Source organism: Colletes gigas, unplaced genomic scaffold (assembly GCF_013123115.1).
Source record: "Colletes gigas isolate AHSC1104 unplaced genomic scaffold, ASM1312311v1 Colletes_gigas_Sc00002, whole genome shotgun sequence".
NCBI lineage: Eukaryota > Metazoa > Arthropoda > Insecta > Hymenoptera > Colletidae > Colletes > Colletes gigas.
Window position 1 is genome coordinate 12,128,502 of NW_025106631.1, and position 130,938 is coordinate 12,259,439.

The 130,938-nt window shown below is 35.0% G+C and overlaps 4 protein-coding genes across 11 annotated transcripts; 3 read left to right on the forward strand and 1 right to left on the reverse strand.

The window, feature by feature from the left end:
• The first annotated feature begins 266 nt into the window (after positions 1-266).
• On the forward strand, positions 267-72,199 carry LOC122401498. Of its 4 annotated transcripts, none has more exons than XM_043403670.1 (12): positions 267-732; positions 3,141-3,238; positions 27,355-27,501; positions 27,580-27,699; positions 30,020-30,170; positions 42,259-42,388; positions 48,553-48,706; positions 49,027-49,215; positions 49,293-49,412; positions 62,417-65,241; positions 70,127-70,178; positions 72,065-72,161. In XM_043403670.1, exons 1-12 carry the CDS (start codon positions 441-443, stop codon positions 72,080-72,082), a joined length of 4,296 nt encoding a protein of 1,431 aa, XP_043259605.1. In that variant the 5' UTR covers positions 267-440; the 3' UTR covers positions 72,083-72,161. The 4 variants fall into 4 exon arrangements, with proteins under 4 accessions (XP_043259605.1, XP_043259614.1, XP_043259623.1 ...); XM_043403688.1 differs by lacking the exon at positions 72,065-72,161 and adding an exon at positions 2,840-2,944 and having other exon boundaries at positions 638-732; positions 70,127-70,243; XM_043403679.1 differs by lacking the exon at positions 70,127-70,178 and having other exon boundaries at positions 72,065-72,199.
• Positions 72,200-86,373: 14,174 nt separating this feature from the next.
• Positions 86,374-92,281, reverse strand: LOC122401527 (DCN1-like protein 5). 3 transcript variants are annotated; one of them, XM_043403720.1, is made up of 7 exons: positions 92,196-92,281; positions 92,027-92,117; positions 91,583-91,795; positions 91,044-91,182; positions 89,563-89,929; positions 87,061-87,268; positions 86,374-86,986 (listed from the first exon to the last, which is right to left on the reverse strand). In XM_043403720.1, the coding sequence occupies exons 4-7, from the start codon at positions 91,169-91,171 to the stop codon at positions 86,901-86,903; spliced, it is 789 nt and encodes a 262-aa protein (XP_043259655.1). In that variant the 5' UTR covers positions 91,172-91,182; positions 91,583-91,795; positions 92,027-92,117; positions 92,196-92,281; the 3' UTR covers positions 86,374-86,900. The 3 variants fall into 3 exon arrangements, with proteins under 3 accessions (XP_043259655.1, XP_043259673.1, XP_043259665.1); XM_043403738.1 differs by lacking the exon at positions 91,583-91,795; XM_043403730.1 differs by lacking the exon at positions 92,196-92,281 and having other exon boundaries at positions 92,027-92,129.
• Positions 92,282-96,975: 4,694 nt separating this feature from the next.
• On the forward strand, positions 96,976-111,738 carry LOC122404146 (activin receptor type-1). 3 transcript variants are annotated; one of them, XM_043408072.1, is made up of 8 exons: positions 96,976-97,173; positions 97,485-97,663; positions 97,737-97,860; positions 97,933-97,980; positions 98,058-98,329; positions 101,515-102,155; positions 108,891-109,122; positions 111,534-111,738. In XM_043408072.1, the coding sequence occupies exons 1-8, from the start codon at positions 97,107-97,109 to the stop codon at positions 111,669-111,671; spliced, it is 1,701 nt and encodes a 566-aa protein (XP_043264007.1). In that variant the 5' UTR covers positions 96,976-97,106; the 3' UTR covers positions 111,672-111,738. The 3 variants fall into 3 exon arrangements, with proteins under 3 accessions (XP_043264007.1, XP_043264015.1, XP_043264011.1); XM_043408080.1 differs by having other exon boundaries at positions 97,737-97,980; XM_043408076.1 differs by lacking the exon at positions 96,976-97,173 and adding an exon at positions 97,179-97,220 and having other exon boundaries at positions 97,737-97,980.
• A 12,681-nt stretch (positions 111,739-124,419) lies between these two features.
• Positions 124,420-130,563, forward strand: LOC122400920 (the record flags this gene model as incomplete). Its single annotated transcript, XM_043402688.1, has 7 exons — positions 124,420-124,430; positions 124,572-124,755; positions 124,899-125,024; positions 125,095-125,363; positions 130,063-130,179; positions 130,263-130,353; positions 130,427-130,563. Coding segments are annotated over exons 1-7 (935 nt in total), but the record flags the coding sequence as incomplete, so codon positions are not given.
• Between the last annotated feature and the right edge of the window lie 375 nt (positions 130,564-130,938).

Sequence of the window (130,938 nt, forward strand, 5' to 3'; positions counted from 1 at the left end):
AATCCTTTTCACCAATGCCGACGGAATCTCGACGTAACACTAGACTTGCAACAATAGCAATAAAAACGTAGAAACAGAATTTCTGCAATATACCAATAAAAACATAATGGAAAGATTGAACACTTAAAAATTATTTTTAAATATATTTCGTTTGAAACCCAATTGTATCGGGGGAAATATTAGAATATGTAATAGAGTATAATGTTACTTAGGTTTCTAGTTGCAATTAAGTTTCGTAGTTGTCAACTTGTAAAACGGTAGTAAAGATGGCGGACGTGATGTACAAGTAGCTGACGTTTGCTTCGATACGCGCGTTAACGATTCATTGGAACGGTCGTATTGACATATTGCTGTGGTGTATATATGCGTGCGTGTGTGTGATGTGGACGGTGTGAAGTAAAAGTTTCCGGCCGAGAAAATGTGTTAAAAATTTGTTGAATATGACCGAAGGAGCGGATTCGTTGGCGCGGATATGCGAGAATTCGCTTACGACCTTGAAACTTGAGGACAATCTCGAGGAACTTCCCCCGAGAACGATATCGTACAATACCAGGAGGCCACGATTCGGCACAGGAAACGTTCCCCTTTCGCCCTATATATTAATCGATGGAAAGAAATTACGAAGTTCATTAGCTTTCACCAAGAAATCATCTCCGCGTCGCGTGAGTTTTCCAGCGAATGACAATCTACTGGTTACGGGATATTTGGAGCCAGCCAATCCCTGGAAACTCGGTAAAAACTATCCTTCCTCTTCTAGATGAATTTTTCACTTTTCCTACAAATAACAAAGGCATTCTATCAATTTACTTTTCATTTTCATAAATGTAGTAATGCATGAAGCTTGTTTGAATATTAATTATTTAGATATACAACAGTCGAATATATATTTCCTAATTAAAACGTTCCATTCATCTTCATAGAATAAAATTATATTAAATATCATTCGGTGAAGAAAACAAGTAAATGTAATTTTAATTTCTTGAAATTATTAGTTCAGTTTTATATTCTCCGTGTGAACTATGTTCTTATATTTGAAACCTAGATTTCTGTCTCTGATACCTGTTCAATGCATATTTTTACATAACAGTGGAGCTTGTAAAAAATTACATGTATAAATAGAACCTGGCTGCTGTAACTTGTTCATATTCTTTTTTTATATTTATTTACTTGCATTGTGAATATGTATTACCAAGCTATCAAGCTTCTTTATAGGTCGTGTTGATGGAAGATCGCTCAAAATTTCGCAACAAGAACCGTATACTAATTATAAACTTGATGCAATATTGAAGCATGCACAATATATAATTAACCCACAACTGTTAAAGTATTTCCTTTAATCTAGTATAACAAAGAATATACTTAAAATTATATTGCAAAATAATAAACAATTTTCCATATTTGCTAGATCATAATTCATTTCAGTATCGATCATTATTTTAACATTAGATTATTAATACATATTTTGATTGAAATCTGTCAAATTGATGATTACATTAAGAAATGGTTTTTCTTTTAATTAGGATATATATTTGATCAAGTTCAACGTAAATTGTTAATAAATAATATTTACAACATTAAGCGAATCTAAAATCCATCACATTAGTAGATTCCGTAAATGCAGTGTCAAATGCGTTTCAGAAAAATCAGTTAACATTTTTCAAAGCAAAATTGCAATATACGTGTAAACTTTTGCAGCATTCACAATTTGGTTTATATTATTCTATTAATACGTTCTCTGTGGATGCTACTTCTTAAGTAAAATGAGCTTATTCAAAAGAAGTATTAAATTTTTACCACATTATTAACATTTACATCCTGCATTTTTATGTTAATATATATTCTGCAAAGTAAAAATAATACTAAAATCTTGTTTAATGAAAGGTCTGTGCATGCTTTGTTAAGAAATTGCAATAAATACAACAAATATATGAATATCGTTTCTTTTAATTCAATGACAAGATAAGATACAAGAATTCGTTTACTATTTTTACAATTTGTAAGCTGTACTACAAACTTAGATTCAGTTTTGTTTTGTTTTTCAAAGCGACAGATTGCAGTCTTAAAAATCAAAAAGGTATATAAAAGATTCTAGATCTATCGTTAGAAAATATTGCGAAATGTTTCCTAATAAAAGGGTATTGCAATAACATAGCAGTTTTCTTGGCACTCTTTATTGAACATGTGAGAGAAATTTAACTTAATCTTTACAGAATACATGATGATCTATAAGAATCATAGATTATTTAGAGAAATTCAGTTTTGGTTTTCTTGCAAATTCACAGATCACACTCCTGAAAATGTGAGAAATATTTTACAAGGTTCTAGAGCTACTGCTATTAAATATTACAACCTAATTTGAATAGTAAGTCAATACAAAATTTATTATGATACTTTGAAATGGTAATATAAGCATTTAAATTTAATAATTGTTGTTAAAACTTGTTGAGGAAGACTTATTTGATTAGCTACCATGGTCTTCATTTGGAGATTACACATATTTAACCACACCACTTTTTCTTTGATTCATTTATTATATTTTCTAAAAATTATTGTATATCTTTAGACACAATAACACATTATTTCCACTTTAAAAATATATTTTAATTGAATTCTTTGAAGAACAACTAAAATCTACAGGATTTTATAAACATTTTTAAAAAGAAGTTGGTAGTTACTGGGTTAAGACAGACTTTTCGTTCAATGTTCTAGTTTTGTTTTCACAAAAAATGCAGGATACCATGTATTCGATTCGTGTTTGTGCAGAATGCAAGTAAATATTCAGCTGCACTGTCTTAAAGAGAAATATGGAGTTGATTTAGTCTTGATCCTTTTCTTCCAGGGTCAAATTAATCAACTCACTTTATAGTGATAGCGAGGTGATCATTCGATGGAAATGTAGGCACTAATTAACAATCATGTCATTGCCACGAAATGAAAAATCTTGGTGAGTCGCCAATAAGAATACTGCAGTGAACGTGTTAAAAAATACTACACTTATGAAATGCGAACATAAATTGAAACACAAAATTCAGTTATTGATATTCTATAATTTTATGGAATCATTTTCCTTTGGTCATCTAATTCTTAATACTCCTAAGGCTTTTTAGTGTACTTATTATGAATTGATGGATTGTTTACAGCTGAAAATGTGAATCAGGAAGATTTAATCTCTGCGTACAAGGCGTCCTGTAAAAAGCACAACACGGATCCTCTGGAAATCATTATAAGTCAACTGAAGGTAAAAAATTATCATTTTCTTTGATTATTGTATTAAATGTTGATTAAAATGAATTGAAAAACATGAAGTGTATGATAATATTTAGTAAAACAATAAGGAGCAGAACAGTATTATTAGAAATACTATAATTAGAGTTAAAGCGATAAAAAGATACTACGCTGTATAAATGTTACAATTTTCTATTTTCGAAAAAATATATTGTGTTTCTTTATGTTATCTTATAATAACAGAAAATTGTGACATAGATTCCTTTTCATTGCTGAAAATTAAAACACAGACCAGGTATAGGATAGACCGTATCTTATGGAAGTTGGTGTCATGCAAACTGAAATACTGGCCTAGTAAAATGAATGAATGTTTTTATTGTCCTTACGTTCTTAATAAAAGGACAAGCGTTTAAAGATCACCCCATACTGCTATGTTTTCTGTTCTTTTGGTTATCACTCATTCTTTTACATTTAAAAGTTTTATAATCACAGTTTTATTTATTCTGTGCATTATCTTCTGATATTTTTATACTATTTACAAGTAACAAATTTCATTTTACTTATTTTAGTTATTATCTTATGTCTATACCGAATCCTATGCACTATTTACATTTTATTTTAATTGTACTATATTCTCTCTATATCTACCTATACCTAAGTCTGTAATTATACAGGGTGTTCGGCCACCCCTGGGAAAAATTTTAATGGCAGATTCTAGAAACCAAAATAAGACGAAAATCAAGAATATCAATTTTTTTGACTGAGGCTTCCTTTAAAAAGTTATTAAAAAATTAAATTAAAAAATTTCAAATCATTCTGGAAAAATTATTTTCGGTTGCGAGGGTCAATTACAATTATTTTTTATGAATAGACATACCCCCGAAATCCTGCATATTTTCGAGAAAAAAAATTCAGTACGGGCGGAATTTTAAACGATAAGAACTTTTTAACGAAGCCTTCATCAACAAATTAGTATTCTTGATTTTCGTCTCATTTTGGCCTCTAGAATCTCCCATTAAAATTTTTCCCATAGGTAGCAGAACACCCTGTATTTATAGCCTATATTTGTATTTTATTTTTAGTTATCTGTGTTTTTTCTTATTACTGTTATAATTCTAGCTTCTTTAAAGAAATTGGTGGTACATCTCAATACTTCTTCAGTTTTTAGATTTATTAGTTTTATTGTATTTGTGTTCACTTCTTTTATTTCTTCCTGCAGTTTCCTGTCTAAGTTGTTTCTTTCTTTCACTATTAGTGGGCATCTCCATGTTTTGTGTTCTATGCTTTCTTCCTTCCCTTGACAGTTATACTAGAATTTTCTGCTAGATTCTTTTGTATTATTCATTTTGATTGTTCATTATGATTTATTTTGTATATAATTCTCTTATTTAATTATTTTATTTTATAAAATCTTAGTTTAATAGCTTATTTTTGTTATCTTTCTTCCAGTAGTTTTTGAAGTACAGGTAGCCCTCCTACAACACGACATCTTATAACACGGTTTCGCTTTAGCACGATAAGAAAATTGCGAAAACCTTTGTACAACATTGTACTTCTACAGCATTGGATAATATGATTTTTGCTTAATATATTTAAAAACTAAGATATCTCAAAATAATGACGCGAAGTAATAATTAACTATAGTGGCTGTTAGATTTTTAAATGACAACACGTGTTTCACAAAATGAAAAAAGTATAACTCGGCTTTATTGCCAAAAGAAAAGAACAATATAACATGAAATATAATAACACTTTGAAACAAAAATTGAAACTAAGATTTTAGTCTACCATGTGCTGCACAGGTTCTTAAGCTATATCTGGATAGCGAATGACGGGAAAAGTAACGAACAGAACAGAACAAGATGGCCTTCCGGCTTATACTTATACTAATATATATATATGCATATGCGTGCGCAACCAAGTAAATGCGCGCCAAGTTTTGAGGTTACTTCTAACACACCCCTTTAATCTTAAACTTCTTCGTTAATAATACTATTAATTTCTAACCTACTAGTTTATCCTTAAATGTTTTGAAGGGTATAACCAAATAAGGGGGTCAAATGTACCTCCAAATCGAATTGAACGAACGATGGGTCATTCGATAGCTTATCCAAAAAATACCCTGTGTGCCAATTTTTAACTTGAAATCTCGACCGTGGGGGTAGTAATAGGGTTAAAACGAAAATCATGTTTATGTACAATTTCTCTTGATCTATTGAGTAAAAAAATGAAAAAAAATTTAGAGACATTTCGGGTTACGGGGCACATATTTTGGGAGGTTTTCAGATTTTTTGATTGAAGAACCAGGTGGTAAAAAATAAAAATCCGTAAAAAATGCCGAAAAATGCCGATTACGTATTAAAGGAGGTGCGGAACTACTTTTATACTTTTACAGTAAACAGATATTGCTATTACTATTATTCTCATTTTTTTTAGATTTTTCATTTTGGTGCGCCGCAGTGAACAAAAATATAAACCGATTTTTTCCTCATTTTCTGCGATTAGAGTAACTTACACGTTGAATTTTTATGGATTCTTCAATATATGTGTGTTTTGTAGACTGTTTAATGTTTCTACACTAAGCAGAATTACATAACAATTGAAACAAATAAAATAAAGCCAACCATTGGGTGCATATACTCTACAAAGTCAACGATATTTTCAACGGCGTCGATGGCGCAGCGTTAGAGTGCCCGACTGTAGAACCGCTGGAAGTTTTTTTACCATAGGTTCGAGTCTCTCCTCTGGACTTACAAGGAACCATCGCGAACGGTCCGGCTTCGATTTTGGTGAAACTTTGTACACTTATAAAGCAGCCAAAAATAATCGACACGTATTTTTTTTTAGCTGCGGTAACTCGACTTTGAAGTTTTGGCTCGAAACGGCTATCTCGAAAACGGAAAGAGATACAAAAAAATTGTTAATGGGCGAGGTTAATGGTTTCTTATGTACAATAACATGGTGTTATAAAATTTAAAAAAATACAATTTGTTTATAACAAAAAAAAATTTATTAACTTAATTTTTCATTTTATTGAAATTTTCATAATGACAAAAAATGACGAGCATTTTATTCCAAATCCATTGGTATGCGATTTTTTAAAATTGCCTCCTACAGTTTTGCATATTTTGATGATTTACATCTTGCGCGCACATCCATTATGGTAGTAGCCGTTCTAACTTTGATTTTAATGAAGCACTGTAGGCTTGCACTAAATTATACAGTAATAAGTATCGAGTAATAATAACAGTAACAAGTTTCTTAACAGCAACGAAAGGATTAATTATTTTTATTGCCCACCTATGACATCGTGGCAAAGGTGGAGCGATTTATAAATTATAAATATATGCAGTGTGTATAACAATTATTCTATATAGTTCCGACAATAGTGGTACTCGTCGAAAAAATGTTTGAAACATAAAGATTTCTTACACCATGCGCATTTAATTATTGCCACGTCACCGCAAATATGACATGTTGGCTCATTTTCAACAGAATAGCAGTACTCAACAGGATTCTGGAATGCATTTGGCTTTTCATCTATATATCCGGATTTATACCAGGAGTATTTAATAAAATTTTGGAACCTTGGCGATGAAAATTGATTGTGGACCAGAGATTGAAGTTTAATTATATTATTCCTAGCGTGGAGATTAATGTCGTGATTTAAAACGAGAACTATATCGGAAAATCGGCGGACGAAATTTTTCCAAGCGCGGAAACCGTAAACATCCAGTGGTTGAACATACTTTGTTCCACCTTTTGGTATTATAAAAAGTTTTACAGTCTGTTTTATAAGAGCGTTGGAGCGATTTTTCGAATGACGGAGCTAGAAGAGCGGTAACATTTATCAGATCTACTTCAGATGTTTATAAAGAGCATCGCGTTACTCGACTCGCGTCCCATACTCAAGCAGTATTCGTTTGTCAGCCCGAGCGATCGAATGCTTAAAAATGAGTGCGGCGTACGCTAGGCGATACGAAGCTGTATTTCTTTGTACGCATCCGAAAGGTCCAAAATTAAGCTTTTCTGCGACGGCTCGTTATATGAGGAAATCGACAGAGTTTGTTAGAAAGTGGGTGAATCGTTATAAATTAGTGAAAAACGTTGATGACTTTGAAGGAAGAGGGAAGAAACGTGGAACAACAGAGCGACAGGATAAAGTGATTCTAAGACTGTTCGAAAAAAATCCGTCGCTGTCATTACGACAAGCTCAAAAACAGCTTGAAAAAAAAGGAATCAAGCTTGCCGTTTCAACAATAAAAAGGCGATTAGAAGATACGCTTGGGCCCAGAAAAATATTGATTGCAACTGGGACAATGTAATCTTTTCTGACGAATCCTCGTTTTGGGCGTGGGTACCTAAAAAGAAAGCCTGGACAAGCAAACATAATCTGATGCTACAACGAACTGTTAAACATCCAGTTAAGGTCCATGTTTGGGGATGCTTTTGTTCCCTTGGTTTTGGAAATTTGTTTCTCTTCACCGAAAATTTGAATGCTGAAAGAATGGTAAAAATTTATGAAAAATGCTTGTTGAAATCAGCTAGAGTGTGGTTTGGTGACAATAATGCTTCGTGGGTGTTACAAGAGGACAATGATCCGAAACACCGCAGCCGTCTTTGCACCGAGTGGAAAAAAGAAAACGGTACAATGTTTTAAGCTGGCCCTCACAGTCACCGGACGCGAACCCCATTGAAAATGTATGGGCAATTCTTAAGATAAGGCTTCAGGGAAAACAAGTATACACCCTGAAACAATTATGCCGCCGAATAAGAATTTTATGGAGATCATTACCAATGGAATACGCTGAAAACCTCGTCAAAAGTATGCAAAAACGCTGTGAGGCTATACTACAAAATAAAGGAGATTTCACACAATATTAGGTATTTGCGACGTAGTATTATAAATAAACTTTGATGCCCTCTTTGAATTTTTACAAAATATTTACTTGTTGTTTAGATATAGCTCCAACGCTCTTATGAAACAGACTGTACATTTTTACCCTCGGGAGTAACTTCGTTCACCGTCTTCTTACAGTGACCACTCCAGGAATCAAGAATTAGAACTGTTGCGGCCCCAGTATTTGCGAAGTAAATCTCTCTTAACCAGGTCTTGAAATGGTCCGTAGTTAATTTGCCTGACTTTGAAGCTACAAGATATACATTGTCAGGGCGAAATAAATGTTGTTCCACAATCGGGCCGAAATGTCCTGTACTCTCTTTCAGTACAATAAATAATGGTGACAGTAATTGTCCATCAGCTGAAATGGTTGGCTGGATGGTGTAACTATGAGTGGTGGATGACACTGATTGAACACCTCCTTCTACGATTTTTATACCTTCTTCAGCCAAAGTGCGCCCTGAATGTAATTCCAAATTAAAACCACTTTGATCGGAATTGTAAACATTGTGTGGTTCATTTCGGGCTATATATGATTTTACTTCATTTCACGAATGCGCTGCATTGCAAATGAATATCGTATTCTCGATTTACCATATTTGTGGTTACAAATCTGGTAATTTTTCTGGACACTAATCTAAACATCTTTTTAAAAGTATATAGCCAAGTATATCCGGCTTTAAATGTTTGTAAATTTTCTATGTCCCTCGCTTGTAAAGCCCATCGCCGTAGATCTACTTCATGCACAATTACTCTTAACTGCCGAGCTTCCATAAATTTATTAAATGTATACTCTGCAATACGTTTTATCTTTTCCTTTTTTGTGCCACCCTGTTCAACTTGTAAAGCCCATTTACGAAGCATTCTTTCGGATTTCACGTGACGGAATTTGGAACGTACGGTGTCTAATTTTAATCGCTTCGACTTCCCGCTGTTCCAGTACGCCACAGCTTTCCTTTTATATTCGAATGGGATGTATTCCTTATTCGAATGACATACAACGTCTTGTTCGTATATGTTTGGAATATTCGGTGTCCTATTTTCCTCCTCTTCATCTACCCACAACCAGTTCAAATCAGCATCCTGATTTTCTTGGTCGATAGGCGTCTCGTCCATTTCAACACACGTTTCATGTTCAACCAAGAATGCCGTGTCTTCGACACTTCTTACAATTAAATCGAATAATACATCCCTTAAATTTTCTTCGGCGCTATTAATTGGCGTGGGTCCCTGGTTCCACTCAACAAACGCAGCAGACAGTAAAGTTATTACATTAATAGGATTAATATTTACCATCTTTCCGAATACAGTAAAAGCTGGATATATGCAACAAAAGATTGGCTGGATAAGTGCAACGTTTAAATGCCCAGAATCGGCACCTCGGCTGTATGGATAACCAACAATGTTCTACACGCTTATAAAGAGCTAATTGCAATATATATATATATATCCAAGTTCTCCCACTTATCTACCAACAAATATTATTTTCACATGACAAGGGCAATCAATTTAATTAACTTTACGATATGTCACGTTATCCAAAGGTATAATACAAACTCCATTTCAATATACCCATTTTATCATGTTTATTACAAAAACCGTCTCGATTTTAAAGAATGTTAATAACAACAGAGATACAGATGCACATACTAATCTCATTTGGCACTAATTTTTATTATACAAATTACACAGAATGCTTTCACAACAGTGAAGATTTAGATAACGTGCGTAAACTGCATGATAGGCGAGCCGCAGAAATGACAATATTTATTTATTCAATTTGTATTTTAAAGCAAGTACATCATGAGAATAATAAGTGTATCTTTATCTCCTGGTATACACACTGTATGTATTTATAATTTATAAATCGCTCCCCCTTTGCCACAATGTCATAGGTGGGCATAAAAAAAAATCTTTTCATTGCTGTTAAGAAACTTGTTACTGTTATTGTTACTTGTTACTTGTTACTGTATAATTTAGTGCAAGCCTACAATGCTTCATTAAAATCAAAGTTAGAACGGCTACTACCATAATGGATGTGCGCGCAAGATGTAAATCATCAAAATCTGCAAAACTGTAAGAGGCAATTTTAAAATATTACATACCAATGGATTTGGAAAAGTTCGGCCACCCTTGGGAAAAATTTTAATGGGAGATTCTAGAGGCCAAAATAAGACGAAAATCAAGAATATCAATTTGTTGATTGAGCCTTCGTTAAAAAGTTATTAAAAAATTAAATTAAAAAATTTCAAATCCTCCAGAAAAAAATTATTTTCGGTTGCGGGGGCCAATTACAATCATTTTTGGTCAATACATATACCCACGAAATCCTACGCACTTTCGGGAAAAAAATTCCTAATCGAAAATGTAATTTATGGCCAGAAATGTTGTCCGAAAATTTCATGCGGATATTTAAAATGTCATAACTTCAGAACGGATTGAAGGATTTTAATTTTCAAAAATGCAAACGACGCGTATTTTAATCAAGAATACGTAGAAATCGCAAAAATATGCAAAAAGTTGATCCTTGACCCCGCAAAATGAGAAAAACCCCATAAAAATGGTCCAATCTTCAAACAGCCATAATTCCTACAATAGTGAACATATTTCATTGAAACTTTTTTCTGAAGTAGAGCTCATAGGTACCTACAAAAAAGTATTGGCCAACTTTTTTGTAGGGCGTCAAACAAAATTATTAAAAATGAAAAACGAATATTTAAGAAAAATCGACAGGGTGCCTAAATTTTTCAGCGAAAAAAAAAAATTTCAAATCGTTCTAAAAAAATTATTTTCAGTTGCGGGAGTCAATTTCAATCATTTTTGTTCAATATATATACCCCCGAAATCCTACGCACTTTTGAGAAAAAAATTCGAGAATGTGTGAAATTTTTCAACAAAATTAAAAAATTTCAAACCATTCTGAAAAAATTATTTTCGGTTGCAGGGGTCGATTACAATCATTTTTGGTCATTACACATTCCCCCGAAATCTTGGGCATCTCGGAGAAAAAAATTCAGTACGGGCGGAACTTTAAACGTTAATAATTTCTTAACGAAGCCTCCATCAACAAATTGGTATTCTTGTATTTTTCCCGATTTTGTCCTCTAGAAGTAGTGCAAGCCTACAGTGCTTCATTAAAATCAAAGTTAGAACGGCTACTACCATAATGGATGTGCGCGCAAGATGTAAATCATCAAAATCTGCAAAACTGTAGGAGGCAATTTTAAAAAATCGCATACCAATGGATTTGGAATAAAATGCTCGTCATTTTTTGTCATTATGAAAATTTCAATAAAATGAAAAATTAAGTTAATAAATTTTTTTTTGTTATAAACAAATTGTATTTTTTTAAATTTTATAACACCATGTTATTGTACATAAGAAACCATCAACCTCGCCCATTAACAATTTTTTTGTATGTCTTTCCGTTTTCGAGATAGCCGTTTCGAGCCAAAACTTCAAGGGGTGGTTTCACCCCTTAAACTCGAGTTACCGCAGCTAAAAAAAAATACGTGTCGATTATTTTTGGCTGCTTTATATGTGTACAAAGTTTCATGAAAATCGAAGCCGGACCGTTCGCGATGGTTCCTTGTTAATATTTTGTTTTTTTTTCAAATTCTAACTATATAACAATGCTTTATATTTATTTATAAATGTTCCAAAAGTATTTTACAAATATTTTGACCTGAAATATGTATAAATATAATTTTGGAGCGTTTTTTGCGTCTCTATTTTTTTATGTCAACCACGATTGTTGTTTAACATCTCTTACACTCAAATTAATGTGAAATGTTAGTTTTCAAATCTCTAACTCAGGCCGGTCAGGTCAATGGGTGATTGTCGCGTTCGGATTCCACAATGTATTTTTTAATTACTCAGTACAGGCTATTGTATGCCATGGGATTTATACATAATTACTTGGCATGGTCCGTAGAGGGTGGACCTACAAGTGTTTCCATTATCTTTAAAACCAGCCAGTAAGGAAAGGATAATGACCCTTACATGTCTACGTTAGATACTGAAGTCGTAGCAAACATTCATATTTATCAAAGAAAGAGAAAAAGAAGGGAAGATCTGCTTGTTCAAAGAGGGAGAATAAGTAATAGTAAGATAATATAGAATCTTCTGCTCCGATCTATTCACAATAGTCAAAGGTAAGAGATTTGAAAACAATTCACATTAATTTCAGTGTAAGAGATGTTAAACAACAATCGTAGTTGACATAAAAAAATAAAGACGCAAAAAACGCTCCAAAATTATATTTATACATATTTCAGGTTAAAATATTTGTAAAATACTTTTGGAACATTTATAAATAAATATAAAGCATTGTTATATAGTTAGAATTTGAAAAAAAAAAAAAAAAAAATACTAAGTCCAGAAGAGAGAAATGTCTCTAAATTTTTTTACATTTTTTTACTCAATAGATCAAGAGAAATTGTACAAAAACATGATTTTCGTTTTCACCCCATTACTACCCCCATGGTCGAGATTTCAAGATAAAAATTGGCACACAGGGTATTTTTTGGATAAGCTATCGAATGACCCATCGTTCGTTCAATTCGATTTGGAGGCACATTTGACCCCCTTATTCGGTTATACCCTTTGATTGCATTCAAGGGGTTTGTGATAATATCAGCGATTTGATCGCTTGTGCTACAATAAAAAATACTTTTGTCGTTTTCTTTTACCTTTTCACTGATAAAATGGTATCTTACATCTATATGCTTAGATCTACGATGGAAAATTCCTGCTTTAATTAATTTTATTGCACTCTGGTTATCTATATGCATTTCCTCTTTTGTGGGTACACCCATCAGGTCCTCTAAGAGTTTTTCAGGTATAATATCTATTTGCGGCAGTCGGTAGTTGAGATAAATTCAGTTTCTGTACTTGATAGTGCAACAGTGGGTTGTTTCTCCGAGGCCCAACTAATTGGTCCGCCGCAGAATTCCACGACATAGCCCATCGTGCTTTTCCTACTTTCAGTGTCTCCAGCGAAATCCGCGTCATAGTACGCTTTTAGAATGGTTGCGTCCTAGGATTTGGTATATACTATTCCCAGATCCTTCGTACCCTTTAGATATCTTAAAGCTCGTTTAATATTAATAATGTCTACGTTGGTAGGATTTTGAGCTTTCCTGCTGCTATACGTTACCGCATAACTTACATCAGGCCTGGTTTTGGCCGTGAGGTATAGTAGACTTCCAACAGCTTCTCTATATGGAAAATTTCTTCTTGCTCCGTTTTCCTCCATTGTGGTATTTATTGAGGATCTGTCGTTGTGAAAGATTGAACTCAATCGCTTACATGCAGAAGGAAAAATAGTTTATTGAAAAAGTATAACAAGGTATAGTACAAGACACGGAGACGAAAAACTACGTGAAGGACCTTCTCTGAGGTCAGGGTTGTCGCACAACTAACTACAAAACGGAGAAAAGCCCGGTTATATGTATATGTATATGCATATGCGTACGCAATTAAGTAAATGCGCGCCAAGTTTTGAGATTGCTTCTAACAGTGGCTTTACATGAAAATATACAAACAAATTATAATTTGTTAAATTAAGGTTGTGTTAAATTAAATTAATATTTTTTTTTTTTGGTTATACTGTTGTTATATTGGAATAAAATGTTGGTACCACTTGTATGTTGTCAATTTTGGCAGCACTGTTACAAACTGTATATATTTAAAAATTGATAACCGAATAACGTGTCTGACTGTGTGAGATCCTTCTACATCCATGTACATGTATAGGTGACTAGGCGATAATAAAGCGGTTCTTTGTTCTGTACTTTCACAATTTGCAATATTTTAAGAATGAGTATTTAATAAATGATAAACATTTTTTGAAAATTCCATTTTAACATTTAGGTCAAGTTAATTTCAAGCTTTGGTCCATGGACTGCATTGTGGGGTCTTGAGAGCGAGTGTTTGACATCACTGATGTAGACCATACAATATTAGGGGCAGTTTAAGTCATCATTTTACTGGTTTTGAATTTGTTTATAAAATACAGGCCTCGAAAGTTTACGACTTTCATGAAAATGGACTGTACTTACGAATTTTCATTTCGGAAACTATTTATATTATTGAGATGCTTTTTTTGTTTTGTTTGGAAGGAGTTGGCCTTTCTAAATAAATTTTGCCCCAAATGAAAAAACAATTTTGCAAAGTCGAAAATTATATCAAATTTTTATTTTTTAAATACAGGTTCGAGGACATACTTTTAAAGATTTGAAGATTTAGAGAAATAGATAATAATCCATAGATAAAACAAGTAAGAAATGAAACAACTAGTTATATAAAAACAAATATAAAAAGAGAGAAAAGAAACTAGTAATTATGTAGTTGTATATTAAACATAAAAGAATAAAAGGTAATGAAGAGGCAAATGAATTGGCAAAAGAAATGACCGGAAGAAACATAGAGCAAGAAGAATGTGCAATACCATTAGAAGATATAATAGGAAATGTCAAAAAAGAAATTTTAGAGTAACAAAAGTAAGAAGTACAGGTAACCCTCCTATAATACGGTAGATAGGTTCCTAGAAAATGCCGTGTTGTGTAAAAGCGTGTTATATGAGACCCAAAGCCAGTACAAAAATGGGGGTTACATTCCGAAAACTTATTAAAAACAAATATTTTTTTTTTAATTCTACATAAGCAACTTAATTTTTATGAAAAATATAAATGTATACAGGGTGTTCGGCCACCTCTAGCAAAAATTTTAATGAGCGATAGTAGAGGCCAAAATAAGACGAAAATCAAGAATACTAATTTGTTGATGGAAGCTTCGTTAAAAAGTTATTAACAATTAAATTCAAAAATTTCAAATCGTTCTGGAAAAATTATTTTCGGTTGCGGGGATCAACTACAATCATTTTTGGTGAGTACACATACCTCCGAAATCCTATCTACTTTCGAGAAAAAAAATCGAGTAGGTGCTGAAATTTTTCGGCGAAAAAAAATTTTTCAAATCGTTTTAAAAAAATTATTTTCGGTTGCGGGGATCAATTACAATCATTTTTTATCATTACACATACCTCCGAAATCGTACGCACTTTCGAGAAAAAAATTCCTTACTGAAAATCCAATTAGGTGCCTAAATTTTTCAACGGAGAAAAAAAATTGCAAATCGTTGTGGAAAAATTATTTTCAGTTGCGGGGGTCAATTACAATCAGTTTTTGTCATTAGACATACCCACGAAATCCTGCCCACTTTCGAGAAAAAAAATAGAGAAGGTGTGAAATTATTCGAGAAAATTAAAAAATTGCAAATCGTTGTGGAAAAATTATTTTCGGTTGTAGGGTTCAATTACAGTCATTTTTGGTGAATAGACATACCCCCGAAATCTTGCGCATTTTCGAGAAAAAAATTCAGTAAGAGCGGCACTTTAAACGTTAATAACTTTTTAACGAAGCTTCCACCAACGAATTAGTATTCTTGATTTTTGTCTTATTTTGGCCTCTACTATCGCTCATTAAAATTTTTGCTAGAGGTGGCCGAACACCCTGTATACATATATTTGTCATTGCCTTTGTATCATTGTATAATTATATACAATACAGGGTAAGTCTCCTAACATGACGAACTCAAATAACTCGTAAAGTATTTGTTGTACAAAAAATTGACATTCTTGATTTTCGTCTTATTTTGGCCTCTAGAATATCTCATTCAAATTTTTGACTGTAATAGACAGCACTTCGAACACCGCTTGAAATAAAATTTGTTTAAAAAATATCTCAGTAATTATTCATTTGAAGTCCCACTTTGTGTAATACTTTTTTACGCAAAATTTGATGATTTATCCGAATTCGAAAAAAAATATTAGACGTTCCATTTAAAAAACTGAAGGTAACCCTAATACCTCAATAAAAAAGTAAGGTAATAAAAAATAGATTAGAGCACTGTATGCCCTTCTGTTGCGCTAGCACGTGGTTCTAATAAATTTCAGATCCCAGTATTATTTTTAACATAAGTAATACTTTATTAAATTCAATAAACGTGGTTAACAAATAAACAATTTCAAGTAATATTCTTCTTTTTGGTTGGATTCTTTTAATACTCTTTTACCACTTTTACTTCTACGTTACTTCTACGTTTTACGCCTCTTTCAACTCTTCTACCACATCTACTCTTTTACCATACGTGCATCCATACATACATACACACCATTGCCAACTTATAGGAAGATTATTCCTTAACACCTTCTAGATACCATGCAACTTTTGTTTGAAACATTTTCTCGTACAACGAATACCTTACGAGTTATTTGAGATCGTCATGTTAGGAGACTCACCCTGTATATGAATATAAAGAAATGCCGCGGTGGCAGTCTGCCGCAAACTGCTAGTTTAAAGCTAGCCTTATTATGTCGAAATTCGTTTCAATGCGATAAACAAACGTCGACTGAAGACTTGACAAGGACTGAAGAAAAGAATGCTGAAAATATAGAGGTTGTCGATGTGACGCAATTATTGGCCTCTAACAAAGTTTTTTTAAAGTATTAGTGCTCAGTGTCCAATAATTTACTTTGCCAGAAATAAAAGTATGTATAGTTATTAATATTGTTATAGTTAAATTTGCTTGTGTTATTACATAACATACATTTCACATTTATCTTGCAGGTAATACAGAATTAAATTATGTCACATTCTAAAAGTATTAAGAAGAGATCTACATATACAAGAAGAACATAAAGTTTTTCATTCAAGCTGGGAGTTAGATTATTTCTTTGCAGAAATAAAAGATCTTTGTCTTTTTAAAGTTTCATGTTTAATTTGTAAGCAAAGTATTTATATCTTGAACGAATTTAATTTAAAGTGTCATTATGAAATATCTGAATATGACCAATATACTGAAAAAATAAGAGGAGATAAGTTAAAACATTTGAAATCTTTACTTTAGAAACAACAATTGGTATTTAAAAAAGCTTTTAAAGACAGTAAAAGTGTTATGGAAACTGGTTTTGTTATTGCGCAATTGATAACTAAACATTCAAAATGTTTTAGTGAAGGTGAATTTATTAAATAATGTATGTTGAAAACTGCAGAAATACTTTTTTCAAAAAAAGTTCAAACTATTGAAAATATTTCAATATCAAGAAAATATGTTGCAGAAAGAATTAATAATATTGCAAGTAATATCAGTGAATATCTCGAATTTAAATTGCAAAACTTTTTAACTTTTTCAATTGTAATTGATGTTACAGGACTATTACAAGTTGCCATATTTATTTGTGCTTGTGATAGAAACCTTACTGTGACTGAAGATCTGCTTCATATTTTTTGTCTCTTAATGATACTACTACGGATTAAAATATTTTTTAGTATGTTTATGAATTTTTAATGAGATAGAATGTTCCTTTATCAAAACTAGTGTGCGCGTGTGTCTACAGATGGCGCAAGATCAAGGATAGTGTAGCGGTATACCCGAGGTGTAGGAACAGTAACTTCCACGTGTTTTACTTTTTCCGTATGCTTTTTATTCTTCGTACATCTACTCTCTCGGGAGGACTACACGGAACAGGACGAAATAAAGAAAGGACTGTTGTACCTAAAACTAGCTTAACCTAGACGTACAACTACCTACTGCGTCTATATCTATTGCCAACCTTAGAAACATATATATCTAGTTCTTAGCCTAGTTACTTATTCTATAGGAGAGTACCGCTACAATAGCGTTGTGGATAGGTTCGTGCTGGGAGAGTCTTCAGATATATAAAGTTTAATTCTGTTGTTGTGTTAACTAAAGCTTTTATTTACGCACAATGCCATATCCTTACTTCTAGCTTTGTCGAGGCGTCGAAAAGAATTGGGCCCTGAAACCCTTGGGCCGAAAGAAAGGGGGTGCGCGAATTTAAATCTAATACTACCAACTAGTGACTTAGGTTTTACTTAAACTAACTAAAACTAGGGACTTAACTAGATGGCGCTTGCTACGCCTGTTACGTTAGCCGCCACAGTGCTGAGTGAGTTAATACAATTTTATTTAACTCGCGAATCTTATTTCTTTTCTTACATAAGTCTTTGGAACTCTTTGGCTTGAACTTTCTGTATTTTCGCAAAAAGCTGGTTTTAAACGCTCTACGGAGACATTAACGGGCTTACTTTTATAATTAATCTTAAAAATGTGATCTGTAATTCGTTCAATTATTTCAAACGGTCCTTCATATGGCGTTTCAAGGGGCTTCCTAACTGCATCTATTCGGACGAATACGTGTGAACATATATATAAAGATTCACCCACTTTCTAACAAACTCTGTCGATTTCCTCATATAACGAGCCGTCGCAGAAAATCTTAATTTTGGACCTTTCGGATGCGTACAAAGAAATACAGCTTCGTATCGCCTAGCGTACGCCGCACTCATTTTTAAGCATTCGATCGCTCGGGCTGACAAACGAATACTGCTTGAGTATGGGACGCGAGTCGAGTAACGCGATACTCTTTATAAACATCTGAAGTAGATCTGATAAATCTTACCGGTCTTCTAGCTCCGTCATTCGAAAAATCGCTCCAACGCTCTTATAAAACAGACTGTATGATAAAATGTTTTCGTGACAGAATGATGCGCAGTCGGTACAGGCTTAATCTTTCTTATGTGTTGTCTGAATTTTTCTAAAAATATCTGTGGATCCGTTGTTTCATCTGTAGTGACGAAAAATTCGCCAGGTAGCCGAATTGCCGAACCGTAAAGCATTTCGGCTGCGGATGTGTTGCAATTTTAATCCGCAAATTGTGCCGTGATCTTGGCAGATACACAATAATTATGTAGGAAAAAATAACCAACACTTATTTATTTATTGAATGTATCAAGAAGTTTTACAGAATTAAAAAAGCGAATATATAATACAGTATGAGACACGTGTTTTCTAGCGCACACCTTCTACGTGAACTTGAGACAAAAGAACGTAGAACAAAAGGTGGAGCATCTCTTTATACATGTTGCTATTGTTCTGCTTTATCGACTGGGTAACAGGTGTCGCCTTCATAGGTGATAAGATGTCGCGTATTTCAACAGGATGCTTTAATATCTTCCTTGTAACTAGCTCGGAGCCCCAGCAATACGGTGGGAAGAATTTCCACCCAGTTTGCGTTTTTGTGGCACATTATGGCCGCCTTGAGAGGCCTGTGCCATCTTTCAATTATCCCATTAGATTGCGGATTATATGCGGTAGTTCGTGTTTTATTACATCCCACTAAATTTGTCAGAGCTTGAAATAATTGGGATTCAAACTGAGTGCCTTGATCCGTTGTAATGGTTGCTGGTGCTCCGAATCTCGCTATCCAATTGGCATATAACGCCGCTGCTCCTGTTCCGCTGCAAACGCCCTCGGCTGTTGTTACGCCACCGTCCTCTCAGTTGGGCCTCGAGTCGGGATAGCCGTCTGGCCATGGCGGCCACTTCGCCATCTTGAACTCTGGGCCTGGCGTCCCTCGTTTCGGGTGGGGTGTAAGCGTCGTCAGAAATGGCGGCCACCCCCGCCATTGCTGAGCGTTCCGACACTTTGTCGGCCAATTTCGCTTGATGATCTAATTGCGCATTGTCGATAACTGCCAGAATATCCTGCACCCTCGCTGGAAGACGCTGGATCCACAACGTACGCAGTGCGTCTTCGCCAACGCTTTTCCCCGCAAGCTGCGTCATTTCACGCAACAATTCCGACGGCTTTTTGTTGCCGAGCTCCATGCCGGTCAGCAACCTCCTTAAATTCGCCTCGTCCGATTTTGCTAGACGATCGATTAAAGCCTGCTTAATGTTTTCGTACGTTGATTTATCGGGCGGGGCCTCGATAACGTCCAAAACTATCTTCATTGTTGCCACGTCGAGATTTCTAATGATGGCAGAGCTCTTTACGGCATAGGCTCTTTCACTATATGCCGCGAATTCTTTCTCCAACATTGTAAACCACAATCGTGGTTCCTCCTTCCAAAAAGGTGGAAGCTTCACGTTTCTAAACTCGTGAGCTTGGATTTCCGGACGCACGCTGGTCGTCATGGCGTCGTTATCTGCGTCGTCGGGTATCTTTTTATTTTCCTTTTTTTTCTTACACCCACGAAACAAAATTAAACTTCAAAGAAAAACCGAGGTTTCGGTACCAATGTGGTGGATAGGTATCTGCTGGGAGAGTCTTCTAATATAAACTTAATGCGGTTGCGTTAACAAAGACTTTATTTTAATACACGCTTCGGTTTTCTATGCTTCTGTCTTCTCGAGAGCGTCGAACAGAACTGGGGACTTTTCATCCCTTGGGCCATGTACCAAGGGGTGCGCCAACTTAAATCTAATACTACCAACTAGTGACTTTGGTTTTACTTAAACTAACTAAAACTAACTAGACTAGGAACTTAACTAGATGGCGCTTGTTACGCCTGTGACGTTAGCCGCCACAATAGCGTTGTGGATAGGTTCGTGCTGGGAGAGTCTTCAGATATATAAAGTTCAATTCTGTTGTTGTGTTAACTAAAGCTTTTATTTACGCACAATGCCATTTCCTTACTTCTAGCTTTGTCGAGGCGTCGAAAAGAATTGGGTCCTGAAACCCTTGGGCCGAAAGAAAGGGGGGGCGCCAACTTAAATCTAATACTACCAACTAGTGACTTAGGTTTTATTTAAACTAACTAAAACTAGGGACTTAACTAGATGGCGCTTGCTACGCCTGTGACGTTAGCCGCCACAATAGGTATGGTGGTTTGTATAGTCTCTCAGGAGGAATAAATATATAAACTGTTACATTGAACAAAATTCTTTATTGCCCGTACTAGACGTCTTCTTACTTCGAAAATACAGAGAGAAAATAAGGCTTCCTTTTGTTTCTTTGAAGCAGAGATGCCAGGTTCAGCATTGGGTGTACTACTCGCCATGCCAGATCACGTGTACTTACGTGGGCTCGTAGAGTTTCGGAAAGTCGACAAAGGCAAACTGACGCATGCTCTCTTTCTCGATTCTCCGAAGCTGCCCGAAGTAATTTCGGACCGCCTCGTGGGAGTCGAGAGAGAAAGGCTCGCATTTGCCTTCTCGCGCTGGAACAACTGAAATCCGACCTCCCGTCAACACCATACGATTTGGAATCTCGAGACAAGATTCTCGACTGCCCAGGCATTTTTACTTTCCGACCTATGTACGTGCACATAAGCAAAGTACCCATAATGAAAAAAAATTTTGTAAAATTTATTTTACGGAAATACACGTTTTAAGACCCCCTGATCATATTTTAATTATTGAAAAAAAAGAAATTTTGTCAGGAGGTTTGAATACCTCACCTAACGGTGGTCCGGATCTCGAGGGAAGGAACGCTGGGAAAATAAGCGGTGCAATCTGATTTTTATTTTCGCTTAGTCGTCTTATACGACTAAGCCGTTTATTTCGTTAAATTTGACTCTTAATTACAGTATATATAAGAAATTAGGGAAAAAACCCAGACATCTAGCTGACGTCTAGAAAAACCCTCGCGTCGTTCGGCCGGATAGCTCGCGTCGCGCTCTTCTGGAACAGAAAGAGAGAGACCGAGTCTAGGCGTTAAATACCTGACGTTAGCCACGTTGTGCGTCACGCTTTGTTCCACACGCTCCTGGTTTGCGCTTGTCGCACTCAGGAGCGGGAATCTCAGCCGCTGCGATACGCCGCTAAGCTAGCGTACTGTATGTGTGAGCGTTCCCTTTAAATCGGGAATCGCTCGCTTATTATTGTCGTATACACGAGATTTACTCTCGATTTCTTTTACGACTGCAACGTTTGACTGTTGCGAGAGAGGACGATTAGAGGGAGGTTGTAAGGCTCCAACCGTCACCCGGTCCTCGGCCCTATACCGTCTTCGTACGTGCGTACGGGCACGGTGTGGTGCAGGTTTGCCAACGGCGCCCTTGGGTCGACTTAATATTGGGCCTGGCACCACATTGCTTTATGAATCGACATTCTACGCGCAGTGACCGTACTAGACTGGCGATCTTTGGACGCGTTCTTGCGTTTCGCCGTAAGTTGGGAGTTAAAGTTGTTCCACGCTTCGACTGGAAGATGGCAAGTCTAGCCAGGGTATTTTATGCACGCCTGGACTGTGGGTTTGTAGCCGTGTCGGCAGTCAAAAGGGGATCGAGTCTTATTCTCCATCCTCTGGAAGACGGCAAGTCCACCCAGGGTATTTTATACACCCCTGTAAGGTGGGTTAGTAGCCGTTGCGACAATCAAGGGAGGATCGAGTCTTAAGCTCGATCCTCTCACACGACCGCTGTTTGCAGCAGTTCGTGGACAAGTCAGGCTGACGTGAACCGTAGTTCACTGCTGTAATGGAATCTCGATGATCCCAAGGAGTTGCCGCAGTCGTTCCTTTTAATCAGGTCGTACTCAGGACCCACAGATTAAAATAGCCGATCCGACAGAACGGAATTGCGAGTAGTTGGCTGATAGGAGTTTGCCTATGCAATCTCGACCAGTAAAACTATCGCGTGTCGTTGTCTGTCCCTGAAAAAGCTCGAAGAACCTCGACGCTTATTTCTTGGTTATGTCGCAATGAGCGAGATCGAATATCGATTAGCTCGTGACAAGAATCAGCTAATAATTTTACCAGGTACCTCGACGAAAATTCGAATAATTCTGAACTATTCGGAGATTAGTGGGAATTCTGCGGAGCGTGATCGATTACCGATGTGCTCCCGGCAAAATTCAGATTAAGAGTGATGGACGAGCACGGACAGTCTAAAATGTAGGCTTAGGCGGAGGAACCTCCGCCTAGCGGCGCTGCCGTCGTTTTTATCATACGTCTCTGTCCGACATATAATCGTACCTTCTCTATACTCGTGCGTTGAACCGCTTGTTCGATCGTGTGACTTTCAGAACAAACCTGAGAATCGTGGTTTTTCTAGTTTATATTGTGTCGCGTAACGGACGTGGCGACCAAAAATCCTCTGGTCGGTTACGTACCTTGAAAACAACACTGTTTAACGAATTTTATTCTATGTTCGAATATTTCGAATTAATGCGATATTTAAACAAATTTTTTTTTTATTTTTCTTATGTATGAACGTGCATATCTATATTATTAATACGATTGAGTATAAATGACTGAATGAATTTAAATGAAACTTTACATTTAAGTTTTATGTTCTCATCTCAAAGTCTGTTTAGACTTTGACTATAATTGTTAAGATTAATTGATTAATTTATTCTCTTTCTTCTCACGGTTTAATATTATCTTTATTAAATTACATTATAGATTACATTTGTGGTGTCCGAAGTAGTGTCTTACACGTGCTCTACTGTCCGTTCTCTTTCCGATCATCGCTTGTAGCCCGTCCCCCCACTCCCCGTCCCGTGCAAATGCGCACTCGTCTCTTAAGCCGTATTTTCATATTTACATATACTTCCACTCTCAACACACCTTCTTAAATTTAAAATACAACTTTAAACTAATATAATAATCTAGGTTATAACTCAAACACTGTAAATTCTCCTCAAAACAAACTCAACTTGTTTCTAAAATATTCAAACTTATTTCTACCTAAAGATTTGGTGAATATATCAGCAATATTTCCTTTAGAATCTATTTTTTCGATATCAATCTTACCTGCTATACATATAATTTTCATTTACAAAGTGATAGTGTACTTCTATGTACTTTGATTTCTTTGTAAAGTTTCCCAAATGGCTAATTTCTACTGCTGTCATATTATCTTCATAAATCTTAATTGGGCCTTTCATCTTAATATCAAAGTTTTTTAATAAATCTCTTAATACTAAAACTTCACTCACTGACTCAGATAGGGCTACATACTCTGCACTCGTAGAAGATTTGGTCACACTTCCTTGTTTTTATATTACCAAACATTCTTATGACATAGCCAGTCGTGGATTTCCTATCTATAGAATCTCCTGCCCAATCCGCATCAACAAAACAGTCTATTATATCATTTAAATTTTTCTTAAAATTCAGTATTAAATCTTTAGTCAAACATAAATATTTCAAAATCCTTAACGCATATTTATAATGGCTATTATCATAACAATTCTGAAATCGGCTCAGATAGTTTACACTGTAACTTATATCTGGTCTTGTTCCAGTACTTACAGTGCGCAACAAAAAGTTGTACGCACCCACTTTTTTTCGATTATCTAACGAACGAGTTGTGATCCATGGATGAAACTTTTATACAATAAAGAGCATTTAAAAACACACATTCTTATTATTTGTATCATCCAAATTGGAGCACACGTTCCCGAGTTGTGCAGCCGGAACAGTTTTCAGCTGGAACGAAAAGTTGTACGCACTTAATAAAAAATTAATTTAGTAATACATGAAACGCATTTTATTGATGGATACAGTGTTTTAATAATTAATGGGACCTCCTTTATTTTCTAATACTAAAAGGAGTCTCCTCGGAACACTTTGGATCAGTCTTCTGAGGACTTCCGGTGTGATCACGTTCCAAGCGTCGATTATTGCGTCCTGTAGGTCAGCAATGGTTTCGAATTGTCGATGATCCTTATACACATCTCTGGCTATAATTCCCCAAACATTCTCAATAATATTCAGGTCCGGACTTATAGCCGGCCACTCCAAAACCGCGATATTCCGGTCCGCGAAAAACTTTTGTGTCTCTTTCGAACGGTGAATAGCGGCATTATCTTGCTGAAAAGTATCTCCATCATCCATATGAGGCAAAAGGAATACTTCAAGAGTGCGAATGTAGTCCTTCGAAGCCTGTCGACCGCTTAGAAATGCCATCCACGATTTCTTCCCGAGCTTGAACGCGGCCCAAATCATAACACTTCCTCCGCCGGCTTGCCGTCTGACCTTCCGGGGTTGTTCCTTCCTGGTATCCTGCCAGCAGTAATCCCATCTATCAGGACCATCAAGATTGAACTTCTTTTCATCGGACCACCACACATTATTCCATTCGGACGTCCACGCATGGTATTTCCGTGCGAACTCCAACCTGGCTTCTTTATGATGCGGTTTCATTCTTGGTTTTCTGGTGATTTTCCGATATTTGATATTGGGATCTTCAACTAATCTTCTTCTAATAGTTGTATGGGATACCTCGTTCTTCAGTTCCGCGGAAATCCGGCGTGTAGACATCTTCCCGTCCGTGGCCAGCTTCTTGATCCTCCGAAGTGATCGCTCATCCAACTTTCTCGGACGCTCTGGAGACTTCTTCTTTCCATAATTTTCACGTAATCTGATGAGGTTTCTAATTATTCCATCAGATCTACCGAGTTCTCTTCCAATTTGTCTCATTGACTGTCCACGACCGTACATTTCCCATGGACGGTTCTGCTCCTCCACGGATAATTTCGCACCACTTCCCATTGTTGTAGAATCAGAACTACGAGCGACGATATCGCAACGACAAAAGACGAGTGACGATATTGTAACGACAAAAGACGTTCGTCTATTTCCAGTCTGATTCTACAACAATGTTTTATTAAGTGCGTACAACTTTTCGTTCCAGCTGAAAACTGTTCCAGTTGCACAACTCGGGAACGTGTGCTCCAATTTTGATGATACAAATAATAAGAATGTGTGTTTTTAAATGCTCTTTATTGTATAAAAGTTTCATCCATGGATCACAACTCGTTCGTTGGATAATCGAAAAAAAGTGTGTGCGTACAACTTTTTGTTACGCACTCTATACAGGGTGTCCACGCTAAAGTGTGATAGTCGCGATATTTCAATAACTATTGATGATACGAAAAAATTGTTTATATGTAAATTGCAGGTTAAAATGGGATCTCTATTTTGGCGTAAACGAAAATTTTGTTTATGTTATTAATTTAAAAGATCAAGACGAATTCATTAAGCTGCAATGTATTCACCCGATATTTATTAGTTTTCTAGACATAACACTTAGAAATTGACTGATTTTCAGCGGAGACGTCTCAACTTGAGTGGTAAGCTGGTAACTCATAAAAGCGGTCCTATTGTTGCGCTGTTTGACTCTATTTCTTGAAACGGATAGCAAGGGTATAGCTCGGAACGGCAGGCTCGAGTATAGTGTCGTTAATAATTTGGATGGTTAATACTTCCCATGTTTCTTACTTTTCATTATCATCAATAGTTATTGGAATATTGCGACTGTCACACTTTAGCGTGGATACCTTGTCCATATGTACATATGTAATAGGAGCTAACATTTAATAATCAACTTACAACTAACAATTAATAAATTTGTAGATCATTTGTACATATTTTTCATAATTTATTTGAAAACATGTATAAGTATATACATAGAATATAACATGATTAAATTGCAAAACGGGGTAATTAACAAAACAATTAAGTCTTAGTAGCATAGGACAATAATTTTTAAGAACAGAAAAATAATAATAACACTTAAAAAATAGTAACCTTTATAATAATTAACCCTTAATCATAATACTAAAAATTATAAAAATCGTTTATATTTAGAAAAATAATAAATCGTGACACGAAAATGATAATGGGGCTCTAGAGCCCTAGAAAAATAGGCCACAAAAATACATTGGATATAAGGTCTACTCGTATACCTCGTCTGTGGTAAAAAGAAAACGAGATAAAAGCCGTGAATAGCTCTGGCTGCTATAACTTATCGACAATAGATCACTAACCGTAAATGGAATTCTGACGGTCGCTCAGGTGCTTTGTATTACCGATCTATGAATATTTTCCAGTTTCCATATGAATCTCCACAAGTTGAATTAAGTAGGAACAACTATTTTTTGAGATTGTCTGTTATTCGTCACAGAAAAGTAGATGGCGTTTAAGAAAAAAAAGTTTAATGAACTGTTAGATATTAACAACATTATAGAAAGTTGTAATCTGACAGCGTCGAGAGAAATTAATAATTTTTTGTGAAATTTATGAAAAGATAAAATTATAAAATTATGATAAGATTATAAGTAATTTATATAAAATCAAAAGCTTATAGCATTATGGTGGTATTCTAATTTAAGTTTCTACTTTGTGCTACATCCATGAATCTGTAATCTAGACTGAAAAAATAGGAAAAAAAATCAGTCGATAAGACAGGTGGCAATATCATTACAAAACAGCCATGACTTATTGATAATTAACTGATAATCGTAAATGGAACTGTAACGGTACTCGGGTGCTCTGTATTACCGATCTACCAATATTCTCCACAGTTACCATCGAGCGTCAACGAATAAAAATATTCGTGTTTCGATTAATAAATTCTGCACGTCGATCGTAAACAAATCAATATTCACAACGAATATGAATTTTCCATGCAGACCTTAGATGTATCGAAAAGGAATAGCGAATTACTTAATTTAAAAGGACAGACGTTGGATCCCGATCACTGTGAACCATTGGAAGAAATTTTTAAAAGAGTTCAATTTAATAAAGTTGATTTAGAAGCGACGTCTTTGGACGATGAGGTAATTTTCCTTATTTACTAATTTTTTTTAAACTACTTTTTTTTACTGTTTGTGTAACATTTCTATTTTTAATTACAGAGCTCTGTGATATTATTCGATATGCTAGAATATTACGATTCAGCGAGACACCTGAATATTTCGTCGAATCCAAACATTCTGATTCAGGGCTGGCACGCGTGCGCCAATTTCATAAGAAAGGTATACAATACAAAATATTCTTTTTAATAAAGATATTTTAATACTGTTAATTTAATACTAGATTTATAGACATTGATTGCACACAGTTTTACCGAAACCCACGTATGTCGTTAGTAAATAATATTTATTGGCTCTATAACTATATGTTGACGGTTACATTACAATGTGATTATTTTTTGTAATTAAAATCATTCATATCGAGCCATTCCCCTCGAAAACGGACACTTTTTGGAGTAAGTTTTCAAATTATGTTCAATTTTGGATATGTTGTGGTTTTTAGTGATATTTAAAAGTATCAAAAAATTGTTGGAAATTGTTGAAATTACAAACGTGTAAAGTTGAGTGCTTTTTTAATTAGAATTATAGTTTCTGAACAAACAAACGGATAAGAATGCGTTTTTAATGAAGATGCTTGTAATGAAGACACTAGAGTACTAAATAAAAATTGTTTTTTACCATTTTCTTTGCAATTGATTAAAACAAATACTCTGCTTTTGTACCGGGGAAATGTTCAAAAGTCTGAAAAAAATGACAACATAGAAAGGCGGACACTTTTTCGAAACACGAACACTTTAAAATTGGCTGTATGAAAATTAATTTCAGTAATATTTATAATAGTATTGTTAATTGAGAATTCATTCTGTGTTGATGGCACTAATTATTGGAAGAATTTCAATAAAACATTAGTAGAATATTTAACGACAGATTTCATTAATAAATTAGAAAGTCGATTACCAGAATTACAAATTTATGATTTCATTTTAAAAAGTTAGACTAGTTATTTCATACTTGCAAAAGAAAGTTTCGAATCTCATGAGTTTGTCGTCGGAGATTCTTAAAAAAATTATATATTTGTTATTCAAGATAAAATTCAGAGCTATCATTGGCCCAATAAACAAGCTACAATTCATACATTTGTTGCTTATCATCAAATAGATAATTGTTCAAAACATAACAACTTTGTCATTATTTCCGATTATCATTAATATAATAGTGTTGCGGTTCATTTATATCGAACGAAGTTGATAGAATTTTTAATAGAAACGCACGGCATTGGTATTAAGACAATTAAGTACATATTTATCTGGCTGGGCTGCTTCATAGTATAACAATAAATACAATTTACTAAATCTTAGTTTTCATTTTGAAGATTTCGAAATTAACGCAAAATAGCACTTTTTTGCAACTTCATATGGCAAAAATACATGCGATGGTGTTAGCGGGTCTTTGAAATGTCTTGCAACTTGAGCCAGTTTGCACAAACCATTACGAGGTCAGATCACAACACCACAGAAATTGTTCGATTGGGCAACTATAAACTTTCAAAACATTAATTTTAAATTCAGCTCAGTTGAAGAATATAACGAACATTTCGAAACATTATTACGCCTTGCCAAAACAATTCCTGGAATGGTACATTTTCATTCATTTATACCAACAGAGTTTTAGTGTTTAATTTATCGATTAAAGTTAGATTAAAGATATCCAAAAGTAGAACATAATTTGAAAACTTACTTCAAAAGGTGTTCGATTTCGCGTAAAATGACCCTATTGCTATATTAATCAAAGTCAATATAAATTGTTAACAAATAATATTTATGCGCTCTGTAACTTTAAATATGGAATCTTTAAAATATTTGTTCGTCAAGTTGGTGATCGAGTTGGGCAAATTTTATTCGCGAATAAAGAATAAACAAATAAAGATTAGCTGCCATGGTTCCCATTTGAGGATCACACATATTTAACTCCACCACTTTTTTCATGTTGTCATTTATCGCATACCTTGAAGTTATGCCTTTAAGCGGTAATATATGTTTATTATATTTTTGTTATTTTAAAAATATGTTTCGATTAAATCCGTTGAAAGACAACTAAAATCTATGGAATTTTATACAAATTTTGAAAAAAAATGTTGACTGTAAATGGATCAACTTCTCGTTACGTCCTATTTCTATAATTTGTAAATTGGAATTGATTGAAGGATTTTTTAAATCGACATCACATAATAAAGTTACAGGTGAAAAAGTTAGTTAAAATATGAGCCTAAAATTTTGATTCATTGTTCGTGAAAAGATTTGCCCTACTTGTGATGGTTTTACCTTTTGCACTCAACGAATTCATTGTAATAGAAGCGACTAATTACTTCAATGTAATTTATAATTCCAGTTGTGTTACCATGTTAAACCTTGCATTGAGTTATATTACGTATGTCGTCGGAGTAATGTTACAGTTTGCAAGAATATAAATATTAGTAATAGATACGAGCGTTTAAAATACTTTATTTATATGTTACTAAGTAATGCTACCATTTATTTTTTAGAGTCAATGTTTGAAACATTTCGAAGCTAAGGATGTGACGCTTAACGAACAGCATATGAACATTTTAAGTCGAGCATTGCGGGTAGTCTGCCATTTACACGTGCTAAATTTAGAAAATTGTGGACTTTCAGGAGGATCGATCGTCACACTAGGTATTTAATACAAGATGCAGTCAGAGTTGGGCAAATTTTGTTCACAAATACAAATTTTAGATTGATTCGTAAAGTAATGACTATGTATATTACATTACATTCATAAATTTCTTTATAAATTAGAATCTATTATCGAGATTAATATTTAAACGAGCAAAATCGCGAGTAAAAGCTAGTTTATGCGTAAATCTACCATATAATTAAAAATTGCCCAACTCTGGAAACAATTTGTCTGTTTTACAATTTTATGTTAAAATGGTGGCATTGCATTGTCACTCGCGATCATAATTTTGCTTTTATTTTTGTAATACTGTTGATCTATAACCAGAAATTATTGTATTGTTTATACGTACACAGTATGTCGGAAAAATAACGGAACTTTTTAAATTTAATGAAAACTGCTAATGCCATCTATTGAAACAACATGTGACCTGAAAGCTGTATATTTCCTCTACAAAACAAAAGCATCATTATTGGAATCGACTAGCGGATTGTTAAATTATAACGGTTAAAGTGGCAGTACCTTTTGTCACTTCCTCGCAGAAACACAATGGAACAAAGAGCAAATATTAAATTTTGTTTTAAGCTCGGGAAAACTTTTACAGAAACATTTGAATTGATGAAAAAAGTTTATGGTGATGATTGTTTATCCCATACACGTGTGTTCGAATGGTATAAACGATTCCAGGACGGTCGTGATGCTTTGGAAGATGACCCAAAGCCAGGCCGGCCAAAAAAGAAAAATCACGATGAGTTGGTGGAAAAAGTGCGTGAAATGATTACCTACGATGCGACTTCAAGTGTGAGATGGGTGACAGAGGTATTAAATACGACTAACGACATGATTCACGAAATTTTGACAAAGGACTTAAAGAAACGGAAAGTCTCTGCTCGATTTGTTCCTCACGCATTAAATGAGGACCAACAGATTGCTCGCGTTGAACATTGCAAGGATCTTATTAAAACAGCCAGACAGAACTGCACATTCCTGGAATCGATTGTGACTGGAGACGAGACTTGGTGCTTCAAGTACGATCCGCAAACAAAGCGCCAAAGTGGAACGTGGAAGTCCCCAGACTCTCCGAAATCGAAAAAACTGCGATTCCAGAGGTCACGAGAGAAGACAATGTTGACCTGTTTTTATGATTCTAAAGGTATTATACTTCGGGAGTTCGTTCCACAGGGTCAAAATGTCAATGGTGAATATTATTTTTGCGTTATGGAGCGTTTCTGGGAAAAAATCGTTCGAGTGAGGCCCGAATATCGAGCGCCAGGAAGTTGGTTTTTGTTGCATGATAATGCACCATCGCACAGGACTGTTGCTGTTCGTGAATTTTTTGTGAAAAAAACAGATCTGTGTGCTCGAACATCTTCCGTATTCGCCGGACTTATCTTCATATGATTATTTCCTAATTCCAAAACTCAAACTGGCCATGAAAGGAACGTTTTATGACATTGTTACACAAGTCCAAGGCGCGGTGACAAGAGTCATTGGGGCGATTCCGCAAAATGATATAAAAGAATCTATGCTGGCACTACTCGAACGTGCCCAACGGTGTATTGATGCAGAAGGGATGTATTTTGAATAAAAGAAAATAATTTTGGCAAAATAACTAATTTTCTTCTTTTAATTTAAAAAGTTTCGTTATTTTTCCGATATACTGTGTATATTTAAAATATTTATTACTATTATTTAAATAATTATAATAATTAATATTAGAAATATAAAATATACATAGAGAATTTCTAGTTCGTTTCTCTTATTGCGTTACAGAATATCGAAACAAATATCTTATACCATAGTTACTTACAAAAGTATCTGTCCATCTTATGAGTATAACGTATTTTGCTTATTTAATTAATGTTATATGACAAAAACCATCGACGCGTGTGTTGCGTTTCACGTTTTGAGATACAAGTCAAGAGGGTGCAGCTGTGTCCCTTCCTTGGCTAGTTTAGACAAAGTAGAGGACCGATTGGGTCTGAGGGTACGGGACGAATTTTTCGTCACTGACCTTTTCATTCCATATGTTTCTTTCAAACCGTGCAAACGTGCCTTTCAAGTGTTTCTAATAAAGCTTAATTAAAAGTTATATCGTCCAAATTGTTTTTTTATTCCACCACCTATTTCCAATAGGTTATGGGCCCAGTTTAGTTTTTTGTGCTATCTGCGTATAGTGTGGAATAAAAAAAAAGAATTGAAAAGCAAAACTATAATTGCTGTGTACATATATGTATATAAATATCAGTGTGTGTATCTTAGCATAATAATCCGTAGTGTAATAATTAGTGTGATTTAGTGTATAGCTGTTATAAATATTAAAGAAACAATGGAAGGTGTAAACATGGAAAGGAACATTAAACCATTTGATGGTGAAACATATAGTGTCCGGAAATTTAGAATTCGTGCGTTGTTAACAGAACTAAATGTGATTAATGTTATCGACAACGAAGTTCCGGATATGTTAAGCGCTGAGTGGATAGGAGCAGATAGGACTGCGAAGAATATAAATATTGAATATTTATCAGACTCTTTTTTAAGTTTTGCGGAAACAAACTGTAGTGCGAGACAAGTGATTCAAAATTTGGACTCGATTTATGAGCAAAAAAGCCTTGCTACTCAATTAGCATTAAGGAAAAGATTGTTAACACTAAAGTTACAAAAAGATGCACCACTAGTGAAACATTTTACAGTGTTTGATGACATTATGTCGGAGCTTGCAGCAGCGGGTGCAAGACTTGAAGAGACAGACAAGGTGTTTCACTTATTATTAACATTACCTACCTCCTATGACGGCGTGATAACCGCCATTGAAACTCTATCAGAGGATAGTTTAACGCTGGCGATCGTTATGACTCAACTTCTTGATCATGAAGTCAAATTAAATGACGAGTCGCGTGATAATAGTCTGAAGGTACTTCAAGCAAATAAAGTTCGGAAGAAAATAAACTTCGGCAGTACGAAAGTGTTTAAGAGGAAGGAAGGACAATTAAAAGGACGACAATTTCAATCGTTGAAATCGAATGTAATAAAATGTCATCACTGTAGCAGGAAAGGTCACATGAAAAAAGACTGTTTTTATTGTAAAAGAACAGTACAGCATCAGCATCAAGCTGAGCAAAATAAAACTGTACAGACGGTGCACATGGAAAAGACACCGTCTACATTGAAGGACAATACCTCCAGCTTTGCATTTATGGCTGGGAACTTCCACCAAGGAAATGACGGAAGAAAAATAATGTTCCTGCTCGATTTGGGTGCATCGGATCGCCTAATCAATAGACAGGATTTGGCAAGGAATTTCGAAGTTTTGGAAGAACAAATCAAAATTTCCGTGGCAAAGACCGGGACCTGCATCGCAACGACGAAAAGGGGCTCGCTGCAGATAACTACAAATATGGGCATCCCAGGTACAATCGAGGAGGTCCTACTACTGCCCAGATGTGCCATACAATTTATTGTCGGTCCGTCATATCTAAGAGGCTGGTATGACTGTAATTTTTGACAAAGAAGGCGTCAAAATAGTCAAAAGTGGTAAGGTCATCATATCAGGTAAGCCACTGAACAATTTAACTGGTATAGAATTTACGGTTTGTTCAAATAATGTAAATTCAACGATACTATTAAATGAAACCTGTAATTATGAATTATGGCATCAACGATTAGGTCATATCGGGGGAAAAAAAATTCTTAGAGTTAAAGTATAAAGAAATGTTTTTAGACATGAGCAAATTAGAAAAAGTTAAAGTTCATGATATATTATGCGAAGCTTGTATAAAGAGAAAACAAGCACGATTACCGTTCAGAAATGCAAAAGACAAAAGTCATGTAAAACGACCATTGTTTATAGTACATTCAGATGTCTGTGGTCCAATCACTCCTTCGAAAATTAATGACAAAAATTATTTTATTCTTTTTGTAGACGAATTCACTCACTATTGTGTTATGTACCTGATCACACATAAATCAGATGTACTTTCAGTCTTTCGAGACTATGTAACAAAGAGTGAAGCTCATTTTAATTTAAAAATTGTGAATTTGTATTGTGTTAACGGGAGAGAGTATTTGTCAAACGAGATGAAGGGATATTTTGTTGAAAAGGGTATTAGTTACCACTTAACAGTTCCTCGAATTCCACAGTTAAATGGTGTGTCGGAACGTATGGTAAGGATAATAATCGAAAGGGCTCGTGCAATTGTTGCTGAGGCAAATTTAGAAAAGGTTTTTTGGGGTGAAACCGTCCTTACTGCTACGTTTCTGATAAATTTAATCCCGACTAAGGCTTTAAAAGAGTCAAAAACACCATATGAATTGTGGCATAATAAAAAGCCTCAATTAAAGTATTTAAAAATTTTCGGTTCCAAAATCTATATACATAATAAAACAAGACAAACAAAATTCGAAGAAAAGTCTTGGAAAGGTATTCTAGTCGGATATGAATCGAATGAGTATAAAGTGTGGGACGTGGAAAGTAATAAATTTACCATAGTTAGGGATGTGATTGTATAATACAATACAAAAAAAAGGATTTACCGCAAATCTAGAAATAAATTAAAATAAAACTTAACTTTAGTATATGTATCGTACCTTCTACGAGGTGTGTAAATTAAGTAATAAGACTGGCAACATAGCGTTCGATCTATAAACATTTGGGACGCGGGACTTGGAGAGACGGTAGGTGAACGTGTGATACGCCTTCGATACAAGTTTGTACCCACTAGAGTCATTTGGTTGTCCGTAGCAATTGTTTTCGTAAAACAGTTCATTCTAGTGCGTTCTAAAAATGAGTGATATCTACAGTAATTACCAAAAATATTCGGACACAACGGTATGACTAACTTTTCGGTTTAATATTTCAATTGTTTATAAAGCAACCGTTCTGTATATTATTTCTAGCAATAGGTCAGTTATTAATGTCGATTAACATATACAATTTGTTTGAAAAATTTACATACATATACAGTGCGTAATAAAAAGTTGTACGCACCCACTTTTTTTCGATTATCTAACGAACGAGTTGTGATCCATGGATGAAACTTTTATACAATAAAGAGCATTTAAAAACACACATTCTTATTATTTGTATCATCAAAATTGGAGCACACGTTCCCGAGTTGTGCAGCCGAAACAGTTTTCGGCTGGAACGAAAAGTTGTACGCACTTAATAAAAAATTAATTTAGTAATACATGAAACGCATTTTATTGATGGATACAGTGTTTTAATAATTAATGGGACCTCCTTTATTTTCTAATACTAAAAGGAGTCTCCTCGGAACGCTTTGGATCAGTCCTTTGAGGACTTCCGGTGTGATCACGTTCCAAGCGTCGATTATTGCGTCCTGTAGGTCAGCAATGGTTTCGAATTGTCGATGATCCTTATACACATCTCTGGCTATAATTCCCCAAACATTCTCAATAATATTCAGGTCCGGACTTATAGCCGGCCACTCCAAAACCGCGATATTCCGGTCCGCGAAAAACTTTTGTGTCTCTTTCGAACGGTGAATAGCGGCATTATCTTGCTGAAAAGTATCTCCATCATCCATATGAGGCAAAAGGAATACTTCAAGAGTGCGAATGTAGTCCTTCGAAGCCTGTCGACCGCTTAGAAATGCCATCCGCGATTTCTTCCCAAGCTTGAACGCGGCCCAAATCATAACACTTCCTCCGCCGGCTTGCCGTCTGACCTTCCGGGGTTGTTCCTTCCTGGTATCCTGCCAGCAGTAATCCCATCTATCAGGCCCATCAAGATTGAACTTCTTTTCATCGGACCACCACACATTATTCCATTCGGACGTCCACGCATGGTATTTCCTTGCGAACACCAACCTGGCTTCTTTATGATGCGGTTTCATTCTTGGTTTTCTAGTGATTTTCCGATATTTGATATTGGGATCTTCAACTAATCTTCTTCTAATAGTTGTATGGGATACCTCGTTCTTCAGTTCTGCGGAAATCCGGCGTGTAGACATCTTCCCGTCCGTGGCCAGCTTCTTGATCCTCCGAAGTGATCGCTCATCCAACTTTCTCGGACGCTCTAAAGACTTCTTCTTTCCATAATTTTCACGTAATCTGATGAGGTTTCTAATTATTCCATCAGATCTACCGAGTTCTCTTCCAATTTGTCTCATTGACTGTCCACGACCGTACATTTCCCATGGACGGTTCTGCTCCTCCACGGATAATTTCGCACCACTTCCCATTGTTGTAGAATCAGAACTACGAGCGACGATATCGCAACGACAGAAGACGTTCGTCTATTTCCAGTCTGATTCTACAACAATGTTTTATTAAGTGCGTACAACTTTTCGTTCCAGCCGAAAACTGTTCCGGCTGCACAACTCGGGAACGTGTGCTCCAATTTTGATGATACAAATAATTAGAATGTGTGTTTTTAAATGCTCTTTATTGTATAAAAGTTTCATCCATGGATCACAACTCGTTCGTTAGATAATCGAAAAAAAGTGGGTGCGTACAACTTTTTGTTACGCACTGTAGTATGTACGAGGGTAGGCTGAAAAGTAATGCACACATGCTTGTAGAACATGAACGAAATGACCTTCAAAAGCGCGCTAGGTGGCATGGGGAAGTAACGTTCTCCTTCTATACGTATGCGCAGTTTGAAGGCCTTGCGTTCATCTACTGTATTTTGATCAGCGGAAGTATGGAGATGTGTTCTTTTTTTTTTTCTGTACGTGGAGGAATCCTCATGGACATATGCGGCTAAAATCCTACAGTGACTATCCTCAGGCGCCTTGCGAAGGACCGGGAACTCTAGTGACCCATCACAGAGTCCCCCGTCGCGCCGTGTCTTTTCAGGCCCCTCCCGATGGGAGGCATTTGCCAGATTTTTAACTTTAGCCACGTGTTGTACCAGAGAATTCGTTGAATTCATCCGATACGAATTGTAACATTGTACTAATAACTGTTTATTCACTGGTGACTTATATTCATGCACTGAGCTTAAAGTAAACCATATATCCTTGGTCGTTAAACATGTCAACACACATTCCACTTCTGCCTCAGCCATTGTTGATGTAATTAACGCGTTCGCTTTCGCATCATCTTTGATCCATTTTTTGTATTGTTCATTATGAGCTTGGTTATATGCGGGTTGTCTTCTGTCTCCGGTAACCACGTCGAACACGTTATTCGCGACAAGTATCGCATTTAGTTGATATTTCGAAATCTGATAGTTTTTGCCCTCGAGTTTGGACACGCTTTGTATTAAAAAATCTTCCGACATGGTTGTAACCGCCTATCGACACTCAAGAACAATGCTTTACAGACTAATTAAGCGGTAAACAAACAGATTTGTTTTGAAAGCACATAGATTCGCTTAGGCACGCTTCGACTTAGTTATAGATTCGGGCACGTAAGTGCATGATACATTTTTGTGGAGTTTTAAAATAAAAAACCAATTCGTCTCGTTTAGTCCCCTGAAAAGGGGTGGTTTTTCGAATTAGTTTTACAAAAAGAATATAGGACCCCCGAGTCACCGATTTCATTGAGACTTTGAGCACTGCTAGATCTTGCTACCTCATTTAAAAATATATACCATTATAGTGTTAAATACTCAATATTTTTCGAGATATTTATAATTAAAAAGCTTCGATATTCCTGGAAAAGAAATTGATTGGACGCCAATAACCAAGAGTTGGCGTGGCTCAAGTGCTGATCGAACGGATCAGAGTTCGATTTCCCGTACATCTAATTTTTTTTTTAATTCTTTTTTTCTTCTTTTCTGTATTTGTATTGTGGGATCGGGAAGGTAATGACTCCGCTCTGTTCCGTTCCGCACAATTTTATTGTTACTGTCGTACAACGACGTGACTCGTGGTGCGGGTTACGCTCGACTCTCCGGTACGATCATCGCCACCGTACCAAGAGGCCTTCGAAAACAAAAGACGGTCAGAGGCGACGACAACGGCTTTTCGGCTCGCGCGCCTCTGGTCGTCTCGTGTGCAACCATACATTGTAGCGGCTTCGAACGACTAAGGCGTATGTGGTGCCTTGGCCGCCACACTACCCCCCTGCCAGTAATTGGCACAATTACGAAAAATTGAACGACTACATTACCACTACCATTTACTCTATTATATAAAATACGTTATCCTAACTAAGATTTACATTACAGTATTTGAACAGAGTTGAAAAAAAAAGGAATTTACATGGAGTTTAATATATAATGCGTAATGCCTAAAAATACATGAAAGTACGTAAAAGTGATGGATAAAAATAAATGGTATATGATACTTATTATAATAATGCGCAAGCCTTAAGTACTACCGCGTAATTTGAAATCGCTCGGGGAAACGTACGCGTCTACCTGAACGCGTAACACGTTGCTGTATAACCGGCGCATTGTCAGGTACGTTTGTTTGTGTGACCGGCTGATTTTCTATGCTCACGGGATCCGGTCTGTTTTCTGCTAGCATATAAGCAGGCTTTAGCCTTTCAATTGATATATTTATTTCCTTACCTCTAATGTTTATTGCAAATGTTTTTTCGCCTCGGCGCACTACGGCGTATGGACCTTCATAAGCGGGTTGTAAAATAGTTTTGGCTGAATCTGTTCGGATGAAAACATGTGTTGAACTGCTAAGATCTTTGAAAACGAATGTACGATTAACGGAATGGCGTGATGCATTAGAGGGACTCAATTTAGAAAAATGGTTGCGTAGTCTATTAGTAAAATCGGAAGCATTTTCTGTGCCTTCCGCTGAATGCGAAGACAAGAACTCTCCCGGTAATCTTAATGGCTCGCCATAAACTAATTCCGCTGAGGTAGCGCCGAGGTCTTCTTTCCAGGCGGAACGAATACCGAGTAGAACCGTCGGAAGTATTTCTGTCCACTTGTCGGATCCGTGGCACCTTATAGCCGACTTGAGCTGTCGGTGAAAACGCTCTACCATCCCATTGGCCGCTGGGTGATACGCCGTTGTGCGAAGGCGTGTGGATCCAATTAAATTGTTCAGCGCAAAAAATAATTTGGATTCGAACTGCCTACCCTGATCGGTGGTAATCCGTACGGGAGCACCAAACCGCGCTACCCAACCGTCATAAAAGGTTCGAGCTACGGTTTGGGCCTCCTGATCGACCATGGGGAAGGCTTCCGGCCACCGCGTATATCTGTCTACACAGGTCAGACAATACCTGAAACCTTCGGACACCGGTAAAATTACTATGTCTAAATGAATGTGTTCGAATCGCGCAGAAGGTTTAACAAATGTAGCCAATGGTGCAGTCACATGACGGGAAATTTTTGATCTTTGGCACGGTATACAGCAACGTGTCCACGTGCGAACATCTCTTTTAATCGACGGCCAAACATAACGTTGCGTTATGAGCTTGATCGTCGCGTTAATACCTGGATGTGATAATACATGTAACATATTAAAAACTGCACGTCGGAAAGGAGGGGTGACATAAGGTCTTACATTCTTAGTCGAAATATCGCAAAAAATTTCGGAAGACGTGCCAGGCAACGAGACTTTGCGTAATTGCAGGCTAGATTCGCTATTCAACAACCGCTGCAACTCCTCATCCTGGGCTTGCGATTTTGCCAATTCTTCGAAATTAATCGAGTGGTTAACCGTTTCCACTCTGGACAGTGCATCGGCAACGACGTTGTCTTTACCGGAAATATGTTGAATATCTGTAGAGAATTGCGCAATGTAATCTAGGTATCGGAATTGTCGAGGAGAGCATTTATCTAATTTCTGTTTGAAAGCGAAAGTTATGGGTTTATGGTCTGTAAAAATCGTGAAATGTCTGCCTTCGAGCATATGTTTGAAATGTTTTATTGCTAAATAGATAGAAAGTAGTTCCCGGTCGTAAGCTGAATACTTCTTTTCGGCAGATCCTAATTTTTTTAGAAAAGAATGCTAATGGTTGTCGTTCGTTGCCGACGCACTGATGTAAAACAACTCCTACGGTGTAATCAGAAGCATCGCAGGTAACCGACAACGGAGCGTTGACCGCAGGATGAGAAAGTCTTGCCCTTTAAATTGCCGGCTAGAAGGTCGTTCAAGGGTGTTTGAAAGCGAGCGGCATCTGGGATAAAACGGCGGTAAAAATTAAGCATTCCCAAGTACTGCCTCAAATCCTTCGCGTTTTTCGGAAGGGGAAATGACTTTATGGCTTGTACCTTGCCGGGCAAAGGTTGAGTGCCGCTTTCATTTACCCGATAGCCTAGAAATTTAACTTCTTCCTTTCCGAACGTGCATTTATTCGGATTAACAACAATGCCGTACTCTTTTAATCGTTTAAATAATAATTCTAAATGGCGCAGGTGATCGGCTTGGGATTCTGAGGCGACCAAAATGTCGTCTATATACGCGTAACAAAAATCGAAACCGCGTAAAATTTCGTCGATAAAGCGCTGAAATGTTTGCGCGGCATTTCGTAACCCGAACGACATGTACGGGAATTCAAAAAGCCCGAACGGCGTTGTAATGGCCGCTTTTCCGACGTCTTCCGACGCAACCGGAATCTGATTATAAGCTCGGACGAGATCTATTGTGGAAAATACCTTTTTGCCAATCAGTTGTTGCGCAAAATCTTCAATGTGACGCACGGGGTATCGGTCGGGAATTGCCCGTGCGTTTAACGCTCTATAGTCACCGCAAGGCCTCCAAGCTTCTTCGCCCTTCTTCGGAACCATATGAAGGGGTGATGACCACGCGCTCTTCGAAGGACAAACGATGCCCATCTTCACCATCGCGTCGAACTCCTTCTGGGCAGCCCTGAGCCGGTCCGGACCTACCCACTAAAAACCCCACGGTGACCCTTCCGCACGATTTGGGAGGATACCGGGAATCGCTCGAAGCATACTTCCGGTATCCTCCCCGTGCCCGCGCTTTGCGCCCACCCGCGGGGGGACAAACGGTCCCCCCGGTAATCGCCCTGTCTCATAGCGGCAGGACGAGGCCACATCGTCCTGCCGCCATCCGTCCCGGGGCCGCGTCTAGTGGCGGCTGCGAGCCCCAACTCGCAACCGCCGCGACCCCGTTTCTACCCCTCGGAGGCCGGCAGCTCATGGCCGCACCAGGCCACCGAGGGTGCCGCTCCGTGCGCCGGACCCGGACAGGAGGCACTGCCACCCCATCCGGTCCGACCCTACGCCGCCTGGCGGGAGGGGGCTCCTATCAGGACCCCCCTCCCAGCCTGGGTCATGCGCCACGCCGAGGGGGCCGCCCGCGTCGCCTGACGCCCAGGCGACGCTCTCTCGCCACCAAACGAGCGCGAGCCTCAGCGCGCCGCTGACGCTCGCGCTCCCTTCCCGCGGTCTCCTTCTGCAACATTACGATTTCGCAGAAGGAGGCCACGGCCCTCCACTTCTCCTCGCTGCCGAGCATGGCGCGTACCATGCCCGGCAGCGAGACATCCCGCCCGATGACGCCGACCAGGACACGGCGCTCCCCCTCCCACGCAGTGCATACCTCGAGGGTATGTTCCGCCGTGTCCTGCTCAGCGTCACAATGGCAGCAACGCGCCGTCGGCTCCTTCCCTATCCGGCACAGGTATCTCCCGAAGCTGCCATGCCCCCGAGAACACCTGTGCCATCATGTAAGTGAGGCTTCCGTGGCCTCTGTCCAGCCACTCACATAGGAGCCCTATGCGAGTATAGTGCCTTGGCCGCCACAGTATATACAAAATATTTTAATTTAAAATTTAAAAAATGTATGTATTTCAATTAACAATAAATACAAATATTTTTAATACAATAACAAGGGTAACAGTGGTCAGAATTTCAATGAAATCGGTGACCCAAAGGTCCTGTATTATCCTTGTTATTTTTAACAGATTTAACAATATTAATCAAGAATTATACTAGTATAGATTATAATGGATAATTTTGAATATAACATTAATTAAATAAGTAAAATATGTTACACTTATAAAAGTGAGTGGATACTTTTGTGAGTAACTGTAATATAAACTTTTATCAATCGGTTACGAATATTTTAAGTATCAATTACCAAATAGACTTTATTGCACGACAAATATTTTGAAGCGTGCGTATAATTGATATATAAATAGAATTTGTTCAGCCATTTATTAATAAGATATTCCTTCCATCAGTTTCAGCACTGAAAATGAACACTGGAATAAGAGAACTGAATTTAGCCGACAACGGGCTTAATTTCTACGACGCGATACAGCTTGGTTCTCTTCTTAGGTTTAATAACCATATACAACTTCTTGATATTAGGTCAGTATTAAAGAGGAATGACTCGATGAGTATACATGGTGTTACGTTTAAGTGCGAATGGTGGAATATCTCATTGGGTATTGAAGGTAACAAAAAAGTGTTCTTACAAAAGTTGTTGTATTTAAAGACGCAAATTATGTGGTATAAATAATTTTTGTATAGGTGGAATGGTGAAGGAGATTTCAAGGTCAAGCTAATTTTTTTAAATGCAACCATATATTTTTTTGTTCATAATATGATAGCATTTCTTCAGACAAATTCAACGACCTACTACATGATATCATTACGAATTAGATCAACAGAAATTACTAGCCGAATCCTACGTAAGTACTACAGCGAGTGACGCACCGAATGTTTCCACTTCGATTCTATCGTATAAACAAATCGAGCTCTTTATCTCCACTTAGGCCTCTTATACTTTCGACTTCGAATACATAGTCACTTTAAAAAGTACCTTTAGAGAGTTAACAAGTCAAAAGAAAGATCGTTTTAATTTGTAATATTAGCATTTTTATATTAGTTTTTTAGTGTTTTTAATTATACTGGATATGTTGAAGGATTAGCTACATGCAACGTCATTAATTAATTCTTGTTATTACAAACTAGTGATAAGTAGAAATTAAAAACAATCATTTATGACATCTGGAATAATTCATAATTTCTTATATTAATTGTAGGATTGACATCTCTACAATCTCAGGAAGTACTGATTAAAACCTAGATCGGTTCGGCACAAGCAAATAGTATAGTCGCACAGGATTCATTTTAACTAACGACTCACAATTCGCGTTGATCTGACTGCTTTGCGTCTCAATAATTATGGCTCTATAGCAAGAAACGATGTCATGTAGTAGGTGGTTGAATTTGTCTCCACAAACGCTATTATATTATTAACAAAAAAATATATGGTTCCATTTAAAAAATTAGCTTGACCTCGAAATCTCCCCCATTACTCCACCTATACAAAAATTATGGTGAACCTCATGTTTAGGGGAGGCAGCTGCGATGACCTTGGCTTTGACATATGCTGTCAAGGTTACCCCCTGAATGACCCTCGGAAGGTTTACGCTTGTTTTTTATTAAAAAGTTATTAATAAAAATGTATTATTAGTATTACACTAGAATTTGCGTATACGTATACTCAATGTGTCCTTGACGTTCACACAGTTCATAAAGGCCATACTTTTGAGCATCCCTCAAAAAGTCATAGCTACCTCTCGTTTTTGATTAAAAAGTTATTAGTATATAAAAATCACCGGAAACAAAAAACAAGAATATCATATTAAATTCGTTTTACTGACCGAGCTGCTCCCCCAGACTCCCCCTAAAAACTACACTAACTAATATCGACACCCATTTTTAACAAAATATGTTGCTGTCAGTTCAGTTATTCATACCGATGAGTGGCGTGCATACGATGGCTTGCGCAATGAAAATTATATACATCGAACAGTAAACCATTCGGATAATATTGTAGATCCTCGAACTGGTGTTCACACACAAAATATAGAAAGATTGTGGAGGGATATGAGAGCAAATATTCCTCGCTATGGCATTCGTGAATATCATTATACTGTAGTGACTTCGTCGCCATCACGCTTTCGCTAAAATTGGTAATTTATTGTAGAGGCTTGATTGGCGCACATGGCGATCAGCCATACAAGCCCGGATTTTTCACCGCGCGGCGGTCAGAAATGGTCACTAACGTTGACCACGCGATAGAGGCACTTTTCCCGCCAAGTTTTCGCGCCTATTTGTACGAGAAAGGTTTACTCGCTGCCCTTGTCTTGGATCGGGTATACGAGGTGTGGCTATTAAATAACGGGACTGAAGCTGTAAAACATTTTATTTTGATTTCATACATATTTACTTATTATCACCTTCAATACACTACTCCTTTATCCCTACAACGCTCCATGCGAATCTTCCATTGTTCGAAACAGTGCTGGAAGTCTTCTTCTGTCAGTTTCTTCAGGATGCGTGCCGCTTTTTCTTTCACGGCTTCAACGTACTCGATCTTGTTCCTTTTAATGCAGATTTTACCTTAGAAAACAGATAGAAGTCGTACGGCGCAAGATCCGGCGAATAAGGCGGATGGTCTAACACTGGGATGCTGTACTTGATTAGAAACCTCTTGACAAACAATGCGGAATGAGCCGGCGGATTGTCTTGATGGAGAACCCAAGACTTGTCCTTCCACAATTCGGGTCGTTTTTTCCTTATTCTTTCACGAAGTTCAGCAAGAACGTGAAGGTAGTAACGTTGATTAATAGTTTGACCTTCAGAAACCTAGTGAAGGTACACAATCCCATGAATATCGAAAAAAACAATCATCATTGCTTTGCATTTTGTATCTGTCTCCTAAGGTAAAATCTGCATTAAAAGGAACAAGATTTGATTCCGTTAAAGCTGTGAAAGAAAAAGAGGCACGCATCCTGAAGGAGCTGGCAGAAGAAGACTTCCAGTACTCTTTCGAACAATGGAAGATTTGCATGTAGTGTTGTAGGGATAAAGAAGGAGTGTATATTGAAGGTAATAATAAGTACATATGTATGAAATCAAAATAAAATGTTTTACAGCGTCAAGGGGAACAAGAGCATTCCACATTTTAACTTTCGACTTGTATTTCGTTAGTCGCTAGCGCGTTACTCCGGACAATACATTTGAGGGGGCTGGTGGTCCAAATAACAATTCCAACTAGCTACCTCCAATTATAAATGTTTATTCGCTGTGTGAGGGGTAGCCACACGTTAATCTGTGATACTACAATGTCTTTACCAGACTGTGCTATGCAACCACGTCGTTAACCGAGTGAGCTATACGATGCAGTCTCACTGACCGTGATAACCGACTGCTCCCAGTTCCTTCGACTCCTTCTGAATATATACACTACCGGCCATAAGTGTTTGCCCACCTTCAAATTTCGTTACTATTCAAATGACAGGCATTTTATTGTTATGAAAATGTCCGTATCATTAAATCCTAATTATAAGACTAATAAAAACCATCCAAAACGTTCTGTACATATACAATCAGGTACTGTAAATGAGTTTACAGTTTTTTTATGAAAAACGACAATTTTAGAGTTCAGGTAAAGAAACCCATTTTTCTGAAGTTTTTATAACGGTTAGTAGGGAATATGAACGCAGGTAATACGGGCACCTTATTCTTCTCAAATTTCCTACTGCATTTCATTCTGCGTTAAACTTTCGTACAGTAAACAGTTGATTTTCACGTGCTTAAAGAATTTTGCGAAAATTTCAAATAATGTCGGGGAGAAAAGAATTATCGATTGAAACACGCGCTCTAATAGTGTCCCATCATAGTATCGGAAAAAGTAATAGAGAAATAGCAAAGCTATTGAAGTTAAATCGTAAAACCGTGGACTATAATGTTAAAAAATATAAAGATACTGGTAGTTTATCCAACAAAAAGCGATCAGGACGGCCAAAAATAACCACACCAGCAGAAGATCGGGTAATTACAATAATAAGCAAACGTAATAGAAGAAAAACGGCACCGGAAATTACAGCTGAAATAAATACATCTCGCCCTGAACCAGTAAGTTTGACAACAGTTAAAAGGCGCTTACGGAAAGCAGGTTTGCATGGACGAATTGCTATGCGAAAACCCCTTCTACGCAAACAAAATAAAGCAAAACGGTTAGCCTGGGCAAGATCGCATAAAGATTGGGCATTGGAAGACTGGAAAAAAGTGCTCTGAACCGACGAGTCTAAGTTTGAGGTATTCGGCTCCAAACGGAGGAACTTTGTCCGAAGATCGGCAGGAGAACGAGCCCTTGAATCCTGCATATCACCTACGGTAAAACACGGAGGAGGATTGGTTATGGTTTGGGGTTGTTCCGGAAGCACATCAGTGGGCGACTTAGTCAAAATAGATGGCATATTGAATAAAGAACGTTACAGAGGAATTTTGGAGACGAATGCCCTTCCATCTGGAACGCGACTAATCGGAGAAAACTTCGTGTTTCAACAAGACAATGACCCCAAACATACTTTCAAATTATGTCGTAAGTATTTAGAACAATTGGAACGAGAAAAAAGAATTGTACATATGATCTGGCCTCCTCAAAGCCCCGACCTGAATCCCATTGAGCTTTTATGGGAAGAACTAGACCGACAGGTACGAAAAGCAGCCCCAACATCTACACAAACCCTCTGGCAACAATTACAAGATGCATGGTCCACAATAGAACCACTCACACTCACAAAACTATTGAAAAGGATGCCGAAATAATGCGAAGCAATAATAAAAGCTCACGGTGGAAATATCGACGAAAGTAAAATTTAGATATAATTGTGATAATTTTTGTAACAAAATTGAAAAAAAAACTGTTTTTAGAGATATACGTTGCACTATTAAAAAATAAATTTAAAAAAATTGATTTTCGATTAATATTTCCTTTGTTTTTGTGTTATTTTGAGGGTGGGCAAACACTTATGCCCTCATAGCAAAGGGGGAGAAAAAGAGACAGAACAGAAAAACGGAATAACAAAACTGGAAAATACCTAGCTGAGGGAAAGTTCAGTTAAAGATGAAGAAAGTCATAAAAGTCAAGAGGCTCGCCGGGCCCGGCTCGGGGTGGGCCGAGGCCCAGGCAAAACCTTTGAAAGAAGTCAGACGCCTCGTACGGCTCTCGTTGTCAAGTGTTTAACAGGACGACCAGGCTCGCACAAGACCCTGGGAAAATGGAAAAATAGGAAGCTTAAAATTATCCCTGCATTCCATTCCATTCATACCATAGCAAGGGCGTAGTGGCTATACAATGGCCGCTACACATTCATACGCACTTAGTACAACGCGAATATTTAATAAACATTTGTGTTCCCGTGGATAAATCGTGTGTGTGGATTGCGTTTTATTTACCGACCTTCTTCTATACCAATCCCCCACAATACGAATTAATTCGCAGAATTTTTATTTAAAAGAATTTGTAATGTTGACAAACGCATTGAGAGTTTCTTTGAAATAATGAGTTCTGTATATCCATTAGATCATTTAAATACTGATTAAATTTTCATTTTACATACTCATCAACTGTTTCTTATATTATACCACAGTAATCGTTTATTCATTATCGATCTATTGTACGATTTTTATATGCTAATAACTTTTTAATAAAAAACGAGCAACGGCTAAAACCTATTGGATGTTACTCGGGAGACTGACCTTGACAACATATGTCAAGGTCAAGGTCATAAGAGCTGCCTCCCCTAAACGTAAGGTTTACCAAAATCATTTATACCGCATAATTTGTCCCTTTAAATAAAACAACTTTTGTAAGAACACTTTTTTTATATCTTCAATTTCTCGTGAGATATTCCATCATTCGCACTTAAATTGACCTGCTCGAATGTCTTTGCAATTGTTGATGATACAAAAAGACATTTCATAGTCTGATATGAGTAAGTTTTTTCTATGTGGATGCGTAGAGGGCATACGAAAGTCAACTTTGTTTTCTTAAATAGAATTATATGTACATTTTTCAATGCATCGACTGGTGCAATACGTTATTTCGTACATACAAGTTTCTACTGAACCACTTATAGCGAAAAATCATTAGGTTCGAAGTTATTTTAATTTTAATAATATTGTAGGAGACGATGATCGGCGGAGCGAATATTGTTTTGTATGCATGTGTGCGGAAGTCCGGCCGAAACATCGAGAACGTGGAAACGTCTAAAACGTTCGGCCGGGGCAAAATAAAATGAGGGCGTCCGCGATATATGTATGTTCAAAAGTGTAACGAGTGCGTCGCGAATCGTTTAGTATTAGATATTGAAAATTCTAAAACTAAAATACCTTCTAAATTAATAATTTTTCGTCATAAGTGTCTTAGTATTTGTATGCAGGGAACGACGAGTTGTACCAAATGATGCGTTCAAAAATATATGATTTCATTTAGAAAAATAAAAATTAACTTGCGTATACCCTCTGCGCGTCGTGTTAGGGAAAACTTACTAGCATCAAGTTGTATATTCTCTGAAACCACTTAACTTTTGTCCGAAACATTTTTGCCAACAATTTCGAAGATATTTGAGTGGGTTGATTTAAATGATTCATCCTGTATATTAGTCGATTAGATCAAATTATTCTTGCTTAGTGTAATTTTTATCATTATGCGTGAATGGTATTTTTTTTAGCAACAATAACATTCAAGACGATGGTGTTCGCGATATCTTAGAAGGTCTCATTAATCAATTAAACGAAGACAAGGATGGTAAAGGCTTAAATGTATTAATATTATGGAATAATCAACTTACGCAAAAATCGTCTCCCTATTTTTCACGCATTATAGTATGTAACTTTATTTAACTATATGGGATGTTCATTAGAAAAGTTACGCTTCTCTTCGAAAATTTATTGTTAATTATAACTTTTTGAATGGACAGCCTGTATAATTACACACACACACATTTGGCTCATTTGCCAAATCGATTAACTCCACAAAAGGGAAAAGTAAAGACATGGGCAAATATACATTTTTTTTTAAGGTCTCTTTTAATAGTGTTAGGCAGAATTATTAAAACGCTCAAATTTTAAAAAGTTCAAAAAGTGGAGTTAATCGCTTTGGCTTGTAAAAGACTCATATATATTTATGTTACTTATGTATGTAGGCATTGTACAAAACCTTAGAAACATTAAATATTGGAAAGAACACGTTGACCGATGAATTGTTGTTCGCCATAAAGGATGCATTAAAAAAGAACCGTATTTTATTGCAATTGGGGATCCAATCAACTGAACTTACGTGTAACGGAATCGTCACATTGTCCGAGATCATTGAAATAAATCAGGTTTTGCAAGTAATTGTCTTGAAAATATTATGCAATATAAATGTATAATTTTCCATGTATATGTATATATTCTATCATTATTCTAGAGGATAGACTTGCGAAATAACGATATACAAATGACCGGATTAAGGGCTCTGAATTCGGCTATGAAAAAGAACAGAAGCATCATCAAGGTCGATTTGGACGATAAACCGAAAACGATAGTAGTAAGTAAACAATTTCCATTCTATGTTAAAACATATTTATACCTGGACGATCATCCAGGATCAGTTTCTCTTGATCAAGTTCTTACAGATATAGAAAAACTTTAAACGTAAATAACTCGAAAAATATTGAATTTCTGACCGTAATAATAACGTATTTTTGAAAGTCTTCAATTCTAGCACTGTACAAAGTTTTGTTTAAATTGGTCACTTGAAGGTTTCACATTTATCTTACTTATAGGGGTCTGTGAGACCCCCAAAAACATCGGGAATTCGATGGTCGGGGATGAATTGGGAAGAGATCGAGTCGGGTCGGGTCGGGCTCCCAAATACACTGTGGAGCATAACTATAGCACCACTATAATTTTCAAGAGTTTTGTAGTTGTAACTAATGATTTCTAAATGTTAATAATACCACGTGAAAAGGACTAGAAAAAAATTATAATCAATGGAAAAAATACAAAAATAACATTTATTTAACATGAAGTATAATAATGAATGAAATATTGCAATGGTGCATAACTATAGCACCAATGTATTTGGAACGTAATAATAAGGTTAAATGGCTATAAACTGTTAAATTTCTAATTCAGTTTATTAAAGTGAGCAGTTTCAATAATGAGTAGGACCTCCTTTTTTATGTATTAATTCAAAAATACGATTGTTCATACTTGTAATGAGTTTTTTCAAAGTTTCTTCACTAATTTGATTCCACGCTTCAATAACTGCTGTTTTTAGATCCAAAATGTTCGAAAATTGTCGATTATTTCCATAAATATGCCGTACCATGATACCCCATAGGTTTTCAATTGGATTTTGGTTTGGGGAGCATGCAGGCCATTTCAATACATTGACATCAAACGTTTCAAACCATGCTGTGGTTTGTTGGCTTTTATGGATTGGAACATTATCTTGTTGATAAGTCCATGAAATGTGATTGTTTGCATGAATAAAAGGCAATAAATGATTTTCGAGTATTCTAATATACTTCGCGCTATTCATTCGTGTAGTTGGAAAAGCCTAATCTGAGCTTGCCACAGGAGCAGAATGCACCCCACACGATAAGTGTCCCTCCACCGAAATTACGTTTCGAAAAGTATTTTTGTTCTTTACGAAGGTCCCTCCAATATGAATTAAATCCATCTGGATCGTCCAAATTGAATTTTTTTTCGTCAGAGAAAATAACCTAAGTTAAACAAGGAATATTGAATATGAAGCTAAAATCTCGATTTATGAATGTCTAAACTTAACTTACATTATTCCAATTTCTGCTCATGTTTTCTCGTGCGTATTCAAGCCTGGCTATTTTGTGACGTTTCAGAAATGTAGGTGCAGACATCATTTTTTGTCTTATAATGTTTGAATTATGTTTAAGGACACGTTGGACAGTCCAACGAGAAACGTCGAGATCACATTCCTTCACAATTTGTTTACAGCTTTTTAACGTATTGCTCGCAACTTTAGCAATTTGCCTTTCAGTACGAGGGGATAACTTCTTCTTAGATCCCCCTTTCTTATTTTTCCCATACTTAGTAGGATCGCGTAAAAAATTCAGTACAACTTTATGAGATCGCCCGAGTTTACGTGCAATTTCACGTATCCCCATTTTTTGCTCTCTGTACGCTGAAATTGCACGTTGCTCTTGTTCATTAAGGTAGCTGCCACGTGGCATTGTATTAATTAACTAAGAATTCCCAGGTTTACTAAAAAAATTCCAACAGAAACCCTTGAAGTGCGTTAAAAATGAACTGGTTCTATTGTTTTGCACCGATCGCCAAAAGTTTGATTACATCTTGACGTATAAGTAGACAACTTCAACGAATTTCACCTAAAATCCATTATTTACAATGCTTTTTCATACCATATAATTGGTTGTTTCAAATTATTTTCTTACATGTCGGAAATGTTAAAAATGTTAGTGGTGCTATAGTTATGCTCCGCAGTGTATTTCAAGACTCCCGAAAGAATCGGGTTTCCCGAAAATTTTTGAGACTCTTGAAAAGAATTCGTGGTAGACAATATTCTTTCAATTTCTTCTACCAGTTTTCGTGAAGTTATTGGAAACACGGATTCTACGAATCATGTGATCTGATGTAAACAAACGTGTGACTGCGTGCTTAGTGAACGGCTATTTCCCACGGTTGGAAATATTATAACATTGAGCCGGAAAAGATTGCTGACAGAAAATGTCGAAAATGTGGTTATTTTACATGAAGAGGATCTAGCCGAACAAGCATGGTAAAAGTGCCTCCAAACCAAATTGAACGGAGTTAATACCACTCGATAGGTGGTTCGAAGAAACCCCTTTTCACAGAGTTTCAACCCGGTATCTCTACTACAGGGGTAATAACGGGGTGAAAATCATTTTCTGGTTTATCCTCAATATCTCCCATCCTGCTCAATTAAAAATTATGAAAAAAATCATGGTTATTTTATCGATTGATGTACATATTCGAGAATTTTTGGATGCAAATTCGATTTTTAAAAAATTCGAAAATATTTTAACCGGAGATTTTTTGCCGAAGTTATCGAGTGACCACGTTTGTTTTTATACAGTATAAAACTTTTAAAATAATTAGTAATCTCTAATTTTTTCAAATTTTTCGAAGGAGTGGAACATAGTCAAAAAAAATAAAAAATGATTAAAATATGGTGAAAAAGTTTTATATTGCCTTAATTACTTACGTGACCATGTTCATATTTTTATACCTATAGCGTAACATTATGACTATTGATGCGTAATTTTTTCAGATTTTTTGCAATAGTGTTTCTGGAAAAATTGTTAAAGAATTATTAATTCATATTTCCTAATTTTTCATACGGAAAAAGGCCGCACATGCTTTTACAATAGATATAATTAAAATACATTTGGTTACATACTTAGTTAACTGTTGCTATATGTAGTTTCAAATACGTGTATTAGTACGTGTTACGATACATTGATCATTTTGGTAAAGCATCCGCGACATTACCAACATTTTGTCTGAAGCTGAACAACATTATGTATATTAAGTTTTTTAAATATTCCTTAAATATTTTTGCTTTAATTACAATAAATGATCTAAACAAGGTTTACCTGCTACTATTTTTATTGGCAGCATTAATAACTTGATTTGTTCTTCAGTTTTGTAATGTGTCGTGATTGCACTTTGAACTGAACTATATTTTCGTTTTGTTTTAGATAACAAAGATTTAAATTTATAATATAATATAATTTATAGTTATAAAAGTATTATGTTTATAATATCGTATTAGTTAGTCTCATCCCCATCTTTCTGTTTATCAGTACATAATGTTGGCAATGTCGCGGATGCTTTATCAAAACGATCAACGTATCGCGCCGCGCCGTGGCGGTTCTAATCAACAGGAGTCCGGTACTACACGTATTTGAAAACTACATATAGCGACCAGTTAACTAAGTATGTAACCAAATATATTTTAATTATATCTATTGTAAAAGCATGTGCGGCCTTTTTCCGTATGAAAAATTAGGAAATATGAATTAATAATTCTTTAACAATTTTTTCAAAAAATCTGAAAAAATGACGCATCAATAGTCATAATGTTACGCTATAGCTATAAAAATATGAACATGGTCACGTAAATAATTGAGGCAATATAAAACTTTTTCACCATATTTTAATCATTTTTTATTTTTTTGACTACGTTCCACCCCTTCGAACAATTTGGAAAAATTAGAGATTACTATATATTTTTAGAGCTTTATACTGTATAAAAACAAACGTGGTCACTCGATAACTTCGGCAAAAAATCGCCGGTTAAAATATTTTCGAATTCTTTAAAAATCGAATTTGCATCCAAAAATTCTCGAATATGTACACCAATCGATAAAATAACCATGATTTTTTTCATAATTTTTAATTGAGCAGGACGGGAGATATTAAGGATAAACCAGAAAATGATTTTCACCCCGTTATTACCCCTGTAGTAGAGATACCGGGTTGAAACTCTGTGAAAAGGGGTTTCTTCGAACCACCTATCGAGTGGTATTAACTCCGTTCAATTTGGTTTGAAGGCACTTTTACCATGCTTATTCGGCTAGACCCTTTACAATAAATAATTATACTTATTACTTATTTGTGCACTATTCCTATTCTACGAATCGTATAATTCTATAATTGTAAATTGAATAAGTAAAAAGTAAAATTACATAATTTTCCGCAAACACCTAGAATAAACAATTCAAAACCATGAACATATTATTATTATTATTCATTAACATACGGACAAGAAGCTCTTATATACATTAAAATGAATTTAAATGATTAATGGTTTCTCGGAATTTTTTGGTAATCCCGATTCTTTCGGGAATCTCGATTATTTCGAGAATCCCGACTCTTTCGAGAATCCTGACTCACTCGAGAATCTCGACTTTTTTCGGGAATCCCGAAAATTCAAAAATCTCGAAATTGTCGGGTACCCGTCCCGATCCCGAAAAAATTTCGTGTTCCTGATCCGACCCGATATTTCGAGGTCTCGCACACCCCTACTTACCAGCCATAACTCAATTTCGACATTCACTATTTTGTTCGTCGATATTTTGAAAACTAATGAGCCAACTATGAACTTTTATGCAAATGTATATTTTTATAGGAAAAAGATAAAATTATAGGACTTGGGTAAACATTTGTTTTATCGTTAGATTACAAAAATATAATTTTTTGTGGCAGTTCTCCCGAATGGAACCCGCAGCCAATCGACATAACGTTTGGAAGGATTAGAGGGGAGGCGGAATGCATATCAAATATAAAATTTTAGCTTTGGAAGTTTAATAGTTTCCGGGATACTAGGTTAGGGTTTTGATATTTTTCATTTTGTTTCATTTCGCCGAGTGGAGGGCCGGTAGCAATCCGAAGCGAATGTGACACTATACTAGGTGTGGCGATTAATAATTCTTAATTCTTTTTAAAGATGACTCTAGAAACAAGGGTTTATGATTACTAGGATTCACCAATGATCACGAACTTTTTAACTTTAACAAGCGGAATCAACAATTTAATTTTTTATGAAATGAAAGCCTTTCAAATACAGAGTTTCGGCGTATAAAAGATTTGTTTCCTTCGACGACTGACAGGAAGATCGGTCGGTAATGCAGGGCTCTGGTCCGCCACAGCTACTCCTCCCCTAGAACCGTTGCTAGGTTTGAAAGAGAAGGTTACAGTCCTTGGTTTTGGCCTGGTCTTTGTTTTCAAAGGCTTATCCATGCCTGCTTGCTAGTGTGGGCGAATGATGTCCTGCTCCGTTAGAGGTTCGAACTCCTCGCTGTCAGTTTTAGCAATGAATGCTGGCTTCAATCGATCAACTCAGATTGTTTTTTCTGTTTCGTCAATGTATATGACAAATCTTCGGTCATACAATCTTTTGATGATTTTATGTGGTCCAGAATAAGGTGGTGAGAGTGGTGGACGCACCTCATCAGGTCTTAAAAAGTACAGTGATTTGTTTCCTCGTGCTAGTATCAAAAGCTCTTATAGTTTCGGAATATATATATATTACCCTTATATTGCTTGCTACAAATTCTGCTTCGATGATGAAGAACCATATGTCTGGATCATCCTTCATGAAAGTGGGGAGTTGAGGCCTTCTGACTGCATGGATGAATTCAGCGTTTGACTGATTAGGTTGATTGTTTGAAGCACCAGGATGCTGATCGGTAGTATATTGAGTAGGCACTTGAACCATCGTAGAGTTTAATACATCCTCTGGCTCCATCCTCCAGATTTTTTGACATCGCATCGTGACTGAAGACGAAAAATGGATATACCTTGTGATAAAAAAATATCCGGAATTTCTCATTTAAACGAACTGCGCTTGAGATATTGTCAAAATCATTTTTTTTCTAAGTTGGTACATCTGTCAGTTGTTTACAAGTCATTGTTTGGTGTACTCTGCCAATTTCGCTACGTCGAATTTAGTTGAGCAAAGAGTCTGCCTAAAATTTTGTGTGTTCTAACAAAATATCATATGCGGAAGCGTTGAAAATGTTAACGGTAGTCTACGGAGACTCGACAATGTCAAAGACACAAGCATACGAGTGGTACAAAAAGTTAAAAGAGGGCCGTACTGTGGTTGATGATTTTCCTCGTTCCGGTCGTCCATCTACCTCTGTGACTGACGAAAATATTTAAAAAGTTAAGAAAATTGTGCTCGAAAATCGTCGTGGGAGCATCAGGGAGATAGCAGCCGATATTGGTGTCTTATTCGAATTGGTGCAAAGCGTTATGCACAATGTTTTGGGCATGAGACGAGTTGAAGCGGGGCTTGTGCTGAGAGTGCTGAATGTTTTGCTGAAAGAGACTGGGTCCCTTCCAACTACCACTTGTTTTCATCAATGTTTCACGCACTTTCCATGGAACGCTTCAACAATTACGAAGATGTCGAAGAATGGCTTGCTGACTGGATCACTTCAAAAGTTGAACGGTTTTTCTGGGAGGTCATCCACAAGTTGTCTGAGAGATGGGAAAAATGTGTTTTTTTTTTAAGAAAAATTAAGAATTATTAGCCGCCACATCTGGTAGTATAGTATATGTATTCTGTTGAATTAGAATAGTATTTCGCAAACCAACATTTCTCGACCAATAAAATTAAAATTTGATATAAAAGTACATTTTCGGCGGAACACTTTGTAAATTTGTTTACTAGTAGATCCAAAAACCTCGCCGCTCATAAAAAAAATATTTCTGGTAGGAATCTGACTAATAACGACGATTACTACATAACAAAGATGTTTGTATGCGTACGTATATGTTTATTAATATTTTGGAAACTATTTAACCCTCTGTGGACCCGTGTAACTTTCAGGCTATATGCTAATATATCGACATTTTAGTTTTTTTCACAAGATATTATACATATATCTCTGAGATAATCAATAACAACATTCATGACGGTTGACAGCACCATTAACCTGAAATATCAAAGTAAATGCCTTGCAAGTTTATATTTAAGACAAAAATTTGACCCATAGAGAGTTAATTACCGAAGCTAAAATTTTTTATTTGGTATCCCTCTCCCCGTTTCCTTCCCTTTGAATTTCATGTTGATTGGCTGCGGATGGAAACACATCTTTATTTTTGCATATATTTGTCACATTTCACATATAATTCCACATACAAGTACATTAAATATTGGATAACTAAGAAACGAAGAACAGCATAGCAGCTAGTTATTTATTCCCACCATTCAGGGGAGACCTGTATGACGCGTCGTGTTAATCCAACATAAAATCCTTTTTATTGTTATTTCATTTCAAATAAAATATTTACCACCATATTTGTAAGGCTTTTCTGATTGAAATGAGACCAAACGCGATATCATTTGGATCATATTTATCTATTAATATGAATTATATATTGTCACTAGGGCTCTTAATGCTGCTCAGATTTATGGATATTTGAATTTTGAGTATTCGAGTTTCAAGTATTCGAGTCTCAGGTGTCCGAATTCAAGTCTAAAGTGTCCACTATGCACTTTGCACTGTGAGGTCACCTCTGCTTTGACAAAACTATTTTTCCCTAAAACTCTGAGGCCACCTCTGGCGTTAATGAAACAAATTAATGGGAAGCAGCTTTATTTAAAAAATGCTTTTAAATTATGTGTATGTACATAAAAGTCTTGTATCGCACTAAATTTCGTATAAAACTTATGCCTATGAACATCCCAGTTGTTTGATAAAATCAGTTATATGTGCATGCACAATTCAATTATTAAGGCAAACATAATGATTGCTTAGTATGTTCAAATCGAAAAATAAAAGGTGGAATTTCTAAGAATATGTATGTATGTTTTTGTTAACATACTTTTGTAATAAACAAAGTTCTGCAAAGTTTTTGTTCAAATTGACTAGTGTACGAATACTTTTTACACTCACTGTATGTAGCTCTCATTGCTCTCATCACAAAATTTTCTTTTTGAAAACATCTTGTTGGGATACTTTTCTAATATTTAAGAAAATATATCTCACAGTGCGAACGTGTCCAAGAATAACATGTAACTGATTATCATACAAAGAGATAATAAGAATCTATCACGAGCCTGGTCTGTGCTGTTTGTGGTGGGGCAGATTATAAACCGCAATCGTTGTACCACGGGCCATGCCCGTAATACTTACATTTGACCCGACCGATGTACTATGAGTCAGGCCCGTGATAATCAGTTTTGGCCCGAATAGAAGACTACGTGTCTCACACGTAGTTGTAGGTTAAGGGGTTGAGGAACCTCCAAACTCCACACGAGACTTGGAATCCTTGGAGCTCTTCCTTGTCTCAATAGCGATCGACGTATCGTAAACCCGCGGTAGCGCACAGCTGCAGACCACCGGGGTCCTGGGAGTCTTTAGCTTTCCCTAAAGATTATTTATTTAAAAAGAGGCAACGTTCTCACTCACCCTTGCATGGTGTACCTGGACACTGGACAGCAGGGTGGGCGGGAATGTTGCAAAAGGCAAGAAATGCCCTACCAAGGTGACGATTTGGAGGATTGGCTTGACCAATGAGCCGAAGTTAGGTTAAGGGTAGCATTAGGTTTAGGAATTAGATTCGTTTGATCGAGCCTTACACCCTCGACTCGACTCTCCACAAGTCTTGAAATATTCTTGTGTAACTAAAAGGAGCATCGGACTCTTCCTTGAAGCAACGGGCTAGGGTATTGGTTTTTTCCCCCAAACACCAGTTTTCTCCTTCGAGCCTGTTCAGGCGTGCGTCCGGGCCCCCCCCGACCTTGTCCCCGCGGTTTATGGCTACGGATAGCGTGCCTTCGGTCATCGGCAACGGCAACGGTCGGACCGACGTTCGAGTCCCCGACCGATCCATTGTCACCAAAGTCATTCAAAATCAAAAACCCTAAGAGGGCAACATTTGCCGAGCACGTGAGCTGACATCAGCCACTTTACTGCTCCTTTTTTTTCTGCACTCATTGTTTTCAATCCCAGGGACCTCAGGAACTTTCCCTGTACGGAAAGTTCCTACGCCGTACACTTCCCCTCACAGTCAGAAATAGTTACAAAATTCGTACACCCCCATCCACAACATTTTCCACCAATAGAAACAGATCCGAGCTTATGTAAACCATGAACATCGCCAAAAAATGTCACTTCTTCTGTGCAAAGTCAACCGAAACATACAAAATAAAAGAACACACAAAACCGTTCTCAGTGCATTATCTATACGTAACCTGCTCCAATGGCATTAATTTGTTAGACGAGCAAGCCGGGTTCGCGACTTCAGAAACTTACAATTTCTCACAATAAAGTCCGCGTGCATATCCGGTACAGAGCCTACCAAAAGGGAACACAGCAAGGAGCTGTGTGATAAGCACGGTCTGCGCAGTATAGCAAGTGGGCATGATACTTCGCAGCCGAAACACCGTTCCATTTAAAAACCGGAGATGATCTTCATATTTACTTGATGCCTCCACGTATCAAAAAGCTAGTAACATCGGATGATGAGTCTCTCGATACCAAATAATTTTGGCCTGACGCATTTTTTCCTACCATCAATAGCAGCCAAGTTATTCAGATGGCCGGTTTTAAGTGCCTCACTTAAAATGATTGTTATGCCATAACAGCTTTTAAAACTACAATTGCTGTAGACTTATCATCGCGATTCCGATTGGAGTGGAATTCTCATACAAGCAATGTAAATGCTTGTTATCTTGCATGATTTCTAGATCCTCGATACAAAAATATGGAATTTGAGAAAAAATAAAAAACATTACGTGATATGTCAGATGGTAATACCCAAAATACACACAATTCCAAGGAATTGACATTAGATTTAATATATTCAACATTAATTAGTGAATTTGATATGTATTTAGCAGAACCACAAATTCATCATGAACTCGATCATATAAGTTGGTGGGAACCGCAAAAAATAAGTTCCCAAAAGTTTTACAGATAGCACAAAGATATTTATGTATTCCGGTATATTCTGCAAGTGCGGAAAGAGTTTTTTTAACCGTAGGAAATATTGTAATTGCGAAAAAATCGTGTTTGTTATCCGAAAATGTAAATTATATAGTTATCTTGTATCAGAATACGAATTTATACTTATCTCAGTAACTTAATAAAATATACTTAAAAATACTAATTTTGCGTTCTTTAATCTTCGTCTTGCTCATTATTTTTATTTGGTATCCATTTAAAAGGAGTCCCATATTCGAGACATCGAAAAGAAGGATCTAGATTCGACTACAGATGTACAGATTCTCAGATTTGGATTTTAGATCCAAATTCGAATTACGATGAGTATTTCGGGGATTCGAATACTCAGACAATAAGAGTTGTAATTGTCACTCACTAATACATAAATATGATACAAATTGTATCGTGTTTGATCTTATTTTAATCAGAAAAACTTCACAAATATGTTGGTAAAACGTTCATTTAAAAAAGAAACAAAAATAAAGAAGTTCCATTTTTGTATTAGCGCTGTCTCACCGATATGTTTTTTAAATCATTTCACTTTCGATCATCTTTCTTCTTCATTCGCCATCCTCTTCTACGTTCGCCAAAAGATGAAAGCAAAATCCAAACTCGTCTCGAAGTTATATCGAAAATAACAATTAAGGAGGTATTCTAATGTGAAGTGCGTTTTCTAAGCTTTCATGAGGTATTTTTGCAAATAAACTACTGTTAAACACCTTTTACAGCCAAATTTACAAGATTTCTTTATACACGTTTTAGTGACATTTTAAAATTGTTTGGACAAAAGAAAGTTAAAACTGCTGACAAACTCTTAAATGTAGTCGTTTTAAAAAAAAGGTCGTCTCACGGTGTCCATGATTCCGGCCATTTTGTTTGTTTGAAATGAAAACACGTGAAAAATTCTTAATTGGTACGAGTTTGGCTATAGCTAGTAGCAGAACAAAAGAAAAAGTTGATAATTACAAAAATGGTAACATTTTGAAGTTTTATTATCGATCTTTTCATGTTTTTTTTTTTTTTTTTTTAATTTAGCGGACCTAAAAAAAGACAAAGAAATTAAAAGTTTAGGTTGATTCTGGTACAAGCTATAGTCATACATGTAAAAGGCGAAACTTTTTTATGGGACATTGTTTTATTAGACGTTATCTTACAAAGATAGAATTTTATATGATGAATACCACTTTTGTTTTTGAATTATTTATTATATGTGTGGGTATTTGTTCAAAAAGATCTTTGTTTAAATATTAAAAGTGACTAGGAACTAATTTTAAGACTATTTGAATAACAGCTACGCTTAAACTGATATAACTTAGAACGACAACTTAAAACGACAACTTAAAACGACAACTTGAAATGAGAACTTAAAGCGACTTGTTACGGCAACGTCTTGTCAAGTGAGTCTCCTTTTTCCGCTCGAAACATCCCTTTTTAAAACCTTTTCCGCCCCACCATTCAAGCTTCTTTCGGGCGCGTACATGACCAAATATGGTCATGCTTGCGTTTCGCACCCCTGCGCGAGAGGACCTCGAACGCGTCACTGGGCCCGCTGACCCAGGGGTTTTTTCCCGTCCCTTTCGACCTGTAACGCTTTCTCTTTTAACCTATAGTTCTTACTCCGCTCAAGTTCCTCGCATTTCCCGATACCACATATGTATAATTATCGTGTTCTGTAATTACACTTAATTGATGCAAAGTATTATAAAAATTATATATACGCATTTTTAGCATACATATAGATTAATCTTGAGCGAGAAAGGCATCAACTTACTGTTGACGATATAGAGAAAATTATAGTTATATATTGTAATGCAAATTACCATAAACAATTAATGAAAATATGTATATGTATATCATACAGTTGATTTCATTATTTTGCATATAGTTTGTATATTAATTTTGTATAAAAATTTCCAGTCTACTAATGAGCATCTCACGTTCACTGTGAATGAATCATCTGTGCAACCATTAAACAAGTGGAAACAAAGTTGGGGATATATTATTCGAATAACATGTCGAATAAATTCTTCAATATGTTTTTAGTCAAATCATAATGTGGAACTACTTATGCTAGAATATTTTACTAACTCTCTAAACGCATGCCCACTAATTGAAAGCATATTTTTAGAATGCAACACTCCATTACAGAGTTGGAAAAATTATATTCGCAAATAACAAATACAAATTTTAAATCTATTCGTAAACGAATTTTTGTTTCCGTGTAATTTCTAAATTTGTAAACCTTACGTTTAGGGGAGGCAGCTCTGATGACCTTGACCTTGACATATGTTGTCAAGGTCAGTCTCCTGAGTAACATCCAAGAGGTTATAGCCGTCGCTTGTTTTTTTATTAAAAAGTTATTAGCATACAAAAATCATATAATATTTATTATATTATATAACACATTTATTTAAATAAAACGATTATATTAAATTATATTTTATTAAAAATGGGTGTCAGTATTAGTCAGTGTAGTTTACAGGGGGGTCTGGGTGGGGCCCAGCCAGTAATACGAATTTGATATGATACTGTTCAACTCGTGAGGGATGTTTTATTTTGTGCTCCGCAGGCCTCATGGAACGAAATTCCATATTCTTGTTTTTTGTTTCAGGTAATTTATATATCGTAATAACTTTTTAATAAAAAATTAGAGGTAGCTATAATTTGTTGGGGAATGCTCAAGAGTATGACCTTCATAAACTGTGTGAACGTTAAGGTCACATTGAGTATACTTATACGCAGATTCTAGTGCAATACTAATAATACATTTTTATTAATAACTTTTTAATAAACAATGAGCGACGGCTAAAACCTTCTTAGTGCCATTTAGGGGAGTGATTTTGACAACATATGTCAGGTTATCGCAGCTGCCTCCCCTAAACGTAAGGTTTACCAAAGATATAATTCGAAATACAGATGTATTGTAGTATTAATAACTCCGAACATGATTTCTGTCAATTAAAATTCACAATTTGAGATTGCACTTGGCAAATACTACAAAATGACAAAAAAAGAAAATTTAACCCTTGCGTAATATTGTTTGTTTCTTTTATGCCGAAAACAGGAGGATCTAGCGGAGACGTTGCACCAGTACTCGCAGCTGGTAGCCGAGATCGAAGTTCGTTGCTCGGAGAACGAACAGAGTCGTACTACGGAAGAAAACATCGAAGGTTTTGATAGTTCACGTCATAGCATTCTCTGTAGCACGAATTCTCGTAAGATCTCGCTCACCTGTCAAACTCTACCATGTTCTATACCGACCATGATTACAATACAGAGTAACGCATCAGGTGGATCGATGCTCGAACCGAAACGTATAAATGGAGGTCGTCTACGTTCCCCGGCCCTTAGTCCAGCTTCTTCGCCGATAGTTAGTCCGATTCCAAGTCCCTCTCGAAGCCGTTTTGTAGTATCCCGTGTTCCGGAAACGTCATTATGTTCAACAAATTCCTCCCCAATTACTATATCCCTGGAATCACCAACCTGTCTCGCTTCTTCTGCAAGTGGGTCATCTAGATTTCGCGTTTCGGTCGTTGAATCAGCAAATACTATACCTTCTCTTAAACCAGTTGTTCCTACGTCCAACGATGACATTTCTTACGATTTAAATTTTCAAATCGACAGTGCACAATCTAAATTAGAAACGGATAATCATCAAGATATAAAAAATTTTCAGAAGACTTCGAGCAAAATATCTTACTTAATTCCAAACGAAATGGAAAAGAGGCATATAAGCACTAAATTAGTTCTAAAACAAAGTGTGCAGTCTGTTGCTTGTAAAAACGAAGAATTTCTCGACGTGCAAAGCTCAGAGAACAATTGTACCAATTATAATAAAGGCGAGGAAGTTTCCAGTTGTATTATACTAGACGAATCTGTAACTGACGAAAAGCATGACGTGCAAAACTCAGAGAATAATTGTACGAACTATAGAAAAGACGAAAAACTTTCAAATTGTATTATAGTAAGCGACGAATCTGTAATCACCGACGACGATTGCACTCAGAAAGAGGCTCCGAATTTAGACAAGTTGCTCGCGCTATTCCAACATCCGAAATGTTTCTTTCCTATTGGCCACTCTGAAAGTACATTTCAAGATGGGACGAACTTCCATTGTTACTTAAACGAGAACAGAAATGCTTCTATACAAGAAACCAGTAAGTTGAAGTTTTTCAATGTGTCACGGATATTTAATTTTAAAGGTTTCACGAGCATCTTTCCCTCGTATTCAAATTTTTTGCTCAGAAAAGAACTTAAAAATAATGTAATTGGTACAGAAAGAATCGATAATAACAATGACAATGAACTTTTAGACGTTCGTCTAAAGAAAGAAGTTAATGTGATCAGTTTAGGTGATCGATTAGTGCCAGAGGAAGTGCGATCGAAATTTTTATTACCTGAAAATTATGTTGTTTCGAACATGGCAATCGACAGTTTGAAAATGTTAAATAATGGTTTATTAACTGGCGTCTCTGAGAGCAACATTATTGTACCTTTGTCTGTTTTGAAAGCAAGCATCGAGGACGTGAAAGAAGCACTGGAGGAAGTAGATCCCATGCTGGCGAAAGAAACGTGTGATAAAAGATTAACGGACAGTATTAATTTTGCTAGTGATAGTAACTCGTTGTTTTGTAATATAATGCGTGGTGTAACGAATGTAAACGACGCACGCGTTGTAAATAGGATCGAGAATGTGCACAATTTAGTAATATTAAAGTTAAACGCGAAGCATTATATCGAAAATGGTTCTGTTTTAAACGTAGAGAATAAGCAGACCGATTTCCCATTGTGTGATTGTAATGTGTATAATAAATCGGTGACGTGGAAGATGAACGTAGGAAGAAATTGTTCAAATAATAAAGTTACCAAAACGCATAGTATTTATAATAATAATAATAATCGTAGGAAAGATTTCACAAACGTGCGTAGCGATAAAGTAGGAAAAAGTTGGCAAAGCACTATTGTAAATAGTAGATCAGGATCGTCGAAGAAGAGTTTCATGTACGAGGATATTAATATTGATTCAGACGATCCCTGTACAGATTTATATACTTCGGTTATTTATAAAGACGTTACGAATCCATTAAGAATACAAGAAGTATTAAAAATGCTCGCCGCAAAGAACGACAGATATTTTGAGTCGCGTGATCCGAAAGAAACGAAAATCGGTTACCTGCTGATGGTGAATTTGTTCAGTAGATTCAAGAAAATAGACATTGTTTCTATACCGAGAGCTTATTGTTGCGTGACATACTTCGATAAGTCTATTCCCAGAGATCTTATATTTTATGTAGACGATTATGTCAACAGGATTTCCGACGAAGAAGACAACGCGTCAGAAATTATTTCCAGTAGTTGTCCGAACAAAGCTATTAAATTGGAGACCTCGATTAATGACTTATCTCGAGTATCGAACTCGGACATGAATTTTGTAATTCAAAGGCCAGAGAATCTTCAAAGAGGGAACGAAGATTCTAGAATCGAAGGGAAAAGCATTTCTACCAGTCGTAGCAGTCAAGAAAGCATGGGATTTCATAAAATACAAAAATACAAAGAAAACAATGATTCTGAAACTGACGAAAAATATTCAATTGGGAATTGGAAGAAAAGTGTAAACCCTTCAAAGAAAAATGACACGCGCGGTAATGCTATGGACAATATATTCATGTTCCGGAAATTCGGATCGAATATCGTTCAACGCGTGAAGCTGACGAATCCGGACGCGATAAGCGACATAACCCACAAGTATCTGAACACAATTAAATGCGCGGTGGCTACGTCGATGTGTTCGAAGGTTGCGGCGAACGCGAGAAATAATGCGACGGTCGATATTATTTCCGACGAGAGCGCTAACGTTGCCGAGCCGTCGACGGTTATTCACGCGACGAGGTGAGTAAATAACTACTACGAGGATTTGACGAAACTTAGAAATTTATATTTTATCAAAAATATATATATACAGGGTGTTCGGCCACCCGTGGGAAAAATTGTAATAGGAGATTCTAGAGGGCAAAATAAGACGAAAATCAAGAATATCAATTTCTTGGCTGAGGCTTCATTAAAAAGTTATTAAAAAATTAAATTAAAAAATTTCGAACTATTCTAAAAAAATTATTTTTGGTTTGCGGGGCTCAATTACAATCATTTTTGGTGAACACACGTATCCCTGAAATCCTACCCACTTTCGAGAAAAAAATTCTTTACTGAAAATCTAATGTGAGGCCAGAAATGCTTCCTTAAAATTTCATGCGAATCTAAAATGTCATAATTCCTGAACGGATTGGAGGATTTTAATTTTTTAAAATGCAAGCAATGCGTATTTTAGTGGAGAATATGTAAAAATTCTAACAATATTGAAAAAGTTGTTCAAAGACACCGTAAAGTGAAAAAAAACCCCTAATACTGGTCCAATTTTCAAACGACCATAACTCCTACAATAGTAAAGGTATCTCATTGAAATTTTTTTCTAAAGCAGAGCCCATGGGTACCTACAAAAAAGTATTACACAACTTTTCTGTGGAGCGTGAAACAAATTTTTAAGAAAAATCGAGTAGGTGCCTAAATTCGGCGAAAAAAAAAAATTTCAAATCGTTTTGGAAAAATTATTTTCGGTTATGGGGATCAATTACGATCATTTTTGGTGAATAGACATATTCTCGAAATCCTACCCACTTTCGAGAAAAAAATTTTAGATGGTGTGAAATTTTTCGACAAAATAAAAAAATTTTTTAATCGTTCTAGAAAAATTATTTTTGGTTACGGGGGTCAATTACAATAATTTTTGGTGAATACACCTGCCCCCGAAATCCTACCCACGTTCTAGAAAAAAATTCAGTACGGGCGAAACTTTAAACGTTAATAACTTTTTAACGAAGCCTCCATCAACAAATTAGTATTCTTAATTTTCGTTTTATTTTGGCTTCTAGAATCTCCCATTAAAATTTTTCCCAGGGGTGCCCGAACACCCTGTATACATGGGGCAAGTCGCGAGAAATCGGACTCTGAAATATTTCCGTTATTTACCATTGTATTAAAATGTTCTGAAAACAAAGTTTCACTATTTGAAAAGATGCATATTATAGTAGGAAAAAATTTCAAGGTCATCCCTCATTTCATGTATTTTTTATTATAGTACATTGTAGTCAACGTCAATACAAATTCGTTTACTTATCATACTATGACCTTGAAATGATCTTGGACTGAGAGATTTAAATTTAGTTAACGAAAGTATTATTGTGCAAATTACTTTATTTGAATCAAATGAAAGATTCAAAATAGTAAGGCTTCGGACTTAACATTTTTGTCGCATTCTGCATTTTAAAAGATGGTTACCTACGATTAAAGAATCGATCTCTGTACAAGGGAGCTGCTTGTTTAAAGTACGAATAATTTGCGACTATAAATGACAATCAAATGCATCTTTTCTTCCTTTCATTAAGACATGGTTAAACATAGATACAACAACACTGATACATTGTCTTGATAATTCCATAGCAGTAACAGATGTACGTGTTTATAATCTGTTGATAATCGTGTTTGTGGACACTTAGAAATAACCTTTTATTACTACTAATAATATCAAACGTGCCATAGCTGCGACTGTATTCACAATTTAGAATGCCAGCTACACTGCACTATAATAGAAAATATGATTCCATTAAAAATCATTCAAGCATAACCTTGAAATCGAGTAAAAAAAATTCTTTTAATGAATTTTTTGCTATCATTATATACATTATTTCAAACAGTGAAACTTTGTTTTCAGAACTTTTTTAATATAACGATAATTAGTAAAAATATCTGGGGGTCTTGTTTCTCGTGATTCACCCTATGCGTACAGGGTGTTTCACTTAAATATCTTCTCCAACTGTGATGATACGGAAAATATTTTATGTACAATGTAAATGGTATGAAAATATCAATACGTTGCAAACAATAGTTTTTCAAGATCATTTTTCAGATTGTTTAAGGCCATTGATATTTTTTTTTTAACACGTTTAGATATGTACAGGATGTCATGAATCGATTCTATACCTTTAGGTTGATGGAAATTGATGTAATGAAAGATGCTGCAAAATTGACTTTGACCAAGTCAAATATGACTATCAAAGTCGAGTCAAATATGACTATCATTTTCATATTTACTGATGAACGTATAATATCTATCATCATTGTTATTGAATTGGTTTTGTCTATAATCGTCTGTTGCTTCATCAGTAGCACGAAAGATTTCATGTACATTCTTGTATCTACATCGAACCTTAATTAACTATTACCAATAATAGACTGAAACATTATTTATATGATATCTGATTTTTAAATGTAAATATAGCCAGTTCAGTCACAATAATGATGGATATTATACATTCATCAGTAAATATGGAAATGATAATGCAGACTCGATTTTGATGGTCAAATTTGACCTTAAAATATGAATAAATTAAGTTTACAAATTGCTGAAACTTATTATTATTATTTTTTCCTTTTCGCGGGAACGGTTGAGTTGCAACCCATGGTTTTTTTAGGACCTTTTATCCTTGCGACGAGTAGAATACAATGTAATAAACAAAATTTTTGAGTTTGAAAATCTCTGTTAAGGTCAATTTTGCGGTATCTGTCCGTATGTGAAACGTATAATTTAATGACACAATTTGAAATGACATTTATTAAAGACAAAGACGATGTCCAAGAACCAGTAAATGCAAATAAATATGTCTACAATTAGGTATCTGTAGGAAATTTCATCATGGATATATTAGTATTTGTTACGAATTTTGTTTGAATTGTCATGACAGATAAATGTTCGAAATGGTGCCTATCCGCAATAATACAATTTCTAAAATGTAAAAGAAGGAACTGTCCGACACTTTCGAATGTTTGTCGTAAACCTTAATCCCTTTTGCCATAAAACAGAATTATATCAATTGGTAAATTTGTCGATATTTATTGAAAATAATAAGATCTCGAATGAGAAATATTTTTCGTTGCATTTTAATTTTCGAAGTCATTTTAAGGTTATATAATGCATATAATTGAACGTATTTTTAACTCTGCAACGCGATGCAACAGAAAAATTATATGCAAAAGAAAGAACATTGATGATTTCGAAAAAATCCCAAAGAAAGTGACTTTGGAAAAAAGATTTTTTTGCAACATGCAGACCTCTTGATACTATTTAAACTACATACAAAATATTTTTTTGTATCAGCACAAATAGAGGAGATATTTCGATGGAACTCTTTGTATGTGTACAGAGAGTATTCGCGCAGGGTGCCGAGCTTATATGTGAAAATTAGTTCGAGGCTTCGTTTTCCGAAATATTGTATATTGCAAATTTATAAAGTACGCGTGCAATAAAGTACGATGTAGACTTGAACGCAAATAGAAAAAGAAACTAATGGTCAGACGTGTCACACGTTTCGAATAATAATGATAATGATATGTTCTTTTTCACAAGAACTTTATTTTGCCTTGATCCCTGCACTTTGATTTTCACTTTGATTCCCGCGTTTGTTTATTTAGGAAAAATAATATCGTATATCGAACGTCCAACCGATACCAGTGTCGATGTCTGCACACGTGTGTCCGATAAATTTTCAAATTCAATTATCTCGAAAATGAAGGCTCAAATGAAAAAATGTTGTTCATTCTTTTTCAACTTAAGGCACGTCTGGGCTGATGGATAATTGTCCGCAAACTGTCTGCAAACTGTCCGCAGATTGTTTGATAACAATTTAACTAGGAATTGCCAAAGAGGGTCTGCGAACAATTATCTCTCAATCTGGACGGATCTAGAACAAACTGCAGATCACTATTTGTTCGTAAACAGTTTCTAGATTTCGGTTTTATCCATTGCATATAAAAGGTGTTCGGCCACCCCTGGGAAAAGTTTTAATGGGAGATTTTAAAGGGCAAAATAAGACGAAAATTGAGAATATCAATTTCTGAATTGAGACTTCGCTAAAAAGTTATTAAAAAATTAAATTAAAAAATTTTAAATCACTCACGGAAAAATTACAATCATTTTTGGTGGATAGACATATCCCCGAAATTCTACTCACTTTCGAGAAAAAATTCGAGAATGTATGAAATTTTACGACAAAATTTAAAAATTTCAAATCGTTCTAAAAAAATTATTTTTGGATGCAGAGGTAAATTACAATCATTTTTGGCGAATAAACATACCCCCGAAATCCTACGTACTTTCGAAAAAAAATTCTTTACCGAAAATATACTGTGTGACCGGAAATGTTTCTATAACTTTTTAACGAAGCCTCAATCAACAAATTAGTATCCTTAAATTTCGTCTTATTTTGGCCTCTAGAACTCCCATTAAAATCTTTCCCAGGGGTGGCCGAAAACCCTATATGTCGCTTATTCATGAACAGTACTCGCGGACAATTGTTTGTCAATCTGGCCTTTATCTTTGCATGTAGAATCACCCTCTGCCCGATTGTACTACTCGTCCCACCACACCCTGTATATGCATATGTGTGTGTGTGTGTGTGTGTATGTATATATATATTTAATATGCAAATACACACGTACACACATACACATATTTTTTAAAGACGGGGGATATCTATATTCGTGATCTAGTATTCCAGCGTACGTAATCTTCGTTGTTTTGGATATTTGATTTAAACAATGAATGTGAGAAGGAGTAATGCGAAAAATTGCTCTTTTTTGTCGGAGCTTTAATGAAAACTGACAGTGAATTTTTTTTTTTTTACTATAAATATGAAAGTTTGTGTAATATATATGGGATGTACAGGTACCTGAAATCTTTGGGAGGATTCAGCGTGACAAGGGACAGGACAATTCAGGTATTCGACAATTTGTAACGTCTTAAAATACCTGAGAATCAGAAATTTTCGGGTACTCGAATCTTATATCAAGGGAAGGATGATTTTACAATCGGATTTTACTAAAAGTGTGGAAGTACATGAAAATTTGTAACATTCGAGTAGCAAAGCATCATGTTTAGTGGGAACTCGAAATCAAAGCCAAGGGAGATAGCACTCGGGTACCTATATGTTAGGAAGTTTTAGGTACTCAAGTCGATCTGCATATCCGTAAAATCTGATTATAAAATCAGCCGATACTTGACATAAGATTCGGGTATTTGAATGTTACAAATTTTCATGTATCCAACTTGAATCGATTCGTTTTCATGTTCCGATCCGAGCTCGATAAAAATACCAGAGCCCGAATTGTCGGGTACCCGTGCACCCCTAATAATATTAACGTTAGGAATAGATATTAAAAGTTTTCTGTACCGAATTATGCAGTTTGTTCTGTTGAATATTTTAAAAATTAAAAATTCATTGATTTTTGTGAGGTAAGATTAATTTTTTAATATTGAACAATGCAGCGTTATTAGTTACTATATCGCGACGGAATTGTAAAATGAATGCAATTAATTGTATTCTTAATCGAATATGAATCAAAACGTATATTATTATAAGATTTAACAATATTATGATTTCGTCATTTACTTTATTAAAATGACAGAAATTATAATATGATCGTACAAAGAAAATATTATTCTAAATGCAAAACTCTGTATAATTGTAATATATCGATTTTATGTTTTATTCATCGTTGCTATACATGATGAATTAAGGATTTGTTAAGGATTAAACTATAAATAAAATGAAGTAATGTCATCCATTGTGTGGTTATGTGATTTTATAAAATAGTACGATATATGTATTGTTTTGTAAAAATAATTTTCATCTATCGAGGATAAACATAATTATGTACTATAATAAATCAAAAGTCGTGTATACATAACTTTGTATGAAACTTAATTATTATTTCAGAAATAATACTTCTTAGCTATGCTGATTTCAACATTATCTTATGCCTCGCTTGCAAATATTATAATAACTTTTGTTTAACTAATGAAGAAATCATATTAATTCTCCTCTAAAAGAAATACCTTATTAAATTTTCATCACTCTCTTATAAATGTCCTTTTCTAATAAGAAACTGTAACACTCTTTGTCCATGTAATACTTTATTTTAACATTTAACACGAAAAAGTAATATATTTTTTTATTCTGTTAAAAAGAAGAAAACAATATATATATTTTTGTATTTACAGATTTATATGTATATAGATAAATTCTATCAAACATTTGTTTATTTTTCATTTAGTTACATTATGTTTTTCTCCTTAGTTTTTTGTTTACTTGCGCAAAGTATTTGTCATGAATATGTTTCTGTACGAATACAGTAAAGTAATGTATTTTTATTTGTATTAGAAAAACGGATTATTTTTATCGGCAAATTTTTTTTTAACGTATATTTTCTTGAAACCTAATTTAACATAATTTTTGATCAATTATACTATTTAATTACGTAGACAAAATTAAAATAAAAAATTTTACCATAATAATCTAAACAATATTTATACCATTGTTCTCTATAAGATAACAGTGTTATATATAAAAATGTAATATTTTTTCGGGTTTTAAATATAATTTGCTTTCAACTAGCATTGTTAATGATTTTTGGCATTTGTAATATCTTTTTCATAATACATAAAAAGAAGAGAAAAAAGAAAACTTATAATAGAAATGAAAATTTTGCTTTACTGTGCTAGAATATTAGTTATAACTTACAATAGAAATGTAACGTATAGTTATTAAAAATTGTTGAAGACACGGAAACATACAGTACAAAATTATCGATATGGTTTTTGTAGCACAAAGTAAGACAATAAATATGGACGATGAAGAAACGGAAGTGAAGAAAGAGGTAAATAGAAATGAAGATGCGGAAGTGGAAGAAAGGAGATACGCTGAAGAATATAACAACAATTTATATGATTTTAATGATGATGGAATCGACGAACTTGAAGAATTGAAAATGCATCTTGAACCACAATATCAACGTTACGCTAATTGGCGAATTTAAAAATAAACCTACTCCTCGATTGTTAATACTGGGTAGTATTTATGTAAATTATAGGCAATTCAATTTACAGAATTGTTCCTACAAAGTTTGTTTCATTAACGAACAAAAAATATAGATAAATCTTACGAATTATCTTATTTATTTGTTGACAATGTGGTCTATTTATTTTGATTGCCCCGATAAATCTTCATACGAAAGAAAAACGTATGAAATTCAATAGGAAATTGAAATTCGTTTTAAAATTTCAATGCCCATTCTTTTTTTAACAGAAATTGGAAGGGCATAACTAATTTAATCATGATTCCTATTACCAAATTTGGAAACAAAGTACGTTTGTAATTTATGGTAGTCAGCAGGAAGGGTAGAAAAACGGCATAAGATATGTTCTTATACAGGGTGTCCGTTTAAAAAGTTACAATGCTTTTTTTATTTCTTAAGTATTGTGATATTCGAAGGTCAACTTTGGTTTTTTGAAAATAAAAATTTATATTTTTATTTACAGATTCATTTTCTATATCCATATATGGGTGACAATACTTTTCATTATGGGACTAAAAAATTTAATTCTCAAATGAAATGTTAAAGAAAATAAATTTGTATTAATGAATTGTAGTCAGGTTACAAAAATAAGTATTAAGGTAAAAAAACCCGCACTAATTAGAAGAAAATTTGCGTCCTGGTTAAACTTGATAGTTTTCAGATATATTGTAAAATACCGTTTCTTTAAGTGAATCGAGTTGCTATTGCGAAGGCTATACAGCAAATGAATGTCTCAATTGTGTGTTGATTACGAAATACTCGTCAATACGGCCATCGATTGTACTAATTATCTTTTCAGTTATCGATAATTGAGCAACTTTTTATTCCACAATTGGCAACATTATTAGTGCCGGTATTGTGGTTTCCACAACTCGCTTCTCCATGTTGGAATCTCAATTTTCTGCGTTGTCCATCGGCTCTCATTCCTATGACAACTTCGTTAGTCTCGTCTGCTGCAAAGAATTCGTCAATAGATCTGCAATTATAAATTTCGTTGGACGATAATTAGTAACGATTTTACTACATTTCACTAAGTGCCGGACAAAATGAAGTTTTCTATCTATGTGTTTTGTCCTTTTATTAAATTTCTGATTTTGCGTTAGTCTTATGCAGCTTTGATTGCTTCGTGTATGGTGATTGGGTATTTAATTTCCTCTTCGAGATCTTCCATCAATTTAGTTACTCACAGAATCTCTTGATAACGTTCACTCAAGGATATATACTCTGCTTCCGGTGTTGATGTGGGGCTACAAATTACTCTTCTTTCCTACATGTCTAACTAATTGGACTATTACTGTATTTCATAATGTAGTCGCTATAGACTTTGTTTGTTCACAATTCCGCCCAGTTCGTGATGACGTATCCCATTAGATTGTTTGTCTATTCTTCGTTGCTTCCTAATTTCAATTTGTATCCGATCGTTTTCTTTAAATACTTTACTATTGCCCTGGCTTTCAATGAGTCGGTATTGCTCGGGTTGTTCATCGTTTATTTCGGCTTAACATTACCAAATGCATTTACATATATCCAATCTTGATGTGGGAATGTATAATACAGACTGCCAATTATTCTCTGAAATTCTTGTTGCTTTCGAGCGTGATTCGTCGTTCTGTGGCGACTTGCTGTATAGAGAAAGTGAGTAAGCGAGATAGCAGGAGGAAAGTAAAGAGAGGAAAAAGGAGAGGGGACCGTTTCGTCCTCAACATCCAAGTGGAGAACTCTCATCAGTAAGGTAATCCCAGGAGACCTTACCTTAGACGGGACATTCAATCAGGTCGGTCGAAGAGTGTATATACAGGGTGTTCGGCCACCCCTGGGAAAAATTTTAATGGGGGATTCTAGAGGCCAAAATAAGACGAAAATCAGGAATACTAATTTGTTGATGGAGGCTTCGTGAAAAAGTTATTAACAATTAAATTCAAAAATTTCAAATCGTTCTGGAAAAATTATTTTCGGTTGCGGGGGTCAATTACAATCATTTTTGGTGAATAGATATACCTCCGAAATCCTACCCACTTTCTAGAAAAAAATTCGAGAAGGTGTGAAATTTTATGACGAAAAAAAAATTTCAAATCGTTCTGGAAAAATTATTTTCGATTGCGGGGGTCAATTACAATCATTTTTGGTGGATAGACATACCCCCGAAATCGTGCGCATTTTCAAGAAAACAATTCAGTACGGGTGGAATTTTAAACGTTAATAACTTTTTAACGAAGCCTCCATAAACAAATTGGTATTCTTGATTTTCGTCTTATTTTGGACTCTAGAATCCCCCATTAAAAATTTTCCCAGGGGTGGCCGAACACTCTGTATAGGAATAGGTGGATTTGTCGAGTGCTCGTGAGAAAGGTACAGATTGAACGTATCCCTCTGCTGGCGAGTGCAGGAGGTATCGCTACAGTTAAATTTTCGTATCCTGAAACTAGCGGAATGTCGGATTCCTTTTCACTGTCAAGTTCACATGTGCTTATAATATTTTTAATGTGTTTTGTTGATGTATGTAGCGCGTCGTAATATTGTATAATTCTGTCAATTCTTTTCCAATATTCATTATTTCGTCTTGGTTATTTGTAACAATTTGTCTCTTCCAGCGATGATTAGTAATGTTCTCAAAGTTACTTGACAGGTGTAAAACCTTCACAGTATTATAATTAATACCAAAAATCTAGATCTAACCCAGATCTACTATTACCTGGCTTTGTAACAAATCAGCCTTCCTTTTTCATTCTTTTTTGTCTTCAAAACCTATTTACAAACGCTTCGTCAATTGACTTTAATTCCTGACCGTGAATCTTGCACGCCGTTATTTTTCCTCTCCGATCTTTCGTACGTCGTTTCACTAGTCTCACTTGACACCTGTCTCTATTCCTCGTTCCTTTGGTTCTTCTTCCCTTTTTTCTTCTTCTTTTGCTATTTTATCAGTTTCTAATTCTGCATTATTATATTGTAATAACTCATTTTACTTCAGCAGTTTTCTTGTTTGTACTGTTTTTTATGTTTAGAAATCGAAACGCCTTAGATTTTTCATTTACTCCAACGAAATATAATGTCTGAGTTCTATCAGGAATTATGTCAGGATTTTAATCATAGCGCGTAAATGTCCTGTAATACTGATTTCTTCCAGTTCCATGCTTCACAACGCATGATTTGACTCTTCCTATATGACAGCCTATTAGGCAGTCCTGTAGGCAGTTTGCTGTTATAACCGCCTCTCCCTAATATTTTTTGTCCAAACTTGCGTCAGTCAGCGTGCACCTTGTCATCTCCAAGAGGTATCTGTTTTTCCTCTCTGCCTTGCCATTTTGCTGATGACTGTACAGAGCTGTGAATTCATTTTCGATTCCTTTCTTATTTAGATAATCTAACAATTTATGATTTATGTATTCTTTTCCGCGATTTGATCGTATTATTTTAGGTTTTTTTATTGAACTTGTTTTTCTCTCTTCCACATATACTTTTGTATTTTGGCTTACTTCCGATTTATTCCACATTAGGTTTAACTGAGTGTATCTACTATAGTCGTCAATTATATATATTAAGAGTATAATATTTTTTACCTCTTGGAGTGATTGATTCCATAGGACCATATACGTCCGTATGAATCAGTTTCAAAATTTTCTTCGTTTGACTGTTTGATTCCTTAGGGAACGGTTTCCTGTACATTTTTCCTTTTATGTAAATCTCGCATATTTCCTTAACTTCGCATTTCTCTATGGTTATGATCTTCTGCCATATTTTTCTTTACTAGTTTCCATATGGCGTCAGGCCCCTGTGTTCGAGTTTCATATGTTATTCATGAATTATTATTCTGTCCTCTACCGTCAGTATTGTCACGTTTCTCGTGTTCGGTTTTCAGCTTATATAAGTGCTTTGTATAATTGGCCATTGCTATTATTTCTTAAATTAGCGTTCTATTATTTTCTTAACTGACAACAAGTTTTCAAACAACTATGGTACATATAGCACATTTTTCAGAGTGTCATTTATCGAATAATTTTTTTAAAAGAAATATCGTATTTAACAACATCGTTCTTCGGTGATAATTCTTTAACATTTGCCATGTTTCTTTTGCAGTTTTGACCTTTCGAATATGTACCAATTGGTCGTCGTTTTTCGTTCTTGCCTGTCCATCCATTTTCGTCTAGTCTTCACTGGGTTGTTCTAGCTTGATTTCACTCACCATTTTCCACAGACCTTTCTTCATAAGTAATAATTTCCGTTGTTTAATTTGGTGATTGAAAAAGATTATCTTTACATCGTCTTGTACAATAGCTTTCTTCAGAGATGTTAAGATACCGTTATCTCCGAGATCAGAGTCGTAAGTCCAGGTATAACAATTCCAGCACTACTCTTCCAATAATTCCAAAAAACAATCTCCATGCCTTAGCCGGGTATGAAATGAGGCGTTCTAGTCTGTCATACAAGAGATTCCTATTGCTAAGTGCAGCTACGATAAATACTACTATCTCTGTTGTCACGAATGCTTATTGCACTAGGAATTGGAAAGAACACACTTACATGTTGAATTGATGCTAGTAGAATTGTTATGGCTAAGGTAGCTCCTAAGACTTCTTGTTAAATTTCATTAAATCGTATAATTTTGTCTGGTTTCATTCTCGCAACTTTTTCCATAACTAGACTCCAAAATGGTATCTCGCGAACTAACAACAAATTGGTATAGACTCTCTATTGAAAAGAGTCTCCTCCTGATAGTTTACATTCGCAATACATACTTATCGACAAATGTCTCTTTGCTGCCACAACAATCTGTGAATATCCAAGAATTCCGACATTCATACATAACCGCACCTATGTTAAATTTGCTATGATGCCTGTAGATTATTAAGTTCGTAATATGTTTTGTTCTCCATTTGAGAGTGTCCAGTATACAGATAGTGTCCCACAAAAGATTCGAATAAGGGGTAAGCCAACACATACATTTAGGCTGATTGGTCATGGACTCGTACACTTCAGAAATGTGTAAAGCAACTTAGACTACATGACAAGTTACCTTTCATAGCAGAAACAGCATATTCTCCATTGCCAGATCCGCCAAACTGCCTATACGACTAATACAAGCTTTGGCCTTCCTACATTGTCTATTGCTGAAATCATATCTATAGTTTGGAAAAGGTTTAAAAAAAAAATATGTTTGCAAATAATGTCCGTAAATCTAGTGTTAATATTTCGTTCGGGGTCTTTTTCTTTTAAAATATGTTCGATAGATAAGAACATTGAACTTTTTCAATAATTTATATAATACTTGATCTTTATTCAATGGTATGTTATTAATGTGTGATATAAATATTTATTTATTTCTTTTCTCTCGTGCCTTCGACTCTTGTAAGTACTCTAAAAAGTTCTTTATTACGTTTAGGTCAAGCGATCTCATCGAACGTTGTTTTGTTAGCAAAGTACTCTTTCCTATATTTTGCAGCATGCTCATCAACATCATTTTCTTTAAATATATTTAAAGAAAACACCTGAAAATTTACTTAGTATACTTTTTCATTTGCTCGTTGATTAATTTTGTACAATAAATGATAATATTTATTTTAAAATTTGTTATATAGATCTTCGATCTAATTACTTAGATTAAATTTTGTTTTGCGTGTTAAAAGAACGTTTCTTCACTTTCTTTCATTGAATATTCGACTAAAAATTGATAGTTCTATCTGTGAGGAAGTATGACCCGTTAATGTGTTAGACCTTCTAGAAAAACATTCAACAAAACAAACGGGAACTGGGCCCATAACATGCTACTTTAAGTAAATTAAGTTGCTCATGCAAAGGCTATGCAACAATTGTCTGTCGATTACGAACTATTCGCCAATACGATCATCGATTTGACCAATTATCATCTCAATTATCGATAATAGAGCAGCGTCGGTATTGTAGTTTTTGCAACAAATACGATGTGCTGAACAAGAATATGTTACTCCTAAAGCTGTCTGATAAATAGTTACTTAAATAGAGCCAGTCAAAGGTGGTGCGCACGGGCCCGTTGCCTACTTTTAAGAGGTCGAGTTTTACAATACTGTAGGTTGCCAGAGTCTCTTAAATAAAATAAAACACAAATATCCATCCAAACAGTAAATAATTCTCGATTGGTAACTAAAGCCAGATGGATAGTTATAATACTTAAATTTTCTGGTAGAATAATTATAATGCCTTATCTACAGCATCTTGGTAATTTGTACAACATTGCAGGTGCCTCAGTTAACAAATTTTACACTCCAATTTTAATGGTAGGAGGAAATGCAGAAATAGCACAAGAATTACTTGAAAAATCTCGCGAAGTTATTGTCCAAGCACAGGTTGAATCTGAAAGACTTTATTACAAAAATACTTCATGGATTCATTCAATAGATGAAAAACTAACTGATTTGCTTCCCCTACAGTACGCTGAAATATTTGCGTGATTTAATTATAGGAACGTTTCAGATTCGTCTTGCGCTATCGTATACAGGGTGTTCGGCCACCCCTAGGAAAAATTTTAATGGGAGTTCTAAAGACCAAAACGATGTATAAGACGAAAATCAAGAATATCAATTTCTGGATTGAGGCTTCGTTAAAAAGTTATTAAAAAATTTCAATTCATTCTGGAAAAATTATTTTTGGTCAATAGACATATGCCAGAAATCCTACTCAGTTTTGAGAAAAAAATTACTTACCGTATATATAATTTCATGCCAGACATGTCTGCTCCTCGAAATTTCATTCGTATCTTTAAAACGTCATAACTTCTGAACGGATTGGAGGATTTTTATATTTCAAAATGCAAACTACGCGTATTTTGATGCAGAATATGTAGAAATTCTAAAAATATTTGAAAAGTGTGAAAACCCCCATAAAAAAGGTTCAATTTTCAAATGGCCATAACTGCTACAATAGAGAATATATTTCAATGAAACTTTTTTCTGTCGTAGAGCTCATGGGTAACTCCAAAAAAGTATTCGACAACTTTCCTGTAGAGCGTCAAACAAATTTTTAAGAAAAATCGATAGGTGCCTAAATTTTTCGACGAAAAAAAAATTTCAAATCGTTCTGGAAAAATTATTTTCGGCTGCGGGGGTCAATTACAATCATTTTTGGCGATAGACATAACCCCGATATCCTATGCATTTTGGAGAAAAAAATTCGAGGTGTGAAATTTTTCGATAAAATTAAAAAAATGCAAATCGTTCTGGAAAAATTATTTTCAGTTGCGGGGGTCAATTACAATTGTTTTTGGTGAATAGACATACCCTCGAAATCCTGTGCATTTTAGGTATTCTTGATTTTCGTCTTGTTTTGGCCTCTAGAATCTCCCATTAAAATATTTCCCAGGGGTGGCCGAACACTCTGTATAAGAGACAAAATGCAATACGAAGAAAATGAAGTATTCCAATTAGATTCACTCTTTACTGAACTTGGATTTATGGGGGTACAAATTTTCTCTCGTTTTCGAAACAGCACAAGACATAAAATTTCAAATCTAGATGAAATGAATAATAATAACGATGCTATACTGAGCTATAGTATTTAGGTGATGCAAAGTATCAGGATAATGTGTACTATCCTTCTTTAGCATTGCAGAACAAGCAAATACAGCAAATTAGTACCCTTTTTGTTATTGTTTGTCTGAAGAGATCGGTTTTTTTACTACCGTATTGTTGAACTCTACCGCTTAAAGTGGACAGAGGATCCATGCGCGCTGTTCGATCGCACCACCTGTGGCTCAATTTAAATAACCATTTATCAGACAGCTTTGGAAGTAACATACAGTAATCCCCCTATAACACGGTAGATTGGTTCTGCATTATACGAAAACTCTTGTATGACCCCGTATAACGCGTTATGTACAAATGATTCACGTTTAACTTTTCTCGTTAAAGGGGGTTTAAATCGAATATTAAGGAAAATCTATGTTATGAACGAAATATGTGCGTCTTATTAAAATCAAACTAAGAACATTTTAAATAAAAAACTTATACATATGTAACTAAAAAACAGAGAACGCGAAATTGATTGTGAACTGTACAAATCATTATAAATTTCACAGTACAGAAATATAACGTGGGAAACCCCCGCATTATATGGGGGAAAACACGTGTTATACGGGGGACATGAAATTATTCTTAGTGTTCTTATTTAGCACATTGTATTCTATAATTATATCCGAAAACCATCAAATTTAACCGGAACCCAAATTTCCCTCTAACTAGTGCGAGGTCCTTTGAAGTTATGTAATTTACAAATTGTCTAATAACAAAATTTCGGTGTCACAGAAGATATTACTGTGTCAGTCTGACGTATAATGAATCACTATTCAAGCTGACAAACGCTTAAGAAATAAAAGGAAAAAAAAACAAATAAGCTTCTTTCGAAATGTTTCGAACGAACATCCTGCACGTATCTATGGGTATTATTACAAATTTTAGTAAATAATTGATTCTAGTCTAACAGAATAAGTGATCCTCTCAAATCGTACTGCGAACTAAAAATATTCGATGGTTTGAAAATTGGATGAATATTTCACATTTAGTACCGTACTTCAAAATCGTAATTATTTAAATGAGTACTAATTGGGTAAATTTAACTATCGATGTACATTGTTAATGGCGCAAAATTGTACCTAATTTGGACACAAATGTTTCCAATAACCACGTGTGCATAGGTGCCTGTGCACGTAATTAAACACATACACGTACATACAAACAAATCTATGCATATATGCACATAAATATGCGCGCATGTTCGTATGTCTATGTAATCGCGCGTATATGTCTATATGCAATTAGTGTATATATGTGTGCGCGCGTGTGTGTAAATATATGCACATATTATATATATATCATAAGAACTATTGTCTGCGAGACAAGTTAAAATCTATATAACGATGAATAACGAACGACATTAACTAAAACTGTTGTTTTAAACATCAGAATTGTTATTTATTACTTGCGAATGATTTTTAAATTGTTGTAATATATTTTTATTACACGTATACAGGGCGCGGCAAGGAACGGTTAATTTATTTGTAAGTGATTATTTTTAAGCTTGAGTCTTTGTTACTTGAAAATGCAAAGTTGTTATATATATATCGTGCATGTACAAAGTTTCTTTCTCACTGCAAACGTGTTATACAGAATATTGCAGAATCATTGTTAGAACGAAGAGGAACAAAACTGAGTTTGAGCGTAATTACGCATTCGATTTACAATTTTTCTTTTCTTTTATATGTCGTTAGATGATGTTTAAAATAATATAATTCTGTTTCGTTTTAAACGTTGTCATTATTTGTAAATCTGTGACGGAAGTGACGGTGAAACGGTTGAGCAATTCGTAGAACACTGTTTTGTTTCCTTTGTGTTTAACATCGTAAACTGTGTTTCGTTCGCGTAGCGTTAAAAAAAAATTTGTTTGTTGTATAATAGTCGATGAGATGTAAACATAGCTAATACAGAAGTCAAAAAGTATTGTTTTATAATAGCAATAAATGTAAAGCAGTTGACGGGATTCGTGATTTCTTGATTTTATATCATTGTAATATTTATGAAATTTATTATGGTTCCCGTAAGCTTTTAAGAACGGTTGCACTCAATTGTGCGTATATAATTTATTGGGAGCTGCTGATATTCTCATGACTACAGTGACTATTGTAAATTTGAATGTTATTATTAACCTACGAATACTATTAAATTGGCTGCTGTAATATAACTTATAAAATATATATGTATTGTGCATATGTACGGGTGCGTGCGACGTTTAAACTTAAGTTTAAATCTATAATATGTAGATACAAAATATATATGGAAACACACAATCTGAAATTATTTGTGTACAACTTGTATATTGAAATGGAATTGAATTTATTAAAAATTTTATCAAATTAGAGGTTAAAAAGAATAAAAGATGGTTTAATTACATGCATTCTACTTCATTAATTCGAGGCCACCAGGCTATGTACCAAAAAGCAAGGGTTCCCAAGACCTATCTGTGTATCATTTCCTAGCAATGATATGGTTATTGACCATACTCAAAGATAAAGAAGATACCTTCAGAACTTACGTGGTAAATTTAAAACACTTGTGGATAATAGTATTACTAACAAAACAATTATGTATGTGCATGGTATAACCAAAATTGTAAACAAGTCTCAGAAAAGTTAAAATAACTGGTTGTAATTTGAATTAACAGGTGTACAACTAGTATTTGCCCATCTGTTTATTATCAAAATATTCGTGGTCTTAGATTTAAATTAAGCGTGTTATATTTGTCTCGTTCCGATAAAGGTGGTGGCCTGCCAGAACATTTTTTTTGCCATAATTTGCCGGGTCTTTCAACAAATTCCATATAACTTCTCGGCTTCTTTTCACAATTTTTGAAATTTAAGAAACATTCAAATTACGACTTTTCAGCTCAATGATCTCTCTAATCTCACTCTCATTTAACTTACAGTGAGTGTAAAAAGTATTCGTACACTAGTCAATTTGAACAAAAACTTTGCAGAACTTTGTTTATTACAAAAGTATGTTGACAAAAACATGCATAAATGTTCTTAGAAATTTCTGGAAAAAATGTCATTAACAACAAATTATTTATTTATATTTATTATGAAAATATTAATAAATTTCCAGAAATTGGCGTGAAATATGCGTGAAATATAAGTATTAATTTTGGGTTTCACAAGTTCAATAAAATTATCGATAACTGTATCTATTTCTCGAGAATTTGCACGTTCTTGGTATGTTACAAATTTTGTTATTTTACGTGACACTATTCCATGCAGTGTTTTAAATTTAAATATCCACGACTTATCTGCTGCAAATGCTGACAAATCAATTTTGGGGAATTCAATTTTGCATTAAAAATGAGTTTTTCAACAAAATTTACACGCAGCTTCATAGACCTCAAGACACGATATAACTTCTATTTCAACTATTTTTTTATATCTTTTGTTGTTTACGACTTATAAGCACGTGCGTAGAAAGGGCGGTTGGGATAAAAGGGTTGATATCTCCCTCAAAGTGCAAAACGGGCACGAACGAATTACATCTGTCTTCTTAGATAGGTCTAATAAATGTTTATGCAAAGGTTTATCAAAATCGGAGTGTATCAGTTTGCGATGTTCCCTTGTAAGTGTAAGTTCCAATTTCAATTGGGAAGATTGGACCATTGCATAAGGCTACATCAGAGGACCAATTGATGATCCACGGTTTGGATGGAAGATCCTGGAATATGGAATATGGAATAATGGAAAGGCCCAGCTGGAACAATGGGACAACGTGGAGTAATTGCATCGTAAGTACCATCCGAATCTTTGCGTTCAATAATTATGTAATTTAATTCTCAAGCTCTAATGTCTGATTCCAAATCCCGATTCTAATTTTTCTAAAAGCAAAAAAAAAAACAATATGTCGATTGAAAATGAGGCTATCTGTACTGAACAAAATCAAACTCTTTCACTAGAATTCTTAATAAAATTAATTCCAAATACCTTTGATGGCGATAGATGTAAATTACGTAGTTTCATCAAAGAAGTAGTAGTCTTTGTGTTTAAGTATCGCGTTAATTCGATGTATTTAAAAGTAGAATACAATTCGTAACCCAGTATTGTTTTTCGTCATACGTAACAGACCATAGAATCTTCGGTTGTCGCGTCCGCTACGCAAAAACAGTACGGGATAGAAAAACCGTCGCTCTCGGGTTTTTTCTAAGCATCACATGATGTTTATCATGTTTGAGCATCTTCTTCAATAAAGACATTTTTTGAAAATATCTCGAGATCTAATAATTTTTTTGCCATGGCACCCTAATCATTTTTTACGTAGAATGAACAGAAGAATCGATCTGTGTAAAAAAAAATATGCATTTCTATTTAAAGAAATTATGCAATTGTTAATTGCACATGCACTGCTGCATCTAAACAAAATTTAAAGGCCTACAGATGTAGTGCTCTTCGAACCATTTATCTTTCTCCTTTGGCATTTTTGCGTAAATGCAATAATAACGGAGTTATGACTTGAAACAATTGCGTGGACCACCCTGTATATTTAACGTCTAGTCTTGTCTCTGTTTCAGAACAGCGTGGCGCAAACCACCGAGCCGACGGCCAAGCGGCCGTGTTTTCCTGCCAGACGCCGGCGAGACGGTTTAAATCGCGTACTTTCGCGTCGTCTGTAACCGTAGTAAGAGTCAGAAACAATAAACTAAAAGAAATTTACCGTCCAGCAATTATTTTTCCAACGTCCTTTCCCTCGTGATCCGGATCCCCGTTAGACGGGGGTCCAATTCCAATTTCAACCACTTCTATTTTACGTAAAAAGTCGAATTACGATTAAAGCAAGAGAACAAATTGTCATTCATTGTAACTTAACATCTTGACCAGAAATATCTGAACTGCTACTAAATTTATATCAAGATAAGAAATGTTTAGATCAAGTGGTCTCATTAACATGGTGACATAGAGGTGGTCACTGATTGTGAGTGTGGCCACCTCTGCGGATACTCGTCACCCCGGCACAAGTCGCAGGGCCGCAGTGGTTGCCCACGTCATATCGATGATGGACGTTCCCTGCGGCCCTACGAACGTGGCTCCGGAGCCTCGATTCAGCAGCCGAAGGTCGTGCTCGGCCACCTAACCCAATAGCGCCTCGCCACGGCGGTTGGCAAGCCAGTCCACCTCGAGACCACCCCCACGCAAGCCCCATACAATAGTGATGCACGATTTATTGGGTGGAAGTCCCGTGAGAACTATCGTGAACTCATGGGACACGGTCCGGTATCCGTGAACATCCTTTAGCACAAACCACTTTTGAACCTATGGCACTTGTGCCCCTCACCTCACATGGATCTGATTAGGCATGGTGCGGCGGGGGTTCTGTCATATTTTATAAGAATTCCTTGTTACCGACTGACGCGCTGGAGGATGATCGCCGTGTGGTTTTAGCCGGCAAGAGTCCGGCACTACCTTGCAGTCAGTCTCTTGATACACGAGTCTTGTCGTGTCCATGAAAATTTCCCCTTGTTATAAAAAAAAAGCTCTTCTTTCCCATTTTCCCTTCTTGTGAGCGCGTTTTAAGTTACGAAAATGAAGCATAGAGAAAAATATTCTCCGTACTTTACAATAAATAAGCAAAAATGCAGATATTGAAAAAAGTATTTTATTTATTTCACGTTCTTCATTACATTACATTCTCCACATGGCAGTTATATTGCAGCGGCATACAATGATTTTAAATTCTTGTTTCTAAATTCATTTCATTATGTATGAGTTTATAATTTTCCATTAGATACTTTTCATCCGTGAGTTTAAGGATACTATTAATTTGGAAGTTATGAGCAAAATTCGAAATTTAATTTTATACTATATCACTAATGACATTATTTGTAATGGAAGTAAACATGCAGGACAAAATATACAAATACGCATAACTAAACAAATTTGATTTAATAATTAAACTAATTCATAATTGTATTTGCAATGATTTCCTATATTATTATTATTTGATAAAATTCATTTATGGGATAAAATTTAGAACCGCAGTGTATGTCTAAATATTCTGCTAAATAACAAATTGAACGATTTAAAATATATTACAAAATTACTTAAATAATCACCATACAATAATCCACTGAAGTAGTCGCAAAAATTTTTATGAAAAATGTGTTTTAAAAAAGTCGTAACTGTAATTTAACATATGCATCTAACTATTGTATAAAGTTTTTAAAATAATGGCTGAGGGTGTCACATACAATAATGAAAATAATGTAGCATTATTCAAACCATTATTTCTGGATGAAAATTTAATTCCAATTATACTTCATAAATATACAATTTAATAAGAGACTTGATATTCTAATTTACATTAATATTTGTGGTATTTATAGGAAATATGTAATATCATGTAAGTAGTATGTTCCGATGTGTTTTGTTGTATTTCAAATGTTAAATATTGTAATAGCATTTATATAGTATACAAGTAATTTTATTTATGAATCTACATAATAGTTTTGTTTAATTGTTAGATATTCTGTAAACAGATTTCAACACTTCAAATAATTTTGCACGCATATTCATAAATAAATTTATTTGTAATGTTTGAAATTTGCACATGAAATAAAAACACCCTAAATGTGTTTTTTATAATCACTTGTTAAACTTAAGAAAACGAAACAAAAATAAGGCAAAAGAATGTTATATGCATAAGAAATGTTAATATGAAAATATTAGATTTTCATATTCCTATGATTTCATAATTGAATTTTTATTTTATAAATTGCAAAAATATGTCATATACTAAAACAGCTTTATTTTGAATCACAAGAGTTTCTGCGACAAGCATTGGATCAGCTATGAATGGTGATAAGTAATTAAGAATGGTCTAGGAAGTTTTTAAGCAGAACTTGTTTAGAACATACTGCAAAATTATATTAAGATAAGCTACTTACATTACCGATTAATAAAAAATATAGTACGAATGGTGATAACTGAAATGTTTGCGAGGTTATGATATAAACAGAAATTTTGTTATTAACAAAATATGATGATAGAAGAGATGAGTTCTTTTTATTTCCGTGGACTATTTTTATTGAATGTTTCAGCTGCCTCTAATTTCTGTCGATGACGCTTCCTTACCTCGTTGCATTTTTAACCATTCAACAAATTCATCAAGCATTACTGGCCCTGTAAAAACAATTGATATGACGAATTTACACAGTGTACGAAATTTTTACCAATAGTATTATAAAAATACATACATGCTCCATCTAAATCATAATTAGATACATCTTGATTGATTGTACGAGAAAATTCTAAAATGTTGCACCACTGATCTTTATTAATCACTTTGTACTTTGATTGATCTAGGAACTGAGCAAACTGTGTGAACAGTGGCCAATGTTTTCCCAAAAGTAACTGTAACATAACTCTTGCAGTCTCCATATCCATGCTTCTTTGATCTTTGTCCTGAAATGTAATAATATTAATAATACGTATGTAGAACTTTTGTTAGTGCAATTAAACAAAATACATCACAGTGGAATAATAGAGTATGATAAATAATGTAAAATATTTTTTTCACTACGCTTGAAATAAAGTTATAACCTGTTACTAAGTATCTAGGTGTAGTCGGGTATCCGAGATCTCGGGTTCGGGTCGGGTCGAAAATTTTATTCGGGTATCCAAAGTTGGGTCGGGTACTTAAAGTCGGGTCAGGGGCTGGAAAGTTATTCTGATACTCGAATTTTAAAACACGGCGCGACAGTTCGAACAGACCATGCCTGTAGAAAATTTGTAAAAATTATAGAAGTACAATCAGATATAAAAATTTGGTCAAAAAAGAAACAAATCATAATATGTGAACATACTGGAATATTTCAAATTTTTAAATTCTCGATACGATCCGAACCTACCTGACTCGATTTCGGGTATCCGCACAGTAGACCAAACAGCTATTCTAACTGGTAAAAAATAAAAAATTGAAGGTTCTTAGTATGAAAAAATTTGTCTATCATAAAAAGATGACCTGGTTTTGTGGTTTTCAATATTTTTCCATCTCCGTCAGTATTAATGTACGCGTTCTGTTGCAAACATTGTTAAATATATTCTTGTTATGTGTTGTTTCGAATAGTTTAGTGAAAATATTATTGAGAGGTAAGTCGATGTTTCAACATATTTTGTTTTATAATTCATTCCATAAGTTGTTAGTAATAGTATCTCCATTTTGATTAGTATATTACAAAAATTCTACTAATATTGATGGGTCATACTAGCCTCTTAATGTTCAGAATTTGAACGAATTTGCTATAATTTTTGTTTTTACTGGTTCTCTACTCTCTAGTATCTCTATTATATGTCTACTATCATAATTCGTTTTCACTTAAATTTATGTGTAAGTTTTGCAATCAATTTATAAGTTCTGTTTTTGGTTACAATATCCATCTCAAGGAAAGAATTTTTCGAGGCTTAGAGTAAAGGAGACGCGAATAAAAACACTGCAATTTTGGCACATGTTACAAATAAGTTTAAACTAAGTGAAGATGAGGAAAACACTACCTCATGCACGTGAAGAAAATAGTAAAACATTAAATTGCTGTTTTGCTGATAAATGGAAAAAATGTAACAAGTCATTACAAATGTTTCAAATGCAACATCAAAAATGATTGGATGAAACTATAGTTTTTATATCTACTGAAATGGTAAAAAATGAAGGAAAAGCATTTTTTCGAAAATCCATCTCTATCATCAATTTCAAGCATCAACAAGGATGTCACATATTGCTTTGCAATTATTCGTTGGACACTATCTTCTGGATATGTGATTAAGAGTGATGCTTTCCAAGAATATGCTATGGTTATAGCTACAAAATTCGTAACATTGTATTCATATGTCATTGAGCATACATAAAATTTTAATTCATGGAGTAAGCATTATAAAAAATGCTGTTCTTCCCATAGGAATGTTGTTGGAAGAAGCCCGGGAGTCGTAAAATAAATATTTTTAAAAATATCGAGAATTAAACACACTGAAGATGACAAGAAAAATAACAATGGAAGATTTATTTTTTTTTCTTTACTGTTTTCCTCAGATCCAATGATATCCACTTTATCAAAAATCAAATTTATTATCAATCTGTTGATAAATCTAGAAGCTATAGCTTTACAGAGATCTTTTTCAATTGATGAGGTCTCTAATGATGATGACTCTGATTCTGATGACAAGTTTTCCACTTTATACAGTTCAGATACAGATTAGGCATATGCAGAAATATGTAAATTAATATCACTGATATCTTAATTATAAACATACGTATGTAATAAAATATGAGTGCATAAGTGTATACGTAAAACAATGTAATTTCTATAACCATGAACATCAACGTCAACGTTCTTAAATATAAATAGCAGACACGGTATTTATCTTAAATTTTTGAAATCTATTACATATAATTCAAATAACTCCGAACAGATTAACAAATTTTTCTCGCGATTTACATCACTATAAATTTGAAAAATAAGGTTTTCCCTTTGCAACAACACCTTAAAAGATGGCATAAAAAGCTGTCTCTGGTGAATAGGATTTTTTACAAGCTGTTTGGCCCACTGTGACCCATCTCGATTTTAGGTGTACGAATTTTTCGAGTCTCAGCCCGATTTCGACCCGATCTGAAATTCGGATATTCGACATTTCAGGTACCCGCCCCTCCCTTCTAGATACATCCTACATATAATATTAAAAGATGTATGAACTAGAATACTTACTCTAGCAAAATCGTAAGCATATCTGTAAATTCCTTTAAAAGTATGTGGATCATTTAATAGATTCCTTAGGTACTCAAGTTTCTGTTGTATTTTACTAATAGAATCACACTGTAATTCCGAAAGGCCTTTTAACCATTCGCTTAGTGTGAAAAAACCCATTTGACGGGCATTCATTTTATATGCAAGAACAAGCATTACTACATTTTCAGGTTCTACACCAATATCTTCGCAAAACTTTTCCATTCCTTCAGGACCAAGTGTGTCTGAATCATCAGGTGTTGTGTATTCTCTAAACCATGTAATACATCTCTTTTGGGAAAAGAATGAAGTACTTGAGACATCTTCTGTTTTAGTATAACGTCTTGCACTGAAAAAGAGAAACATTATATTTATTGTTTTAACTAATATAAGTAAACATTATAAATTAATACATTGAGTGCCGGACCCGCGAAAACGCGGCTTTCTGAGTCTATCGCTTGAGCGCTGGCCCCGCGATAATGTGGAACAGTATTGTTTCTTTTAAATTACGCAATGTCTAATGCATTTAAATTATATATTGAGTTCAATGCTAACATTATAAAATATAAAAAATTTTTACATGCTGTTGATGCCGGCGCTCAATGTATTAAGCTGTAATCAATGACATTGTTTCATAAATTTAAAAATATTATTTTAACAAATGCTGAAATAAATGTGTTTATGATAATATTACTTCAGTGATTAAAGAAAATATAAAATATTTTACATTATATTGTTGTATAAATGACTGTACTTTCAGTGCATATAAAAAAATTTTCAAATTATTTTGTGTTTACTTCAGGCACTTGTAGATTATTATATGTAATTACGATTTTCCAAAACAAAATTACATTAGAATAAAATAAAATTATATTATCCAAAACAATATGCAAGTGTTAATGTAAAATGTAATTTTATAATACTATTCTAAATATGTACAGGTAGCCCTCCTACAACACGATTCATAAATTGCGGGAGCCCTCCTACAACACAGCATCTTATAACATGGTTTCGCTTTAACACGATATGACAATTGCAAAAACCTTTGTAAAACACTATACTTATACAGCACTGGATAACATGATTTTTGCTTAACATATTTAAAAACTAAATTACCTTGTAATAATGACGCGAAGGGATAATGAACTACAGTCGCTTTACATGAAAATATATAAACAAATTATAATTTATTAAATTAAGGTTGAGTTAAATTAAAATAATATTTCTGGTTTTTGTTTTGTTTTGTGTTATACATACATTTATATTTTTCATAAAAATTAAGTTGCTTATGTAGAATTAAAAAAAAGATTTGTTTTTAATAAGTTTTCGGAACGTAACTCCCCTTTTTATACTGGCTCTGGATCTCATATAACATGATTTCACAAAATACAGCACTTTCTAGGAATCTATCTACCGTGTTATAGGAAGGTTACCTGTATTTATAATACTTTGATATAATTTACCTAGATGTATGTCTAAGTCGTTTTGACGGATGTCTTGGTATAGCTTCTTCATGAGCACTAGGTGTCATTTCAATTGATGTATGATGATGATTTGTGCTAGAGGGCGCTCTACGTTTGCTGCGTGGCATCCCTCTTTTAACTAAAATCAAAATTTATTGTTTTTACAAATAGATATAGTAAAATGTACTTTAAATCGTAAATAATATTTTAATATTCCTAAGTTAATATATTATAACAAAATAAATAGTTCGCTAATGAAACATTTAATCTTGTTTACATTGTAATTTTTAATAAATATTAGTTACCACAAATTATATTCCATCTACATTATTTTTATACTTATATATACGCAATAAATTCTTTTAAAAATTTAAGAACATAAATATTTTTATAGGGAATATTCTAATTTTACTGAATCACAAAAAAGAAACAAATATGAACTAACAAAAGATGATCTTAATGATAAATATAAAAAAAAATGACATGAACAACTTGTATGTGTAATAATGCAGCATAAAATGATAAAATACAGTACTTACCACGCAGCAAAGACGTAAGTAATCAGAAAAATTAAGGAGATTCAAAGGATCCGTAATACAATTGGTTTGTACTTGCTAAACTGACATCTCCTTTCCGTGTTACAAAATCGAGTATGAGGTTAGGTTCGACGATTAATTGAAGTATCACGTAATTTTCAACTTTTCTTACACTAGTTTTAACTGCTTTGTACATGTGATATTGCAAACAAATACCTAAGAGTCATTAATACATCGTATAAGTAGTATTAATTCTGAATTGCGTTCGTAATGTGGAAATAGAAGGAACAAGTTACTATATAAAAGAGCTTATGTATGCAAATTATTTTCAGCTGCAACACGAGTCGCATTTTAATGTTAAACATTCGCAGGAGTGTGGATCAATGATTACCACATAATTGTAACGAAATATATAAATGTATAATGAATCGAAGAGACCCTCCCTACCTTCTTCAACGAACCACTAGAGTAATTGTACCAGAAATGTATTTCTCAGTCAAAAGTCAACATCAATATAAAACTTGTTTTGCAGTTCGGTCTATAAAAATAATATTAAGCATAGTGTCAGCGTCGTCAAATATTTAGCTAATCTATTAATTTGGATATTTTGTACTACCTAAACGCTGCACGGTTAAATAAAACTTTTCACAGCTCCGTTTTATTTCATTTTATTGCCGTTTCGAGTCAGCATGTCTTTTCCGCAGGGATGCCAAATGCAGATCTATTTCTCACTAGTAAGGGCAACTATTAAAAAATAAAAAACAAATATCGATGCTGCGCGTCATTTCGATACTATCGATAACACGAGTTAACGCGGAAATATATGCAGTGTTACGATTTTCGTCTACACTAGAGATGGCGTGAACTGCTACTTTTGAATCACTCGTGATTCGATCACGTTCATTCCCAATTATTCCAAATAATTTTTCACAGTGATTCGTGATTCTTCGAGATCGCTTTTGATTGGTGGGGAGATTCTTTTCACTTTTCACGAATTATGTCCTTAGACTGTATATGTATTATATTATAATATGGTCTAAAAGCAATATTAACATAATTTTCTTATTAGGAGAAAGAAAAGGAAAAATTAAAAGTGATAAATAGATGTAAGTATAAGTTTTATTTCTCATTGTTTCAACATTCGTTTCATAAATGTTCGTAAAATTTTTCGACAAAGTAATGTATACGCAAAACTAACCTGTTTGTAATTTAAAATTCTAACTTAATTCTTTATAATATAAATATATACAAAATGTCATATTAATATATAAAAACTTACTATGAATAATGTTAGAAATTAAATTTATATATATGTCACTTATGTTATAACTTTATGATTAATATTATTATAAAAGCAGTTCAGCAAAGTTTGATTAAGCATATAATAAATATATTTATAATGATGTAACAATAACAGAATATAACAAAAATTTAGTTAAAATCATTGTGTTTGCGTATGAGTATATTACATGATAGATTTAAATTATTAAAAGAGCCAATTATAGCGAAAACAGCTATTATGAGTAAAAACCTACCGTACATTTTAATAGGCAAAGTAGGAAATATTAGATGAATTAGCGAAAGGATATTTTCAAAAGCTGGACTAATTTAAAACCATCAAAATTATCTATGTTGTTATTTTTAAATAACAACCCAGACCTAACCCAGCCTTTCTCATTGCTTAGACTACATTATTGTACAATTTAAATTTGGCACATTTGTAATTCTTTGAATTTCCACTGAGGGGAGTTACCGGCAGTGTGGCCAGATCGGGCATAATTGAGAGCATCGAAATCGACAATAGTGACGACGAACTTCCTTAGTGTCTAACGGAGCGGTAGGGATAGCAGGCATATACTACCGCACGAGCCACGTGTACGTGAGCTCGGCACTTCGCACAATTACGGGAAAACGATAAAGGACGCTAGTGTGAGCCTTTCCTTCTTGCTCTGGTAAAACAGAAACAGCTTAAATACGATCACAGACGATGTAGACGAGTAGACCTTTCACCTAATGTATTTTTTCGGCTCGTTTTTCTGGGGTCCCGGGACCCCATTACCATTTTCGTGTCACTCGCAACGTTACCAACAGATTTAGAAATTAACACAAAAAGTAGTGAGACAGAAAATGAAATTACAAAAATTTTATTATTTTTTAACGGAATGAAAGCAGTACGGTCCAGAATTGGACATTAATCGATTAATTTAATTGGAGTAATCAATCGATTAAGATTATTTCAAGATTTCAAGATTATTAAAATACGTAAGGGGCGGGAGACACACCAGGGTAGTCGCCGCCTCGCGAGGGATGGTGCAATACCCTCTAACAACCCGGATGGCCAGCTGACGGTTGACGCGCCGCAGCATCTCCGTGCTGTACCGGCTGGTATCCAAGTTCAGGGCCCAAACTGAGACCCCGTAGAGGGCGATTGAACGCACCACCTCCACGTAGAGGCGGTGGACTCCAAGATCTGGCCCAATATTCGTGAGAAGGCGGCCAAGAGCGGCAGTCGCCTTCTCTGTGGATTTCGGCGACGACGGTGGCCACCGCTAACTCCGCGGCGCGCGCTGTCCCTCTCCAGTCTGTCCCGCTGACGAGCACCAGCGTGTCATCGGCATAACACGCCAGCGCTTCGTCAGCGGGCAGAGGAGCCCACAGTACCGAGTCGTACCCGATGTTCCATAGCAGGTATCCCAAAACTGACCCTGCGGAACACTGCTATTCCCCTCCGCAATATAACTCCATCCCGACCGGTGCAACTGATCCACCTGTCACTTAGGTAGGACCCGACAATTCACTTCTGATATGGGGGCATGCGATGGTATTCTAGTGCCCCCATGATCGCCTCCCAGGGCAGGATGTTGAAAGCATTGACGATATCGAGTGATATCGCCAAAACCACACTACCCCGTGAGGTGGCCCCCTGAGAGAGGTAACGGACCAGCTCGATGGCGTCGAGCGTGGACTGTTCCCCTCTAAAGCCGAATTGGCAGGGGGCCAAGTCGGGCCCTACCGTGGACAGGTGGTTGGTGAGGCGGGCAGCCACTATGCGTTCAAAGAACTTGCCCGCCTCATCCAACAAACACACCGGCCGGTACGCGGAGGGCGTACCTGCTGGCCTTCCCGCCTTCTGGAGAAGGACCAGCCGCGTCGCCTTCCAGGGCGAGGGGAATACCCCTCAGCGGAGACAACCGCTGAGCAGCCTCCCGAACCTCAGACTATAGACGCCAAGGACACAGGCCAACACCTGGCCGGGCACGCCGGACTCGGAGCAACACGCCGAACCCTCATCCGACAAACGGCCCGGCCCATCTCCTCGGGGATGATCTCCAGTTCCTGGGACCAGATGGTAGGGTCCCAGGGTCCTCGAGGAGGTGGTATTCCGTCCCGGTTATACCCCGGGAACAGGGTTGATACCACCTCCTCTACAAACTGGAGGTCGAGGGTCTCCGTCAGAGAGAGCCCCCATGGACGAAGCTTGCCCATCACAAGCCTACACGGGCGCCCCCACGGATCCCTATTAATCTCTCTGAGGAGATCCATGCATGCCTATGCCTTGGCATCTCGGATGGCGCGCTGGAGGGCTCGCCGCTCCACGGCGAACTCCTCATATATGCGCAGCATCCACGGTCGGGCGTCGACGACGTGATCTTCGGGCGCGTGTGTACCTACGACAGACGCGCGCACACCGAGCGTTGCACTGCTCGGAGTGCAGCGACCACCAATACGCCGCGCCCGGGCTTCTAGGAGGCCTGGCCTGGGGCATGGAGGATCGCACACCTCTTTAAACTTACCCCGTAACCACTCGGTCTCCAGCTCAACGTCGTCGACGGGTCCACCCTCTGGCTCGGACCAGGCTGCGACCGTTGCGGCTGCCTCCGCCATCTCCCAATTCACCCTTTTGAGGGGCCATTGCGGGTGGGCTAGAGCATCTGCTGCACGCCTCCGGCACTGGGGCTCCCTCTGGGATGGCTCTCACGGTCATGGTGATGTAGAGGTGGTCACTGAGTGTGGCCACCTCTACGGCCGCGAAAGTCCATAAAGTGAAAGTTCTACTCGTATACCTCGTCTGTGATACGACCTCACGATAATCGGCATACGATTCCAAGTCTCGACTGTCCCAACATTTTTACTTTCCGACTTTTGTAACGTATAAGGAAAGTACCATAATGAACAAAAATTTCGAAAATTTTTTTTAGCGGAAATACACGTTTTAAGACCCCCTGGTCATATTGTGACTATTAAAAAGAAAGAATTTTTTTTTCGATGCTTTAACATGATTGCGTCTAAACGGCTAAATTAAATAAACACGCACTGCGATTATGTTATTTGTGAGTGTCTATGTGTACGTGTATCACGATTCTTCCGAGTTACTTACAAATAAAACTGTTATTAATTTTAAAATACACCGTCCGCGCGAACGCAGCTGCTAGCGGGTTGTCATTCTACAGGCGGAACTTTAAATGTTAATAACTTTGCAACGAAGCCTCTATCAACAAATTAGTATTCTTGATTTTCGTCTTATTTTGGCCTCTACTATCGCTCATTAAAACTTTTACTATAGGTAGCCGAACACCCTGTATATCGGAACAACTATGAAACAAGAGGTATAATCATTATTATCCATGGACTGATTATAGTCAAAGTCTAACCGGACTTTGAAATGAGAACTTAAAACTTAAATGTAAAGTTTCATTTAAATTCATTCAGCTATTTATACTCAATCGTATTAATAATATACATATGTGTGCTCATACATGGGAATAATAATAAAAAATTTCTTTTTTTTCAATAATTAAAATATGACCAGGGGGTCTTAAAACGTGTATTTTCGTAAAATAAATTTTACAAAATTTTTTTTCATTATGGGTACTTTGCTTATGTGCGCCTACATAGGTCGGAAAGTAAAAATAACTGGGCAGTCGAGAATCTCGGCTCGAGAATCCAAATCGTTTGCCGTTGACGGGAAGTCGGATTTCAGTTGTTAAGAGCGAGAAGGCAAATGTGAGCCTTTCTCTCTCGACTCCCACGAGGCGGTCCGAAATTACTTCGGGCAGCTTCGGAGAATCGAGAAAGAGGGCATGCGTCAGTTTGCCTTTGTCGACTTTCCGAAACTCCACGAGCTCACGTACGCGTGATCTGGCATGTGTGAGTTTGCACCCGACGGTGCTTTTCTGGCACCTCTGGCTGCTATCCCCGCCACTCCGTTAGACGCTAAGGAAGTTCGTCGTCACTATTGTCGATTTCGATGCACTCAATTATGCCCGATCTGGTCACACGGGTACAACCATACTAGGCCGTGCAGGGTCGCCACAAGTAAAATGATGCCACCGCCATCTGTAAATGTTTTTTTTTTTTACACGAAAATAAAATACCGCCAATTCAATAGTAATTGCACATATCTTAAATTTTTCTCCTGGACATTACAAAAGCAAAAGTTATCTTCAATTGTATTGCAGACACAAATATATAAACAGAAAATTCAAAAGTGTTGATTTGATTTCAGCTATTTAATGTTTTGACGTGTATGACAATGGCGGATTCTACGTTTATCATATATTTTATAGTATCATTGACGTTCAGTTTATGTCCAGGTGGGTGACAAATTTTTCAATTAAAGTGTAACTTTTGTGAATAAAAGGTAATAATAATTTAAACATAAAAACTTTATTCCCTTTTGGTTTAAGAACATATGAAATATTCGAAGTAATTTACCGTTGATTCTACAAAAGTCTTTTATGTTTACTTTTTTTCATCTCAATTTGTTCTTGTTTATTCTTGTTTATTCTTAATTTGATACTTATGTTCATAAAATAACTGCATGCTCATACATAATATGCACAGATAAGAAATAATGCTTGTAATGTTTTCAATTATTTCAATGGTTAATAGGACTCGTTTTTAGGAGAAACAGAAAAATTTACTTTGTCTGAACATGAATTTTCTCTTGAAAGTGAAGAACCACAGAAGTCTATGGATATTATAGATTTTAATGAAAATTCAGACGGATATCAGCGCTTTAAATGTCATATTTGTGAAGAACCAGATTGCTTATATACCGACATCTGCTATGATGCAGTCACTGTAATATGTTTTGTATTATTATATGTACTATAACTGAATTATATAAACTAATACTTTGTCTTTTATTTAATAGTGTTGGAAATCTAAGGTTAGACAATCTGATGGTACGGAAAGTGTAAGTAGAGGATGCACGTCGTCAATAGATCAAATGTTATTAACGTGCAACAAACAACAACCGCTACGTACAAATCAAAATGGTAATAATAGAAAGAGACATGTTACTGGATCCTCAAATGGTGTGCAATATTATGTTGAGTGTTGTCAAACAGATTTTTGTAACGGTGGGCCATTTCCTGTATTAGAAGATTTTAACAGAGGTGGGTATATGTGACATTATTATATTTCTTTTATTCGTGTATAGTTTATTCTTAATAAAATTCTATATAACTTATAGATAATGTTGAAGAGGATTATGCAATTAAATTAATATTAACTATTTTGGGTCCAATGGTTGGATTCTGTATTATTGCTGGAGGAGTGTTGTTTTATGTATTGGCATGTAGAACACATAGAAAACGGCCATTGACTACAAGGCATAGTAAGCTTGTCATAGATTCTGAAATGGAACCGTCTATTCTGCATTTTTCATTTTCATCTCCAACATCCACCACTACGTATCCTTCTCATGAACTGAGAGCAACTGCAGCTGGCGATAGCACGTTGAAGGTATGAAATAAAATTACAATTTATAATGGGTTAGATTGAGATTTTAGTTTAAGGCTAGTTTAGCTTATAAATTGTATGCATTTATCTCGGAAAGAACATTTATTACAAGAAAATTAATTTTAATGCATTCACTGCTAAGGACAAGGTATCTTATACCTGGCACCTATCCAAAGAGTGACATCGGTTACCTTTTTATTTAACTGCACTGCAATAGTGTTATCGAATTATGACAAATTTGAATAAGATTACTAGAATTTTATAGAAAAAAATTGATAGGCAGGGGTGCAAAAACAGTGTTTAAGGTTATTAAAATTTTTGATGGAGTCAAAATGTGAACATACACGTTATCGAAGACAGAGCGCAATATTTGATATTTTCTTCCATCATATAAATTATTGGTTCTTTATTTAAGTTGTATTGGACTAATATGTAAAGTGTTTCACGCAACTAAACAAGAGAATTAACCATGGTTCTCAAACCATAGAAGGTAGACAAAAATTTCATTAGGCAGACTTAAATGCTATTAGACAATGAATAATTTGGTGTACATGCCTACTCCCAAAGAGGAAACGTTCCAATGGTTTGAAGGTCACTACTACATTTTAAAAATGAAACTATAAATTTTTTTATATACTAATGAATGTACTATTAGCATGGTTTTCAGTGAATTTGCGACACTAGATGAAAAAATAATCTATGCAAAATCTGAAATTAATCAAACAACGGAAATACGTGGCACATCGAAGTTGAAAATTTTTCATTTTTAAAACCTGTTTTTCTCCATTAAAGTGTATTGCTATCATACATTTTAGTACCTCTTTGAATTTGCTTTTTACGCTTTATAAGAATATTGAAACAAAATTTAGATTTTTTGTCTTTTATACGTTGCGATTCTAAAATTTCAAAAAGGGTATAGCCGAATAAGGGGGTCAAATGTGCTCTGATAGAGCATCAGAAAAAAAACATTCTGTGCGAAGTTTCAACTCACTATCTTGTTCGGAAGGATAGTTATAGGGAAAATTCGGATTATCGAATTTGTGTCTATTTTCCGTATTTAATCGAGTACGAAAATTACGTAAAAAATCTGGTGCATTGTGGTTATCAAGATACGTGTTTAAAAATTTTTTCCGATTTTTCGATTCCAAATCATAGGTGTAAAAAATTAAAAACGCAAAAAAACACAGAAAAATACGGATTTCGTATTGAAGCTTTTGAGACACTAGATTTATATAATTACTGTAAATGCGTGTATTGTCGTTGGTTATTTCACTGAATTTTTTCAGATTTTTTGGTAGGGCACTTTTTGACGCTAGTTCGCACCCCGTTTAAAACACATCTTCTTTTTATTTTATTAATTATATATTTTTCCAATTTTCTATACTATAACTATATGAAATGAAAATCTATTTAAAATATTTAAAAAATATTTTCACCTAAAATATACATAAAAACAATTCGTAACTATATGTGTAAGGACTTAATGGATTGAGGGAATTAAGAACAGATGCGTAACAAGAACGATATATATTTTAACAGTGATACGTTGTAAAATCGTGGTCAGGATAGAACTCTGTGGTTCGTCCAACGCTTAGGGGTTTTATACCCCGATTCCTCCTTGTCGTTCGTGTGGCGACTCGGTCACTCTATAGGGCCACGTGTGACCCGCGTAAGTTTCGCGGAATCGCGGCGGCGACTGCCGCCTAAAGGCCCGAAAGCGAGTTCGCCGCCTAAAGGCCCGAAAGCGCGTTCACCGACCAAAGGCTCAAACGCGAGTTCGCCGACAAAATGCTCAAAGGCGATATACCGCTACCGCACACGTGTTATTGTCAATTTCCTTACATATGCAAATACTGCTTATGTTCTGTTTATTGAAGAAATCTTCTTCCACTATTCAAAGTTATTAAAGGTTTGCGATTTTAAAACTAAGTACGTATATTCATTTAACGTAGAAAAAATTAAACAGTGGGGTATTTAAGCAAATACACGACTAGAGAAATGATGGAATAGAAACTGCTCCATAATTGTTTTTGCGCATATTTTAGGTGAAAATATTTTTTAAATATTAATAAACAAATAGTTTTTCACTGTCGTTTAGTTAGAAATTGAAAAAAAAACAAAATTAGTATAATAAAAAAAATGTGCTTCAGCTGGGCGCGAACGCGCGTCAAAAAGTTTGCAGCAGTCTCACAGTCAAGCATCTTACTTACTGCACCATCGCAGCTCTTGAAAATACCGTTGATACTTCACAATATATTGCGAATAGCACTTTTTTTTCGTGACTTATTTTTGCTTTTCTTCTTGTATACACTGTTCTGCTCAACATAGAAATGTTTAAAACCATACAATATAGTTATCTATTAAAGAGAATACAAAAATTCAAAGTACAAGATGCTTTTTCACGCGAAAAACGTCGAAAAAATCGGTATTTGATTTTTGCTACTACGGCGCACCCTACCAAAAAATCTGAAAAAATTCAGGGAGATAACCAATGACAATACGCATTTACAGTAATTATATAAATCTAGTGTCTCGAAACCTTCAATACGAAATCCGTATTTTTCTGTGTTTATTTGCGTTTTCAATTTTTCACACCTAGGATTTGGAATCGAAAAATCGGAAAAAATTCTCAAACACGTATCTCAATAACCACAATGCGCCAGATTTTTTTCATAATCTTTGTACTCGTTTAAATAGGGGAAATAGGTACTAATTCGTTACTCCGGATTTTCCCTATAACTACCCTTCCGAACAAGATAGAGGGATAAAATTTGGCACAGAACGTTTTTTCTTGATGCTCTATCGATGGATCCATCGTATGTCATATTTGGTTCAAGGGCACATTTGACCCCCTTATTCGGCTATACCCTTTGTCTGTAGAAAATGTTATAGTTAATTCGTAAAAAATTCTCCAAAGAAGTTAAAAAAAATACACTTCACACAAGAAGACCCCTTCAATTACATTTATACTCAACAAAGAAAAAATAAAGTAAACAAATAAAAATATGCTCTTTTTAATTATTAATCAGATAATGAATACATTAGTGGATGAAATATTTTTAATTTTTATTTCAATGAAGACATTTTGCTTATCAGAAAAGTAAGGCTTTATTTTTCTCTGTTTGTTTATTTTGCGTTGCAGATTATTGTTAAAATATATATTGTATATATGGTATATGTTACGATAGGAATACTTGGATGGAAGGAGTTTAACCAGTGGTTCTGGATCTGGCTTACCACTGTTAGTCCAAAGAACATTGGCTAAACAAGTAGCATTAGTAGAATGCCTGGATAGTGGAGGTAATGGCGGATTTGGCGGAGAAGTTTGGAGAGGAATATGGCACGGAGAAAATGTCGCTGTAAAAATATATTTTTCACGAGATGAAGCAGCTTGGGCACGCGAAACAGAAGTTTATTCCCAGTTGTTGCCATCGAGACACGATAATATTCTTGGCTACGTTGGAAGCGACATGACGAGTAGAGCGAGCTGCACTCAGCTTTGGCTGGTAATGCATTATCATCCAATGGGTTCACTTTACGATTATTTAAATCGATCGCCACATTCTTTGATGCATCATCAAATGCTCAGTATCTGTTTGAGTATTGTCAACGGATTGCTTTATCTACATACGGAAATTCATGGAACCAGAGGAAAACCGGCTATGGCACATCGGAATCTGAAGTCTAAAAATATTCTTGTTAAAACTAACGGCAGTTGCGTGATTGCTGATTTTGCATTGGCGGTGACACAAGATCAACTGTCTACAGATAGAATCGATCTGAAACAAGGGACAAAACGTTACATGAGTCCAGAAATCCTCGAACAAACGTATGTACTATTTATTATATACTTTATTTTATAGTAGGAACTTATACCGAAATGGAAAATACCGATATTTTCGGTTGTATCCCTTAACTCTAGTAAAAACCAAAATTCAGGAATACCGGTATATGTATTTACCTATATTCACCGGTAATCTTGTCAAGTTTTAAATTTTATTATGATTTTGAAAATTCGTTTTAAACAGATTTCCGAAACTAGTATTATTTTGTTATCATTATTATACTTACTGGCAGTCTCTTATACCACAACTGATATAATACTGACATTGCTATGATATCGAAACGAAAATAATTAGTAGATATACTATAGATACATAGATTTTAATTCCAGTCTTACGGGCAAGCAATGGATTTTGTTTATACTGTATTCCTTGGCTCAGCCATACAAATAGTCATTCCCTAACGTGTCTATTATCTTCTTATTCTAAATTATATCTAAATAATATCTAACACATATCTTTAATTTTCATATAATCTTTGGAATTACATTTGGCTTTGTTGCATTTTTAACATTTTCTTTTTCTTATGTACTAATCTTAGCCACCTTTCTACCGCCTTATTCCTTCTTCCTTTCACTAAAAAGAAAATGCTTTATCATTCTATACTCCCTTTGACATAATTTGCTTTTTCGTTTTTCTTGATCAAGCAATTATTCCTTACTTCTGTGTTGTTGCATCTTGCTCTCGCAGTTAGTCTTCGACTATACCTTCCTTTTTTAGATATTCAGCACAAGTTATAATTGTTATTAACTTCTACCTACTATTGCGAAATACTGTTTTTGTATTTTACACACAATTAAATCCTTGGTCTCTTAATCTTTCTAATCCTGTTTGACTGAATCCATTTCTTTTTAGATACTCTTCCCTCTTTTAGCTGTTTTTGGTATTTCCTCTCTTCTTTTCTTTTTCCATTCACACTTCCTTTACTAATCTATGTCTTTCGTATTCGTTCCTCATATTTCATTGCTCACATTCCCGCTTTTATTCTTACTTTCTCCAATTTTGTCTCTTCTAATATTACGTATGCTGGCGGAATAACTCCAAGTTTAATGCCCATCTCAGATATTTTAGCTATACTCTTTCTAATTCCGGTCTTTCTTTCAATCCAAACAGTTCTGCATCATAAAACATTACTCCCATAACCAGGTAATTAAACATAAACATTCTCCTCTTAAAATCATTTCTAAATTGTCTCTTCTATTCCCCATTCCCCTTTTTTTAACATGCCCGCTTACGTCGTTGAAATTTCACGCCTAGATACAGAAACTCTTTCACCGTCTCAATTTCTTTTTCTTTCCATGTCCACACTTACTTCTTGTTTCTTCCTCCACTTTTCCTGAAAATTCATTTTCTATTTTTCCACATTCAGTGTTAATTTTCTCTCGTGCAGATACTATTCGAGTCTTTTGATCATATTCTTCATATTCTGTGCTGTGTCTAATATTACGATTACGTCATTCGCATACAGGGTGTCCACGCTAAAGTGTGACAGTCGCGATATTTTTTTTTCACTGCGGTGCACCAAAATAAAGAATCTGAAAAAATGAGAATAATAATAATAACAATACCCGTTTACTGTAAAAATATAAAAGTAGTTCCGCAACTCCTTCAATGCGTAATCAGCATTTTTCAGCATTTTTTGTGGTTTTTTATTTTTTACTACCTGGTTCTTCAATCAAAAAATCTGAAAAGCTTCCAAAATATGTGCCCCGGTACCCAAAATGTCTCTGAAACTTTTTACATTTTTTCACTTAATAGGACAAGAGAAATTGTACAAAAACATGATTTTCGTTATCGCCCCATTACTACCCCCACCGTCGGGATTTCAAGTTAAAAATTGGCTCATAGGGTTTTCTATCGATAAGATATCGAATGACCCATCGCACGTTCAATTTGGTTTGTTGGCACATTTGACCCCCTTGTTCGGCTATACCCTTTGGACTATATTTAGTGAGGAAATAAAAAATAATATAATTCCAGTAGTCAGTCGCCAGAGACAGAATACGACTGACCATTGAATGCATTAACATAATAGACAGCTTTAAATAATTAAAGTATTTAAACTTATAATTTTAGCACTATTCTGTTCTTTTATTCCGTATTATATCTATTTATTTTTTGGATAAATGTTTACTTTAGTGGCCTTGCCCTAAATACGTATATTTTTGGATGGTTTTTTTAAAAAAGACCATACTTTAGTATTGAAAATAATATAGATCGCGGAAGGTGAAAAACTAATGTGCTTTTGCATTTTTTTCTTTCAAAAAAAAAGGTAAAATATTAAGAAACTAGTGTCCGTGAAGCGATCTCGATGAGTTGTTAGTATGTTGTAGAAAATAAGATTGTGAACAACTTTTATCTGAACAAAAAATTGTCGCTGGGCCTCAGTTTTTGGAATATTTGCAAGAATTGTTGGTACTACCCTATTTGATCTGCCTGTACGTGCGCCGCACAGTGGGGCCCCATTGCATGCCAAACGCGGCAAAAAGTGGTTTTATACAAATATACCCACAATGAAATAATGATTCACTAATAGTTAATGGGACACATGGGCCATCATTTAGTGTGATTTTTTTTATCATTTGTCGATTTTTGATACGACTACATGATTTTGAAACGTTCAATCTTAAAATCATCCAAAATTATAATCATCGTTTATTGTTGCTTTGATTCTTCAAAGTAAATGATGAGTAATTGAATTAAATGTACTTAGTACGTATTTAAATTACGAATGAAGAATCAGATGAAGAATCATTCATAGATTCATAAATTCTTTCGTTTTCTCTTCGTAAAGGTCGTGTCGTCTATTCGCTAATTGCCATCTTCTCTTGAAACGGGACTTCAAAGTTGCAATTTTTGTTTTCAAAATTTTCTGGTACTCCACAGAATAATTATCCTGGCTCATTAAGGACGACTCTAAAAATTCTAGTTTATTTTCAAAATCATGATTTTGATGCTGTGTCATGATGTTATAAAACTGCATCATTAAAAACACACGTACTCCTGATGAACCTTAGGATTTAAAAAAAAATGTCACTCTATTAAAATGAAACTTTTGCTACGAAAATTGTATTAACAAACTATATAGAAGATGAAGAAAAATGGCGAAATTCAAATATATATATCTGTACCTACCTACTTCAATTGGAAATTCCATTATTTTAACACTAAATATTTCATTCACAACATACAAGATAGGAACCTCAAACGACAAATGCTCCAAATTCGTGATCATTTTATGCTTTTATAGCATTCGAAGCAAAAACAATGAAATGTATGCATTGCTTCCTAGTTTTGATGTATTTTTGAGAATCGTAACAATACTCGCAATCGCCGACGCTTGCACGTGCCGAAACAGTTGATCATCTTTATATTTTTCGCAGTAGCAGCTAGTAGCAGCTAATTTTTTTTTTTAAAAAAAGGTAAGGCTTCACTCTACAAAAAGCAACTAAAATGAACACTGAATCACACTGCATTTATAATTAAAAAATAAAATGAAAACTGAACATGTTCAATTAGTTATAACTCAAAAAATGTTGGAGATATAAAAGTGTACTTTGGTGTAATTTAAATACGTACTAAGTACATTTAATTCAATTACTCATGATTTACTTTGAAGAATCAAAGCAACAATAAACGATGATTATAATTTTGGATGATTTTAAGATTGAACGTTTCAAAATCATGTAGTCGTATCAAAAATCGACAAATGATAAAAAAAATCACACTAAATGATGGCCCATGTGTCCCATTAACTATTAGTGAATCATTATTTCATTGTGGGTATATTTGTATAAAACCACTTTTTGCCGCGTTTGGCATGCAATGGCCCCACTGTGCGCCGTAGGTGCGTTGTGTCTGCAAGGGACCGCCGATTGTCCTCTGTTCACAACGGGGTGACCGACAGGCGAGCGTATACAGGGTGTCCCGTAAATAGTGTAAGAACCGGAAATGGGGGGTAGCTGAGACGATTCTGAACAACAATTTCCTTTGCAAAAATGTCGGATGGAGCTTCGTTTTTGAATTATTAACGAAAAACACTGACCAATCACGGCGCTCGCCTTCCGCGCGCTCAGGGCCGTCCGACCTCGGAGAGCCACCGCGCTGGGTAGGTAGCAAGATGCGCGTTGAAGATACATCGAGGAACGAATGCAAATAATTAAAAATACTACCACTACAACTGTTACCTAATTCGTTAATTACTACGTAATTAGTACGTAAATTACTAAATCGAATTTATTAATTATTTGTATTCGCTGTTTCCAAGGAAGAAGGAATAAAATCTCGGAATTTTTAGGAAATTAACCCTTCGCACCCGAGTGACGCTTCTCGCCAGACTGTTTTAAAATTAAAATAAGAATTACAACAATTCAGGAGGGAGCAACATCCATACACCGTTATCAACCCAGGAAGAAGGGTGCAACGGAACGCACCGGTGTGTGAATGTGAAAAGTGCCAGTGACCGTGCTGTGAAGTGTTTTCGGGGTAAGAAGTGGGTGCAGTGGCCGGGCCGTCCCATCAGCTGATTTTCGTTGGGGTCTTCGACTTTGCCGTGATCGATAGCGGTTCACTGACCGGGCCCTATTGTCTGCGCAGCAGGTAAGTCGAATTTCAATTATTTCTCTATTAACCCTTTGCATTCGAGGAATGTTTCGGCACGCAGAAATCCAGTCTGCTTTTTCAGTACAGTTTTTAATAACAGACGGTTACAAATGGTTCTTACCGTATTTATTTTAATTTTCTGATAATAATTCTTATTGTAATTTTAAAACACTCTGGCGAGAAGCGTCACTCGGGTGCGAAGGGTTAATTTCCTAAAAATTCCGAGATTTTATTCCTTCTTCCTTGGAAACAGCGAATACAAATAATTAATAAATTCGATATAATAATTTACGTACTAATTACATGGTAATAAACGAATTAGGTAACAGTTGCAATGGTAGTATTTTTAATTATTTGTATTCGTTCCTCGACGTATCTTCAACGCGCATCTTGCTACCTACCCGGCGCGGTGGCTTTCCGAGTTCGGACGGCCCTGAGCGCGCGGAAAGCACGCGCCGTGATTGGTCAGTGTTTTTCATTAATAATTCAAAAACGAAGCCTCATCCGATATTTTTGCAAAGAAAATTGTTGTTCAGAATCGTCTCAGCTACCCCACAATTCCGGTTCTTACACTATTTACGGGACACCCTGTAGATTAAAGCATACTAGAAAGAACAGCAGGATTTACATATACGAACGAAGATGTCCACCACATGCTTCTAATTAGTTCTGATCTCTACATAAATGCATTTCGTACTGAACCTAAGACAACTGTTTATTGATATAAACGATGATGTTAAAAAACTTCTTGTGCCTAAATAATTATCAGCATACATTTATATATCTATATATAATTATTAATATAGATGTGTGAATAAAAATTTGATTATAAAACGTTAGTTGTAATTGTGAATAAAATTTCTTTACGTATTTATATTACACTTCAATTTATTTCATCTACGTAATTGTATCTAACAAAGTTATAATATAAGATTTACATTATTACCAAAGAACGTTATACATATCTCGACTCTTATCGACTCTTACCGGCTAAAACCCCATGGTAAACCATCACAGAGTCCCCCGCCGCGCCGTGCCTTTTCAGGTCCCTTCCGGTGGGAGGCACTCCTCCCACCGCATTCCCATTCAACAGTAGGCACCTGGTCACCAGCGCTCGCGGCCCCGTGACATGGGACTAAGCCGCCGGCCACGTGGCCACGTTGGTCTCAGCCAACTGGCCAACCTGCGGCCTTAGGTAAAACCCGCGGCAAATATCCCGTGTCCCAGTCCACTCACACACACGTTCACACACGCAACACATTCATACCGGTGTTTGGTCCGCGGGAGCTTTCGCACCGACCTCCGGGATACCATGCGAGGATCCGGTCATCAGCCTTCTCAGGTTGATGACCTCATCCCCGCATCCCATCCCAGCGGCTGCCCCTATCCGCCACCTGGGGACGGCGTCACGTAGGGGTTCACCTCTCCTGCCGCCTGAACAACCAAACAGGTGCGTGGTCAACCAAACGGATGCGTGGGCCCCTGTGCTGTCCCGCGGAACTTCAAGTCAGCGGAAGACAGTAGTTAATAGCGCGTTGTTCTTCCCTGTTGTCGTATAAAGAAAATAAAGACAATAAAATATTATTTCTTAATGTATAACGTTATGTACAATAATATAAACAACGTAAAAACAAGAAAAAGTATTTAAACAATCGGTATTTTGGTAGAACCACTTGCTGTACGGTACAACGTCAAACAAGTTCGTACGAATTTTGTTAGCATAGAAATAAAAGTAGTTTTTTCAAAAGACTATGCAATCGAGCGGAGTACTTGCAGTCTTTGAGCTTTATAATGTATACAAGATGTTCCAGATTCAAAGTGCCAAACTTTGGCCGTACATACTATGGATCTCGATAGGAAAAAATGTTATATTAACATGGATCGTTTAACGTATTATTAAAAAGTTATAAACAGAAGTATGAAATTCTAGTTTCTGTTACATTTAGGAACGGCTACTACCGTTAGCAATACAATATTGATAACGGTTGAAAATGTGTTGAAACAGTTGTGTAGAATTTTGTTCCTTTTCTATTATTGAAAATGCACATTTCATGTATATCAACTTATCGACGATAAGCGGAATTAATTAAAAATAATAGCTATGCTTAAAATCTTTTCAGGATAAGTGTGGAATGTTTAGAAAACTTCAGACGAGCAGATATTTACAGTTTGGGTTTGATACTTTGGGAGGTTTGTCGAAGGTGCATATGTAATGGCGTTGCGCTCGAATACATGGCACCGTATTCTGAGTGGCTTCCTAGTAATCAAGAGCCGTCCATTGATGAAATGCGAAAATTAGTGTGTTTGGATCATCATAGGCCACCTCTTCCTAATAGATGGCATTCTGATCCCGTAATTATCTAATTTATTATTTACTAATTAACAATTTTAAAATATTATGATGATTATTACTGTTTAAGTATTTAATAACAAATTATTGGGAACAGGATGACCCACCTAACCTCAACATTTAAAATCTTTCATTTATTATCAATGGTATAAAACAATATTAAAAAATAACATCGTTTATTTGGAAGAAGCAAATATGATGAGCAAGCAATTTTGTTTAAGATAATATTTTTCGAGATTTCATGGTCATCGATGTTTTTTTAAACGGAGTGACATACATATTTATTATTGGACTATCGTAGCTAAAAAAGGAATATATTCAATCATGTATGATATATTGACTAACAGATGATTTTCAAATCTATTATCGTTAATTTTCATATATTCCTTTATGATATTTGAAAATGTTTAACCTCTTCACGCCCTTGGCCACATATGTGGACGTTTAGTTTTTTATAATTATAGTTACTGTCAATAATAAATAGACCAAAATTTTCACTACAGATTATAAAAAAAAAAAATCGTCCCTGAAGAGGATAAACACGGACATTAATCATTTTGTGTATTTCCTGAAATAAAATAAGTATACATTTGTACCGCAACACGTACATTAAAACATAGCTTTTGTAATTTAAAATCATTTGAATGACAACATATATAAGTTTGAACGTATTTTTTTTTATCAGCTCAAAATCACGGAAAATATGATCTTTAAAAAAAATTGTTTGTTCATTATAATGGTTACCTTTCTCGAATTATTAATATTTTCTTTCAATACCTTATTCTATCATCAAAAACAAATTAGGTATTTAAGATATTCGAGTTAGGTGGAACGTCCTGTATATGTCAGTAAATCTGCATGTAATGTTGTTTTCAAGTTCAAAGATGCTTAATGATTTTATGAAAATATAATAAACAATTGATAGGTTCTTTATAGTTTAAAGGCGAAAATATGATTTTAAAGTAGAAATTTTTCAATTTTAAAATTTCAATCAGAATTAATTCGACTTGCAATTTCTATCATGTTAAAAGTATACATATAACTACATAAAAACAATGGAGCTACGCTGTCGAGTGAAGTTTGCAACAAGTATAAAAATCGGGCACGTACTTATGCAATCATCCAATATAATTATAGAATAAATAAACTTTTGAAAGTAAATTAGATAACAGACCTCTTTTTGTGAGTTTATAAATATTGACACTCCTATTAGTCTTGTGTTGTAATATTGAGCAGATAGTTGGTACAATCAAATGAAGACAAAAAGTTGCTTACAAGTTGCAGAACAAGTGTTTGAGTTTATAATTATTTACGGCATTTAGCAATTAGAAGTTGTTTTCTCTACTTTAATTGATTTTAATGATATTGCAGAGGCTCGCCTACTGTATAATCGTTTATGTAACTTTAATGTTTTATTCCATGGTAAGATCGTTTGTTAGTGATTTTATTCTTCAAGATTTCTACAACTCGAAACATTTCGGAAAACTTTTCTAACGTTCATATTATTTTCTATACTTTTTACTGCGACATAGACACAGATACGAAGGTTTCACCATATTTGATATATTCTGGTTTTTGAAAATTTATTGACATACAGGGTGCACCAAATAAAGTATTGCAAGCTATTTTCTCAGAATCTAATAAAGATACCCACTTCAGATTTCTTTAAACTAATTAAATCAATCTTTTAGTTCCTCATACATTTTTAAAGGACCAACTGTAGAGGGAAAAAGAGGGGGCCCCCATATTTTAAAAACTGAGAAGTGACATTAATTTTTTCGTTCTTGTGATAGCTCTTATCAAATTGAATAACATTTGCTTGAACCATTTTCTCCTATTCTGTAAATTTAGAAACCTATCGCAAAAAATTCGATCCATATTTAAGAAAACAAACGGAATGCGATAAAAATGAAACATTATTTTATAAAATGTTTAATATGATGTCCTTGGACTCTCAAGAACTTAGTAAGTTGTTTACAAATATAGTAATGATTCTTACACCGAACTCGAACCATGATTTATAAGTTGAACATTTTAATCCCTTCCAACCGGGACAGCCCTCTTGGAGCCAGTGAAGCATGAAAGATGACATCTAGAAACGGTGTTTTAAAGACAATGCTTCCTTTCTTATTCTCTGTCCTTTTCTTCGGTTGTCGAGCAACTGTTTAAGTGTGCAGAATAGAAAAAATGGTTCAAGTGAATGTTATTCAGTTTGGTGAGAGCTATCACAATAACAAACAATTAAAAGGCACTTTTCCCCCCAATAGTTGCTCCGCCAAAAATGTGATAGAAACTAAAAGATTGGCCCCTCTGAACCTGTAACACTATACTTCATGCACCCTGTATATTTTAATTGTTCTAATATACGTTGCGTACATTCAGACTTGAATGTCAACTAATTTTTACTTTGCAGACGTTGGCCGGTTTGGGAAAATTAATGAAAGAATGTTGGCATGGGAAGTCAGCAGCACGTTTACCTGTTCTTCGAGTGAAGAAAACACTTGTTAAATTAGCAGCTAACGATACGCGTGTTCATTTGCCCCTTGATTAAATAGCATGTATAAAATTATGTATTATTTTACGCGCGTATTTATTAGTACTAAGTAAATAAGTTCTTTGCCGTGTTTTAAATTTACTTATTTTTGCGAAAATATGACAGAAGTATATCAAATTTATGCTACTCTATTATTTGTAATATACATCTTAAACTTTTATCTTCTCTTGTGTTATTTTAATGTACATATTTATAAATAACGCGACATAACGTGCTACTTGGTAAATGTGTAATCTATGTGTACATAATTAGAATATTATTTTATTTTTATATCATTCTATTCATCGTCGATAATGATATAAAAGTAAATTATGACTAAATTTCAAAACGTCACTTGGTAAATAATTCGTTTGGACATTATTTCATCATTTTATATAAAATGTTGTAAATGTATTGTGCACTTTGTGGAGTAATTCTCATGTAATGCAATTTGTGTTTGCGTGTAATGTTTACATTGAAAAATGTATACTTCAGTTTTTATCAATGCAGTTACATTTTATCCTGATAATCTGAAAATTTCTTCTACGATCCTTATAATTTACACAAATGTTATGTTCAAAATATATTTTCGTTACCTGTCCTATTAATAATTAGTGTTTGATATATGACTCATCGTTAGTTCATAAAGTACTGATGTAACGAACGATATTCTTATTGCCTTCACAACACTGTCATTTGAATGCCAGAATTCGAAACTGTTTTCAGATAAAATTAATGTCGATTTATTACGATTATAATGCATAAAATTTTGTAGCATTCGGTAACAGTTATTTGTTTAATACATTTATTTGTATATTGAATCTTTTTATGAATATGTTTGTACGAGGGTCATTTGGAGGTTCATAGCCTTCTGTAGATACAAATAGTGTTTGAATCGTCAAAAATGGAACGCCATTGTAAACATTTACTTGTTTTATGAAAATAATTCTAAAAACAATTTTTATACAGTAATTTAATTTCTGAAATCAATGAACCAACTGATTTTACCTTCCCGACTGTCATTGGATATAATAGAGGTTTTAAAAAAAAATTACAGTTACAGAATTATGTATGCGCATGTTAACCTATATTTTGTTATATATTTTACGGGCATTTCGTATAAAAATTAGTATAGTGATTTCCCTACGGTGTGACACCGTAATATGTTGTCCAACTTTTTCGTATGACATTCTTCTTAAGAATGATAAAAGTTCATCTAAATCATTTACATTGAAATTTTGTATGAATAACTGTCACACACAGAAGTATGACCACAGTCTACATTTTCTTCTGTTACAATAATAATTTATCGGAATATGTTAGGTATTTTTAAACGTCTCCAACAGTTTGAAACATTGATTGAAACGAATATCGGAGCAGAAGGAAAACATTTACAACAATTTATTTAAATACGTTTTATGCATTTCTAAAATATCATATTATAAACAAAATGTATCTATATCTTCGAAAGGAAGAGTTTCTCGGTGTACATTTATACAGGGTGTTCGGCTACCTCTCGGAAAACATTTGAAGGGAGAGTCGAGAGCCCAAAATAAGACAAAAATCAAGAATACTAATTTGTTAATTGAGGCATCGTTACAAAGTTATTAACTTTTAAAGTTCCGCCTGTAGAACGGCAATCTACGAATAGCTACGCGTGCGCGATAGTGGTTCTCACTCAGCATGAGAAACTTTACTTACTGACGTATCGATAGCCTTTCAGTTTTGTGAGTGAGAACCACTAGAACCGACTCAATTGACAAATTAGTATTCTTGATTTTCGTCTTATTTTGACCTCTAGAATCTTCTATTAAATTCTTTCCGAGAGGAAGCCGAACACCCTGAATAATAATTCATCCTTAGAAAGTGCAGAATACGCTGTCAAATTGATATAAATTAAAGTGCCGAATTATTCAAAATTGTAACTAAGAAAATGGATTTTAGAACAAGAAAATATGCTCGTATATATATACTATACATATATGTACGAATGTGAAAAGCAAAAAATGGTCTTCTAGTTTTATCCTTGTGATTTTCTAATTTTTTTATTAGAAGTATTCACTATGAATTTGACGCACTTTAAATCAATACCAGGAAATAAATATAAATCGAATAAATTTAATTTTTGTTAAACGATACCGAAAAAGTTCTGCAAAATCATTGCAGCTTTTTCATTTGGCGATCGATCAAAATGGAGGCCGAACTAGTAAGAAAGATTGTATTGTTTCATTACAACGGCACACACATTGGTAATTAGGATAATCAAAATCTGTAAAATTGGTTTTAATTAGTACCGCAAGTAGGATATTCCACTGATATAGTTCAGTGCGAATTTTGTAATAAAAAGAAGCATAATCAAGTTACAGTATTGTTGAACCAAATACAGGTAACCCTCCTATAACACGTGTTATATGAGACCCAAAGCCAGTACAAAAAGGGGGGTTACGTTTCGAAAACTTATTAAAAATAAATATTTTTTTAAATTCTACTTAAACAACTTAATTTTTATGAAAAATATAAATGTATGTATATGATAGTTTAGAATATGCACTCGGTATTTATATACGTGGATGTAGAAGGATTTCACACAGTCAGACACGTTTTTCGGTTAACAATTTATCACAACATACTTTTTAAATATATACACATACAGTTTGTAACAGTGCTGCCAAAATTGACACTTATAACAGTATAACACAAAACAAAAAAAAAGACAAAAGATATTATTTTAATTTGACACAACCTTAATTTAATAAATTATAATTTGTTTATATATTTTCATGTAAAGCCACTATAGTTCATTATTTTGAGGTAATTTAGTTTTTAAATATGTTAAGCAAAAATCATGTTATCCAGTGCTGTAGAAGTACAATATTGTACAAAGGTTTTCGCAATTTTCTTATTGTGTTAAAGCGAAACCGTGTTATAAGATGCCATGTTGTAGGAGGGTTCTCGCAATTTATGAATCGTGTTATAGGATACCGTGTTGTAGGAGGGCTACCTGTACATTAATCTTAAAGGAGATTGTATTGAAAAATAAAAAAAAAATACTCTTCTTTTACGCGTGCTTATGAAATTTTCAAATAACCCTTGTACATTTATTCAAACATATTTTGTATTAAGAAATCATTTTCATTTATCTGTACTAGAAAGATTCAATGTATGGAGTATGATAAAAGCTCAGGTTTCCAATTAATTTTATACGTGAGGCGTTGCATACAAAATCGGAAATTTTTTGGTACAAAACGTCGAATTTTGCTGAAATTTAGATATATAGTAATCTCTAAAAAATGTCGAAAATATTTAATTTTACAGCTGTTTTAAATATACCTACTCCTAACTTTCTTTCAATAAATGATAAGTGTTAAACTACTAGATGGATGTGAATGAACTTTTGGATACTTACAGAAAAAACATAGGAGTACTAAATAAAAATTACTTCAGTTTTTTTTTAACAAATACGATTTTATGAAAACCAATGAAAATTGAAAAATTGAAAAATAAAATAACGATGTAGTACTTAACTTCTTTTCGAAAAATTTTTTTAAAATTTGGGCACTTAAAAATTAGTCATATGAAAATTGATTAATACAAATGCAAATATAACTGTCATATAAATCACGATATTCGGTTATATACATATATCCGAAACCGAAGGAGTGGTTCTATTATACATACCAAAATAAAATGAAATTATATTATATTATACAACAGATTTAAGCATAGTTTATTTGAATAATAGAATAAACTCTGATACATACATACACTTTTAAAATTTGGTGATATAGCTTGTTATATTATTATTTTAAAGTAATCCAGACTTATAGGCTTCCATTTTTAAGTTCTTTCCAGGAATCTATAAATGTGATCCTGATCCTACAATGCAGTTTATTCTACAAACTTTCTATAAGATTCAGAATTATATATAATCAATGGTATTTTGTACTAAATTGTAATGAAACAAATTAAAATATTTATTCTTATCGATAATAGTATCTATAAAAACTTATTTTTTAACTCCAGTGCTCGAAATTCAGTTTCAGACATGATTCTGTATTTCAAATTTGTACGTATTTACAAATTTTATTTGTAACGGAAAAATTAGTATTATATCGTTTGAAAGAAAAAATAAATTTGATCAAATTAACCACTTTTATAACTCTAAGTGAAGAACTTACGACCTACTGTTAAATATGGCAGAGGAAGTGTCTGCGATTTAGTCTTGTCTTATTGCATATAAGTACAAAAATTTAAATGGTTAAGTAATAGTGAGCAATTTCTCATTTGCCCCTATCTGGGCGCGATAGTACTTCAATTAATTTCCATATAACTAATTTTAAATATCCGTATTTTCAAAGAATTTGCCCCCAATGACTATAAAATTACAACTTGAAATGATTGCAATGAAAGTGGTTAAAAAAGTTTTTATTTAGTACTATATCTTCATTGTAAGTATTTAGAAGCTCATTGGTATACGTTTGTTAATTCAACGGTTATAACTTTTGAGAGAAAGTTAATTTTATGTTTCAAACAGCTGCGAAATCAACAATTTTCAAAATGTTGAGAATCTTTACAGTATAACGTTTAAATATTCATAAAGACTACAATATATGTATATCAGAATGTCAGTAAAATCCGAAAAATAGCTTCGAAACGTATTCAACTTCGCACGCAATGACCCATATGTGTTATTGTGAAAGTGTAAATTACAATAAATCTACTGATAAGCTTTGGCGGATGTATACTAATAGATATAGAATTTTATACAAATTTATATATTTTGTAAGAGTTATTTGCAGTTTTTGAAGAAAATATTTCGTATTGCAGTTTATGTTAGATAATGATATGATTATATTGTCAGACGTCCTATCTAAATCACTACACTGCTATTTGTTACTAAAACTTTTAGTTTTTAATGTACACTATTACTAAATGTAAATAATTTATGTATAATACTTACTAGTGAAAGTATTACTAATCTAGCGAGTGTACACTTTTACTAGTAAAATTACTATGTGTAAAAATTTGCTAATTCCATAAAAAAAAAATAGCGAACTTCAAATATCTAAATGTCTTCGATTATAAACATTCATGCAAACATTGATATCCTTCAAATTTCATTTAAAATATTCTGGAACAGTAGTAATAGTTTTTATAATATTGTGGATTTATTAGAAAGGGATATTTTGTGTAATTATACAAGGTGTTTCATAATATGCGGCACCAACTTTTGATGCAGACTGTATGTCTAGAATCAACAAGAAAATGTCATAGAAATACATGAGAAACTGTTCACTCAATTAGTGTTGGCGGGCAAACAGACTATAATGTGTGTGTAAATACATGCGAATTGATTATGGGATGGATTGGAAAAGGCAATGATCCAATGCCTCTCATAGTTAGCTTACATCCTGTTTCCTGTCCACGTATCAGAAACTAAACGAAAGCAGAAATAAAGTTTTTCAACGCGAATGGAACCACGAATTCCTCGATGTTTCGATAATACAACATTCCCTAAAACGATCGATATTAAAACCTTGACGTACGATTTAATTGCAAATAATTTTCCAAGTACTATTTAATTTTATTTAAATTTGTAAATTAAATTCGCACAAGAAATGGCCACGAGAAAGAATAGATTTGTTTTACGAATGCCTCGTGAATGTAAAAATATGTCGATTTTAATGACGAGTAGGGTGCCTCATAATTGAGAAATATATCATCAAGAACTTGCAACGAATCAGACTCGTCGTTGTATGACAAGGGTTTAATATAGATAATATAATGTAATATACAGTGAGTGTAAAAAGTATTCGTACACTAGTCAATTGGAACAAAAACTTTGCGGAACTTTGTTTATTACAAAAGTATGTTAACAAAAACATGCATACATATTCTTAGAAATCTCTGGAACAAATGTCATTAACAACAAATTATTTATTTATATTTATTATGAAAATATTAACAAATTTCCAGAAATTGACCTAAAATATACGCGTAATAAGTATTCGTACAGTCTTTGATTCGTAACATTCCACATAGAACGATTACAAGATAATCCATGATATGTAAACATACTTAGCATCAGTATGTCTGGAGACGCTGTCGGTATATATATAGGTAGTATCCTGAATTCAAACAATATCAACGAAATTATCAGTAAAATGGGACGAAAACGCAAGGAAACCTCTGAAGAAGAAAGGAAAATTGTTCTAAATTTACATAATAAGTGTAAAACACTGAGTGAAATTTCTAAAATTTTAAATAGACCGAGGTCCACGATTCAAGGAATCATTGACAGATATGGCGATCGAAAAACTGTAAAAAATAATCCAAGAAACGAACGTAAACGAATAATAAATGAGTATACCGGCCGATGGATAATTCGAAAAATAAAGCAAAATCCAAAGATAAGTGCGGTGAAAATCACAGCTGAACTTAAAAATGATCTGGACATTAATGTATGCAGTAGCACAGTGCGTAATTTTTTACGGGATAGAGGATATCACGGCAGAGTAGCTCGTAAGAAATATTTCGTAAATGAAATTAATAGAAAGAAACGATTGCAATTCGCGAAAGAGTACGTTAATGTTCCTATGGAGCACTGGAACCGTATTATATTTACTGATGAGAGTAAATTTAACATATTTGGGTCAGATAGACGATGTACAGTATGGCGGAAAAAAATACCGAGTACGAAAAAAGAAATTTGAAGCCGACCGTAAAGCATGGAGGAGGATCAGTCACAGTTTGGCAGTTAGGCTCTATGAGTGCGAGCGGGGTTGGATCCCTCCATTTTATCGATGGTATCATGGATCACAAAATGTACATCGATATTCTAAAAGAGCATCTTCAGGTTAGTGCAAATAAAATGCAGTTACAGGGCAATTATATATTTTTGCAAGATAATGATCCAAAGCATACTGCTTATAGTACACGTCAGTGGATCCTATATAATGTGCCGCAGCAATTAAAAATCCCTCCACAGTCTCCAGACGTAAATGTGATAGAGCACTTATGGAGTCATCTTGAAGAAAAAATTCGAGACCATGACATTTCTTCGAAACAAGATTTAAAAAATGCACTTTTAGAGGAATGGAACAAAATTTCTAGTACTATAACCAAAAATTTAGTAAATTCAATGCCACAAAGGCTTAAAGCGATTATACAATCTAAAGGAAATCCCACTAGATACTAAAATAGCAAATAGACTGATTTTTGTTACTTTTATGTACTAAAATTTATAGTTTTTGTTGTAAAATTAGAAGTGTACGAATACTTATTACACATATATATCACGCCAATTTTTGGATATTTGTTAATATTTTCATAATAAATATAAATAAATAATTTGTTGTTAATGACATTTGTTCCAGAGATTTCTAAGAATATGTATGTATGTTTTTGTTAACATACTATTGTAATAAACAAAGTTCTGCAAAGTTTTTGTTCAAATTGACTAGTGTACGAATACTTTTTACACTCACTGTATTTACACACACTCTGCAGTCCGTTTGCCCATCACACTTGTTTAAATAATGCGTTAATTCGTTAATCGGAAACGCAATATGTTTTGGGAGCAATACCGCGTAGAAAAACTCCAAATTTACTTTCGATAATAGTCACGCGATCGGCCCAGTAACGGTTCCAAGAGAACAAGTGTTACTACGCCGAAATTACAGAGAGGATACGAAATTAATAAGAGACATACAGCTAAGATCAAACAGCGCCACGAGACGACAATTGAAGATGAGGACGAGGTAATCGAGGATCCACAAAAAGAACGTTTAACCATCATTCTAATATTTTTCTTCATACCTTTCCGTTCATACGAAATCTCACATTTATTGGAACTTTAACGCGGATGTGCCACATTGTGTCACGTCTTCCTCTTATCCGATCAACTTCATCTTTTACGGGAATTATTTTCTTATCCAATGGAACAATTTTAGGGGGTGCCGTAAAAAAAATGTTCACCAAGAGTAGCTAAGGACCACCCTAGTGTGTACGGATACTCGGCGTAGAGTGACGCTCAAAAGGCACCGTGGTGTAAGCACCTTACCAGTCAGTCGCTTCTTGCTCAGTTAAGGGATTGCATCACACCGGTCCCGTACGGGCCAGGGAACAGCGAGGAACCGCGGAGTAGACAACCTTTGGAGCCTTACAACCTCCATCTGTTGTCCTCCCCTGCAAAATTCAAACCTACAGCAGTGGAAAAATCGAGATTGGAATGTCGTCTTCCCCATCTACAATCAAACGTTTCCAAAAATAAGAAACGAAAAGTTACAGTTCACTAACCCTGCTGCGTTTCGCTGTGGTAGAAATTCCCGCTCCTGTTTACAACAAACGGAGCAAGGAGCGTGTGGATTGAAGCGAGTCCAACAACGCGACGAGCGTTGTCAAGTATTCACAGCCGGATTTCGGTCTTTTTTGTTACTGTAGACCGTGGCGAGAGCCGTAGGCCAGACAGGCCGCAGCCAGGTTTCTTTACGAGCCCGACAACAGGCTCAGTTTTTTCCTGGCAATACTTTTAATACCAAATAATATAATTTTCATTATTAATTAAATTTCTTTATTTTGTTTATTTAATTTTCGTTTTTTTTTTCTCTTGAATTTCGTTTTAAATAAACGGCCTAGTCCAAATTGACTAGGCGAAAGAAATCTATAAGTGTACAATTCACTTTCCCCCATATTTCAATCCCTCGTAATCCGTACTCCACGTTAAAGGATGAGAGACAAGGTTTTTGTATAAACCTTTACACAACTCACACCTATTTTAACAACACTAATTCTATGAATAGTTTCTTAACTATCCATCCATGAGAAGAAGACGCTAGAATCACCTTTCAATTTTTATGTCAATATGGCAGTCAGTTTGGGCCACGAAAGTTCATAAGATGTAAGGCAGGTCTACTTCTATACCTCATCTGTGTTATAAGCACATATCATACATTAACTATTTAAAAAACGAATTTTTTTTTACTATGCTTACCTACGCCATGCGCGGCCAATCATATTTTGTCAACACCGCATCACAAGTGCTACGTGACTTTCGTCAACTATCATCAGCAACCACGCTCAACATTGCGTCAGTCTCGATATGACCTTGACATCAAGCGCACGTGTTCGTAGTGTTCGCATCGAATCAAATATTCATTTTTCGTTCGAATCATTTAATGTTATCATATATAATAAGTGTTTAACTCAGTTTAATTTGATCAAAATCATTATTGCTCTTGTATAAATTTATTGTGCTAAATCAAAATTGAACCGATCATTCATATCATTATAAAACTTTGCTAGATTATTCATCGACCACGTGGCGTCAGCCATTGTGGTAACCGTTCCATTCATCAAATTCAATTGCAATCAATTCGTCATTTAATTTTATACTGATCATTCATACAACTGTGATCGCTCATTATCGTGTTTATCATTATAATTAATTGAATATATCATTTAATGTGATAAAATCATATACACATAGCATCGATCATCAAAACCACATTATTGTACCACTCAAGGTCATTCATTATTCAATCATTTGCTAAATTCAATTTGATCAATTCAACGTTATACAAATTACTATTTACATTGAGCCAATCATTAAATTAATTATTATTGCATTCAAGTGTTAATTGTTTGTATTATAATATTTTGTTTACTTATTTTTTTTTACAATTGTTACATGGTTTCACGTACGAACCAGGGGCTCTATACCCTGGGAGCCACGGGGTTAGATTTATAAGGAAAATGTATGGTTTCACGTACGAACCAGGAGCTCTATACCCTGGGAACCGCTAGGAATAGACGAACCAGGGGCTTTATACCCTAGGAGCCACGTAGGTTTTTAAGATGTTTTAGGATCTTGCTCTGTCGTAATGGTGCACCTCGAGCGGTAAAGGTGTACCGGGTTCGTGAGATACCCCTAGTCTTACTGTTAATAGGGTTCAGGGTTGTATTAAATGAGTAATGCAAGTAAGGATGACTACTTAAATATATTCTAGTTGATGCTCAAGTACAATGGTCAATTAACAGAACTAGTACTATTGCTAGGTTGCCTCGACGGTGAAAGTTCTATGTCGGCTTTTACGCGGCGCGTTCGCGGAAGCTACTTCTCGATTAATCTAATGAACACTCACTAATAAAACCGCTAAGACAGGTACGTTGCTTGATGTGGATTATAGTCTGATCTTACCTCGAGTGTCAAAGTAACGTTGTGTTTTAGAAAAACTGAGCTCCTCGAGTAAGAAAACGCGGCCCTTATATTAGAAATTGAGCCTTTACAGTGACGGGGCATTACCATATAAGGTAATGAAAATTGGGCCGGGTGCTCACATATGGCATGAGTCAACCCTGCCCAGGGGGGTTGTGCGCTAGATCATCGGGCCAACGACCAAGCTACAAAACGTTTCGGTCCCATACATGAATGATATGTAACACAATATATTTTTATATTTTTTCTAATTTGCAATTTTATTCAACAATTTATTCGTCATTTCAACCACCAATCCATTTTCCACTGCAGCTATCTACTTGACTAATATCTCAAACAATGTGTAATAATGTTTGATTTATTAATGTTCCTAACCATCTACAATAATTTCCTTTTTCTCGAATACAAAAACATGTAATCTTTCCTTGACGCTAAAACTATTATGAAAGAATTATTATAAGAAGACCAAGTAATGATTCTTGAAATAAAAATCGCTCTGCGGCAAGCATGTTCCTTTCAAAGGTAGGTGGAAGCGAAATTCGACACCAGCAGATGTTTATACACAGTGATGCCACTGTGTCTCGGTCAACAACTGCAGTCGACCACCCAAGAAAAGGACCGAGAGTGAAAACGAGCGAGGAAAAATGAACGGTAGTCGAAGAAAAGGACTACATATTAAAACAAATTTATTGTAATTATTTATTTTAATTTAGTAAGAATTTAATGCATCTGATGATACACATTCATCATATACTATTATATTATTAAGTTATTAAATAGTATAACGTGGCAAGTAGGATATTTTAAAGAAAGTGTGTCTTTTTAGAGTACTTAAATGCTAGATGGCGAAATCTGACGAAGGAACACTTCACTGTTTTTCTAAACTTAATAAAATAAGTAATATCGGGTGACACTTGTTTACGACTCACCTAATTCACTTTTGTTTACACTTTGCCGTAAATTAATTTGAAAAAATGTATCGACGAATAAAAAACAACAGCCAGCCACGTGCAATGTTTAGAAGTAATAGCATTAAAATCGAGAATCAAACAGAGCGTATCGGAGGTAAGTACACCTAACTGCCACTAACTGGCCAATTGAGTTGGCGGCGATTGAAACTATATTCTGCGCATTTTAAAGTAATGTCAGATTTTACTTATATATGACATTTAACATTTGACTGTTGAGGTAAAACTCTCTCCACCCTTCTGTCACTTACTTCGAACATTAACTGTAATTGTGCGTCAATCTACCAACAGACAGGTACGCATTATGAAATTATTCTTGCATTACAAAAAATAGGAGGTAGATAAGAAAATGACCGGTTAGAGCAACACCAGTCTCTCCCTCTGACAATCGAAATTCTACGAAACATCTTTAAAATTTATAAATACGGTTGTTACCATATCGAATTGATTGTAAGAGTTTGCCAATTATATAGAAAATTTTTTCCTGGATAAATATTTGAATTCGTTTTCTAATGGGTCATTGTTCGTAAAGAAACGCGCCTCCGCAGCGAACCAAATAGTCTTCACAAGGATACAGAACGGGGTAGCTCTTTGAAACTTGTTATTTAAAAGCTCATCATTTTGCAACAATACATAAACTATTCGTTATTTTGTGGAACATTGTTCCGTGCAGCAGTGATACGTGGAACGATAGGCAAAAATATAAAAGTGATTAATATTGGAAGAATGTCTTCCATCGGTGAGATAAGTCTTATATTAATTATTTTGATTAAATTATATCGTTTTATGTTACGCAACGTTAAAATCCAAATCTAATAATGTGTTTTACATATTTAATCCTGTAAGTGCAATCAGCTTATACAGTCGATTGCCAAGAATGATATTTCAACAATATTAAATATTACTTGTCCAAAACCAGTTAGTTGAGTCTGTTAGATGTGTCGAATGCGACTAAACAATGCGATCACGCGAAACTTATTACTAAATAGGTCCTTGGGAAAGTTCTGTTGCGTATTGTTCAACCTGCTCGTAATATATCAGCCACTCAGATGCCAATTTTTTGGTGAATCGTATAATCGCGTGAGATGACAAAGGAGGTTCGTGAAAATTAACCGTGTGTTGGATATACGTTTGAGGTTTTTGGTGAATACTCACGAAAAATGAAGAAAGGATGAACTATGAATTGCTTGCAAAAGCGGACGTCAAAGATAGATTTTCAAATTTGGAATTGTCGTCTGTTGCGTAGTATAATTTTTAGTAATTTTAAATGCCACAAATTTGCTTTAAAATACAACAATCCATCTCAATTCCTATGTGTTGAAAAAAAACTCATTTTAGATCAATTTACAATAGAAAAAAATTTAATTTTTAATTAAATAATTTCAAACAATTTCAAAATTAAATATTTTCAACTGCAATCTTTAATTAAAAATAATTTTTTTCTATTATTCAAGAATTTTAATAGTAATACAAAGTTGTGTAAATATTTATTTCAGTGGCTATGCTCTAAATCTGTTTATTTTTCATGCTGAAATATAGTCGTTTTTGAAAAAAAACTTCAAAAACAAACTCATTCAGGACAATGCCACCGAAGTAAATATTTACCAAAAATTGCACAGCATATGTACTGCAGTTAATACTTACAAGTAAACATTTTTAGTAACGATTTATCTAATTTATTATAAGTTGATTTTAATTAACAATGTATTTAATGCAACACGTTTCATAATTAAGCTCAGACCATTCAGTTCTTCAGAAAGACGAAAGATGCGGGGCCAGTATATTCAACATTTCTTATTATAAAACGCTTAAGAAGTATTTTATATTTTTGGGACAGTCTCCATCGCAAACTGATCTACATAGTAATATTAATGCTACTCTGGTAATATGTATTAACGTTAGCATACTACTACCTTCGGTAAGTGGAAATAGCCGATTAATAAATGAATCATGTCCAATATTAACAATATTGGGCATACAAATTGAAAAATAACGAATCCAAAGTACCAACGTAATTAATCAGACAATATTGTTTCACAATCGCAACGTAAATTTCAATAGGTTTTTCAAATGCAGTTGTCGTTATCCAAGAAGGATTGGGACGGGGTTATCGAGAGCCAACCACATTTAATTACGGCTGCCCTCGCTATTGTAAAATTATTAAATCTCCATCTCAACAGACAAAATGTATGTACTCTTTCTACAGAAAATGGAGCTTATTATGTGCACAGAATCATAGAAATACGGAATATTATAGTTTAAAGAATTATTTGTCTCCGTGAAAGAAGAATGGGAGGAATTAAAGCTCGCCGATGAACTGCATTATCTAGATGTTCTCACCGAGAGAGGGAGCAAAATTGCCCAACTATACAGAAGTAAGTGCTTTTACGTAATTTTCAACAGATGTTCCATTGGAGTTCTTATACAAATTTTCGACTTGTTCGGAATTAATTCCTCGCAAAATTATCAATCAGAAGTCCTGTACCATATTACTACTGAGAGTTTCGCTAAAGCTGCGTTATGGAGGTAAATTGCATTAAAGTTTATAGGCAGTATATTTAGTGTTAAATTCATATTAGTACCTTAAATTACCTTACCTTAAAGTACCTTAAATTAGTACCTTACATTCGTGGCTGCCTTTTATAGTTTTTAAAAAATGCTAGCTTAACAACTGCCGAAGTTTTAGTCGTAAAAGCTCCATTTCCTAAACATCATACGCATATTATAATAGCAGAGAGTTATGCGTCGTAGCGATGAAATTTAATTTGCAACGTAATATTTGCCCAATTTTGGTCAGATTATATGCGGTAGAAATTTAAACAGCACAGCCCACAAACTTGAACTGGTTACATCTCCACATTCAAACTTCAGATTGCAAAATGTTAAAAAATGTTTCGATTTGTATTGAAGCGAATTATTGATCTCGAAGAAAATCCCTTATTTTTATGAACATTCAGTATTTCGTGTACCTATAATGACAAGAGTTATATGTATACTTTTCAGACGTCTTATTATCATATTTGGTACTGTTTGTATCGCTTCCAATGCTTAATCCGTTATTGGACATTGCTCTACCGCTAAATGAGTCCCGACGGCGAGCACAACTACTAAAAGTTTATTACTTCGTAGATAGCGACGAGTACTTTTATAGCATATATATTCACGGGACTATCTGTGCGATTAGTGTTATACTAACAATAGTCTCCGCAGATTCTTTATACATGGTAATAATTCATCACGCTTCTGGATTATTCGCAGTATGCGGGTAAATATGACTGTGATATTTGAAACGTCGTACACTATACTGTTGAGAGACGAGATGTTGGCATACTCACCACAAGCTAAACGACGCAAGTAGCAAAAGAAATCATCCGTAGGCTCCACCTAATACCCTTCACTGCTTAGGTTCGTGGCTTGACCTTGGTTCGTGATCGACTTACTCAATACAGTAATTGCTTTCTAATATTCGCTGACTTGGTTCCGCGACACGAACATTATCCAGGAACGGTTTATTTCCAGAATTGAGCGAGTGCTGTAGAGAAAATTATTCAACGTTTATTTATACTACAGGTTCTAAAATCATTCAAAAGTCAAAGTGCGTAGTTTTTTTTTTCAAATTATATGATACTCGCATTGTAACTCAAGTTTGACGTAGGAAGGCTGATCTGTTAAAAACATTACGTCTTTTAACACATTCATTTTTAATTCTTTCGAATCGTTTTAGTGCGTTCAACATCATTGTAGAGGGTCCTCGGCCACCTCTGGGAAAAATTTTAATGGGAGATTCTGGATGCCAAAATAAGACGAAAATTAAAAATACCAATTTGTTGATTGAGGCTTCGTCATGAAGTTATTAACGTTTAAATTTCATCCCATAGAACGGCAATCTGCGAACAGTTGCGTACATGCGACAGTGGTTCTCATTCAGCATGAGAACCCCTCTGCTTACTGACGTGTCGAGAGCCTTACAGATTTGTGAATGAGATCCATTAGGACTGTCCTGCCCCAACCTGTCGCTTGCACGCAGCTGTTCGCAGATTGCCGTTCTGCAGGCGGAACTTTAGACGTTAATAACATTCTAATGAAGCCTCACTCAACAAATTAGAATTCTTGATTTTCGTCTTATTTTGGCCTCTAGAATCTACCATTAAAATGTTTCACAGAGGTGGCCGAACACTCTGTATATTTCTTCTCTCATTTTTAAACTTTGCTTTCAACATTTTCGAGGTAGGTTAGTCGTATATGTGAACGTTTAATGAACAGGCCCATGAGATCCTACTCTATTCTACTGTTGTTGGATAGGTGAGATCGATAATGGTATACTCGCTTTATGTTTGTAGGAATGTGTTGCGCGATTTTTGCTTGTTCGATCATTATTGTCGTTGACGTCATGAAGATGCGTGCAGTGCGTGATACTCAATGTATTATTAAAGTACATATGCATATATTTTCCATACAGTGCAAAAAGGATTATCATTTACACGCCCTCCACCTATGAAATCTACTGTGATTTTTCTGACAGCTGTTTATACTATTTTATGAATTTTTTTATTTCTTTTCCTACATTCCCTATTCTTAAGATTTCCTTTCAAAGGTTTTAATTTGTTATTAACAAAAATAATGCTACGTGTCTTTTATTTATAATCATCTTTTAATATTTGCATTATGGTATTACTTTTTTTTTCTTTTATTGATATTTCTCAACATACAATTAATTACATTACTATCATAAAAAGTATATAATATATTTTATATTCTTTTTCTAATTCTTAGAAGTGTAAATATGGTCTTGTTTGGTATTAGTTCCATTGGAGAAAGCTCAACGTCGCCATTAAAATAATTCAAAAGTATTAAATTACAAAATATTATTTTTGTTCTTTTGGTCATTCAGTGTGTCATTACCGAACGTATCGCCGAAATAGTTCTAAGAATTGACGGAGATGACTCTGTGGACCATATCGAGGGAAAAAGTAACAAACATTAGCGAGGTGCCACTGTAATAAACATGAACCTAACAAGTGGAGGGGATTCCCCTTGACCCTTGCGTCTTTTAGTTTGTGGGTAGTGTGCCATCACTTCGTCTCCCAATAGTAGCAACCATATTTTAATTTCTTAGGTGACCCAGCACTCATTGCTAGTTATTTCTGCATTTTGTAAGAATTGGACGAATTGTGATAGTCGATATATCAAATTTTTTAACGTATTTTCAGAACAACATTACTCTTGTAATAAATTTAAACAAGAGTCCCAAAAGTACCCGAAGAAGAAAATAAAACAGTCGAAATTAAGGATTAGGAAATAGTTAAACATTAATTGGTTTAATACTTTTTCGAAGATCCACAAATTTTGATCTAAATAAACCTTTGAAAAAAATATTTTTAATTTAAATACAACTATCACGATTGATGTCAAACCATAAATAGAAAAGAAAGATTAAGATGCAACATTCTTCGAATAATTATTCGTTATATCTGAAACATACACCTTAAAATCATTTTCTATCCAAAAATTATTTTCTTCGTGAAATAGAATAATTGTTTTCTACGAGTTATTTAAGATAGTCTAAACGTTTTAGCTGCACTAGATGATCTCCAAATAATAAATAAAACCTACAGTAATGCTTGGATAACTGCGAGTCATTTTCGATTGGTCAACAGTACAAGTTTTAGATTACGATAAGCGAATAATAACAATAAGTGAACAATACAAGTTTTAGACTACTATTATATTTATCCTCTTGTAAATATTGTAATATCGTCATTCTATGTAAACATCTGATAATTATTTCATCAATATTTGTAATATCGTGTAGCTAAATACAAGACAAAATCAATTTGTATTTATATTTATATTATATTATTCCATACAAACAATCAAAAAATATAGTCTGGACTGTAAGTAAAAGAGTGTTTCATAAGGTGCCATGCGGTGATATAATTATAAATGTTCGGTAAACGAAAGCTCGCTCATTCCGCTGGCCAACTCGAGTTGTTTCCGGTCCTTTATGTTGCCAGATGCGGGATCGGTACTACGTTGCAAACGTCTTCGAGTCTCTCGCATCTGGCAAATGTCAATGTACAAGAATAGCATTTTGGAAAACGAAAGAAACGCGACACTCGAGTTGACCAGCGAAGGGCTATATTGTTCCGCGGGTGGTACGGTCGTCGAGGCCAAATGTAAGCACCGACGACAACGGCCATCGCCGACACGCGGAACAATATAGCCATAAAAACAGACGTAGACCAGACGCAACCCCTTGTTGCGTGGATAATCCGGAGTTCCGTTTCTTCCTCGATAAATTAACGCGACCGTCGACTTGGGGAGGAAACCTCGGCCACCCTCGCCAGCGTGGCCTGGGACTTTCCTCCACCACCGAGGTGAAGGAGGAGCTTGCTGCCAAACTGGGGCAGGAAAATGGGTCCTCCTCTCCCAAGTCGATGGCCAATCAATCGACTCACGATTCCACAGAGGAATTTGCAAAACACCCCCAAGTGTACCTCTTGGAGGGGATCTAAGCTGAGGAGGAAACGGACTCCGGACACATTTTGCATTCTAGTTTCAGTCGTCAACCGACAAACCAGTTTCAATTCTCGGTTCAGTCGTTAACCGACTAAGTCTCACAAGTCTAACTAACAAGTCTGTAACAGTACAGCAGTTTTACTTGAGTTGAACGCATTTTGTTAAAGTAAGCGCGGGGGAAACAGTTCCTCCCACAGTTCAACGCGCTTGAAAACATTCATACAGTCCACTTTGTTATTATTAAAAATAAACCATTTGAAAACTCTCCAACACGACGACATCGCATTCGCTCCAATCCGACCTACAACAATTCGGGCGCGAACAATAAATCATACTAATATGTTTCACATTCTGTTATTCTTATATCTTATCCTTGATTCGGTGCCCATTTCAATATTTGGCAAGATACAAAGCCGAACGGCATAGCTCGGATTATGCCTTTCTGGGACCTGAAAATTAACCGTCCTTTTATAACCAAAAAACTTTGGTCCCGTGTTTTTTACAGTTATCCAAGATTTGCTGTATTATCATTGTTAACCTTCAACAAAATAGCTTGTGAAAAATTTTTCGCATCGCATGTAGGTATAGTACATGCTTAGAACAGAGCATCATAACTATTCAATATCGAGTTCACCAGTTTTCATATCCATTACTTGAGTAGAAATAAACACAATTTTGTTTATACGAGTAATTCTGATAAATACAGATATAAGATTAGAAAAGCAACTGAAAATAATTATGTGACTAAAAATGGAGGTGCTTTGAAGGGTAACGGATATCAAGACTTTAGGCAGTGCGTTATAGTCCACAATAAAGCCATCAAGTTCGTATCGATTAAATAATGTTAAACTAAAAATAAACAGTTTTATGGTGTTTAACTGATTTGTCATTTCATTCTGTTTCAAGGTTTTTCGAGTTCCTGGATAATCTAAATCGAAAAAATTACTTGATTCAAATCGGACTTAACATGATAGGTATTAGCATCACAGCCTTTCAAGTAAGCCATATGTATATGTTTCGATAACGTTGTTTCTAAGGACTGTTAAACAAATCGAAATTTTATTTCCCAGGCTGTTGTACACTTGCACGAACCTGATCAATTTTTTAGATACTGTGTTTTCTTCGCCGGTCAGAACTTTCATTTGTTCATTCTCAGTTTACCTGGACAGGTGCTTCTAGATTACAGTTTAGACTTAGCCACCAACATGTAAGTTTCTAATGCGAAAATAGTTGACGAAAAACGAGCTACAAAGTTATTTTATAAGTTCTTGTGCATTTCCATTTAAGAATATTGTATCAGCGAGTGACCGTCTTCTTGTACATACAACCTCTCTGAACTTACTAATGCTCCTTCCAAGCAAATCAATTAATACCTGTTTAAAAATTCGTCCAATTTCCATTTAAGACGTATTCATTATTCAAGATTTGAATGATTAAACAGTAAACCTACCACGACCGATCAAATGATCGTTTTTAAAATTTCGTCAAAAATGTCTAAAATACAATGTTATTTTAGCGCCATTAAATTTCACAACCTTTCTGATAGTATACTTACAATGAATTTTTCAATATTCACTTCTAT

Coding starts and splice junctions, on each gene's coding strand:
- LOC122404146 (XM_043408080.1), top strand. CDS start 97,107: ATGACAATGGCGGATTCTACGTTTATCATATATTTTATAGTATCATTG. Junction 97,174..97,484: donor GACGTTCAGTTTATGTCCAG/GTGGGTGACAAA, acceptor ACTCGTTTTTAG/GAGAAACAGAAAAATTTACT. Junction 98,330..101,514: donor CTGGCGATAGCACGTTGAAG/GTATGAAATAAA, acceptor ATGTTACGATAG/GAATACTTGGATGGAAGGAG.
- LOC122401498 (XM_043403670.1), top strand. CDS start 441: ATGACCGAAGGAGCGGATTCGTTGGCGCGGATATGCGAGAATTCGCTT. Junction 3,239..27,354: donor TCATTATAAGTCAACTGAAG/GTAAAAAATTAT, acceptor TTTTCCATGCAG/ACCTTAGATGTATCGAAAAG. Junction 49,216..49,292: donor AAATAAATCAGGTTTTGCAA/GTAATTGTCTTG, acceptor TCATTATTCTAG/AGGATAGACTTGCGAAATAA.
- LOC122401527 (XM_043403738.1), bottom strand. CDS start 91,171: ATGCCACGCAGCAAACGTAGAGCGCCCTCTAGCACAAATCATCATCAT. Junction 87,269..89,562: donor ATGCTTACGATTTTGCTAGA/GTAAGTATTCTA, acceptor ATTACATTTCAG/GACAAAGATCAAAGAAGCAT. Junction 86,987..87,060: donor TTATGATTTAGATGGAGCAT/GTATGTATTTTT, acceptor TTGTTTTTACAG/GGCCAGTAATGCTTGATGAA.